The sequence below is a fragment of the Cebus imitator genome, unplaced genomic scaffold, assembly GCF_001604975.1.
Source record: "Cebus imitator isolate Cc_AM_T3 unplaced genomic scaffold, Cebus_imitator-1.0 Scaffold24, whole genome shotgun sequence".
NCBI lineage: Eukaryota > Metazoa > Chordata > Mammalia > Primates > Cebidae > Cebus > Cebus imitator.
This window is the reverse complement of record NW_016107339.1, coordinates 2,304,661-2,448,839: the sequence shown is the minus strand read 5'-3', so window position 1 is coordinate 2,448,839 and position 144,179 is coordinate 2,304,661.

Below are 144,179 nucleotides of genomic sequence, written 5' to 3'. Positions count from 1 at the left end.
TGTTTATTCAAGTTTACTTTAAAAATTAATCATTAGCAAGACATTGAACAAGAATTGCCATAGGCAATAAAGCTCCCTTTCTTCTTTCATATTAGTAATACGTTTAAAAATCTTTCTGATATTAAAAAAAAAGTATCCTAAGTTGTTATAACGACTATTTTTTTATTATTCTACAAGATATTTGAAACTTTTTTTAAAGTTTTTCCTGCTGTCTTGCACAGCTACCCACCCATTTCAAATAATTTGTATAACACAGTACCTGAAATTTAAATACTATACCTGAATTTTTTAATCAGCTAAAAAAAATCAATTAGTAGACTCGACTTTAAAATTATTTTGCCATCCACTATCTAGCCTTATTTTTTATTATAAAAGAAAAAAAAAAAAGAAAAGCAGTTTCCAATGTCTTTCGTTATTTCTTCTAGAAGAACTATAGACGAGGTCTTTTTTCCGTACCCCTCCCTAACCTCCACCCCTCAGGAAGAAACATTTAATTCTTAGGAAGAAACTTACAAACAGAACCCAGTCATATTTCTTGATAGTAATTTTCTTTGTTATTGTGAGTCCCTTGGCAGAAGATATATCTAAAATTGATTTGGAGACTACTTTCTTCCACTGTTATATGGCCAATAGTAGCAATCCAAGTCAACAGGGAATGAAATAAAAGCATATTTGAACACCAGACCTGTATTTCTGATGGCTTCTAAAATATTTCCATTGGTTTGTCTCACTGCCGCTTCACACATGTTGGCACAGTGCCCAAAGCATGGTAATAAAGAGCTATCTTTTATTGAGTCCTTAGTAGTGCTACACACTGTACCAGGAGTTTAGCATGCATAGCTCAGTTTTCACATCAGACTATATGGGTTTTAGTATTATCCCTATTGTACAGATCAGAAAATTAAGACTCAGAGAGTTACTTGCCCAAAGACCCTTCATAGGTAGAAAGTGGTAGGGCCTAGGGCTCAGACAACATCCAGTGTCAAAGTCTGGACTTTAACAACTCATCTGCATGGCTTCCACATAAGCACTAAATTACTGTTATAGTTGAAAAGATGAGTGGATGCATATATGCTGTCATCATTTTATCCCAAATAAGCTTATCTCAATTTCTCTGCTTTGTCTGTCTCCTTTGTAATCATATGACTACCGATAGCTTAAAAGTGTTTCCTGCCTGTCTTATATTCATTTGACACAACTTACACATCAGGTAATATTCTAGGAGCAGTACAATGTCTTCTTTCTAGGGTTTACATTCCAGAGTAGGAGATGGATAGCAAACAAGTAAATACATAAATCAACCAAGGACTTACAAATTGTGGAAGTGTTTTGAAGGCAATAAAATAGAATAATGGGATAGAGAGTGACTGGAGGGAGATCTATTTTCCTTTGTCCTCTTGATATTCCCCCTTTATCTATTCTCACTGCCAGACCCCAGTAGAGGGTCAGTTTTTGGAAACCTTATTATCACCATACCTTCGTAACTGTTCTTGCTCCTTCTAGTTTCTTTTTCTTTTCGGTCTATCATGCTGACCTCTTTAGAACAATATCCCTAAATGGTTACTTTCACATCTTGCATTTTGCTGTACAGTGCACTCAAACACCCCACTTTATACTCAAGTCCCTTCATCACCTTGTCTCATCCCACAAATACAAAACACTTTCTTCCCTTCCTTCATCCGCAAGTGTCTCTGGAGCATCTCCTACGTGTTAACCATGACGCACTCCTCAACATCAGACATCTGGTCCTTCTGGTCAAGTTTCTCAAGTGCCCTACATACACATGCTCATTCCCACATACCTGATGCCAGAATGGCCTTTTCTTCTCTGTCTACCTATTAAACTCTTTTTGTCATCTACAGTCCAGCTGAAGTCTCAGTTTTGCAATTAAGTTTCCTCTATGCCATTCTACACTAATGACCTTTTCTTTAAAAAAAAATCACATTAATTTTCCTAGCTTTCTATTTCATAGCTTTCCATTCAAGTACACTACTTTGCAGTGCTCCCTAATCATTGTGTAAATGTGTGTGCTGTACACGTGTAGGTGACTGAAGGCTATACCTTTGTTCAGGACAATAAAACAACTCTTATATTGTTCTCTTATTCCTGAGTGTCAATGATCACAATAGCAGCTAAAATGTATTTAGCACTTACCATGTGCAAAGTACTGTGCTAAATGTTTTACACAGTGTAATTTATTTCCCCTACCCAACAGTAGGGTCAGTGTCACCCTTCTTATCCCCATTTGGCAGATAAGGAAGCTAAGGCTTGGCTAGATGAAATGACTTGGATAGGATCACATTGTTAGCAAACAGCAAGCCTCGGATATCTGGTTCCAATGTCTGCAATCTACTCCCTAAGCCATGCTGCCTGAACATGATCCTCAGCATTACTTTATACTTTCAATTCCCAGCTACTTCCCAAAAAGATTCAGGACCCTTTACAGGAAAACACATTATGCTGGGGTGGTGAGGTGGGAAAGAGAAAAGTTATATAACTCCAGAGCAGGATTCTGCCTTCTGGGGTTTGCTACTGTAAGGACTCAGTGGGGAAAGCCATGACCATCACAATTGACAAAGAGGTAAGCCTTCCACTGAGGACCTGGTAGGTAAGAAAGGAGAATATCTTAAAGTCATTGGACAAGACAGCAGTGAGAGTCACTTCAAGGTAAAGCTGACAATAGTGTGGTGGTGTACACCTGTAGTCCCAGCTACTTGGGAGGCTGAGACAGGAGAATCGCTTGAACCTGGGAGGCTGAGGTTGCAGTGAGCTGAGATCATGCCACTGCTCTCCAGCCTGGTGACAGAGCATGACTCTGTCTCAAAAACAAAAAACAAAAAAAAGAACTTCAAATGTAAGGAGCTCCAATGAACTCACTCAGGGCTCTCAGCGAAGGTCAGAGGAATTTTTTTATAACTATGCCATAAAATAACAGGAAATAGAAGAAGGAGATGTGTTGGACATTTATCAGAAACAGAAAGTGAGCTGTTTAGCAGTTTAGACACTGCTTTAAGTTTTTTCTTTCTTTTCTATTTTTAAAATAGTTCTTTTATAATGTGGTGCTTAATACTGAATTGGCTCTGTTCTCTGGGAGTCCCACTTTAAAACATCTGGTATTTTGCATCTCAGTGCCCATTATTCATTTTCAATGGTTTTTCTTTGGCCAATTTCTTGTGATCCCACTCTAGCTGTGTGGACACTGTGGAATAAGCCTACCTTTTCTAGGACTAGACATTTTCAGGTTTGTCTATGACAAGGTTGATGGATAGGAGCGAGCCCAGTGACTTCCCCAAGGGCCCTGAGGTCCCAGCCAGCAGCTATTTCTCTACTAGAATTTCTGTGGGAGATGGAAGTTTTCAGAGAACTAAACAGAGGAAGAAAAGGTGCTTCATTAACTTGAACCTACGTCTAAAATTAGATGGACTGAACCAAAAGACGGAAAATTCAGTTCAAAGTGGGGAGAGTAGGTTATGGGTAATAACAATAATCCAAAGGTGTCTTCACTGCAGAGATAATGCATTTTTAGAGTTTTAAAATCTTATCAGAATATGCCACATAATAATGAAAAAGGTCACACAGAAGCATCTATCATGGAACATTGCTATCTTTTGATTTTGTTTGTAATTATTGCTTGGGACATGGGTTTTAAATGGTAATTGTCTATGCCGACTACATTTTTAAAAGTAAAATATTTGTAAAGTCTGTTAAATCTTTTTTAAAAGAAGCACCATATAATAGGAGTGTGAAATACAAATAAAAACCTAAAAATCATATACAGTAAAGATAACAATCAATATACCAAAAATATAAATGACTATCAAGTTTAATGTAAATATCTCAGCAACTAAAGCAAAAAGGAATTTTACCCAGTTGTACAGTTCTGAATTTATGACATCATCCTCCATGGAAAAAAAAAATGACTTCCTCTTTTTCTTGAAAATTTCCTCACTGCCCTGTATTTTCCCAAGCACATAACATAATGCAAGCACTGTTAGAGACTTAAGGGGTTTTCCCCCTTACTTCTTCATATGCAAACGAAAATGTCATCTCAAGCATACTGTCCAGTACCTTGTAGTTTATTGAGTTCAGCAAGTTGAAACTTTTTGGTTTTGATTAAAACACACACCTGAAAAATTCATGAATGTAATATATTTCCTTCAAGTCATTCTGAAATACCTCACTCCACCATTACCAACATGTGCAGTTATGCAATTATGTCCTGAGGAGATGAGGCTGTGCGGGGTGTAGGTGATAGCCTTGAAGAATAAGAGTTCAAAGATAGCATCTTGCCCAAGAGCCCTGTCCTAACATAGACCCTGAATCTCAAACTACACCCACTTAGCAACCTGAGAATCAGCCTTCTCCACGTATATGCACTTCAATAGCACCCCTTACCAAGGAGACAAAACCACAGTTTCTTTCATGCACTATCAAGCTTCCATGAACTATGTGCTTTTGGTCTTTCCTTAGCTGCTTTTAATAGGGTTAAAGCCCTGAGGCTGCTGATATATGATTATACGAACTTTTTTTAAGATACACATTTTCTCAAGTCTAAATAAATAGCATATATTCAGTCTGTAATTGGCTTTTATCAGGAGTCATTCTCCTTGCTTAAAAATAGCATGGGCTTTGTGGTTCTCACTCAAAGTCCTTAAAGAAGAAAAATATATGTATTAAAGGTACAGTAAGCTTTAGAGTCTTACATCGTTTTTTGCCAAGAATCCCATTTTAAATGTTTTATTTTCCCCCAAAATTTGTGTAAAGGAACATAGTGGATATTATTCTTTAAATCTAAGTTTAAACAGCTTAATGAATGGAGCCAATTGAAGTAAATCATAATTGCTAACCAGGATTAAGTTTACAACAGCCTTGTGAAAGTCTGCAGAAAAGCACAACACAAAAAATAGCCCTAGATAAGAGAAATGCATTTGTATGGAGCCACTGTCCCAAGACTCCTTTCTCTAAAATGCCAGCATTATGAATCCGTGTGTGTAAAACAGTAACCTTTGTGGGCCTATGTTCTAACTTGATCCATATTATTTATGTTCCACACTTTATCATATAACTGGCAAACATTTTCAAATAGTAAGACTCAACATGCCATCAACAGTGATCTACAATCAGGCTGAATTACTTTCTCCTGCATTAGTAAATTAGGGCAATCCCACCCAGTAGTACTCATTTGTCCACCTTTTGTACTACACAATTTTTCTTCAGACTAATGGATTTTATGCAGGTGATCAAAAGTGGGGCTTCTTCTCAATTCAATTAGCTAAATTATTTCTTGCCATTTCAAATTATAGCCTAAGTCTTCACAAGGCAGCAATTTTTTAAAGTTGTAAAGCAGGATTATTTATACTTAGACATCGGATCTATAGTAAGAATAGCCCAAACCCTGATAAGATACAGAGAAGGAAAGGACAATAAGCAGGTGAACTGGAACTATTGCCAGACTTCCTGGCCAACTTTGTAAGCCCTCTGCCCACAACAATCTACTTGCACTCACTCTTGGAATTTTACTAAGGCCCTAAGATAGGGCAAACACTTTGGTGCAAGTTTCTCAACAAACCTTTGTCCAACCACTAATCTGACCAGATGCTCAAGAAAGGGGGTTCTGTGTACTAATAAATTTGAGAAATGCTGCATTTTATAAAGCTCATTGGCATATTAAAATTTCCCAGAAGTCCTACATAAACTTTTAATTTAGTTAGCTAAACCCCCTGCTTCCCAAAATTAAGAGGACACAGAATCTCATTTTCAACATAACATCCCACAGAACCAATGTTCTGCCAGGATTCACTTTGGGAAACCCAATTTTAGAGCTCCAATTTAGCTTTCTGCTTATGTTGTCCTTACTGTTTCAAGCTGGATGATATGTTGTAAATAATCCACTGTGCCTTTATGGAGAGTGCCATAATCTCTAGAGCTTGGTGAATGGTTTGAGTTTTATGTGAGTTGGAATTTCTTGTGGGAATTAAGCTACCTGCTAATTTTGTGCTTGAATTCACTGTGACATTCCACCTTGGTGCAGAGTGAAAGGTTTTTGGAGCGTGCCAAGTTGACCTGTTACTGTAACTTCTACAAACACTTCATTTTTGCCCAACATTAAACCTCACTTGACTAGTATTAGGGTAGGCAAAGTGAATTATTTAATACTCCACTTGACTAGTATTAAGGTGACTAAAGCAAATTGTTTAATACTCACTCTCACTTTATTGAATACACTTCCAGCCCTTCCACAGCAAACAAACAAAAAAACCATACTTGATTAATTACACTAAACTTCTGATTTCCCTCTCTATAGTGAAATAACAACCTCAGAACTCAGCATTCCATCGAATAAAGCAATGTCATAGACCCTTAGCCCTTAGCTCTCCAAATTCGGAAATCTGCAGAGTGCCTCCATCATCAGTGTGTTTGGTGGGACCTAGCATAACAAAGTCTTAGCTCCAAAATGCTAAGTTTTGCCAGAGCATATGGGGTTATAAAAGCAAATGTGTACTATGCATAATATTATGTCACATTATCGGGCACATTTTTTAAAACGGCAACACCCACAGGTCTGAACAACTTCAGTTTTATGCAAATTCTGCAAGCACTAAGACGTGTTTACTTGTCACTTTTTTATTGTATCAGCATAGTCCCCAGGGAGGAATCACATCTCACTTTGTTTTGCCATTATTAGTGTCTACCTTTGTAAATACTCTTCTTACTTGCTAAAGATTTTCTGGCTCTACACAAGAGTTCTCCATTCACAATCCTCTTTTGTGACTGGCAGAGAGGAGCTTCTGTGATTACAATGATGCAACTCAATCCTCCTTGGGATTTCAATATGCTGTACCATTGACGCCCAACCCCACACGCTTTTTATAATCATAGCCATCATCTTTTTATTATGTCTTGGACTTGAGGAGGCCTGAAAGCAGATGTAACTCATGATGACCTGACTTCAATGGGAGAATGAACCAGGTGGCTAATTGTCTCTAAAACAAATACACTGATAATTAGCAGGAGAGCACAATGCAACAGAAGCCTAACCACCAACCTTTATTTAAGTTAAGCAAATGGGTGAGCAAATGATGCAGCTGCACCACACTTTGACAAGTTAATAAGGGAGCCATACTTCATCTCCTCAGCCATACTAGCCAAAGCATGCCCTCAGGACTTGGTATCAATGATGCTAAAACTGTGAACTTGGGAAATTGTCAATGCTTACAGTGAAAACCCCTTGCCTGACTGCTTGGTGGAGCCAGGATTTAAGGTGTTAGATTTTCTCACCTATGGGACAGTGGGGGTCAAATCAAAGACAATAGAAAGTTGATAAGATCACTCATACACACTGGAGGTGCTAATAATTGCAGCTCTCTAAGAGTGCTAATTCAGTGACAAAATCATTGCGTATTTCATTTTTCTAGGGTTTAGCATTACCTGGCTTGGACTGGCTAATGACTAGATGAGGGTTCAGCAAGCTTTTTCTGTAAAGGACCAAACAGTAGATATTTTAAGCTTCACAGACTTTATGGTCTCTGTCACAACTACTTACCTCTACCATTTTAGTGCAAAATAGCAATAGACAAGACATAAATAAATGACTGGCTGTATTCCAATAAAACTTTATTTATGGACACTGAAATTAAGTTTCATGTAATTTTCACTTCAGAGATATTCACCTTTTGATTCCTTTTTAACCATTTACAAATGTAAGAATAATTCTTAGATTGTGAGCCATATAAAAACGAGCTGTATTTGAACTATAAGCTGTAGTTTGCTAACCACTGGCCTAGATTAATGAATTGATGTTGAGTTAAGGATTCAGAGATAACATGGGGTCATTCTTTCTGGTTTCCTGTTTGTTTCTTAGTTGCAGAAGAGAATTCAGTTCATGAGAAGGAACTGAAGCCATGGGAAAGGGCTATTCAAATTACTCAATTCAAAAAATACATATTGATAACCTGTTGTACAAGTCACAGGTCCTAACAAGGGCCTAGACTCTCTGAAGTAGGTTATAATTCAGAGTTCTAGTAGCAAATTGATCAACCTTAGTGATCAGGCAAAGGGACTCTGCCCTGGATGATTTGTCAATAGGTATTAAAATACATATATTATTTGGCCCAAATTCTTCATTTCTGGGAATTTATCCTAAGAAAATAACTAAAATTATGTGCAAAAATTAAACAATATCAAGGATGTTTATTACCCTATTATTTATAAGAGGAAAAAACTGGAAATAAAAAATAGAAACATTAAACAATGACATTGTTATTGTTGACATTAAATAATAGGAACTTAAACAATTTATGGTAATTCTCTATAAAATGGATCATTATGTACCCATTAAATGTATGATGCGTAAGACTATGTATTATGGGCAGAGTGCAGTGGTTCAAACCTGTAATCCCAGAACCTAGAGAGGCTGAGGCAGGCGGATTACTTGAGCTAAGGGGTTCCAGACCAACCTAGGCAAGATGGTGAAACCTCACCTCTTCAGAAAAATTACAAAATTAGCCAGGTGTGGTGGCATGTGCCTAAAGTCCCAGCCACTTGGCTGGCTGAGGCAGGAGAATTGCTTGAGCCCAGGAGGTTGAGGTGGCAGTGAGCCACATTCACACCACTGCACTCCAGCCTGGGTGACAAAGTGAGACCCTGTCTCAACAAACAAACAAAAACGACTATGTATTATGGAAGGATGATCATCTAGGGGAGCAATCAGGTAATAAAACAGTAAAGACCGAATGATCTCATTTTCTTATTTAAAATTGGAGAAAATATCTAGGAGGATAACTAAGGTGTTAGTTTTCATCACTGAGAGGTGATTTATGATTAGTCCTTAATTTCCTCTTCTTTTGTATTATATTTTCTTGTTATTTTCAATTCATTCATTCATTCAACCCATATTTATTAAGCACTTCATGTGTTCTAAAACATGTTTTTCTATGGTGGAAACCTTATATTGTGTCATTTTTTAAAAACTAAATATTTAAAAGAAGAGATCCCCAAAAGTTAATGTAAGAATGTACAAGCAATTGGGGTGAGTTGCATGGAAGCCCACCTCATACAGAAGATGCTGAGGAAGATGAGGACCAGTGTGACTAAGGCAGAGGCAGCTGGGAACTGGGTCTAAGATATCTAAAGCTACATGGTGAACAATTGTTAGCCATATTGCATGTACCTATGCCACTCTTTCTACCAACTTAGAAAACCGTTTCCCAACCCTATAAAGGGGCCAGTGGGTAAGACACTAAAACATGGCGAAGATGTAGCCTAATAATATAGTCCTATAATGTCCCCTTCTTCTGACAGAGAAAGTGAATAAAAGAAAGAAAGATTTGGGCAATCTATCTATTCAATCTGGGGTTTGAAAAAAAAACCTGAGTGACTTAACACAGTATCTTCATCATGGTAGAGTCTAGACTGCACTAGATTGGGATAATTTTGTTAAGCGGAAGTATTTTAAAGCACATACAGCAAAGTATCAGAATAGTGGTGATGGAGAGGCAGAAATGCAAACATTTCCATGTTTTTCCTACAGACCCCTTTGACTTGCTGGTCTCACTGAAGTATGTAGGTTTTTTTTGTTTGTTTGTTTTTTTAGATGGAGACTCACTCTGTCACCAGGCTGGAGTGCAGTAGCACAATCTCAGCTCATGGCAACATCCGCCTCCCAGGTTCCAATGATTCTCCTGCCTCAGCCTCCGAGTAGCTGGGATTACAGGCACGTGCCACCATGCCTGGCTAATTTTTTGTTATTAGTAGAAACAGGTTTTCACCATGTTGGCCAGGCTGGTCTCTAACTCCTGACCTCAGATCATCCGCCCACCTCAGCCTCCCAAAGTGCTGGGATGACAGGCGTGAGCCACCGTACTTGGCTGGTATGTCTTTTCAGGTGCTAAGACTAAATAATTGTTCTTCTGACATTCAAGATGTCAGTCATTTTCTACTGCATCTGAGGTTATGCCTTTTGTGTGGTTCAGAAAACCATGGAGATAAAAAGATTTTACAGGGTTATTGGAAGATGAGGACATATAATTCCTAGACCATCATGTATCACATATTATTTCAGCTATGAGATTTTTATAGTGAAAACTCAGGTGTAGAATAATTGAATAACAATTGAACCTGAACACTAGAGTATATTGTTTTTAGTAAGTTCTCATATGAATTCAGACAATTAGATATGGCTTCAACCACACTGATGCCTTATTGTAAACAGAGTGTCTATTTCATTTTCTGCATCTCTCTCTTCCCATTGACATTGAATAATTCTCTTCCAGCATCCTGAAATAATAGTTCTGGTGTGTAGCTGGCTGACAACTCAACATGCAATCAAAACCATGCTGGCCAGATATGTGTAACTGCTTCTAGGCCATTGCTGATCCATCTGTCACTTTCCATACATTGGGTTGGAAAAAGTATTCAGTGAGCAGACAAAGTCTACCAAGCATGCATGCATGCACACATCACACACACAGAGACACACATACTTATTTACCCTGTATGGGATTATGTGGGTGTATGTATTGATCTAGAATATAAGCCAATATTTTTCAACAACAGTTTTGTCTCCGTTTACATAACAGTTTGTTGTTGTTGTTGTTGCTTAATTTCAAAATAATCGATCCTTTCTCCTCCTTCCAAGGAGAAAACCGCAAATGTTCCTTTCACTACTGCCATTATTCAAAAGACCCTTATCTGTACTCCAGAGAGAACCTGGTTGGGGCACAAATATTTGCATCAGCTATTTTGGTTCTATAAACACTCAAAGGAGCAGCAATAGTAGGAACAAAAGAGAAAACTAGAAACAGTTGTTCTAGTCTTTAATATAACACTTAATTTTTCCATTAATGTATGAAAATTCTCCAGATGCTAGTTATAAGCTTGCATTGCTATTTTTATTTTTATTTTCATCAATAATAATCTCAGCTTTTATTGGGCATTTCTTTTCCAGAGAGCTCTAAGAAGTTTATGCAAATCGTTTTTTTATCTTCACACCATCTTTGAGACATAGCCAAGAAGTAGATCATTTTCTACTTGAAAAGATAAAAAGAAATTTGTAGAGATGTCAGCACAGGCAAAGATAGCTGGCCTGGCTCCAACCAATCCTCTCTCCAGCCATTGCCACTCTGGCAAACCGTGATCTTTTTGATTTTTTTTTTTTTTTTCTGGAACAGAGTCTCACTGTGTTACCCAGGCTGGAGTGCAGTGGCACGATCTCAACTCACTGCAACTTTCGCTTCCTGGATTCAAGCAATTCTCCCTACCTCAGCCTCCCGAATAACTGGGATTACAGGCTCCTGCCACCATGCCTGGCTAATTTTTGTATTTTTTAGTAGAGACAGGGCTTCATCATGTTGGCCAGGCTGGTATCGAATTCCTACCTCAGGTGATCTGCCCACCTTGACTTCCCAAAGTGCTGGGATTACAGGTGTGAGCCACCACATCCATCTTTTTTAAAAGAAAGTTAGGTCGTGTGTTTCTGATGCTTGCCCTGAGGTCTGCAACACCTTGCCTCATCTGTCTGCTCTGAAAGCATATCTCCTGCCTCCTTCTTCGCTCACTATACTTCTCTGTTATTAACTACCTAGGGTTTCATACCCCAGAATCATTTCCAGTGACAAAAATTTATGCGAGAGTCATTTATGAGGAAAGTTTCCAGAAAAAAAAAAAATAGGAGAATAAGGAACTGGAACCAGGAAGGGAAGGAAACCAATGAGATGAAAAATCAAGCAAAGTCCCAGTGAGGACATTTTCAGCTGAATTCCACAGAGGATCTCTGGGAAGGTGACCCTCATCAGGGGCAAGGGAGATGGAGAATTATTCCTCCACACTCATCAGTCATTGGTAGAGGGCTTCCCTGAGGGACACACATTCCAAAAGCTTCTAACTCTCTGGACTTGCAGGCAAAGTGAATTCTGGCACCCTGAAGGCAGCTCTCCAACAAGGCAATGCAGGTGCTGCCACTGGGAGGGAAACACATCAGATGCTAATAAATCAGAAGGGATAGGGGCAGAGCCATGACAGCGACTGCTACACTGGGCTTCTGTCCTAGAACACTCCATGGAGGCATTTTGAGGCCTCATCAAAGTCAGCTCCCCTCTGAAACTCTCTCCCCATGGTCCTTTTCAGGGTGCCTTCTTTTTCTTAAGATGGCCTCTGATTTATTTTTACCCCCTTCACTCTCCTTAAAAATGGAAGTGAGACTATTTATTTAAAGGAAGCTCTCCCTCAATTCATCCCTCCAATGCCCTGTTACATCCTTCCTAGCATTTAACACTATCAGTCACTGTTTGCTTGCATCTTGCCTATTGCCCCATTTGCTGCACTACACTAGCTAACGGAAGCATTTCCCCAGTCATTATGTTACAGAACCAAGCCGGACCTGCGTCTCACAACAGCTTCACTGGATCTCTGTTTTTTGTATTTTTATTGTTATTGCAGTTGTGGTTTTCAAGTCAGTTTAATAAAAGAAGAATCCCAGAATTAATTACCCCAGTGGAATGTATGCTCTGTGAAAGCAGGGAGAGTGTGTGTCTTGCTGTCCACTGTATACTGAGCACCTGGCTCAGCTTCTGATACCCAGGAGGCACTCACTCAACCGGTATTTCTTTAAGAAGTAAATAAGTATATCATACTTTTTTCACAAAACAAGTTCATGTACTCTGCTATGGATAGCAATTAATTTTAAGATACCTAAAAACAAACTTGGAAGAATAGAAAAAATTTTATGGTATTAAAAGCCTAAACTCTGTGGTAATATATTTACAAGCTAAGGCCAAAGTAATTCAAGCATTAAAAAAAAAAAAAAAAAAAAAAAAAAAAAAAAAAAAAAAAAAAAAAAAAAGTAAGTTAAATACGAAACTTTCTCCTCTACATTTAGTGGAAAAGTCAACAAATGGTAGAAATGAGAAAACTAAAAAAGGATTTTGGGGGGGATGCTTCTATTTTAATAAACCAGATTGTTTCTAAATTGGGTATGGGAACTTCTTTCACACATAATGTTTATTTTTAAATTACTCTCCCCCCTAAAAATAAGGTATTTACCATGTGAGCTGAGCTTACTTGAGCTTCCTTTGGTAGATGGATACAGAAATGGCCCCAATTCTTTCTCTCCTATATTCAATGGGCGTTTGCTGTTCCCCGTTACTGAGAGCCATTGTCTATTTTCTCACCTCTTAAATCTGGATAGCTTTTGCCAATAGAATGAGGTCAAAGTGGTAATGTTTCAGTTCAGATTCTAGGCCTCAAGGGAACTTCTATGCTTCTGTTCTCTACTGGAACTCTGCCATCATCATGTGAATACATCCAGACTGAACTGGAAGGCGAAGAGGCCACAAGGAGCCAAGATGATTTCTCCCAGCCATGACCATCCTAGACCAACCAACTCCAGCCAACCCACCACTGACCACAGGACATGAACAACCTCAATGAGACTGAGATTGGTCAAGTCCAGCCTGTATCAGAGAATCTACCCCGCAAACACACAGACTTATAAGGAGTAATAAATCATTGCTGTTTTAGCCACCACAGACATTTGCTGCACTACAGTAGCTAACTGAACCATTTCTCCCAGTCATTATGCTACAGAACCAAGCTGGACCTGAGTCTCACAACAACTTCAGTGGATCTCTGTTTTTTTGTATTTTTATTGTTATTGCAGTTGTGGTTTTCAAGTCAATTTAATAAAAGAAGAATCCCAGAATTATTTAGTATAAGTGATTAACGTAAAAAGCAACCTCAACAGGCAAGCTTTTCAGAACAATAGCTCTTTCAAACCTCCAGTAGTCTACCGAGGCTTAAAAGCAAAGCATTTACTTTGGCAAAAAAGACAAAAAATACACATGCCAAAATAAAATAAAATAAAGAAAACTGTCTAGTTCTACTCCCTATTATACCAATCAACAATATTCATTAAGATTCACATACTTTCTTCTTAACTTTATAAATAATTAGCTATGATTTAATAGTAAGAATAGGATTAAATGAATCACTGTTCACTTTTTTTTAAGCTACAGTGGTACGTGGGATTTTTCTCTTGCTGTTGCTTTTACCAGATCATCTGCCATTTCATTGTCCTGTGCAAAAATAAAAATCTAGGCACCTGCCAAACCAAAAGAAAAAGAGAGAAATAGGAAGGAGGGGGGAGGAGGAAAGCTTTGTTCAATGTAACTGCTCATTGGCCTATATGAAAAAGAATAGCAAATAAACAACCTGCCACAAATTGAGGTGTATACGGAGGTATAGACCTTTAAAGCATATTTCAGTTGCCACAGTTACCATTTTGCAAAATAAAATAAAGCAGGAGAATTGTCAAATGAAATTTTGCTCCATTTCTCGTGGGGGTTCAATGCATTTTTTTTTATTATTATTGACAGTCTTTTCCTCCAAATTTGGGTATGACAGTTTCAGTTCTAATTGTGTATTGTTCTGAGGAATGGCTCATTTTCTGATGTGTTTTTATTATATCAAAAGCTGAAAATTTTAAATCAAATCATCCTTTCTTTTTCATTCTTTTTGTCCTCTCCTTCCAAACATGTGTGCCTATACATGTATTTTTTATTGATTTATAATTGAATAAAGAATAGTTTCACTGCTGCAAAGAATTTTGGAAATGACAAGTTTACCTCCTTATGATATTTAGAATTTATCATTTTACTTGCCAAATTTTGGAGTTGTGGTTCACTGTGAGTTGTTAAGGCATCCTGTAAAGTTTAATTTATCCAATGTAAACCTTGAAGAATCCTTTACCTACACGGATAAAATAACAACAGATCTTTGATCCTTTGTGCTAGCCTTCCATGGTGGACTTTTTTTTTTCTGCAGTACTTCCTATAACCTACTTTCCCTTTCTCCTTTACTAATTTCACTCTGAATTTCTGTGACATGTGGTTTGGGTGGGATTGATCCCACTCCCAGTTGTATCCAGCCATGTATTTGCTAAAGCCAATCAGTGAATCTCGTCTGCTGTGTAAATATAAAACAAAACTGATAGATGCACTATTTGAGCCCAGTGTAAGTTCTCATCTGAATCATTCCCTCTGGACTGATCAATTGAAAACACCAATAAATGCTATTTTCTTCTTTCAGCCAGTTTGAGTTTTACACCACAAAGTATTAGCAAAAAATAAAAATTTGAAACAGAACTATTGAAAGATAACATGGCAAACTCTGGAAATTAATGTGTTTCTCATTAAGAGTATCCAAGCAGGGTGGAATAGCAGAGAAGAAATCCAAGCATCATAGAAATGGTGTTCTTCTAAGATTACTGTCAACCCACCCTTTTGGTCCTGAACAGTGAATCAAAATGCATGAAACTTAGATTAATATAAAGCCCACTGCCTGTCTCACCCAGATGGATAGTAAAGTCACAGACAAGGCAAGTACAGAGAAGCCAAAGACCCAGATTCCCTTGAAATAATTAATGCACCAAATAATTGCTCAGAGCCCCTCTTTGTTTCGCTACAGAAGTCTTAGTCTGTGGGAGCCAACCACAAAAATAGAAACTACTCTAGACACTCAACTGAGAAGCTGAGAAGTCAAACAAGGTTAGGATGGCAACCCAGAAATTAGCGGCTGCATGAAGCTGGAGAATCCCCTAGGCAGGAGGGCCAAAGGGAGGAGGTATTACTGAAGCCCAGGAGTGAGCGGAGAGACCAGAACTGCAGGGGACCTGACCAGTGGGAGGTGGTGCCACAGATGATGCTCAGGCTAGTGATGCTGCAGGAGGTATACAAAGGAGGAGAAATATCCTGGCTTTTCCCTTCCTCCCATACTCTAGTCTCTTGCAAGGGCCTCCAGTAGCTAACACAGCCAAAAGCCACTGACCAGGGAGCCTAGGAAACACAGACTGTAGTTATCGGCTCTTCTGTCATACAAGGCAGAGTAGGGCAAAGCAAGGGGGAAATCTGAACCAAGGACCAGCACAGGATCTAATCTCACTGGGTGACAGAAACACACTGACCTCAGTTAGCACACACAGGGAAAGGACAAAATCATGGGATGCTTTTTTGTCTACATGCACAGTCAAATTGAAGCCAAAATTCAAGGCATTTGTTAAACCTAGTGTCATGTGTTTAATCAGCTCCTACTTACGATTCATAATTGGAATATTCCATGCTTCCTGATCCCCTGCTCAGAGCCTTCTTCTCTAACAGTTTTTTCATCTCGCTAAACAGCAACCCCACTCTAACAATTGCACAGGCCAAAAATCTTGACTTATTTCTATTTTTCTCTGCCCCTAGACCACATCTTCCAGCAAAGCCTAAGAGCTCTACCTTCAAAATAGATCGAGAGGCTGAATGTACCTCCATATGTGGGGCTGCCATGCTGGCCCCAGCCACTATCATCTCTACCTGAATCACTGCAGTCGCCTTGTAGCAGGTCTCCTTGCCTCTGCTCTCATCCCTCCTCACCCTACTGCACAGAGGAGCTGGGGCAGTCTTTGTAAAATATGTTTGTTTCTGTCACAGCTCTGCTCAAACCTCCACTCCCATCTCCTTCCGTATGTAGAAAATCCAAGGAAACCTTTCAAGAGCAAGACCTCTTCAAGTCCAGCAAATTCATCTTGGGTAATTGCCCCCACTGTCATTAAATTCATGAAATTAGGCTACGTTTGTGGTTTAAAAAAAAAAAAAGTTCTATTGATTTTTACTTGCAATGGTGTAGACTGCTATTTCATGTCCAGAGCACTATTCCTGACACAGAGTAAATATTTGTTGAAAGGCGTAAATGTTGAATGGGTAGATGGATGGATGGATGGATTGATGGACATACCAAGAATATGAGATTAACATAGAGTATAACATAACCACCATAAAGTGGTCTGAGCTGAGCAATAGAATATTATTTTTTAGATTATTTAAATAGGACTTTAAAAGGAATCCATCCGAACCATGCTCTGAGTTATTTATAAAGTGAACTATGTTATATAACATATTTTTGTAAATCTGCAACTTTGTGAGCTTGGATAAAAATGGTTGTAAAGAATAAGAATTAACCCACACAATATAGAGATTTCCAAAGCAGAATTATTGCCCAGAGCCAAACTCTACAACTTAACCAAGCTACCTTGAACAAAGTTCATCATGGAACGTATGAGGCAGCCAATCTCATCTTTACACGAATAAGTAAACTGAGGCCCAAATGGTTTATTTGGTCTACTTTTTAAAGAAATATTATTGCATATCCACTATAGGTTAGGCACCAGATAGGATAGGAATGATTCCAACATGAACAAAGCAGACATAAATGCTAGGCTCATAGGATGCTGGAAGAAGTTAACTTTGATCAAACTATAAGTTTGATCATGCCTACTACAAGTAGAGACAGGACTGCTGTGAGAAATGTAACAAAGGGAATGAACCAAGTCTAAGAGGTTAAGCTGGGACTTGGAGAAAATAATAGTGCAAATTCTTTTAGTGGTTCTCAAATGTTAGGAGGCCTCGGAATCACTTGGAAGGTTTGTTAAAATATAGATTGCTCAGTTTGGCTTCAGTGTTTCTGATTTAGTGGGTCTGGGCTGGGACCTGAGAATTTGCATCCCTAATAAGTTCCCAGATTGATACTGATGCTGCAGTTTTGGGGACTGCATGTTGAGACCTACTGAGCTAGGTAAAGTTGGAGACCAGGGGCTGGAGAAATGGTCTTCTAGGCATAGGAACAGCATGTGGGAAGCCCCTTGTATAAAACTTTGGAATCCAAATAATGCCTTATATTATTCAGGGTCCCAGCAAGAAACAACGATACACCTAAGCAGTATAATTTTTAAGTTTAATGAAGTGACTATTCACAAAGCTTTAGGCAGAGATAAGAGAAACGAACCAGGGAAGACATGGCGAAACATCAAAGGCTAGCAACAAAGGAGCCTTTACCCACCCTAAAACTCAGAGTCATGGGAAGAGATCAGCAAGGAAATCCAGAGACAGCTGGAGCCACAGGACAAAGCCGCCTCACAGGAGCAGTGGCCCTTGGTAGAGAAAGGTAGATATTTCCAACCTACAACACGGCAGGGAGAGGGCCAAGGGTGATTCATCCTCTTCCCCCCGACCTCCCATTTTCCAACCTCGTTTCAGTGCCAATGAAAAGCCAGAGGTCAGGGAAATTCAGTTGATGCTTTCCAGAAAGTCAGGCTCCTGAGGCCCAGAGTAGAAGGGAGGAACGGAACACTAGCCTTTGCCATGGGCTAGAAGAGGCAGGCAGACAGGCAGGCAGGACCTTGTGGAAGCCTTTGTAACCAGTTTCCTATTGCAGCGTAACAAATCACCACAAACTTAGCTGCTTAAAATAACATGTATTTATCATCTCCCAATTCTATGGGCCCAGAGTCCAGGCATGCTCAGCTGGGTTCCCTGCTTCAGGGTCTCACCAGAATGCAATTCAGGTGTTGGCCAGGCTGCATTCTCATTCAGAGGCTTCACTTGAGAAAGTCGTGCTTCCAAGCTCACTCAGGTTGTTGGCAGAATTTGGTTTGCGTGATTGTAGGATTGAGGCCCTCAACTTCCAGAGGCTTCCTGCATTTCCTCAGCCCGTGGGCCTTTCCCTAAACAGTTCCCAACATGGCTGTTTGTTTCTTTAAGGCCGGCAGCAGACTAAGAGGTGGAGTTTAACTAAGGTAGCATAAACACTGGAGTGACAGCCCACCATCTGCCATATTCTATTAGTTAGAAACAAGTCGCAGGTCCCACACACACACAGGGGAGGGGATTAGGCAAGGACGCAAATAACAGAAGGCAGGATCATTGGCGGTTACCTTAGAGCTTGTCCAAAATATCGCCTAACATTGAAAATCATATTAAGAATTTGGGATTTTATCTTAAAGCCAATAATGTGAAGCCATTCAAAGAGCATGCTAGATCAAGGAGCAGCAGAATTAGGTCTACACCTGTGGGCTCACGTTAGTTCTCAAATAGTCGATCAGCGGAAAAACTCAAAGGGTCTGCTTAAGGTCACAGAGTTAGTTAGTAGCTGAGCCAGGCTCCAGCTCTTTGAGAATTACCATGCTCCAGCATTATTACAAGGTCCCTTTCTGTTTCATAATGCCATACTTCTCTGCATCTACAAGATGATTAACTGTCAAATTTAATAGTGTAGCATCCACGTGAAGGATAGAGAAGTAACAGACTATTTTGGTTAGCAAATATTTGGACTTGGTCTTATATAAAATCTAAAACAAATTCAGAGTTTAATTTTTTCCCCTTTTACAACGTTTATGTGTATGGACTCTTTCTTTGGAAATAAAAGTTCTTTCTCCTGGACATGATCTGGAGGGCTTACTGGATCCCTCATGCAAGTGGAGGAACTCAGTTCACTCACCTCTCCCCTCAGCTGCTGGTCTACCTGGGCTGCCAGATCTTGAAAGCAGGATTTAAGCCATCTCACAGGCTACAGCTAGAAATACAATTAGGTACAAGCTTCCTGGAAGAAAAAAAAAAAAAAAAAAAAAAACAGCAAAATATGCATCCAGAGCCTGGCAGTGGTGCACTGGCTCATGAGAATCAATTGTTTAATTCTCAGGAATTTTTCAAGCCAGGCATTAAACCATTGGTAGCTTGAAATCAGCAATGGTTGGAACATTTACACTCTAGAAACTTACAAATGCTACAAATCAGGTTTGGGTTTTTTTCTGTAAGCTTTTTGTTAAACATTTACCGGCACACCACTGCTTTAAAGTGTTCAAACTCTCAACCCTAACAACTCAACTCTAAGAAATATTCAGAGAAGCACACAAATATTTACATATAAAAAATTCTTTGTAGAAAATAAAGTTGGAAATAACCCAAATATCTAAGAAGCAGCAGATTAAATGAAATGCTATATAGCCACTAAAATTACATTTTTAAATCTATTTGATAACATGGAAAATTATTCAGCATATAAGGGGAAATGAGAATATAAAACTCCGTATATAGTACAAGAGAAAATTTTTGTGGGGAAATTGTATGTATACAGAAAGAGAATTTAAAATGTTTTAAAAACTCATAGTATCGGTGATATCTTTGGTGGGATAAAAGGTAACTTATTTTCTTTTATATCTGTATATTTTCCAAATATTCTTTGATAAACAAGTATTGCATTTGTAATCAGGCAAAAAAAAAAATCCAAAAAAAAAGTAAGGTTGGAAGAAACGGGAAAATATGGGCCTAAAATCAGCCAACATTTTATGCTTACCATAGCATTTGCTGTGCCATATTGACACCTACCCATCAGAAATAGACTACATACTTTCTGCCTCCCAGGTATAATAGAATGGTGACTCTGGATTATGTTGAATCTGTGCATTTTTAGTTCTCTGAGCTCTTAAGAATGTAGCCAGTTTTCAGAATGTAGCATAGAATTGCACTTCTGACCGAAAGCCCATAAAAACAGTGAATTAAGCACCTAATTTATCACTTACAAGTTTATTCTTCTCTTCACATCCATTTCCAGGCCTCCCTCTTAGGAAGGAGCCTCGCGTTTTCTTGCAGAGACTGCAACGACGCTCTGGCCCCACGACGCTCAAGCCCCTCTCCACGACAGGGCATGACTTATCTGATCAGAGAGTTAGGAGAGGCTCGTTTGGAGCCAACTGGTCCAGAGATCAACGTTCCACTCTGCTCTCTGCCTTGGAGGGTTGCTCCCCACTCCCACATCATGGGAGAATGCCTGCAGTTGACCAGCTGTGCCAGTGACTGGAGGTAAATGATGATTTTAATGGTGAGTAGGCAAACCCACTTGGCCACAGATCTAACCCATTCTCCAATCAAGTTTATCAGTAATCTAGGCCATACGATTTCCCCCTTCTCTAGCATCTATCTATTACTTCATCCCAACTTTAGGAGAATATAGAGATATTGATTACCAGTCTCCTCCAAACTCCAACACAATCCATCGGTCAAGCAGAAACTGCTGAAGACAAGGGTCACATCTTACATTCCCATTTTTGTATTCATAGCACTTACCATGGCCATTTATGCACATAAAAGTGCCCCATAGAAGAGTCGGGGTGGAGAGGAGAAGAAAGCTAGTCAAATAAAAAGATTCAGAGTGCTATCTCTTTACCTGTTACCTCTTCTTATGTCCTACTGAATTCAGTAAGAGTGGCCCTTCTTTCAGGCAGATTTTCCCCATTATTCCCATCCTTGGTTTAATGGTTGGTGCAGCATTTGTGGTTTAAATAATTTACAGTGATGGATGGGAGCTAACACCAGGTGAAATGGGGTCTCACCTGAGGAAAATCCTTAGTAATGAGAGACACGGGAGAGGTATGGTCATCAGCTCTTAATTATATTCTGTCTTCTCTTGGCTGTCTCCTAGTTTCTCCTTCTTCCCTCCTTTAACACATATTTTAAATAAAGTGAAAATTTAAACCGGGAAACATCTCTTTGTACTCAGTATAACTTTCTGTTGCCTTGGCTAGAGCCCCCTGACTAAATCACTCCTGAAAGTCTTAACACCATTTCTTCCTTCTCATCAATTGGTACCAATTAGACACCTTCCAGGTAGAGAAATAATTTACTTAACTGCATAAGAAAATGGCCACTTCAAGCCCTTTAAGAATTTTGGTTCTCAATTACCCAGCCTTACTTCTCCTGTGAAGTGATAATTAGAGTCTAGATGATAACTGGATTACCAAGGACATCTCTCCTGACAGTCGTTTAACATCTAATCAAGTGTTAAGGTCGTAAATTATGCATTTCTCAACAGCATTCAGACCCATTTGAAAACAATTTGAAACAGTTCAAGAGTTCCTAGATGGTCTTCAGTTTTACAGGGCTGTGAAGGGTCCTGCTTAAAGGAATTACCCGCTTAGAAGAATTACCCAGTTAAAGGAATTACCCACTTAAAAAACTCAAACGTGTAAGGCTCTCTCAGTTCTTTAATCTGCTGCAGATCATTATTTTTTAAACTGACAATTGAGTGTCCTCCCCTCCCACCACATAAGAGAAATTGGAGTGTTTCCCACAGTGTCAATACGCCTCCCCAGGGAGCTCAGATAAAAAGATTCTAGAGAGAATTTGAAAGGGAGAAAAATAACTTAAAAAAAAAAAAGCCTTACAACTTTGTTTTTCTTACAACTTATTCAAAAGCAGGTCCAAAAATTAAAAATTCATTACTGCAATACTGAAAACTACAGACTGTGCTTCTCATTTCTGGGTGCACAGAGAAAAAACTATCCTAAGTGATTGGGGTTAAGGAGACGTGGGGAAAGGGAGAAAGGGGACTGCCATGTCTTGCTTTGCGCACCTTTAAACAAAACCAAGCTTCCTGAAAGCAGTGGGCTCTTCCAATGACATAGGCCCTATTAGAACAATTCTCTCCACTCTCACCACTGTCAACCCATGTCTTCAATTCCACCAGAAACCTGAGTAGAAGTCTATATCCCAAAAAGCAGCCATCATCATAGTCTTATATTTTGCAACAAAAAATTTTCCCCATCAGTTGGTCTATCGGTCCCTCTGTCTTCCCTTCCATTCCTCACGGGCAGAAATGTGGGTGTCTCTAAAAGCACTGAGCATCACATTCATTTATGACAGCATGTCTCTAACTCCCCTTTAATAACAACAGCCACGCTTCTTTTGGAGCCTGAGAATCTGTTCGCATGCTCAGTCTCTTCCTCTCGGAAGGAGAAATGGTATAATTGGAAGCAAAGATTGCACCATGTAATTGTACCAAGATAAGGATCCATCTTTAGTCTAGCCCAAATCAATTAGAATATTTTTACTGCTTAATTTGATCTGAAGAGCCTCAGGAAAAAAAAAAATCTGTCTTCTTGGAGGAACAGGCAAAGTCTGACACATACGGTTTCTTCCCTCTTCGTCCCTTACTTGCATCTCAATAACATTCCATATATTAAAAAGATGAGAACCAGAAATCCAAAGTGAGGGCAGTCCTTTTCCATCCCTTCTGCTACATTTTAAGACTTCACTCACTGGAACAAGCTGAATTATTTGTGTGGAAAATAGATTGAGTCTCTTCAAAACAAATATATTTTATTTCAGTATAATTCTTAGAAAAAAGAGAACAGAATTGGTGTAAGATACATAAAAGATCATCTTACCTGGGCCAATGTAGAAAGCCTCTTGCCTGATCTCCTCGTTTAGGTTTCTAAATCAAGATATCCCATCATCATCACTCTCTTGATTAACAGCCTGTGATGGTCATGCATGTCTAAAGGAAGAAAATCCAAGCATCATTCACAATTGGGCTCTTACCCACCTTTTCACCCTTACACTCTGTCATTTTTCCTCAAATAAACATGATGCTTCCATCATCACTTACATTCTGCAAACAGGCATGCATATTCTTGTCTTTTTCTTTGCTCCCACTGTTCCCCTTGTGTCTAATCTCTTTTCTTCATTCCTTACAAAATCCTCTTCATCCCGCAAGAACTAACTCAAATGTCACCTCCTCTACAGACCTCCTCTCTGAAGCTGATACAACATCTAGCACCCAGGTTCACCTGTCACTTTTCAACTTCTCTATTCTACTTTTATCATAGTTTATTTGTGTGTTTCTTGAGGGATTATAAATTTCCTGAGAGCCATGATTGTGTCTTCTAATTTATGTATATCAGTATCTCCTAGCACCTTACCGGGCATAAATGTGTACTATCTAGAAAGACATTCTAGAAATAAATCAGGTTTTCTTTTGTATTAAATGAGATTTTAAAATTTGTCTTTTAAAAATTTATGGATGCATTTTTATTTTGTTCAGACCCAAATTTCTGAACATTCATTCACATGAAAAGCTGCTATGCTAAAATTCAGAGAAATGCAAGAGCTGGTATTATAATCAATTTTCTTCTTCCTTTAATCTTTCATATGAAGTTGTGCGTGTTTAGACGTGTCTTCACTTGCAGTCATGTTTGACAGGGGGTCTTTTGCTCTTTGTATATCCCCAGTGTGCGCCACATAAATAAAAGTCCTCCTCTCACTAGAATATTGACAGAAATAAATCACTTTGTAAAGCAGGCTCAGAAGATACTCTCCTGAATTTTGAAAGAATTTCTTTTACTGAGATGCTGAAAAAGTATATGATAAATTGTGATCATTAAAGTAGAGTAGTTAACATATAAAATCATTTGACTCAAAGAAAAGCAAGGTCCCAGGTGATGTACAAATTAGGTATATACAGAGCCTGGGCAACAAATACATCACTTAGGTGGTGTATTAGTCCATCTCTCACTGCTGTAAAGAACTACCAGAGACTGGGTAATTTATGAAGAAAAGAGGTTTAATTGACTCACATTCTGCAGGCTGTACAGGAAGCATGGCTGGGAGGCCTCAGGAAACTTACAATCATGGCAGAAGGCGAAGGGGAAGCAAGTTTCTTCTTCACATGGCTGCACAGGAGGAAGACAGAGTGAAGGGGGAAGTGCTATACACTTTTAAACAACCAGATCTCATGAGAACTCACTCACTATCATGAGACCAGCAAAGGGGAAATCCGCCCCCATGTTCCAATCACTTCCCATCAGGTCGCTCCCCCAACATTGGGGATTACAATTCAACATGAGATTTGGGTCAAAACACAGTGCCAAACTATATCAGATAGGTAATGTTTCTACGGAGTCCTCACTCTTGGGCATTCAAGTCAGGGAGGACCATCAAGGCAAAACCTCATTCTCAAATGGTTGAGAATCCCACCTCCAATCTCCCAGCCTACAGGTGAGATATAAGTGCAGCATTTATACTTCCCCAGTTCCTGCTCACTTGGGGGCAGGCTTTGTACGTAGGCTTTTCACTTGCTCTAAATCTCGCCTTGGGACTGCTCTCCAGCCACAGCCTTCGGTGATCCCCCATGAATGGCCAGTCATCTAAGTTTATGGACAGGCAAACCAAGCTAACATAACCTCCCCCTCACCAACTTCTCCTCCACGGTCTCATCTTACAGGCTCACAGAATTCTGAAGCATCTCCAAAGTCTCTTCTTTCTCTCTACATCCTAAAAGAGTTGTATTGGGTAATAATATAAAAATATCATGAAATATAATTAACAAAGTGAGGGAAGGCTCATGAATGCTGAGAGATAGGAACATGAGGCACAAGTGGTCTCAGTCTCACAGGAGGAGAGAAAAAGGTGATTGGGCATGGTGGCTCACCCCTGTAATCCCAGCACTTTGGGAGGCCGAGGCAGGTGGATCACCTGAGGTCAGGAGTTCAAGACCAGCCCGTCCAACATGGTGAAACCCCGCCTCTACTAAAAACACAAATATTAGCCAGGTGTGGTGGTGTGTGCCTATAATCCCAGCTACTCTGGTGGCTGAGGCTGGAGAATCACTTAAACCCAGGAGACAGAGGTTGGATGACAGAGCGAGACTGTCTCAAAAGAAAAAAAAAAGAGAACCCAGTACTTAGGGAAAAGCAGAATGTCTCAATAACCTTTGCCTGTTATCACAAGGGGATCATTGCTCTATAGCACAATTATATTTCCCTAGACTGAAACCGCAATGGCCACCTTGATACCCTACATTACGGTCTTGAAGGTTCACTCTTCTTTATATGCCTAAAAGGATCCCCCCGCCCACCCCTACCAGGGACCTCATAGGGTGGCAGCTTGTAGAAGGAAAGATGATTGCATAAAGGAAGAAGGGAGAATGGGATGCTTCATGGTGTCTGCCCATGGATGATGTGCTATGTGAGGTGGTAGATAGACACCATTAAATAAGATTAAATACCAGAGTGAGGAAGTTATTCCCATAAGGCTTAATTATCTTTAGAGCCTTATGATGAGTCAAAGCTAAGTGCCAGTTTAGTGCTACCAGGTCTTTAACACCTTTCAACGCTTGCTAGTTTCCCTTTATAACAGAGAGCCAGCAGACTTCAGACTCAGAACCTCGATCAGGCTACTGTATGCAGTGAGTTTTTTAATACTATTGTTTTGACATATTTAATTTTACAGTTATTTTCTGTTTGTGGCAAGTGATACTTTTTATTCATTATGTTCACATGACTTTCTCTTCAGAATAAATTATTTAACATGAACAATGAATCAGTTTAAGGTGAAATAAGGTAAATAATTGTTCAGCTTTATACAATTATCATAAAAATCAGAAAGAATGGCTAAAGCTTGGGAAACATCAGTAATATAATCCTTAAAATATGGGATGATAAATTAGAGGACCTGGAGTAAAAAATCTCATTTCTGCTCCTTTGCCAGTCCTGTGATCCAGAGCAAATGATGTAATCTCGCTCAGCCTCAGTTTCTCAACTATGAAATGGGAATGAAGATAATACTCCATACAAGATTGTGGTCAGCCCAAGTGAGACACATATAGAGGATGAGGCTGAGTAAATCGGTGGGCTGGTACTCATTACAATAAGAGGGCATGACCAGTGCAGGCCAATTAACTTACTTGTCCACTACAGTATTATACGCTAAACCAGTGGTCCCAAACCTTTTTCCACCAGGGGCCGGTTTCATGGAAGACAATTTTTCATGGACTAGGGGCAGGGGAATGGTTTCAGGATGATTCAAGCACTTAACATTTATTATGCACTTTTTATTGCTATTATTATTATCTTGTAATATATATTGAAATAATTACACAACTCACCATAATGTTGAATGGGTGGGAGTCCTGAGCTTGTTTTTCTGCAACTAGATGGTCTCATCTGGGGGTAATGGGAGAGGGTGACAGATCGTCAGGCATTAGATTCTCATAAGGAGTGCACAACCGAGATCCCTCCCATGCACAGTTCACAGTAGGATTCACACTCCTATGAGAATCTAATGTCACTGCTGATCTGACAGGAGGTGGAGCTCAGGCAATACTGTCAGCAATGGGAAGAGGCTGTAAATACAGATGAAGCTTGACTTGCTGGCCTGCTGCTCACCTCCTGCTGTGCAGCCTGGTTCTTAACAGGCCACAGACCAGTCGTGGTCCACGGCATAGGGGTCAGGGACCTATGCTGTATACCATATGTAGCATTTGGTTGTATTTGCCTCCCCCAAGAGACTATAAGCTCCTTGATGGCAGTAGCCATGTCTTATTGATCTGTATCTTGGAACATTGCTTCTCTGTAGTACAGATTTTATTAATAGTTTTAAATTGAATTAACCAGTTGAATGGATGATCTATTTGTCCTGACAATCCAACAAAGATCCTTGAGGTCGTTGTCTGCTGTATCGCAACTATTAATGTGGTAGTTTCTCAGTAAAAACTCACTGATTGATAATATCTGCATCTCTTATCTGGACTACTGTGATTGTCTTCTGGTTTAATATATCTCCCTCCACTGGGGCCCTCCCACAGTTCATTCTCTGCATGGCAATCAAAGTGATCTTCCTAAAACACAAGACTGACAATGTCAGTCTCCCACCAAAAATCCAAGTGGGGATAGAGTAAAACTCTACAGCACAATATACAAGGCCCTTAATTATCCATCTCCAACTTATAGCTTTAGTTTTGTCCCTGAGCATACCATCTCCTACAACTAGACTGAAGCATTTCAGATGCCCAGCAGCTGCAGTCTCTCAACTCACGGTCATTGTACCTACTGTTCCTTTCTCTGAAATGTTCTTTTCTTTCCTGTTTCTCTACCTGGCTAGGTTCCACTCATCCCTCTAGACATCCCCTCCTACAGAAGGCCTTTCTGCCATCTTCTGAACCAGCCTGGACATCCCTCACAGGAGAACATGGGCCATGTGAGAAAAAGATAGATTTCCCTTATGACTTTCAATTCAGGCATATTGAATCCACCATTTGTAGTCTCTGCCTGTAATATCTCAGGCATCTGGTAGGTCTCTGATCACTGACAGCCACAAGGGCCACTGAGAGCCACGAGCAAGACCTCTTGCTATTGTTAAATTTCTGCTGTTCTAAGGGTGACTGTGTGTCTTCTTGAAGTGATTCTCTCAAAGGAAAATTTACACCACTTGTATAATGCCTGATCTTTCAAGATTACCTCCAGATTTGATTTAAAAAAAAAAAAAAAAAAAAACTCTATAGCTGTTTTTATGTGAAAACAGCTTTCATGGGAGAAAATAAAAGTTGAAAACATAATTGTATGCCTAGATTACGTTCCTATAGCCTGTAAAGCTTCTGACACTATGTGAGTGGGCAGTGAATTTGTGGGAAGAAGGAAGAGAGAGAAAGAGAAAATGGATAGTAGGGCAGTCGAGAGAAGGAAAGAAAACAGGAAAGAAAGCAGGAAAAAGCTAGAAGAGATAAAATTTTGTCATAGTTGCCATTTATCTTCAGTAGCCACACTGGATTTCACCCTTGCCAGCCTCTCCTTCTACCAAGCTCATTTGTGATGTTCTCATCTGACCACACTTGTGGCCACAGCTTGGCAGCCCCATCCATCCCATACTCCATGCAGTGTCTAGACACACATGAGCCTGGGCTATCTTCCCTCCTTCCCACTGGCTTCTTTTATATCTTGGCTGGGTGGATGCAGGATACACCATGGGCCAGCTGTCTCCTCCAACTCCATGTGTGAGATAAGGCTAAACATCTTTGAAATTTGAGATAATTGAAGGGTTTCCTTAGAAAACCCCAACCAGACAGGCCATAGCCAATAGCATTTGAACATGTTCAAAGTAGTTGGCAATATTTTAAATTTAAGAGATTCTCCACAACAATTTGAAGTTTCAGTTTCTTCCCAAAATTGAAAGAACTAGCAACATGGGGCCAGCTCTGGTTGGATTTCAGTAGAGCTGCTTATTTCAATGATGGCACATGGCTCTCTCTCTAGTTTGCCACAGACCCCACCCCTCCTTATCATGCCCCAATATTGAAGCCAAGCACAAGTTGCGATTTGTCAGCGTGCTCTCATTTTATTTGAACTATATTGGCCTTACACCTGACTATGTTTATTCATTGATGTTCTCTGTGAGACCCCAGAAACCCTTGAGTGTGCACTGTGCAGACCAGACATTCTCCACACATGCAAAGCAGATGGCCGCCCAGACAGGGCTCATCTCTTTAGCTTTGAACAAGGGCCTGTGCGCTATCATTTCTTGCTGATAATTCATGCCCAAAGGGAAATAGGGAAGAAGAGTTCTTTTTTACTAACCCAGAGTCTCCAAACATGACTTCTGACTTCCCGTTTGTCCTTTTTCCCCAGCTACTGGCATTAGCACCTTGTTATCATTATTGTTACCTGATCTCATTACCTCTCAGGCTCTTTACCTCCCAATGCAGGATTTGCCCTCAAGGTAAATCTGTTGCCCGCCCAAGAGATAATAATACTTATCAGGACCTTTTGTAGTGTTTCTGGACCTTTTGGGATTGAACCACATTTTGCACACATAAAGCCCTCTATTATCACCACTATTGTTGTCATTATTATTATTTGGGATTAGGCAGCCTTCTCAGAAGTCTTGCCAACCACAGGCAGGTGCCACCCCAGAGTCTCACCCGGCCGGGCACAGTGACTGAGGCCGGACGCACCTGGCTGTAGTATGCTGGTTCAGCCTGCAGAGTCTTGGGCTCTTGCCAGAGAAGAAACCTGCCCTGAAACATTCACTCCTCCCTTTATGCAGGAAATAGAGAGCGGGCTGGGGGTGAGCAGGAGGCCTTGTCCACACCGTGCTGTTGGATTATCATTGCTGCAGCAGTCCTCAAACCAGGCAGATCCTTACAGAGCCAGATTCTCTGTCTATCTCAGAAGAGAGGGATGTACAGTAGAGTTTGGAGTCAGAAGCTGGGTTCCCACCCCACTGTCACTCTATAACTGTGTGAGCCTCCAGCAACTGATTGACTCTTCTAATCTCTGGTTCCTCATTGGTAAAATGCGGATACATCCCAACTTCATGATAATACCATAAGATTTATATGTAAATAAATTTGAAATTATATATACAAGTATTTAGGTAAATATCAATTTATAGTGTCTGATATATAGTAAACCCTCTATTAAGTGATGAAGAAAGGGCCCCATCCCTATTCAGGCTTACAGCACCACCCAGAAGTTAACTGTTTCAGCAGCAGACCTGGAGGAAATAGACAAGATGCCCTCAGCAAGCAGAAGTGAATACAAACCTCTCTCACCAAGAGAGTAATTCCCAGTCAACAGCATGCTGCCTGCCACGTGAATTCCTATTTTTTTATTCTCCATCTCTCACTGACTCCCAACCAAATGCCTTCCATCCAAGGCAACATGAGTCCTTTTCTCTTTTTGATACACAGCCTCTCCCTCTGTGATACCCATTGATCAAGTTTGCCCCAGCAAAGGGGTGGGGATATGGAGCATCAACGCTGCTTTCTAATCCCTTTACTTTGCCCTTTTCTCTTCTAAATTGAAAAAAAAAAAAAAAAGGCAAGCAAACAAAAACGAAACAAAATGCAAAGCAGCTTAAAACTTTCAACATTTCAAAACACTTAAAGGAAAATATATTGACCCAGAGATGCCAGGGAAGAGCTGGGCATGAGAAGGGCAGGGATGGAAACAAGTCTCAGGAAAACAGGAGCCAAGGAAGAAGATTCTGCCAGGACCCTCTCTCCATTTCTTGTTTCTAGTTCTTTCTGCACCTCTGCTTCATTCCTTCTCACTACGAAATGTCAGTAATCACAGCTACAGCACTGCACAGCTTTGCAGTTATTAGAAAGTCAATCATTAGACTGGCTTATACCCTTTCTGATACCAAACTTTAAAATCTGAGAGAAGCGATTTGAGTGGCCAGCTTTGGTCAGGAGCCCATTCTTGGATCAATCAGCTATGGCTGTGGCTACTGATGGTGTAGCTTGGTCAGAAACAAACCCCTAGACCAACCAATTGGTTGGGACGATGAGCTCATGTCAGAAGATGGAAGCTGCTGTTATAAGCTGTGGTTGAAGGAAAGAAAGGCAAGAGAAGAGAGGCCACCTATTATAGGATACATAATGGAACTAGATTATCTTTTTGTGAAACTTTCTAAGTTGCCGAACCAGGAGCTTCTCAAGAATGGAAACTAAGCTTTGTATTCTGGCCGTGATAAGGACTGAAGAAATGTTCATAGAACTGAATTGAAATGTATCTGACCAATTGTAAAGCTGTGTGTCCATCTTAGATCCTATGTGTCCAGGGAACAACCAAAAGATCAGCTGCAGAAATGAAGATCTTACTTTGCCTGAGGAGAAATTTTCCAACAAACAGAATTGCCCGGAAATGTAAACGGAAGCATCAGAAAGCTAAGTACCCTCTTTTAATGAAGGCCTTCAAGACTAAGTAAATGACTGTTTGTCAGGGATGTTGAGGAGGATGCTTATACATTCACCTAAATGCCCTTCTAAAAACTTGATTATGATTCTGCAAACTTAGTCAAAGATAAAAAATTCACCATGCCTAGACCAAGCTTCCCAGGACACCAAAGAAAGGAGAAATAGCCACAGCAATACAGCCAATGCTTCTGCGGGCCACATCTGAACATATGCTTTGATGTGATCCAGCCCTTCTTCTTCCTAGTGATGCTGGTCATGGATGATGAATTAAAGGACTTCCTTGACTCCATCAGTGTACCTGCCTGTTTACAGACTAAAATGTGCCCAATTTAAAATGTCCTCACTCCTGTTTTGTTCCAAGACATAAGACTTCATTTAACTGCATCTATTGTACAATGAATAAATTGAAACTATATGCTATTTGGGCACTATTTCTAATCTGTTTTTCACCAAGAGCTGCCTGATAAGTTGGCTTCTTTGATTTTTATTAGCATTTTCACTCTTATCTCATACAAAGCTCTGCACACTTGAGAGATTTCCTTAAAGGGAGTTTTCCTGAATCACCAGTCACTGTAATGTGATGAAGGAAAATGTGATAATAGGACTAGCATCACCCCCATGATGCGAGCCCACCTGGGAAATCCTGGGCAGGTACAGGAAGGGAGGTTTCCTGGGATATCTTTTACCAGAAACTGGGGCATTGGTTCTCAGAGAAGAGCTGTGGTGGCATGCTAGAGCTAGGTCATATTAGCTTATGAAAGCCAATTATTCAATTTTTAGGAATTTTGTGAGCCCATTGTTAAACCCTTGGTAGCTTGAAATCAGACTTGGAGTATTTATATTTCGGCAAGTGCTATGAATCAGGCTCTCCAGCATATCCCCTCCCCTTTCCCCTAGTTTAACAGTACCCCTTCCCTTAGTTTAATAGTATAGCTGTAACTAATCAACACTAGTCACTGCCTCTTTGCCAAATGACAGGACTGACCCTGTCAACAATTCTTAGCCAAAGCAGTCAGTGCTTCTCACAGTTCCACCACAGAACAAAGAATCTTGTTTTTCTGGCAATACCAATAGAGTCATGCCTCATTTTGTTGCACTTTATGGATATTGCAGTTTTTACAAGTTGAAAATTTTTGACAACTCTGTATTGAACAAATCTGTCAGCACCATTTTTTCCAAAGCATGTGCTCATTTTGTGTTTCTGTGTCACATTTTGGTAATTCTCACAATGTTTCAAACATTTTAATTATTATTATATCTATTATTATTACTGTACTCAGTGGCCTTTGATGTTATTACTGTAATTGTTTTGGGATGCCATGAACTGTGTCCATATAAGATGGTGAACTTAATTGAGAAGTGTTGTGCATGTTCTGATTGCTCCACCAACAGGCTGTTCCCCCATCTCTCTCCATCTCTTCAGGCCTCCTTATTCCCTGAGACACAACATTGAAACTAACCCAGTTAATAACCCTACAATGGCCTATAAGTGTTCCAGTGAAAGGAAGAATCATATATCTCTCACTTTAAATTAAAAGCTACAGATTATTAATCTTAGTAAGAAAGATGCAATGAAAGCCAAGATAGATCAAAAGCTAGGCTTCTTGTGCCAAAGAGTTAGCCAAGCTGCAAAGGCAAAGCAAAAGTTCTTGAAGGAAAATAAAAGTGCTACTCCAGTGAGTAAACAACTGATAAGAAGGTGAAGCAGCCTTATTACTGATCTGGAAAAAGTTTTAGTGGTCTGTATAGAAGATCAAACTAGCCACAACATTCCTTTAAGCTAAAGCCTAATCCAGAGCAAAGTCCTAAATAATAGGATAGAATCTGTTAAATTTATGAAGGCAGAGAGTGGTCAGGAAGCTGCAGAAGAAAAGTTAGAAGCTAAACAGAGATTGGCTCATGAAGTTTAAGGAAAGGCCATCTCCACAATAATAAAGTACAAGATGAAACCGCAAGTGCTGATGGAGAAGCTGCAGCAAGTCATCCAGAAGACCTACCTAAGATCATTGATGACGGTGGCTACACTAACAACAGATTTTCAATGTAGATGAAACAGACTACTGCTGAAAGAAGAAGACATCTTGGACTTCCATAGCTAGAAAGGAGAAGTTAAGGCCTGGCTTCAAAGCTTTAAAGGACAGACTGACTCTCTGGTTAGGGGCTAATGCAGCCAGTATCTTTAAGTTGAAGCCAATGCTAACTTATCATTCCAAAAATCTTATGGCCCTTAAGAATTATGCTAAATCTACTCTGCCTATGCTCTGTAAATGGAACAACAAAGCCTAGATGATAGCACATCTATTTATAGCATGGTTTACTGAATATTTTCAGCTGCTATTGAGACCTATTTCTCAGAAAAAGATTCCTTTCAAAATAGTACTGCTCATTAACAATGCACCTGGTCAACCAAGAACTCTAATGGAGATGTACAAGGAAATTCATGTCATTTTCATGCCAGATAACACAATATGTATGCCGCAGCCCATAGATCAAGGAGAAACTTGACTTTCATGGCTTATCATTTAAGAAATACATTTTATAAGGCTGTACCTACCATAGATAGTGATTACTCTAATAGATCTGGGTAAAGTACATTGAAAAACTACTGGAAATAATTCACCATTCTAGATGCCATTAATCATATTCATGATTCATGGAAAGATGTCAAAATATCAACGTTATAGGAGTCCGTAAGAAGTTGATTCCAACCTTCATAGATAACTTTGAGGACTTGAGACTTCAGTGGAGGAAATACAGATGTGATAGAAATAGCAAGAGAAGTAGAATCAGCAGTGGAACCTGAAGATGTAACTGAATTGCTGCAATCTCATAAAACTTTCACAGATAAAGAACTGTGTCTATGGATGAGCAAAGAAAATAGTTTCTTGAGATGAGATCTACTCCTGGTGAAAATGCTGTGAACATTGTTGAAATAACAACAAATAATTTAGAATATTATATAAACTTAATTGATAAAACAGAAGTAGGTTTCAAGAGGATTGACTCCAATTCTGAAAGAAGTTGTACTGTGGGTAAAATGCAAACAAACAGCATCACATACTATAGAGAAATATTTCCTGAAAGGAAAGTCAATGAATGCAGAATATTTTATTGTTGCCTTATTTTAAGAAACTGTGTCAGCCACCCCAACTTTCAGCAACCACCACCCTTAGCAGTCAGCAGTCATCAACATCTAGGCAAGACCCTCCACTAGCAAAAAGATTACAATTTGCTACACAAATAAGAGAGTTTCAAAAGTACTATAAGATCTTCTTTGGCACAAATTTATGTAGCTTTTCCCTCCCCAATAAAAATATAATTCTGAGCATACTTTACAAATTCTATTCCTAAAACAATCTGTTGCTTGGGGAAAGCCAGGTTAAATGAACATGCCAGTAGTCTTGGCTTAAAGATTTTGAAGACTTAACCCTCTAAACCTGTGCTGACACTTCAGAGATGGGCAGTCAGGAGTTCCTGGTAGTTCCTCATAGCTGTACCATTAGAAACGTGAAATGTCAGTGGAAGTCTAAGTCAGCTCTTGACTGTAAAGACTTCTGTCCCTTTCTCGGCCACTGCAAAGCCTTATAAGCTGAGAGATCTTAGGGACAGTAGAATCTTGAAGCCCATCTAATAAATAAGCTGCAGACCCAGGAGAAGCATGTTGAAATAACATTAAAGAATTTTTCTATTCTTTAACTACAGCAGGGTGATAGGAAGCCTCTTGAGGACTGAAGAAATGGGGCACTGTGGTATCCCAGGATGTTACTTCAGGATTCCTTTCTAGTCACAGCATTATCAGATTTCCAAAACATGCAGAAGCCAAGGGAGAAAGTTCCCGGGTGGCTTTGAAAACATGTCGAACAAATCTGAGGCAGCAGTTTAGTGCCTTGAGTGGTCATACATCTCAAACCCAGCCTGTACAAGCCTGGAACTTGTACATGAACTGGCAAAAAAAGATAAAGCAGGGTATAAGCAGATCCCCTGTTTATATAACATCACCTATATAAAGAATGCATCACAATACCTATGATGTTCAAGGTAACCCGTAGTTAGAATTGAAATTGGGGTTGGAGTTGTGGTTGTGATTGGGATTGGAGTCGTAGTTGGCTTTGGTGTTTGTATAGATGAAATATTTGGAATCTTTCTGGTGTCTCTGAAATCACAATCATGTGTCAGATCCCAAGCCACTGATTTCTAAGAGAAATCTGGCACTAACTCCCCAGAGGGATCATGAATTTCTTTAGGAGTAAAGCCTGTATCTTAAAGTTCTTTTATCTCCACAACTAACTCTGTGCTCTACACAAAGAAAATGCTTGGTAAATACTTAACTGCTCTAATTTGTTAACAATGCAACCAATCTTCAAAGTCCTTTTAGGTGATTTTGTGAATCAGAGAGAAAGCAGAAGAGTTTCCTCCAAGCAAGAAGCTCAAGGACTCTGACTCCTTAACCGCCTGAGCCATTTGTTTGACCTTAGTCTCTACAATAAACACCATTTGAGAAAGTCTGCATACCAGGGATTTCAAGGGAAGTTCAAAATAACTAACAATGTTGCTATCTTGAAAATTCTCATTGTTCTTACCCTTAGGCATCAAACTCTCACTGATCTTCCATATAAAGAGAATGCCAGATAGACAAATTTCTCCAAAACCAGTGTAGACATTGTATAGAGTTTTTCCTACTTACGGAATTAAAATAATAAAGACAGCTCTGAAGAAATTAGCCACAGCCCAGTCCCAATTTGCCCTGTGTGTGTCTAAGTGTGACCACTTTGATGACACATTGGCTTAACTTCTTCAGGATGGAAATACTCAAGAGATGTTTATTTTGTCTTTTTAATGCTGACAATCACCTCAGAGCAAGGACAAACCTTAGCACATAAAAAAAATAAAATTTAATTTTTTAAAAAAAAGCCTCTTCATAGTGCCAAGGAGCATGGGAAAATGAGAGAGGGTATCATGAAATTCTGGAAAATGAGATGTTTGATGGGTATTTCCTGGTTTAAGATGTTGTTTATTCAATCCAGTTGAGCCATAGGGGGGTGGCCGCAAGGTGTGCCCTAAGACTTGGTGATAATTGCAGGGTGGCTAGAGGCCAGAACCTCAACCTCAGGTAAGAGCCAAAATTATATAGCCAAGCACCTATTAATCAGGATTAACCTCCAAGGATGCCAACTCTGGAAGTTTCTTCACAAATAAGCATCTTCATGTACACTTTTAAAAGAAAACAAAACACTCATTTTCTCAGAAGGAGTCATCTGGCCTGGTAGCTCCGGAAAAGATATTTTAGCCCCATCATGAAAGTAAACTAGTCAACGCCCTCAAAGAAGTTAGGGTAGGTCTAATGAGACTACATAGCCCTCCCCATGGGCCTGTTCCTAAAGCCCACTTTTCTTTTCTATGAGTTTCATGTTTCTGGGAAATCTGTGCTTGTGGAAAAATCAGAAGCGATCTCTGAAGGCAAATAGAGAATTGAGGTCATTTGACACATGTTTAGACCAAGGAGACACTTTTATTTCAATTACCTGCTTATTTCCAGAAAAAAAAAGGAAAAAGAAATTAGGCTCTACTAGATTTAGGACTAAATTTGTTTACATACCTCAAAATGTATTTTTGCCCAAATTCATTTTCTCCTTTCCCTATTTGCTGAGGAGCTGAAGATGGTCTGAGGCCAGGGAATAAGGCAGAACCCTCCCCGAGACAAAGCTTAAAAGAGTACAGGAACGCTGGGGTCCCAAATATCATGAACAAGTCTGGAGGAACACAAACACCTAGAGGATGGGTCCATGCCTCTAGCAAACACTTGGATATTTTCTTTGGTTTACAGCCTATATGTTTGGTCCATTACGGTGTACTAGATGAATGGGAGTCCAAGCAGCAGAGGTTTTTCAGAGCTCTGAAAGTCCTGAATATTTTAAGGATTTTACTTTCAGTTTTCCTGTGTCTTGGCAGCTAGGCCATTAATAAGAAAATGGATGCTTAGACAAGTTGGACATTTGGAGGTAAAAATTCTCCCAAAAGGAAAATGATAGACCTTTGATGGGCAGTTATCTGTGGGTCAATACTTTGGGGAAACTCTGTGAGTTTCAGGCTGCCCATACATAATAAGGAAACCACTTATAGTTTGTTATCATATAAAGGAATTACTGTGAATTGATTTGCAAATGTGGAAATTCGATAGTTTGGAAGAATCTACTCTTGTTTCAAAGTATTTAGATGATTGCAGTTTTTGAAAAAAACTCATAGATGATCATAAAGACAAAAATCTTACTTACAGAATATAATAATAGCATATAATATAAAATATCTCCTCTAATCACAGGGGGGATGTATGTAAATACAAAAATAAATAATAATCTGCTTGATCAAAGTTACTCTACTGAGATATTTTCTGGTCTAACTTACATAAAACACATTTTATGGACACCTGACTTTTATTTTAATCTTTCATCCAAAGCAAAGATGAATTTTTACTGAGCTCCATGTCTTAAAATTATAACTCTTCGTTTTGATCAGACTTTGTAGTATACATAAATTAGCAAACATACACAGCATCTTGCTGTTAAAAACAAGTTGTTTTAATGAAAACATAACCTGAAAATCAAGCAGTATTTTTTGGAGGGAAAAGACATTGGTTGAAACAGCAGTGTCTTATTGACATTAAAAACAGTTGACATAACTCTGCAAGGTGCTGAAATTTAACTTTTGTACGTTTTTATTATACCTAGAGTATCAAAGATAACAGAATTTATTCATAGAATGGCAGTCATTGAATTCAGTTTTCTGGTACAATTTTCTTCCCATATAAACTCATAAAAAATGTGATGGGTGAGCCATTAGGAATGCTTAAAGCAGCTCCTGATGTATGCCCGCACAGAAAGAACAGATAGATTGCAAAATGTTTATGCCTTTTACATTTTTTACAGTATTAATAAGAAAACACTGTGATTACCAATCAGAAAAGACTCCAGAGTGCTGCTTGTAAAGTGCACCATTATAAAGATTTACATCTGTATCTGGGGAGTAATATGGAGCATTGATATTTTAAGGAGCTCAGTTCAAAAATCTCTTTATTCAATGAAAGCCTGAGAGAGTGAAATATCTTTTTTCCTGCGACAGAAGTATGTGTATCGAGGTTAGTTTATGATCCATATGGTAGAAAGAAATAGACTTGGTCCCCCAAATATTCACCAAATACTTGGCAGTGCATTACAAGGTAGCTATGCAACTTTTTGGCAAGACTATCTATCACAATTGGAGGTGAAATGCTGTGGGATTATCTGTTCAATGCCAAATCCTGCTTCAGTTGTCTCCTGATGTAGGCCCTGCTCTGTGTCAAGAGTGTGTAGTATTTTAGCCCCTCCCAGAGGCCTCCAGCCCCACCAATGCCAACCTATCTTTCACTCTCTGAGACTAAATGTTTTGAGCCATTTATTAGAGACAGCTAATAAATCTTTAGGAGGAAAGGCCCTATATAATTCCAGGGTGCTTCTACCAGCATCTAATAGTTGGTATTTTGAAAGTAAATGCCTAGAAAAAACACATTTTCTAGTTTATAGCTATAATCTATATTCATTTTCTAAGTTTCCTGAGCAATACTTGTGCAGAATTTTTCAATCAGTTTCATTACCTCTGAACCCAATATGAAAGCATAACATGGTAGTGTTAACCCACCTTCAACCAGAACCTGTCCAAAATAATCTACTCCAGTCATAATACATTCTGATGCAAGTTAAATGGTTAGAGTTTTATCTGTCTAACTTATCACTAAGTCCAAAAGTAGGGAGGACAGGGCAGATGCAAAAAATCAAGGAAGGCCCTAGGACTCAGGCTTCATCCATCTTATGGCTCCACCATTCTTAACATGCAGCTTTCTTTTTACTGATGGTAAGATGACTGCTGTATCTCCAAGCATGACATATGATCAAGCAGGAAGAAAAGAAACAAGGAGAGAGCAAAGAGCAAGATGCCTTCTTTGCTTCAGGCATTGTCTTTTACATGGGATGGGAAGCTCCCATGACCACCCATAGCTGTCTGAGAAGTCAGATTTTGCTTGTGTTTGTTAACTTGACATAATAACACACCAAATAAAATCAGGATTCTGCTAGAAAGAAGAGTAGATATTAAGTAAGGAATGAGTAGCCTCAGACACAAACTTCATTTTTCAAAACATGAGGAGAATGTTTCTGATGTCTAAAGCTGTGCTCTCAATTACAGTAGTCACTAGCCACATGTAGCTCTTTCAGCTAATTAAAAGTATTTCAAATTAAAAATTTAGTGCCTCAGTCACATAGCCACATTCATGTGCTCAACAGCCACAAGTGGCTGGTGGCTACCACATTGAATAGTGCTGGCCCAGAGCCTTCTTTCCCAGGAGGTGAATGCCTGTGTCTTCTAATTCCCACGTTTCAGTTCAAGGCCATTTTTCTTTGTCTTTGTCTTCAATGGGAAAAAAATAGCGAATCATCATTCTTTACGTAAAAGTACCTAAAGATCATTGCATCCCTGTTATATGTACCCTTTGTCTTAGCTCAAGTTCTTCCAAAAGCTGAGGCCAAGAAAAAACTTGAGGACAGGTAGTTTATATGAGTGGTGCCCATCATCACCATCATAAAAAAAAAAAAAACCTAACTAAATAAACAAAGAAACAGAAAACAGGAGTGAAGGAATGAAGAGAGTGAGACTGGGAAAAGGAAAACTCCTTAAAGTGGGTTCTTGAGGTCACTGCTGCAGGCAGTAAGGGCTCAATTCCTCTAGGACCTCTGAGAAACATGCAAAATGCCTCCCAGAATCATCTGTTCAAAGTACAGATGGCTGGGGCACATGTGCACTAGCTCCCATACCTCAATGGTTGAAGGCTGCTCCAGGATGTTAACTCCCCTCCCTTTCCTCTGTCTGTATGTACTGGCTGAACGCGCTCCCACAGCCTTAAAGAAATCTGTCAGGAACAGAAGTGAGTGGAAGCCTGCATAGAACTTAAGGAGGTACCTGTCAGGGTGCACAGCACTATTCATCAATGCTATGGCTGATATCAGGGATGGATCTAGGAGATGGGACATGGCAAACCAAGATCTCTTGCTATGCCCCTCCATTCTCTGTCAGTGACTAATTTTTAAGCTTATTTCGCTTTATAAAGGATCTTGGTCCTACTCAATCCCAGTCAGCTGAGGAGCTCATGAGTTCACCAATAGACATGCAGCCATTGTTAGCTATGATTACTCTTTGTACTATTCTTTCTCCATTATAAACAGGATTAAGAGCTTAAATCATTAGGCAGGTTTGGGTATTTTTGTTTTTTGTTTTGTTTTGTTTTTTAAAAAGTAGCTACTGAATTATTGCCCCTTACAAAATATATTTTATATCAATATGTTTGGGGAATTAGATGAGATTTTTCTACAGAAACAAATGCCTCTCTCAGATCCAAACATTTTCCCTAATGCTGCTTAGGGCAGACAGCTCGCACTGGGTTGTGATTTGACGAATTCCAAATATGGATCCTCTCCTGAAATGTATTCACCCGTTCATCTACCTCAGCCCAGAAGGCCACCATTAGGGGGCTACGCTCTGGTGTTGAGGCTTTGCATCCCCAGAGTGCCCTGTTAATGGCAACTACTTTTGGAGAAGGTATACACTAAACCCATGTCTGTTGCCATTGCATGGAACAGGTTCAACATACAGCTTTATGATACAACAGGTGGGTACCAAAGAGCTAAGTTTATGATGAGAAACTTGATCATGAAACACAGCAAAAAGTAGTAGACATTCCAGAGCCACCCTTGAAAGAAGACTCCCTGCCTACACACCCACATCTCCCCACTGCTACCTGGGGACACGAGCACTGATAAGAGGACACCAAAGGAAAAATGTCATTATTTTGCTTTGAACAAAGAATGGACTTAGGTAAAGTTAGTTAATTCATTCACTAAATATTAATTGAGCACCTACTAAGTGCCAAGCCCAGTGCTAAACTCCAGATACCCAGTGATCACCAAAACAAACACAGTCCAGACCTCAAGGGGCCTACAGTCCTAATGGAAAAGACATTCAGAACTCAAGCAAATAGGTACAAAGTCTAGTAAGTGCCATAAGAGAAAAAAACAGGGATCCATATGACCTACTATCTGAGAAATGACACCTACACAGAGGCCTAGAAAATGGGGTTCAGGGAAGAAAAAACATTCCAAGGAAAAAAAAGTTTATCTAAAAAGCATGCAGATGTAGGAGGAGATCAGGTATCAGTGGTATGGTGGGCAGGATGGGTATGAAAAGAAAGACGCTGGCTAGGACACAACGGGCCTCACTAGACAGCCATCCCTCTTATTTCACAGTTGTAGAACAAAATGCCACATTCCCAGTTTTTCAGTTGTACTTAGATAATTCTCATGTACCCTCTCTTCTTAACAATTATAACACTAATTAAAGTTGTATGGCCCATATCTGGTGTGACCCATGAAGGACTTTTACACTATCATTTATTTAATTACTAAGTATCAAAATAATGTTATTTAAGGGCAATGCTAGAAACTTTGGGTTGATGTCTCAGTTAATTCTCAACACAACACTTTATAGCAAGAATCATTACGCCTCATTTTACACACAAGGAAAACAACGATTAAGTAGGTTACGGGCTGACCCCAAGGTTGCACAGCGAGTAACCCAGGTATATCTGACTCTGAAATCCATGCTGTAGACCAGGAGTTGGCAAACTACGACCATGGGCCAAATGCTGCCCACTGCCTTGTTCTGTAAATAAAGTTTTTAAGAACACAACCCTGCCCGTTCATTTATGTGTTTTCTATGGCTGCTTTTCCATTACCATGGCAGAATTGAGTACTGGAGTCAAAGCAGAGGCCTTATGCCCCACAAAGCCTAAATATTCACTATCATGACCTTTATAAAACAAATTTGCTGACCCCTGCTCCAGACAGGACAGACGCTTTTATGCAGAGATTCTTGGAATCCCCTAGAGATAAATCCCAAGTATCTGTTCACCTGTGCATTTTTTTCTGAGAAAAAGGTTTATAGCTTTCATCAGAAAAAAATTATGGCTTAAAAATATAATATGAGCTCAACTGAACCAGAAATGTTTTAGAAGTGTGGTCTTCAAAGTGTATGTGGTTCCCATATCAGCAGCAGAGGCATCACTGGAACTTGTTAGAAATGCAAATTTTTACTAAATAAGAAATCCTAGGGCTGGGGCCCAGCAACCTGTTTTTTAACAAGCCCCACAGGTGATTCTGAAATTCACTCAAATTGAGAGCCTTTAGACCAAGGGTGTCCCTTTTGGCTTCCCTGGGCCACACTGGAAGAAGTTGTCTTGGGCCACACATAAAATACACTAACATTAGCTGATGAGAAAAAAAAAAAAAGTCACAAAAAATCCTCACAATGTTTTAAGAAATTTTATGAATTTGTGTTGGGTCACATTCAAAGCCATCCTGGGCCACGTGTGGTCCCTTGGTCGCAGGTTGGACAAGGTTGCTCTAGACTAACCTTAAAAAGTCAAAGCTCAGAAAACCAAAGTCAAAATGTTGAATGCCAACACATCAGAGGTCTTTGGCTTAACCATAATTTATTTCATTTTAAGAAGAGAAAGAAGACACAGAAAAAAACGGCTTATTTAAAGAGATACTTGAAGTTGCCATCTTCTGTGTTGCCTAAAAATGGTGGTTTTTAAGCCTAAACATCTAAGTTCATCCGAGATTTGAAATTAAAGGGCATTTCACATTTGGCTTTCTTGTCTTTCAACATTGGGCTCTCATTTAAGCTGTTCAGACTGATTGTTAATGGCCAACTAGGGTAAACCCCTCTGCAGACACCATGCTGTGGAAAACATACTAGCGACCACCATCTGGCCCATTCCTTTTTAGTGACACAAGTGACAAAATGGTCAAACATAAAAATTCACTGCCTCAGAACTAGAATTTTCCTCCAACAAACTAGCTATCATGCGTCTGCCTATCCCTGACACTGACTACAAACAGGTTTTTGGTCCAGACCTGGATGGCTCCCCTCACAGCCCCTCAAACCATTCCTCGCGCTCTCCTCTAAACCGTTGTTCATTTCAGAGCCATTTCTTTATGGCTCCTAAATAATTATTGTTACTTTAGAGACAAAAGTGAGATTGCTGTTGTGGCAGTGATGGTTGTTTTTAAGATTATAGTTTTAAATGAAAAAGTGATTATCTGGGAGATGCTCCACAGTTCCCATTTCTATTGCTTCCCCTTAATTCTTAGGACTGCCTGTTAAGAGTGGCTTTTTCCTCTATGCACTCAGGCCATTTGGGGGAAGCCTTGCCCTTGGTTTGAATGAACTCATCCAGAGAGACGTGTACCTACAGATGAACACAAAGTTAAGCAGCTGCCCAGTTCAACCATAACCTCCGAGCACTGTCTTCCAGCTCAGAGCCCCATGCAGGGTTTTTCATTGTCTATACCACTCCTGCAGTGATTCCAGAAGTTTCACATAAACCTATCCTACACCTGCATAATTTAATAATTATTATATAAATATTTAATTACCCTCCACCTGCATAATTTAAATCAATTTTTTGTGCTTGTTTTCTCAACTTGGAGCTTAGGGTGTATAAAGCAGGTGTGCTGATATTGAATGTGGCATTTTCTGGAAGATCCCCTCTGTCGCATTAACAAGACCTCACTGCCTGGAAGCAGAAAGGAAGCATTGTGTTTGTCTAATTAGTGCCAGTAACCCTGGTCTGGTAAGGACCTTTTCGGTGGTTAAGGGGGATTTGGTTTGCACTTGCCCGCAACCAGCTGAAGAAAGTAGACTACTCTAAATAATTGCTTTCATTCTTCAATAGTTTCCTATATTTTACGGTTACTCACTCTTGCAGTGCTGTTTCTTCTTTCCTTCAGAAATCCACTAAAATCAGTATTCCTGAAGAAACTCCACTGCAGTCAAATTCTCCCCTAAATGGAGGAAGATTAATAGTAGGAAATAATAAAACCAAATAGTGCCAGCACCATTCCAAGCGCTTTATGGTGATTAACTCATGTGATCTTCAGAACAACCCTGTGAGAATTTGAGTATCATCCCCATTTTACAGATTAGGAAACTCAGCTTCAAGAGGTTAGGTAACTGGCCCAAAGTTATACAACTAGTAAACAGTGGAGGTGGGATTTGAACCTGAGCAATCTGTGTCCAGATGTCATGTTCTCAACCCACTAGGCTCTGCTACCTACAAAAAGAACTCCCTGCCTTCTTTTACAAATCTGTTCCTTTTCTGTAAGCAATAGCTTCCTCCTGAACAGGAGAATGAGCTCTCCACTGGGGTTCCATGAACCACCTGCAACAGGAACTGAGGGGATCGTTAAACACACTATTTCTTGATCCACTCTCCAGGACCAAAAGTCTGCTACTGAATCAGAATGTTTATGGTGGAGCCCAAGGAATCTGTATGATTACAAGCTTCAGGGCAATCTGGTGCCCACAAAATCCATACTGTTCAACTTAGAACCACTGAGCAAAATTCAAAACTTTCTGAGCTTTGACGCTTACCACCTGGCCCTCCATATCAGTTCTATGTGTCTTCAATGTCTACAAAGTCTTCTTCTGTTTGAAACATTTCTTCTGGACAGGCTTAAACCTACAGGCTGGAAGCCCCAATAGTAGTATAACTTGAAGTGTACCCAAAAATGCTCCACCCCCACCTGATGAAACCACGGCACTTAAGAATGTTGTAACTCAAATTCTCAGAGGATTTACCCATCTGAGGAGTGTTCCTGGGAGGAGCATTGGACCATTATTAGCTAATATCAGCACATGATTTCAAGGACAGGCTTTAGAGGTCAGAGAGAAGAGAGAATACCAGGAGAAGTCAGGCAGGAGCCAGAGAGAGAGAGAGGTGAAGGAAGACAAAAGTGCACATGGCCCACTCCGTCTATGATTAGCCAGAAACTAAGGTAAAATCCAGTGGGATGAAGGTAATTGGGAAAGATGTACATAGAACCTGTGACATGAGCCTAAAGGAAATAAAAAATATGTATAAGCCATATTGTCCTTAGACCTGGGAAAAGGGGCTGGGGCTGAGGTGCTACTGGCATTGAGCCTCATGCTTTATCAGAGCATGCTAAAGTTTGAGTCTCAAACTTCAGCATGTATCAGAATTCAGGAAGTTTCTCATCTACAGCAGGAGCTACATTTCTGCGAGTCACCAACTTCAGGAAAGAATTTCTATGTTTATAACAAGGTGGGAAGCAAAAAAGGTGTCCCTTTTTTCTATTAGAAAAATTATAATGATATGACAACATGGATGAACTTGGAGGACACGATGTGAAGTGAAATCCGCCAGGTGCGGAAAGACAAATACAGCATGGTCTCACTCATATGGAGAATCTAAAAAAGCCAATCTCAGTAAGAGGAGAGAGTAGAATGCTGGCTACCAGGAGCCTGGGTGGTTAGTGCGGAAAGGGGGATGGGGAGCGGTTGGTTTAAGGGTATATAATTAATTAGATAGGAGGGATTTTTTAAATGTCGGGAACAGGCAAATAGATAGAGACAGAAAGTGGATAAGCAATTGCCTGGGGGTAGGGGTGAGAGGATAGGTTGGGAGCTTGGGAGACAGAAACGGAGAATGACTCCATGACAGAAAAGTCATAGAGCTTCTTTTCTGGGTGATGAAAATATTCTAAAATTGATTGTGATGACGTTTGTACAACTCTGTAACACACTAACAGCCATTGGATTGTAAACTTTAAATGGATGAATTATGTCATATGTGAATTATATATCAACAAAACTGTTTTTGAAAAAAAAAAGCAGAATGAAATATGGCTTATTCTTATCTGTAGTCTCACCTCTAACATTTGAAGGGCTTGGAAAAAGAAAAAAAGCACAAATGGAAGCCCACATACCAAATGTCCAAATATTTAAAAGTTATAAATCAAGTGAACAAGCCATCACATCAAATATATGTTATGTTCTTGCCTTGACAAATATAGCTACATAATCACCTAGAAAGCCACCCTTGCATTTAGAATCCTGCAGGTCCTCAGGACTCTATGGAGGAACCCTGAGGTGAGAGAAGCACAGCTTCTGGACTCTGACCCATGACTTGCCCTCATTTCTTCCTACCCCTGCATTTGTCTTGTCCGCAGGGCCCAGCATGCATAGATACAGGAATATAAGTCAGCAGATCCAAGGTCTGTCCACACCCCCAAGCAAATAGCCATCCCACAGCCATACCTCGAAACTAAGGGTATACACATCAGTGAAACAGTAGTTCTCATTTCTTTTTGAGAGAAAAAAAAAAAAACCCAAGAAGGAAGCCCACCAAGTCCTGGAGATCCATATGGTCCACTCAGGGGTATATGAGCAGAAAAATCCAAGACCTCAGATTATCCCAAAGAGTAGTCTAAAAGGTGAGCCATGAGCTGTGAGTGGGTACCACCCTCTTGGCCCTGCAGACCCTTTCCCACATAAAAGAGGAGCACAGCCCAAGGAGGCCCAGAATGGGGTTCTCCAAGCAGTGCTACTCAACATATGGTCCTCAGACCAGCAGCATCAGCATCACATGAGTGACTGATAGAAACGTGGACTCTCAGGCCCCACAACAGGCCCCACCCCTACGAAAACTCAGGGGGCAGAGTCCAAGAATTGAGTTTTAACAAGCCTTCCTGAATTCTGATACATGCTAAAGTTTGAGACTCAAATTTTAGCATGCTCTGATAAAGCATGAGGCTCAATGCCAGTAGCACCTCAGCCCCAGCCCCTTTTCCCAGGTCTAAGGACAATATGGCTTATACATATTTTTTATTTCCTTTAGGCTCATGTCACAGGTTCTATGTACATCTTTCCCAGTTACCTTCATCCCACTGAATATTACCTTAGGTCACTTTCAACACTTACCTCCACCTCCAGCTTCCCTACCCCATAGCACCATGTGACTCTCTACTGCCAGATATTCTTAATTTCTGCAGTTATTTTGCTTTTTCTTTTAAATTTCTAGGAACTGCCTTCTTCACCTTTGGGTGCCTATCCCAAGGCCTTGCAGAGACCACAGACTCCATAACACATCTTGACTCAAATCATAAAAATAAGAGAGAAAAGGATCTACAAAGAGAAAAGGAAATGGAGATTGAGCTTCCCTTTTACCCCAGAATCCTCTGGTTTTTTCCTCCTCTCTATCCCTGCTTATGCAAAAATGACTGGCTTCCATTTGAGCTGTGCCACTTTCAAGCCATGTGACCTTCACCAAGTTATCAGACCTTCCTGAACCTGTTCCCCCACTTCACAAGAAGTAAGATGTGGTAAGTCTGAACTAAGGTGGTATTTATGAAAGCATCGGTTACATAATAATTACTCAAAGAAGGCTAGCTTTCCTTCTTAAGGCCAAGAATTGCAATTGTGTGGTAAGGGCACAGAGCAGGTGCAAACATAGTTTGGCAGTTTAAGGCCACACAAATCCACTTAGGAAAAGGAGTGGTTTATTGAGGGCACAAAGGCTGTAGACATTATGTGTCAGTGGGGCCCAGGTTCAGGAGCAGACTCAGATCTGTAAGGCCTTAAAACTTAAACAATTTGGAGGTGTGAGGTAGGGCTCATTAAGAAAAAAATTCTTTTGCAAATTTTGCAAAAATATATAACCTTGCAAACCCATTACTGGGGCCCTCCTGGGATTTGGAAGGGGCCTGCGCCAATGAGAACCTGAAGCTTAAGCTTCATCAGCTTCGTGACAACTCCAACTCTGGCCAGGTCTCAAGAAAAAGTTGGGAGCTCTGAAGCAGGTAATACAGATTGGAGGCTGGAGTGGACACCAATAAAAAGAATTCAACATGGCCCGTGTCCTTTTTTTCATCTTCCCTTTGGTCTTGCCTAAATGGAGCTTCCCCGTCTCCTTTTCTGGAAAAGTCTGAGTGTGGATGAATTCTTTTTCCTTCACCTGTCTCCAGTCAGATCACATCATTAAACTCACTCATCACTTCCTTAAATCCCCAGCGCCAGCACCCTTTCTTATCTGCTTCCTCACTGATTTGACTCTTCGGATTCTGCTCAAACTTGTCCTCATGCCTGTGGCTGGAAAAGTGGCCAGAAACCAAGAGCTTCATGTTTTGCTCCGCTGCTAGCCAAGGACTCATTGAGTCCCTAGGTCAAACCACTGGGGCCTCTGGGTCTTGATTTCTCACTCTCTAAAATGGGATGCCTCAATAGGCATTTCCCTTGTATGCCCGTCCTCAGGAGTCCTGTGAACTGACAGGAGATGAGAGATGAATGAGGTCATGCTTTTGATAAACGTGGCACTCTTGAGTGGAAATGCACTGTTGAATTACAAGAAAAATGTATTCTGAGGTCTAAGGGTTCATTTCTTTTTTAAAAATAAAAGATTCTGGGGGCAAAGTAAGCAGAAACTTGTATGTGCAGCACTCAGCATTCATGGCGTGAGAAATGTTTATCAAAGAAAAACACACTGAAGTGTGGTTAGAACAAGGAAAGGAATAAAAGAAAAGCGAGATCATTATCAGGTTTACTGACACTTAAAGGGGGAAAAAAAGGAAGGAGAGAGAGAGAGAAGGCAATCCTAATGAGAGAGAGGAGAGAGAGAGAAAGGAGAGAGAAAAGGTGATCCCAATGAGAGAGAGAGAGAGAGAGAGAGAGGGCAATCCTAATGAGAGAGAGAGAAGGCAATTCTAATGACAGAAAGAGAGAGAGAGGAGAGAAAGAAGGCAATCCTAATGCAAGAAAGGGGGGGAGAGAGAGGGCAATTCTAATGAGAGAGAGGAGAGAGAGAGAGAGGGTGATCCTAATGAGAGAGAGAAGAGAGAGAGAGGGCAATCCTAATGAGAGAGAGAGAGACAGAGAGAGAGAGAGAGACAGAGAGAGAGAGCAATCCCAATGAGAGAGAAGGTAATTCTAATGAGAGAAGAAGAGAGAGAGAGAAGGCAATTCTAATGACAGAAAGAGAGAGAGAGAAGAGAGAGAGAAAGAAGGAAATCCTAATGTGAGAGAGAGAGAGAGAGAGAGGGGAGAGAGAGAGAGAAGGCAATCCTAATGAGAAAGAGATAGAGAGAAAGGAGAGAGAGAGAAAAAAAAACAATCCTAATGGGGGGGGGTAATCCTAATGAGAGAGGGGCACCTTAATGAGAGAGAGAGAGAAGGCAATCCTAGAGAGGAGAGGAGAGAAAAAGAGAGGAGAGGAGAGAAAGAGAGTGTGCAATCCTAATGAGAGAGAAAGAGAGAAAGAGGAGGAAGAAGGCAATTCTAATCAGAGAAAACAAATGGAGGAAAACAGGGGCAAAAGTTTAAATTCAAGCAACATTGTTAGAAATGTGCCACCCTACCCCAGGCTTGCCCCTTCTTTCTATTAATTCAAACTGGAATTATAATATTCTCTGAAATTCACAGCTTAATGAAACTGAGCCCCAGGGAAGCAGGTCCACTTATGAGAGACACCAGAGCCAGTTTCCAGCAGAGATGAGATTACAGCCCAGTCTCTGGACCCCTGTGGAGAGATCTTTCCAGTACTCTGTCCTACTATACATAATAAATTAGCCTGAAAAAAAAGTCTGCTGATATGCTAGTTTATTAATTTCAAGTATATATGGTGCTGATATTATTAGAATTATCAAGTATGAGACCCTTAAATTCTACTTTCAATAAAATTTATTTGTAATTAACAGCATTCCTCACACAATTCATCAACCTACAGAGTTTTGTGCGGTAGGTAAAACATCTTCTCCTTCTAGGTGTTTATAGTCTAAGTTGAAGAAAAAGAACCTAAACACATCAAATTTGACAAATAATACAGACAAGGTTAAGATTTGGTGGTGAAGGCTCCAAGGAGATGCTGGAAGAGTTTGGGAGGAGAGACATCCTGGAGGCTGGAGAAAGCAGGGCTTAAGCTGAGCTTGAAGAATTCAGAGAGGAGCAATGAGCATGCATGGCCAGCATAAGGAACTATGTGGGTAAAGACCTAGAGATAGGAACTGTGGGCTATAGGGGCAGTGAGTTCACCAATCTGGCAGATTACAGACTGTATACAAAATCAGGCAAGGATGGAAAGAGTCTGTGGCCAGAAAGGGGACGGCAAAGTTAAATTTGGGCAAAGGGGGAAGAGATTTATCCTAAAGGCAAAAGAAGTCATTGGGATTCTCAATGGCATGATCAAAGTGTCAGAATTAATCTGGCTGCGGTGAGCCAAAATGATTCTAGGCTAAAAGATTTGAGGGAGGGAGATTAGTTAGAAAGCTTTTCAGGTGTGAGTGGATCTGAAGTAGGTTAGACATGGCCCCTCACTGCTGTTTGTATCATCACTTTAAGTCGAACTTTTCTTGATAGATAACGAGAAAAGGAAACTTCAGCCACATCCCCAAGACCCAAACAGAGGCATCCTCATCTATCAGGAGTCACAGTCACTAAAAAGTAAGATAATGTCCAGTTTGGAAGGAGTGCCCCCTCCAAAATTCCCTTGAGCAGTATTTGTGTTTAAGAAAGAAGCTAAAATTGTCCCAACAGTAATGAAAAATGGGGGTTGTGGGGGGTGAGTGAAGTCAGAATTAGCACCATTTGCAGTCTGACACCAGTCTCCAGTCCCTAAACTCCCTCAACGCTAACTGCTGCCTCCAGGCAGAGCCAAGAGGAAATCCACAGCCAGCCACAAGTGGCTGTTTGTTTGCGCCTGGCTGGCAGTTCACTGGGACCAGCCGTAGTCCTTGCACAACCACAACTGTCAGTTGAAAAGAGGAGGAAGGACATCTGGGGGGCTTCAACCTTAAAATAAGATCTGTGAACCCTTGCAAAAAACCACCTCCTGTGCAAGCTGTCTCTTAATACATTTTTATTATTCTTGGCTTTGGAATTCGGCACCTCTGCAGTTAGTGAAACAAATACATGAGTGGAATACGTTGAAATGGAAAGCGGTATCTCTATTATATTTTGTGTTTGTGTGTGTGTGAATGCACACAAGAGTAGGGTGCCTAAGTCTCCGGAAGCCTAAAAGAAGATCACAATTAGTACTTGTAGTAGGAGCAAATATTGCTGAAATTTAGTTTACTCTTTGAATAAGCCAACACATTTTTGTTTCTTTTCCTAAAACGTTGGTCTTTTCACCCACCAACTTTTGTTTATGGAAATGCCTGTCTCTGTAAGTCTTCTCTTTTTCTCCATTTATTGAAATTAAATTTTTCATCTTTAAAATTCCTTCTCTCTGTCAGCCTCGTCCTCCAAACCTTCCTCAGAGCATGGCAGCCCACATGGCAAACTTCTATATATATTGCTAAATAAATCTCCATAGTAAGCTCCTACTGTTTGCCCAACACTTTGCCAGGCATCAGGAAAAACAGGTTTCTGCCCTCAAGGAGTTCATAATCCATTAGAAGAAATAAATGCACAAACAGCTAGCCCTAGTCAAATGGGCCCCGTGATTTAATGGGACACACATATTGAACATTAGCTTTAGTGTGTGCCTACAGCCTTTACTAAGGAGGTAGTTTCAAGCAGCTCTGTTCACACCACATGACCTCATAGTCCTCCAGTTGTAGCTGGTTGACCAGTGAAGGGCAACAAAACCAAGGAGAGCCAATTGGCAGGCTGGTTAACAGCCTATGAAGTGGCTGGGCCTAAAGCAGTCTCCCCACATGGGGCTGAGCCAGATACCTGTTCTGGCAGCAATCACAAGAGTAGAAGATGAAAGATCATGAGGTAAGACAAAGACAGGACAATCATGAAGAGCCAGCAACAACCTCAATCACAGTAAATATTTGTTGAGTGCCTACAATGTGCCAGACTTGTTATAATTATTCCATTTTATAATAGAAGAGAATAAGACAGATGAAGCAATTTCACATTTTGGGGGTCTTAATTCAAATATATCCCCCTCACAGACCACTCTATCTAAACCAGCTTTCCTCTCCCACTACCAGACGCTCCTAATTCACTGAATTTAGAACCTCATTACTCAAAGTGTGGTCCCTAGACCAGCAGCATCACCATCAACCGGGAGTTTACTAGAAATGTAGAATCTCAGGCTCCACCCCGGACCAACAGACTCATCCATAATCTGCATCCCACATGATTTGTTTCCACATTAAAGTTTGAGAATCACTTTTTTAAAGCAATTTTATATTACTTGCATTGCTTTATGCTACTTATGACAGTTACTTACCTCAACAAGACTAGGGGTTCATAGGGGCAGGGTTTTGTCAAAACTTGACCACATCACCTCTTTATTCCCATGTGCTAGACATTTCAAAACTATTGGCTTAATGAATGAATGATATTGTCCAAATTCTCATTGCTAATAAGTAGCTAATAAATAGTGGAGTCAAAATCACTAAAATCTAATTAGGTGGCTTCCTATTTGAAGTACTCATTTCCCCAGCTCTGGGAGTGCTAGAGACTGACAGTCTCAACTGAGCCCTTCCCTGGGGTGCCCTCAGCACCCCACCCATGGTTACAGTCCCTTCTCAGGGGCAGCCTGCCTCCAAGGACTGGTGGATGGGCGACATACAAACACTCGGCCCCTCTTCTCTCACTTTGAGACAACTTTGAAGGACCCTCACAGCTCCAGAGCTCCCCACGGGATCAGCTAAGGTCTTTGTGCTACCGTGTTGCAGGCTGACCTCTCCTTCCATCCAGTCCTGTTTTCTTCACTTTCACACAAGAATCAGTCCCAAGAGCACCACCCTTAAAATTTTCTGTATCCACATTTCCATCTCAGAGTATGTTTTCAGGGAACCCAACCTGAGATCAAAGAGCACATACAAACAGGTGGAGTCACATTGACCATGGGCTCCTCAGGATACATGGAGGAGCTCCTGCCAAAAAGCTGCCTGGAATTATTTCCAGATTTCATGAGGGCCACTTCTTCCTCCTCTGGAACTCCATGACACCCATCACTATGTATGTGAGCTTCTATTCCTACAATAAAAGCGACTAAGCCAGAGAGGTGTGAGGAGGAGACTGTGGAAGCGCAGAGGAATTGCAACTGATTTTAACGCGAGGGATAAGAGAGACTTCTAATTGTGTAAGTATTGTCTCAAAAAGAAGATTTTAAAGTCAGGCTGCAATGCAACTTAAAAAACACTAGGCAAGTAGTATACATGTGACAAATGCTTAACAGACCATAAGGCACCAAAAACAAAAGCCTAAATATCAAAAGTAAAGTATAAATAAAGAAAAAAATGAATGTTTTTCTCCTACTGAAGGCATGAATTAGCATTTGCATTTAGCCATAAGTATACAACACACTTTATGTAATCTGATGTGGTAATCTTAGCATTGGAAGTGGGCGAATCGGCCTCAAATAGTATCCGAGAGGGTTTTTGGTGACTGAAGTATTTAAAGCACCTACAAATTGGTCCCATTCAATAGTCCTGAAGGCAGGGTTCCAGAGAGAAGGAAAACAGTAGAGAACAAGACTGATATCTAAATAGTGGTCCAATTTCAGCCATCTGTCAATGGTTGTGTCTACTGTGTCTTTGAGACACACAGGACTCCCAGTTACTCTCCTACCTAAAACAACTAAAACTTGGAAAAAAAATACATGAAAAATAAGGATTGAGACATTGAACATCAGGCAACAAAGGGCAATGACCCCTGGAAGATAGAAAACAAATGAATTGTACCCTATAGTTGTCTCAGTTTACTGCCTGAAGAAAGCTTCTGGCCCATGGTACGGGGGAGGGGGAAATCCAGGCAGCATCCAGTGATCTCCCTGAGTTAAGCAGACAGAACAGGGAGTCTACAGAAGACAGGGAAGCTAGAATTCACGGGGCAGACTATCCGAGAGGAGAGTTCTAATAGAGAGTTCTGAAGATCTGCAGAGGGTCCCCTGGCATGTTCAGTTGAGTACTAAGCAGTGCATGTGTGTCCAGAGACTAGACGAAATAGTTCCCAGAGCTTCAGTAATAGGGAAGAATTAACCCTACATGAAGTGCAGCTCTGGTTCACCTAAAACAGCTTAAAAGCCAGATCTGGAAGGATAAAACTAGCTCTGACTAATTCAATCACATCTCAGAACAAAGCTCAGCAATGTAGAAATAACAAATATTCATCATCCAACAAAGTAATATGCACAAGGATAGGCATCAAATTAAAAATTACCAGGCACGCAAAGTAGCAAGAAAATGCAACCCATCCAGGCCAATTGACACTGGCCCACACATAACACAGATGATAGAATTAGTAGACAGAAACATGAAAACAAATAGTATAACTATCGCATATCTTCAGGAAGCTAGAGAAAAGATTGAACATGTTAAGCAGAAACACAGAAGACATTTCTACATAATAAGACTTCTAAAAATGACGCACAATGGACAAAGGCATGAGATCTGCACTAAGAATCCTCAGAAATCCTTGTCGTGATCTTCCCAGAAAAATGAAAGCTCAGCTGGTATTCTTCTCTTCCATCCCTCCATCCCTCAGGGGAAACTTACAGAGCTGCTATTTTGGCACTGTTCAGCAAAGGAGATGCTTCCGGCTTCCTACAGAGGTTGGAGCTCTAGATAGTATGAAGAAAGATAAGCTGCCACAAAGGGGCAGCAGTTCTCTTCTTGTAAGGCAACTGGTGCCAGGCAGAGCAAGGGATGGGAGGCCAGGGGACATGAGCTCTGGTCCTCTCAGCCCCTCAACCCCCAGCAGCTGTGTGACTTTGGACAATGTATTAACCTCTCTGAACCCCAGTTTCTTAATCTGTAAAATAAGGATAATGATGATCATACTTACTTCGTAAGATTGTTGTGATAATTCTATTCATCAGATAAGGAGATGCATTTGAAAGTTATTTGTCAAATCCAAATATTGGTACTTATCTTTGCATACTAAAAAAGCCAGGAGACCTGTACCAGCATTTCTGGGCATGCTACATGTTCTTCTCTCTCAATCCCCAGCCCACCCCAAAAACCTGTTAATCATGTTTATCCTTTTTATCAACATGCCTCTGACATTTTCGGGGGCTTCTCAGTTAATAGCAAATAAAGTAACAGCAAGTAAGGCATTATTTGAAAACTAAGAATGGGAGAGAAAATTTTAAAGCCAGCTTTTCTGGTTCTCCATGTGTATAACAACCACTTAAAACTGAATAGTGTGGGCCGGGCGTGGTGGCTCAAGCCTGTAATCCCAGCACTTTGGGAGGCTGAGGCAGGTGGATCACAAGGTCAAGAGATCAAGACCATCCTGGTCAACATGGTGAAACCCCGTCTCTACTAAAACTACAAAAAATCAGCTGGGCATGGTGGCGCGTGCCTGTAGTCCCAGCTACTCAGGAGGCTGAGGCAGGAGAATTGCCTGAACCCAGGAGGCGGAGGTTGTGGTGCGCCGAGATTGTGCCATTGCACTCCAGCCTGGGTAACATGAGTGAAACTCTGTCTCAAAAACAAAAACAAACAAACAAACAAAAAAAAAAACTGAATAGTGTGAAACAACCACCATTCCATGATGCTCACTGACTCAGTGGGTTGGCACTGGGACTGCAGTGGGAAAGGCTTGTTACTGCTCCATTGTGTCTGGAGTTGCACCTGGGAAGAATCGAACTGCTATGGGCTGGAATCATCTAAAGGCTTCCTCTTTCATGTATCTGCACCTGCACTAGGATGACTTGAAAGCTGGACTTCATGTGAGGCCTCTCTGTGTCTGTGAACTTGAGCTTCTCACAGCATGGCAACTGGATTCCAAGAAGGATGATTCAGAAAGTAACCTAAGAGGGAGGACTATAAGCGAAATAGGTGAAAGATACTGCTTTGATTTTCTACCCTTGACAGTTCATCATTAATTGAAGCAGTTGCAAGCCCATCCAGATTCAAGGGGAAGGGACAAGGCTTCCCCTTCCAATGGAAGAGGAAGCCACGTATTTGGGGCCATGTTTTAAAAGTGCCACACTTGCTACCTAAATTCTGCACAGCAAAAGTAATATTAAGGCTTATTCAAGTCTGCAGAATAAATGTTTGTCAATGATGCCGTCTTTCCCTAAATTATTCTAGCCCAAGAAAACCTCACCTTCAATAGTCCAGTCGTCTGGTTTATCAGGGACATCAATTACATCCATCATTTTCTATCATCACGGAGGACTACAAATAGCATTGTATTGGCAACCGTGAAAATTAGGCCTGGCTTGTCAGAGCATAACGGTCAAACCCTCCCACAAAATTATTAATAGGACAGAATCAATTACAGAGTTGCCCTCTGACCTTAATTCAGATGATACTCAGACACCACAAAAGAGAATTTTTTTTTTCCTGAAGTAAAATGAAAATCTCAGAAAAATTTAACTGATAATGTGTTTGTATTAGAATCTCTAGTCTGAAAGAGGCTGCTCCAAAGAAAGCTGTTAATAAAAGCGTGCATAGAATAAGGGACATAAGTAAAAACAGGCTTGTTTCTGAAGGGATTAGGTTTGATGCTTTTCAAGTTTTATAGCCAGGATGACAAGCTCAGTCTGAATTAGAAGGACTCAGGCTTAATATTTATTATGGGATATGGGGAGTGGTGTTAGGATGCAAATATGTCCTAAAAGCACAAGAGCTTGGGAAAAACTCTGCCTTCAGAAACATGCAAAGTTGCTTCTAAACGTTAAGCTCAAGTCAATGGCTGGAGCTGTTATAAGCTAGAAGAACAGTGTTGAGAAGCCCTGCTCACTTGGTTCAGTTTGAACAAAAATAGAGCCTTTAATTTAGAGAGAAAAGGAGAATCACCAAAAGTGACAGTCCTTGTGAAAGGAAAACAGTAAATTCCAGGCTCCTGAATGATGTGAGAAGTAGCCACACAGCTGCCTCTTTAGCAAAGAATTCATGCACCTTCCAATTGTTTATTTATACATAAAGTGTGCATTAAGAACAGCAAGGCAACTCCATGCAGTGGTTGGAAATGAGAGCCCTGAAACAAATCCTGGATTTGAATTCTAACTGCTATTTACTAACTGTATGACCTTGGGTAAAATTACTTTGTCTTGTCTCCTCAGATTTAGTAGCCTCATCTATAAACATATATAAAAACTTAACATAGTGTATAATTCATTAAAAACACACTCTAAATTCTCATTTTTATCACTGTGTTTATTTTCTTATAGTTTCTATTAGTTTCATTTCATAATCCATGCATACTATAGAAAATAACAAAGTCACCCATAATCCTGCCATCTAGAAATCATTTTTGTTGATATTTTAGTATATTTCATTTAGTCTTTCTACAATGCATTTTCTCTATCTGAGATCTCACGAGGGATAGACCTTTGCATGCTATATTTTTCCCTTCTGATCATAGGATCAGTATTTTCCACGTAACTAAAAATCCTTGATGACTATTCCTTTGGATGGTTGCATAGTCTTCCACTGCACACTTCTGTAACTCTCTTAACTATAACCCAAAGATCTCTCTGGGGAAAAAATAAGTTTGTGTTCTTTTCTTTGGGAGAAAAGAAGCTAGGAGGTACCTGCATTGTAGGGGTTGCTTGTGCTGTCTACATACTTAAGAAATGATAGGAGCAAGGGATTTCAGGCATAAAGGCATTAAAATATAGCCCCAGATCTGTCCACACAAGGAACGTGGTCTTAACTACTAGTCCAGTTTTCCAGATTTCCAGGTATGGATTTCTACATAGTTTCCTCAGGAAATCAAAAACCTATGACTTTCACAAGGAAATTACTTCAATTTTCTGATTTTTATTTAAGTATCTCCTGTTACTTCTACTTCTGAAAAGTCTTTTTTTAGAAAATATAAGAAAGCATGGTTGCTGTGGTTAAAAATGGCCTTCCTGCCCTACACAAATAAAGCTATTTTCTTCTCTTTCTTGAGTGTTCTGAGAAATCAGCAGGTAATTAAAGGAAGATATTTATTGATAAATATATGAATGTTCTGCAATTACCAGACATATATGAACGAAGCTGGAAGTTAACACAGATATATTTCTGCTCACACAATGCAGTCATTGGTTAGACTGGCTTTTGTTGAACCATTTTAAGCCTTGATTTGTCCATGTTTGTTTTAGGCATCCTTGCCTAAACATCTAATGCTCCATAGAAGTGCTTCCTACGTCTGTTATTAAAGCTTCTTGTGCTCTGGTTTGGGGTATGTCTCCTTCCACAGGCCACCAAGACCAAACAGAAAATGCCTTGAAATGCAAACAGTCCCTGAATTATTATACCTATTACTTTTTATTAGTAGTAAAAACAAAAAAGAAGGAAGGAACAGTTCTATTTATGCAGAGCAGTTAGAACATAAATAATAATAAAATGCTAAAACTATAAAACTACTTACATGATATTAATTTAATTCTTATAAAAAGTAGGTTTAGGTATTGCCACCATGTTAGCAAATGCGGTACATTTTGCTTTCATCCAATATTTATAACCAAAAAACATTTTGGTTTAGGAAATAAAGTAGTGATAAAAAATTACAGTCTTTGAATATTGGGCTTTGACTAGTCCCCTGCTGCCCTTTATTGTATGTTTCAGTAAAATACAGTACATCTTGCTGTTTTATTTCATTGTTTGTGGCCCGTGCAAAATCCTATTGTCCAGCTGCCCAGTGTAAATGAACAACAAATCAGAAGAACCAGAGAGACACTTTAACTGATTAAACTGGGTCTGGAATTTCCCTTTTACTGCTAAATTATCACCTTATTGCAATTATTTTTTCACATTTTGATTATTTTTACATATTGTGATTGTTTCTGCAAAATTCTAGGGGAGATGCTAAGTAGAGGGTCAAGGCTATAGTACTCCAACTTAAAATCTCAAGCCCAATAAAGAGTCCAGGTTTCATATTCTAAAGTTGTGTCTTTTTCTCTCTAAAATTACTTAAATCAACTGATCAATGGGGCTTGAGTAACTAGGCCTTTTTTAAAAAAAATTTGCTCAGGACTCATTGCTTTACTTTTTTTGCAAAAGTTCTTTGACTTTAGAAATTCTGTCATAAGCAAAGTAACATTTCATTTTGTCACAAAACAAAATAGAATAACGTTGCAATTCAGCCGGGAGCTGTGGCTCACACCTGTAATCCTAGCATTTTGGGAGGCTGAAGTGGGAAGATCACCTGAGGTCAAGAATTCAAGACCAGCCTGGCCAACATGGTGAAGCCCCATCTCTACTAAAAATACAAAAATTAGCCAGGTGTGGTGGCACACTCCTGTAGTCCCAGCTACTTGGGAGGCTGAGATAGGAGAGTCACTTGAACCCCAGAGGCAGAGGCTGCAGTGAGCCAAGATCACACCACTGGACTCCAGCCTGGGTGACAGAGCAAGACTCTGTCTCAAAAGTAAAAAGAAAATATCCTTGCTACGATTAAGAATCTTCTTTAGAGGTACCTGATAAAGCAGAATATGCCTTTTGAAAATAAAGAAAATAGAATGTTTCAATTAAAATTATAGATATTTCTTTATCAAGGCCAGGTAGGTTTATAGACAAAACAGAAAACCAGAGCCACCATATATGGATGCACAAGTTGTACACTGCACAACTCCAGGGGAAGCCATTTATGTAGATAACCATGTGAATGGTGCCTTGATTAAATCTAATTTTGTGCCTTCTATTCAGGAACAGGTCTCCAAGTAAGTTAAAACAAAATTTAGGACCTATATATTTTTTTAATGTTGCTGAGTCAACATAAATCAACAGATATGTATTAAGTCCACTATGATGAATTTTACTGGCTACACATGAAAAAAGTAGAATTTCTGCATTAGTAAAATTGCAAAGAAAACCGGTTCAATCGCATGTAGAATTTTTACTCTATATAAGAGAACAATTTGCAAGTACTTCAGGAACATTCACTACAAACAGACAATTATTGTGCTGTCACATGTGGTCATTTTCCAGATGTAACAGTGAATCTGGCCAGAGCTCCCTCTGCCTGGTAACACTGGAGTAGCTGTTCCTGTACTTCAAAGTAATAAAGTGACATTTCTTTTCAAATGTTGTACTACTCACCTCTGTCACCAACTTAGACTCACCTTTTTTTTTTAACCTCACATCAGAATTAATAAGGTTTAAGTGCATCTGGAGGAGGGACCCACATATTTACAGCTTCATTTCAATGTATAATACAGAAGAAGATAAATTCAGACAGCAAACCAGTTCCAATGGCAAGTTTTTACATACAAGTGCCATCTCTACTGAGTTTATCAGAGTCTCTTCTTATTAAAAAAAATCTTGTCGCCTGCTATCTGTAGGCATATATTAAAGGTATCTAAATGATGAAAGCACAGGTGATCTACATATGTTCATATATGCTGGAGAAGGACTTTTGACACTACTCTTTAGTTACTTTTGTTTCCTTCGACCTAATAACTTTGCCTTGACTGTGCCTGATGACAATTGCTCAATCATACATTAGGAACAACTCAGGATGTATTTTGTAAGGGCAAAGCAACTGTGTGAACCATGAGTGGGCAGGTCAGAATCTTTCCTCATATATCCTTATCCAGGCCTGCCAGTGAGCACACACTCGTACCTAAAGAGCCAGGAAAATTCAATCCCCAACTTGTATACACACAAACAGGCATTCAGATATTTGATCTGAGCTTATGTTGAAAGAATTCCCCTGCAGAAAAAGCAACCCCCACCCCACCATTGGCATATTTGTGACATTGGAAATGCTGGAATTCTCAGAGTGCTAAGGTGCAGGCAAATGATTAACATGTCTCCATAAATCACTGCAGATTTAGGATTTAAATAAATACGAAAATGGCAGGGACTCTTGGGTCTTCTATTTATAAATGCAATTCTTTTCTTTTCTTCTTTTGCTTCTCCCCAACCCCTCCCCTTTGGATCAAAGAGAGAATTCCAAGCAGACTGAAAAACAATGGTAAATGTTTGCATTGCTGAAATTCACGCTGGTGCCATAAGTGGATTTAAGGTGGACTGGGCTCTATAAACAAAATAAAAAGATGGCATCCAAATGAAAATATGTAAAAAAGATACTGGGGGAAAATGCTTCAGAGAAGCAGTCTGGTTAGTTGTAAAATGACTTTAAATTAGGCTTTAAAAAGGATTGCTAAATCTTGACACATATATGAGCAGCTTATTATCATGCAATTGTGCAGTAGTTGCTTGATCTTGTTACTGATTCGTCACATATGAATAAATGATTAATTACCAGAAAGGCTAAAACAGAGTACAGTGAGAGTACTGAAGCTCACCCTGAAAGAGGGGCTTAAACACGTTTATTGCCCTTTAAGTGCATTTCATTAAGGCCAATTAAGGACTTTCATGTCTTATTAGAAAAATGAAGTAGATTTATGAGGTTTTCGTAGGTTGTAAATGCTGGGGCTAGCAGATACAAAACTGAGTATAAATGTGGTAGTTAAGAACTAAGAAAATATATACAAATGCTCCCAGAAAGCAAATATTTAATGGCAGTAAAAAGCCGGTTCAACATGAAGGTGATCTTTAAATAAAAGAAAGGGCATAATTTTTATTTCCTCTCGTCTACTCACTATAAACTTAGGGATTTGTGCATGGGAAAGGTTTCCCTCTGCAGTTCAGGAACCTACTTCGGGGTGGGAAAAAAACAAAGCTAACCCTAAAATGACCTGACAGCCACCGAGTCTTTTGTCAAAACCAAAGTATACACCAATAAAAATGCTCTTTTAATTCTAGGGTGAGAAACACATTTTTGAAAGAGAGAAAGCTCGAAAGTAAATCCAGAGCTGACATGGTTGTTAATAAACAAACAGCAAGCAAAATTCTCTGGCGAGGGCCTAACTTCCCACTTTTCTGGTCCTGTCAGATGGTGTCAGAACATTAGCCCTACCAAATGGCTTCTATACATCCTGTATTTCCTTGATTCATTTTCAAGGGAAATTACCATGACAGGTTAGCAAGCATGTTCTGTTGCCCTTTGGGAATGATTATCACCCCCACACCATTCTAGCCATAGGGTTTATCTATTTACTCAATATTCAGGCAGCTTCTTTACCGTTTCTCTCTGTCACTCACACACACACACAAATACATACACACACCACACCACACACACACACACATACACACACTACACCACACACACACACACACACTACACCACACACACACACACACTACACCACACACACACACACACTACACCACACACACACACACACACACATACACCATATATACACACTACACACCACGCACACCCACACACTCACCATACACACGCAATACACACACACACCCATACACACATACATATACACACCCCCTAAACACACACATACACACTATGCACACACACCCCTACACACACACACACACACACACACAGGCTTAGATATTTCCTCAGGGGACTCGTGCAGCTTTTTCAAATGCAGGAAAATGCATTTATGAATGTTGGGTAAAATGCACATTTTTACCTTGCACACCATTATGGAAAGCCTCAGCTGTTTATCATGTACCCTCTTGCATAAATAATTTAAAACCACATGAAACTTCTTCAAGAAAATATCAGCCAAAGATGTACAGTCACAACTTTTTAAGCTCAAATCTTTCCTCCTTTAAAAAATGAATATTGGCAAGTCAGTAGATTATGTCTTCTTGATTTAAAAAAAAAAATACAAGAGAAGTGCTATACCACACATGAAAGATGTCCAAAACTCGCCAACAGTTTTGCAGCACACACAGAATACTTCAAAATGAATGCCTCGGTTTTGCTTGTTTAAAACCTATTTACTGCCTCAGAAAAGACTGAACATGGAACTTTAGCACTTCTTCAAGAGCACTGACAAATTTTTCTGCTGAGAACCTTTAAAATGGTATTATTAGAAGATCTAACAGCAGGAAACCAGATTAACGGAGATGTTTCTGAAGAAAAGTTGAAGAGGTGGAGGATGATATTTATAAAGGTGGAAGTTGTGAAACTGAAGGTAAAGTCCTATAGGCACAAATCTGCCAAAAATAACAACAAACACACAGAACAGCAAACAAAATATTAATTTCAATGTCTTTAGTGTAACATTATTTCTTTCTGTGAATTTGATTTTCCAAACAAATGACGGCCTGGACAGAGACCTAAAGCAACTAGCCATGTATCTGTTCAGACTCTGCAAAGAATTTTATTGAACTGAAATGTGATGAGCATCTGTCCTTGGTGATTTATTCCAAACAGCGGAGATGTTATAAAATGAACACATTGCATCTCCTGCTATAAAAGAGAAACAAAATGATCTTTTAGTTAATATCCAATCAAACTTCAAGACACCTTATGGAGCACAAGGATTTCATGGGATCATTTCATTCCATCACACCTTTCTCCAGAGCACTAAAATGAAATTAACTTAAGAATTTCTAAAATGCAGAGCTTAAGTGTGTGTATCCAGTTTTCGGTTTTTCCAGATCAACAGATGCCACTTGATTTTTATTTTTATTTTGACAACCCAAAATGTAAGCCCAAGCTAGGGTGCTAATTACCAATAATTTCTTATTAAAAAACCAAGAGAGCTTTTTCAGAAAGTTCAATACCAATTTGAGCCTCAGGGTCATTGAGTTACAAATAGGAGTGGAACCTTTTCAAGTTCAGGATTGGATGCATTTTGTCAGGCACAATACACTATTTCTGGGAGAATCGTTGCTAAAAAAGAAAAAGAGAAAAGAGGTTGGGTTTAAAAGCCTCCAAAAACTTCTATTATGAGAGTTTGATTCCATAAAAGAATTCTCAGATGGCTTCTGTACAGATGAATCCCAAATAGATTAATACCCATGAGATAACCACAGGGACATTAAAATTATAGCTCACATCCCTATATTTCCACAATAATGTAGTTTGAAATTGTCAAATAAACAAGACAAGTTTTATCTAATGTAGCCAATTTATTTTTAAGGAGTTCATTAAAACTAGGAAATTAAACTTTCAAGTAGTAAAAGGGTAATTTCTGTTTATACCTAACACAGAAAAAGGTCTCAAATTATTAGAGTTTAGAAAAAAATGAAGTTTTAATATTAGGAAAAGAGAATAGTTTCTATTGAATCACAGAGCTAAATCTGCCAAACACAAAGAGCAGGAATGAGATAAAGACGGACTTAGCACATTCAAGCAGAGCTGGACAATTTCAAACTCAACATGTACTTATTTCCCCCTGAATTTTCTGGGTTGGTTGTCCATAAATCTTCATTGTAATGAACACGCTGTCAAGTCTTGCCCTTTCCTTCAGGCGGTTCAAATTCTAATGAAATTCTATCTATCTATAGATATTACTGGGCATGCTTGACATACCTTGAACATACTGTCAGGCAGAGCTTTGTGGTGCCACCGTGGGTAGACAGTTTTGAAATAGAGGGGTGACTTTAAGGAAGCAGGCATAAATCTGATCAGTCCTTGTAGAACTCAGACTACATTTGAAATACCTACAGCTCCATTTTAAGAAAACTAGCAGTTTTCAGAGGTGGAAAGCTCTGAGCTGAAAGCAAAGGTCACAGACTAGCAGCCTGAAAGTCAGATTTCAATCACACATATGTTTTGGTAGGGTTGCACAGTGCTTTTAAAACTGGTAAACCATTATTGAAAAATCAGTTTTTTTGTTTTGTTTTTACCAACTTTCTGGCATCTTTTGAAAAACTGGAAAAACTGAAACAGTGGGCCCAAGCTCCCTATGGCAATGGCCAGCTCCTTCTCTAGCATCCAAGCCCTCCCTTCAGTCTCTAGTATCTTATTATGGCCTGCTTCTCACAGGCCTGACCCTTGAGTTTGGACCCTAGGCTTACGGTCTCTGAGCCCTTTCTTCAAATCCCTTAAAACCCTCATGAATCTTAGTTCAATAACCTGCTAACCAGAAATAAATAAGAAATGAGAGATGTCTGGTTTAGAAACTATGTGAGCTGCCTAAAAGTTGATTACAAAATAAAATTCTGAAGATTGACTTATCACATTTTTAACCCCTTATGCTAGAGATCAGAGAACTATGACCCATGGATGTGCCAAATCCTGCTGCTGTCCAGTTTTATAAATAAAGTTTTATTGGAACACAGCCATGTTGAACTGTTTGTATATTGTATGTAGATGCTTCACATTATAATCCTTAGAAACCATATGACCTGTAAAGTCTAAATATTTACTATCTGTCCTTTTGCAGAAAAAAATGTACCAGCCCTTGCTTTAACCTCTAGACTTAAAGATGGGATCGCATTTCTAAAGCCAATGAAAGAAGGTATAGCTCTGCTTAATGACTACTGCTCCTTCCCAGGGTGCTTTGCATCTGCTAAGGCCACCTGCATGAGTCAACTGTTTATTTTCTGTGTTGACATGGCCACATTTCCAAATTCAGAGCGTATTCATTTAATGGAGTTATTTCCCTAATACCTATATACCATAGGTTTGAAATTCCCTTTCTTGGCCACCTCAGAAGATACCTATTTTGATGGTAACTTATGAACTGGCTATATAGATATCTCAGCTTAACTTTCTAAAATAATACCTTCATGGGGAATAAATCTGAAGTTTATCCTGCCCACGGTTTCACTTAGCAGTTTTAATCATTGTGTGCCCTGTCCGGCACCAAGTTATATGTAGTCCAAAGGGTATCCACAGCACAGTTTTTTCTGCCTCATTAGAAGCAATATAGTCAATAAATCTGAGGGTCAAGCAATGAGATAAAAATGACGCAGCTCTAAAGATTGATGAGTGGTATTTTTCCTGCCCTAGCCTATGGAAAACCTTAACACTAGCCAACATCTATTGAGGTCTGATTCTGTGTCATACTTTGAGCCAAGAATTTGTCATGGAACACTGACAGTACCCCCATGAGATAGGTACTGTTATCCTCCCATTTTATAGAGGAACAAACTGAGAGTTTACTGAAGGTTAGGAAGTTAACAAAGAACAGAACTGAGACTAGAATTCAGGCATGTCTGACTTGACTTTCATTGAGATTTCATGAAGCTGGAGAGATTGTCATTGGTACAAAATCCTTTGCCAGCTGCAGAAATTGAGCAATGAATAAGCATTTATCTTGACTGAATGACAGATTTGTGATTTCAGTCTGAAATTGCTCAAATTTCTGATAGGTCATTTAAGACACTGTGCTGTGTAAAGCAAAGCACCTTCTATTTTGCTGTAATTCATCTGTTCTCTTTGAACTGTATCTATAACTCTGATGCACAATAGCCAGACATGAGGGGCAAATACCTACTAAAGATTCTAGAGTATAAACAAATGTCAGAAACCTCTCAGATGTAAAGATATTCCAGAGATATTTCTGAATTGCCTTTGTTTATACTTAGCTTACCTTCTAGTTGGTGAAGTTCTCAAGTTGATTTTCACTTCCTAGGTAAGCATGAGGCTTCCTGTTACTAGCAGAACTATCCCTGCACCCCATCAGGGGGCAATCAAGTTTATTGGCTGCCTCCTCCTACCCTCTCCACCTCTACTAGCAGAATATGGCCCAATATTCTCCCCCACTAAGGGAAGTTTGGACCCTAGGCTTACAGTCTCTCAGACTATTTGTTGACAAATACTATAAATATGTCACTACCTCTTGTGACCTGGAGAACTCCCCCCTATCTTGTGTAAGTCAGAAGTCTTGGATAAGGATGTGGGGCAGAAAGAGAAATTAAAAAAGAAAGAAGAACCTTCTGGAATTTCTCATGTTGCTGGGGTTGTTTTATATTTGTTTGTTTGTTTGCTTGACTTAATTCAGAAGCTTTCCTCTCAATAAGAAAAACAAGAATTTGTGTTTGAAATGCAAGCTCTTGTGTTTCATTTTACATGTTCCTACCTTCAAAAAAAATGTTCCTATTGCACAAGCTTTCTTGCTAACAATGACTGGTAATTTGAGAGAAACCCTCCTTTTTAGCGACAAGCAGGCACATCATCTGAGCAGGCACCCGGGTAGGAACGTGTCATAAAGGCACATTCCTCATAATCAAGGATAATGCAAAAGGGAAACAGTGATGAACATCTATGAGAGCCAACAGAAGCCTAATCCTGAGCCCAGCTCTGCAGACGGGGACACAGGCTGCTACAATGCCAGGGCAGATGCCAGGGAAGGGACTAGCCACAAACGGAACAGAAGTCCAGTCCAGAGCTTGGCATCTGGGTTCTTCAGCTGCCAGCCTTGCCTCACGAGTAGCCACAATGTTTGGCTCCTATGCAGAAAACAACAGAGGATGAGGCTAAAGAGGTCCATGCTCTGTCCTGCCAGCAACAGGATGAGGCAGTGCCAAGAGAAGACTGCAGTGCCACACGGGTGCCAATGTGCCTTGGAACGGCTTTTATATTTTCCAAAGGGACAACAGAATTCCTGCAAAAAGAAAAGACCGGATCCAACACTCAGAACCATTTTTCCCATTTTCCTCTAAAAAAAAAAAAAAAAAAAAAAAAAAAAAAAAAAAAACACCCTGCTCATTTTCCCTCAAAAAAAAAAAAAAAAAAAAAAAAAAAAAAAAAAAAACACCCTGCTATTCCTGTCCACAGTCCATTTTTTCACAAGGTTAACATGGCTAGGTCTCTTTCTGCTTCTCTACGTCCATATCCTGACATTAAAACCAAGCTGGCAATTTGTTTCACATATATTACTAAACTTCTGATTATAACTTCCCTATTATTATTTGCTTTCATTTAGTTTCCAGAAAAAAAGTCATCAATAGAATGCATGGAATGGGGAGGGGGATGCAGAACATAATGAAATAGCCTGAGATATCATTGAGTTGAATAAGCCATTCCAACCCCAGAGATTTGCAGTAGACTTTCAAAGACCCAGTCTTCTCTTTATAAGGCAGTATTGTGGTTGTTCAAATGGGAAGGCTGTGACAAACTGAGGAAGTGGAACGCCAGCATAAGTGAAATCTACCACCTAGATATCATGATTTCTTGAAACATCAGAGATCAGAAATAAAAGAGGAGAATCCCTTTGTCCATTCACATTAGATGAATGAAGAGGGAGGAAGAAGGAAATAAAGAAGCCATGGAGGACACAGAGACCCTTCACTGTGGTGGGGGCTCCTCTTGCCCTACCCAAATTAATGATCAGACTTGTCAACCAGAAAAACTCAAGCACAGTTTATTTTTAGTAAAACAATACAAACCTCTTGTCCTCATGGAGATCTCGATTTTGTTACTTCATTCCATGTGTAGCAGAAGATGGGTAAATTTGAGAATGTTTTATGTAAGGCTTTCAAGATAAAAAGCAAGGCCATTTTACTTACTAATGTTACCAGGCTCTCATTTTCCTATTAAAAATCAAAATTAGTAAATACTAGGGTCAAACATTAACATCTTCTTAATTATTCTCACATGACCTCCTATGTTCTAAAGTTTCTTTAGCAGAATACCTGAATGATTGATTGATAAATAAAACAGGCATAGGCCTTCAGCATTCTAAATGTAATTCTTACATAATTTAGGGGAAAAAAGGCTTCTCAAGATAAGATAACTGTAACTATCTCACTGTTCCCTACCATGGAGCAAATACCACACCACACCCATGACTCTCATTCTAGTACTTTTCTTCTAATCACAATGCTTTTGCTTGAATTATCCCTTCTTTTTAGGTTCACTTTCTTCACCAACATTCTTTTCAAAGGTTAGCTTAAGTTATGAAACTTTACAAGGACCTTTCTTTTTCTCCAGTTCGTTCATCATTCATGGTCTCTACCATAGATCTTCACATCAATTATACAGCCTTGTAATTTAGCAGTTGTAATGTAAGGATGGTGGTCACCTTGAAGGAAGGAAGGGGTAATGACTTCTAGTTTCCTTTATCGTGGGCTAGACCCATGATAATAGTGTGACATTTTGGAAAAAATTACTTGCTTTTCAAATTAAAATTTACCTCCATACAGATCTTAATCTTTATGTGGATGATTTTAAAAATAAAGCTTTGACAAGACAAGCTTTATATATCTCTGTCAAAAATTAATATTTTTATGGTGAGTTAATATCATTTATGGGACACCAACTATGAAAACAGAAGGCTAGGGTTCAACGAAGAGGAACCCTATGGTCAAAGGAGCTGAAGTCTAGAGCAATGAGCACAATAACAAACACTGGTGACTTGCTCCCACGTGTTTACTATGAAGAAAGGACACAAGCACCTCATTGGGTGGGGTGCCATCACAGTTTCTGAAATCTCTCCCAAATATTATTTCATAGTTTACTAATAGGATTTTTAGTCTTTTAATAGCATACAAAATTCATTTAAACAGCATGTTTGAGGAAAAATGCTTTGAAATGTTTTTCAGGGGAGTTCCCAGAGCCACCTGAAAGTGTTACTTTAGTATAGAAGAAAGAAAAAAAGGAAATCAAGAAAATCAACATCAAATGCTAATTTAATGCCTGTCTTGTTTGGGGAGTATGCCTCTTAAATGTTTAAGGAGTTTTTATTTTATTTTAATAAGAATATTATTTCAAAAATCAACACCAGTCTGCAAACTGAAAGGCTACCACATAAAACAAAGAAAATAAAAGAGAAACAGAAATTTGTTTAAGGACTTTCAACAATACCAACAGAAAGAAGATTTATTCAGAGAGGATATATCAATGACATTTTGTGTCAGATGTCAACATGTCAAAAATATTTGTTTTGTTGCAATAATGAAATAACATCCCTTCTTTTATTTTGTTTCTTCATAAATGCATATACCACATAAAACAAGCACTTTTAAACTGTGCCATTCTGCTTACAAACAATATTTACTCTTCTGATGTAGTTTGGATACCTGATCTCAGATGTTAAAGGCCAGTCTTTAACTGCCCATAGAGAAGCATAGCCAGTTGCTAGGTGGAAAGAGACCTTTAGCTGAATATTGCTCACTCCTCTTTTCTTACCTCAACTGTCTCCTCACACCCGTCCTAACCACAACCCTAACCCACCACTTAGTGGTAGAGACATCTGTTTCACAGCAGTTAAAGATAAGATGGCTCTTTTTAAAATGTACTGTGTACTAACATGCTAAGGCATTGCCACTCATAGTTCTTATGCATCCTTTTGTTCTTTTGCAAGACATTTGTTGGAGGTTGAGTAGACACAGCCAAAATGGCAACTTAAAGGACCAGTGTGGGGAAACCCATTAAATGTGGCCAAGGCAGGATGCCTATTTCAACTCATAAGATACCTCTTTTCCTCACTGATCACTTCAGTGTTTTGCACAGGCCTTTTTTGTGAGTGAAAATGAAATTCATGTATGTACTTTCACCAAGAAACAAAATGGGGCTTTAATGAAGAAAAAGTTTTCTTGCTTTTCAAATTGGCCCAGTGTGGATTTTAGCTCTCTGTGTATCACAGGAAATAAAGCTGTAGGCAAGACAAAGATGTTCACACCTCTGCCAAAAATTAATATATTTTAAATGGTAAATTATCATCAAAAGTTTTATACATATTAGTGATAGTCTGACCTCCAACTGTTCACAGTCATGTCCAATCCATACACACAGAAGGAGAAAATCTGTCTACCATGAATGTTCGATTTGTTCAATTCCCTGCCATGTCTTTTCAGCTGCTAAGGCTGCTCTGTGAACAGATAATGACTTTAATGGGAAAGGAAAACCAACGGGAATAAACTACTTTAATTTTTGGAGGTGATAATTTGTAACTTAGATATGCATTGCCATTATGTTTACTAGGGCATATATATATATATATATATATATATATTTGTGTGTGTGTGTATGTGTGTGTGAGTGTGTGTGTATACAATTTTAAAGCAACAACTCACTTCCAGAAGTTGATGGCATTCCAAAATAAAGTCTTCTGTTATTTTGAAAGCAGTATCTGCCATATTAGAGAGGGACTCTTCCAACTCCACTGAACAAACATTTACTGAATACCTACTATGTGCTAGGTTTGTGTGTGTTGAGGGTTTGTGTGTGTGTGTGTGTTTGTGTGTGTGTGTGTTGAGATGGTGACAAGACGTTGCAAAAACAACATAATGAGTTTGGTGAAATTCAGCTGAGAACCTAAAAAAATGACACCCAATCCAATTTCATATACAAAATACAGGACAATTAGAAACTATCCTGAAATCTAACAAGTGCAAGCCAAGGCTAAGTTATCAATGAGAAGCTGACCATTCATCACCTTTTATATGTGTTTTCTCTAGGATCCTTTCTGTTGCAACAGAAAGAGCAAAAAGACTTCAGATAGGAAAGATGGAGAAGTCACATTCAGTCCCATGATAATTGTAACCCCAGTGAAGACAAAAGGACAATTAATCAAGGAAACCTCCCTACCCCCAAGAAGAGTCAAAACAACAGGGTAAGGCCTTTATAGAAGCCAGGTTAAAATATTCACATTTAAGTCCTATAAAATCTTTAACTCACACACGACTTGGTCTTGGAAATTGTGAAGGGTTTCTCTTCCAAACAGAATTTTTGTTATCACAAAATGTATACATTAGAAAAACAACTCAATAGCCCTTGTTTTAGACTTACATTTATAGAAATTTCAAAAATTATGCATTTGCAGGAGTGTATGAAAAATGTCACTCACCATGTGCATGTGGCTCCAGGATGCCTGCCTTTTGGTTCTCCTAGGTCACTGTTGGTGGCTCTTTCTCCATCTTTTTGCCTGTTCCTCCCCCTCTCCCTGTTGGAGTCTCCCAGTGCTTAGTCCTTGGTCTTCTTCTCTTCTCTACACATATTCATTCCCTAAATTTTAAACACCACCTTTATGCTAACTATTCCCAAATTTGTACCTCCTCCCCAGAGCCCTGTTCTGAACTCCAACTGCCTACTCAATATTATCACTTGTATCTTTAAATGTGACAGGTTCAAAACTCTGTCTTATCCCCCAAACCTACCTCACCTCATGGTCTTTCTATAAACTGGTAAGAACTCCAGCCCTCTAGTTGTTGGTAACATAACTGATGCCTCCCTTTCTTTCTGAAGCCATGTCTGTACTGTTAGCAAATCTTATTGGCTCAATCTTCAAAATCTGTCTGGAATCCAGTCACTTCTCATCACCTCTACTACTGCTAGACTTAACTGAAACAATCAATAACCTGGGTTATTGTAACTGCCTCTTCATAGGTCTCTCTACTTCTATCCTTGCCCCATATCTATCCTCAACACAGCAGCCAGAGAAATCCTTTTAGAAAGTAAGTCAGATTGTGTCACTCTTTAGCTCAGAATTCTCCAGTGGCTCCCACTTCACTCAGAGGACAAACCAAAATCCTTATAATAGCCTACAAGGCTTTCTAATCTGGTCTCTGGCTGCCTCCCTAAATTCATCTCCTCTCGCTCTCTCACTTTACTACCACCACTTGGACTCCTTAGGACCTTAGCACATGCTGTTCCCTCTGTCTTAAATGTTCTTTTCCCAGACATCCACCCAGCTTTCGTAACACTTTCTCAATAAAGCCTAATCTATTCTATTCAAAATTGCAAACCGTCCCTCCCCACTGTTTCACTTTACTTTTCTTTTTTCCATTGCCATATGACCTTTCACCATATTCTATAATTTATTTATATGGTATGCTTATTATTTAATGTCTGTTCATCCCTTTAGAATATAAGAAGTGAGAGGCAGGGATCTTTATTTGTTCATTCATTTATGTATCCTCAGCACCTAGAACAGTGTCTGGCTCGTAGCAGGTATTCAATACATATTGTTTTGATGAATTTCATGGGATAAATGTATATTGAATTCTTAAAGTTTCTAGGCATTGGTCACATATTAATATATAATCTCCCCATTCTTTGGAGCTAATATCTTAGTAAGAAGGGGGAGAGGATGAACAAGTAAACTAATAAATAAGATAATATCAGCTGGCAGTAACTACCGTGGAAAACAAGCCAAGTGCTGTGAAAATTGTGGATGGGCAACTTCAGATGGAATAGTCAAAGAGGTCTTCTCTGAAAAAGTGGCATTTGTGTTGAAATATGAATGATAGACGGAACGAAGCCACAAAGATTTTGGAAAAGAACATTTTAGGCATAGAAGAAAGATCAATAAAAGATCTAAGGCAAGGATATGATCGGCCTATGAAGGAAAAGAAGGAGAGACAATGTGGATGATGAAAGTCAGTGTGGAGGGTAGGTGAAAGGGGAGTTTGAAGAGGCAGGCACGGCCAGATCACATAGGCCTTGTGTGCCATGCTAAAGAGTTTAATTTTATTCTACGTATAACATGATCTGATTAATACTGTAAAAATATTATTCCAGTTACTTTGTGGAGAATGGATTGAGGAAGGAAAAGAGTCAAAAGAGACACTGATTAAGAATCTATTGCAAGATGGGAGTCTTCCACTTCTGGCAAGATGGTGGCTTAAATATTGTAGGGGAAAAAGATGGTTCATTGCAAAATACCTTCTGCTGAATATAGTACAATTAACTTGTTTTTAAATATATTACTGAGCTCACAGAAAATAAAGGGAAATCACTGGGACAAAAATAAAGTAAGATTTAACAGGGAATTGAAATCTGAGGGCTAAGAAAACTTACTAATCAAGATAGTCCTGGGGATGAACATAGACATGTGGAAAATAATGGTCTCTCTCCACCGAAATGAAAGACTAGGCCACAAGCCTGCACAATGTAAACAGGCTGAATTCAAACCCCTACATAATAATGGGACCATCAAGGAGGCCACCATCTCAATAACAGGAAGGTCTAGAAAAAAAGATCTACTTGCCTGCCCCAAAGGAAGTCATCAGAAAAAGCTGTCTGATCCAATCTTGGCTCTGGATATAAGAATAATTACAGTATAAATAATATAATAGTCTCCCTAAAATTTGTATCAAACTATCTTCAAATGAACCTAGGATTAAAATTTATATTATCTGTACAATTAAGGAAATCTCGAACTGAGAACGCAAAGTCAACATAATTACCTCTACATTTAGAAATATTGAAGTAAAATTGCAAAATGACAATATAGAGAGAACATCTTAAAAGCATCCAGAGAGAAAAGACAAAACATTGGTATAGGTCATTGCATTGATCAGAATCATAAGAAAGATACTGATTAAATTTAGACTTTGTAAACTTGGTTAATATTTAAAGGCTGATCATCAACCAAAAAGAAATGAAATATAAATTCTAAACTAATAGAGGGGAAAATGAGATTAAGAAAAAAATTTAGAGCAACAAGAAGAAAAATCAAATCTATGGGAAAAACAGGATACATTTAAAAACAGAGTGAAAACAAATAACAAACATGAAAACAAAATGCTATTTTATCAATAAAACTACAATAAATCAAACTGAAAATTTAAAAAAAAATAGCTCTATGTTGTTTACAAGATATACACCTACATACACAGAAATGGAAAAGTGGACAATAAAATCATGCAGAAATATGGCAGACAAGTGCTGATCAAAAGAAAGAATAGCCATATTAATATATCACACAGTCCTTAGGACAAGAAAGCATTATTAGGGATAAATAATTGACATACAGAAAAAGACAGAGAGACAGACAGAGACAAGAGTATGTCTGAGATATATATACATCTTAGACCAGAAAGGGAAAACAATTAAAAAAATTATTGTACCAAATAAAATAGCTTTGAAATACATAAGATTACAGGAAGAAATTAACAAATTCGCCATTCTAATAGGAGATTTTAAAAATTTACCTTACTAATTAAAAGGTCAAAATTAGTAGAAATATAGATTTATATAGCAAAATTAACAGTCTTGATTTAATGAACATTTAAAGAACCTTGCTCCAAACAATTAAAGAATGTTATTGTCTTAAACATATATAAAGCATTTGCAAAAATTCATCAAGTATCAGGGCACAAAGTATTAATAAATTTCAAAAAAATATGTATCATATATTCCATACCCCCTCACCAAAATGCAATATCATTTATATATTAAAAGAATAACTTTTAAAATATTATGTATTAACATTTAAAATGTACTTCTAAATGCTCAGAGATTAGAGAAAAATAAAATACAAATTTAAAACACAAGTCAAAATAAATGGAACACAGAGCCATTTTACAGTCTATCAAACAAAAGCAGAAAAACTGAAATTTAAAAAGTGTCTAAAATAAAAATTAGAAATACAAAAACTATGAATTAATGTTAATGAAGTGGAAGAAAGAAAAAATTTTAATAATATAAAATAATCATTAAAAATTAGATATAATAGCAAACAACAAAATGAGAAGTTGATTTTTTAAAATCCTAATAAAATAGTCAAATTTATGGTGAGATTGGCCAAGAAAAAAGAAGCACAAATAAAAAATATAATATATGAAAATGGGGTTATAAATTCAGACACAAAAAAATTTTAAAAATCAGAATATCCTGAACAATATTAGGCCAATAATCAAAAACTTAAATGAAGTGAACAAATTCCATTAAAAGTACACAATTTAATAAAACTGACTCAAGAAGAAACAGAAAATTTCAATAATCTAGTTAACCTTTTTAAACACCGTAATTAAAAATTCTTCCACCAAACCCACCAAGTTCAGACTGTTATATAGATGAATTGTCCTAAATTTTCAGGGAGCAAAACTTTTCAGTTCATATAGTGAATAAAAAAGGGGATTGCTGGCAAGAAAATGCAGTACATATACACCATGGACTACTAAGCATCTATAAGAAAGAATGAGTTCATTTCCTTTGCAGGGACATGGATGAAGCTGGAAACCATCAATCTCAGCAAACTAACACAGGAAGAGAACACCAATCACCACATGTTCTCACTCACAAGTGGGAGTTGAACAATGAGAACACATGGCCACAGGGAAGAGAACATCACACACCGGGACCTGTCAGAAGGTGGAGGGACAGGGGAGGGATAGAATTAGGAGAAATACCTAATGTAGATGACGAGGGAATGGATGCAGCAAACCACCATGGCACGTGTATAACTATGTAACAAACCTGCAGGTTCTGCACATGTACCTCAGAACTTAAAGTATAATAATAATAATAAAGGAACATTTCCCAACTTATTTGATGGAGGTAGTATAATTTTGATATTGAAATTATACAAGTTCCTAATAGAAAAGGAAAAGGAAAATGCAGGCCAATATCACTCACAAATATGGATACAAAATATTTAAAATATTAACAAACTGAATTCAGATCTATAATTTTTTGAAAGTAATGCATCTTAATAAAGTTAGGTTTATTCCAGGAATGCAAGTCTGATTAGTTATAGAAAGTTACATAATTGGTTGGGTGCGTTGGCTTACGACTGGAATCCCAGCACTTTGGGAAGCTGAGGCAGGAGGATCATGAGGTCAGGAGATCGAGACCACCCTAGCCAATATGGTGAAATCCTATCTCTACTAAAAATAGAAAAAAATTAGCTAGTCATGGCGGTGCACGCCTATAATCTCAGCTACTCGGGAGCTACTCAGGAGGCTGAGGCAGGAGAACCGCATGAACCCAGGGGGCGGAGATTGCAGTGAGCCGAGGTCGCGCCACCACACTCCAGCCTGGGCAACAGTGTAAGACTCCATCTCAAAAACAAAAAAAAAAGTCACATAATTAATTTACCTCAATAAAAAATAAAAGATAAAAATATATGATAATTTTAATGGATACAAAAATTTCAACAAAATTTAAAACCTATTCATGATAAAAAATTAATAGCAAGTCAGAAAATCGAGGTAATTTCATTAAGCAGAAAAACAGTGTCTATGAAAAATCTACAGTAGACATAATATGCAAAATATTAGAATTTCTGTCATTTTTTTTTTGAGACAAGGTCTCACTCTGTCACCCTGGTTGAAGTACAGTGGCTCAGTTATTGCTCACTTCAGCCTGAGATGCCTGGGCTCAAGCAATCCTCCTATCTTAGCTTCCTAAGCTTGTTCCTTAGCTTGAACTACTGGTGTGTGCTACTATGCTTTGCTATTTTCTGATTTTTTATTATTAATTTATAGATGGGGTCTCACTAGGTTACCCAGGCTAGTCTTGAATTCATAGCCTCAAGCCATACTCCTGCCTTGGCATTTCAAAGCAATGGTATCTGGGATTACAGGCATGAGCCACAATGCCCAACCTAAAATCACTGTCTTTAAAAATAGAAAAAGAAAATCCTCTTTGATGGTCTAGTCAGCAAAGTATGAAAACATTAATATTTTACTTTAATAAATGATACAAGTTTAGAAATCAAGAAAAACTATAGTAATTAGCATATCATGGATTTTTTACAGAGAAAACTCAAATCTACAAACTATTTTTAAAGCAAAGTTTAATCAAGATAAAATCTTAATATATAAAAATTAATTGCATTTCTATAAACCAGCAACAAACATAAAATGTAATTTTTAAAAGATTATTAATATACTAAGATATTTACAGATAAAATAGTATAGTATCTTAGATTTGCTTCAAAATAATATGGGATAAAAAAAGGGTTAGAGGTACAGATGAAACAAGATAGGCCATGTAATGATAATTGTTAAAGCTGGTTGATGAATAAACCAAGTTCATTACACTATTCTCTTTATATTGGTATACTTGAAATTTTCCACAATAAAAATTTTTCAAAGATAATGCACATACTACAAGAAAACATGGGTTAAATTCTTTGTAACCTGAAGTGGGAAAAACTTTTCAATTTACCCACATAAAACAACAATAACAAAAACATGCATAGCAAAAATAAGGACAAAAAACAGAAAGTACCATAAGTACAGTGAAAATATATATTTCAAACTTTACAAAAAGAATTTGTAAAAAAAATCACAGACAAAGGGAAAATACCTTAACATACAAAGAGCTCCTCCTAGAAGTTGAGAAGACTAACAGTTCACAAGAAAAATAAGTACAAAATGTAAACAGGCAGGTCACTGAAATAAAAAGATGTTCAACCTTGCTTATAATAGGAGAAATGCAAATTAAAACTATGAAAATCCATTTCTCACCCATCAGACTGGGGCAAAAACAGATTATGACGGCATGAGCTGTTAGTAATGCCATGGGAAAATGGGCAGTTTCCTATAATAGTGGTAGAAACACACACAAAAAACATGCCCCCATGGAGCCGGGCGCAGTGGTTCACGCTTGTAATCTCAGCACTTTGGGAGGCCAGGGTGGGCAGATCACAAGGTCAAGAGATCAAGACCAGACTGGCCAACATGGCAAAACCCCATCCCTACCAAAAATACAAAAATTAGCTGGATGTGGTGGCTCGTGCCTGTAGTCCCAGCTACTCGGGAGACTGAGGCAGGAGAATCACTTGAACCCAGGAGGCAGAGGTTGCAGTGAGCCACAATCACGCTACTGCACTCCAGCCTGGCAACAGAGTGAGACTCCATCTAAAAAAAAAGCATTCCCCCATGGGATCAATTTAGCAGTATTTAGTGAAATAACATATGCATATTTAATCCAGCAGTGACACTTCTAGAACTCTAGTCCCAAGATGCAATAACAAAATGTAAATAACATAGGCACAAAGTTATTCATTGTGGTATTATTTCCAATAGCAAAAGACTGGAAGCCACCCAAATTCCAGTATTGGAAACTGATTGGATAAACTATGGCAAATCTACATGACACAGTATAATACAGTTGTAAAAAGGAATACACTGTAAAAAGGGAATAAGCTATCATGTATGTGTTGATATGGGATTATATCCATATATATTACTAAACAATATGAGGACTATGCAAAAAATTATTTATAGATTATTATATGCTATTTTCAGACTTTATTGTTATTTTATTTTTACCCTAAACATACCATTGTGCAAAAGAGAGAAAGGTAAATAAAATTTTTATATTGCTAACTTTTATATTTTTGAAAAGAAACAATTGAAGGGCAAATTTAAAGCTAATCTTTAAAAATGGTTACCTAAGATGGAGATAGGAAGGACATGGAGGGAATAGGGACAGAAGCTAGAATTCTGTGAATATATCTGGTTATATACTTTTGATTTTGGACCCATATAAATTAAAAAACAAAATTAAACCAGAAAGAAACAATTAGAGCCTCAAAATTGAAGACAAACTGAAAGAAATGAATCCAAGTCAATATCAAGTTGGTGACATAACTACTCACAGAAAACTTTTACTTCAGTTGACTCTAAAGTCAAAGTACTCTATTTTGAGTGCTCCTCCCTAGTAGGATATATTCTAAAAACGAAAAGAATCACAAAGAAATATTAAGTTGCATTCAGTAGTCTTATTACGAATTGTAATGCTGGTTTTGTTATTTTGAAACGACTAATATTACATTATAGAATAAAGCAAATAATTGTGCCCTTATGAACGAATGTTTTTTTGTGTGTGTAAGAAAAAGGTATATAATCAAAATTAAATTAAAACTCCATAAACTGAAATTTAGGTCAGAAAAACCTCAATGTTTTTTCTCTTCCAAAAATACATCTATTTCCTAGTTCTGTCCACAGTAAAGACTTAGAAACAATGGCAACCAGAAAGCTGTGAGCAAACACCCCCAACACCCAAAATTAAGGCTTCTAAATATCAGTTCCCACAGAAGAAATCACGGAATTTTAGAGAAATTACTGCTGTAAACTTTGGGGCAGGAAAAGTATAATACAAGATAACTTGGGACATCCTCTGTGTCAGAAAGAAAGGTGCAAAAAAGACTAATGAAGTTATTTCAAAACGACACAGTAGCCAACTTGAAAGGGCCCCACTGGACTAAGATGGTACAATTTGAGCATCAAAAATAATAATGACCACAATAGTTGAAAAATATCAAATATATAAAAAGTCATAATTCATAATGATATTAATAGAAATTCATGTCACCACTGAAAGTTCTAACACACCTTCTAATTACTCTGAACATTAATTAATAACTAATCACTTATTCTTCCATTTCAAATAAATTGTATTTTCAGAGTAACCAAATAACTAATAAAAGGAGAACTTCTTATAAAAAGAATACAGAAAGAATGATAGAATTAGATAATCACTATGTTTACACTGCTTAATGAAATAATAGAACAAGACAATAATCATCAATGATTGCTGTGCAAATAATTCGCCATCAGTCCCTCAGCTCTGCTATCCGCCCTTTCCCGGACTGCTCTGTGCCCCAGAAATCTGATCTCAACAATCAGCTGCCTCACGTAGGTCCCTATCCAGTTGGGTTCAGCCAGAGGGAAGTACTGGCAGAGGATGGAGGGTGGGAGGGAAGATGTGTGTTATTCCTTTCAGTCCAGTGCAAGCTCAGTGCTGTGCTGCTTTTCCCTTCAACCACAGCTCCCTTCAGGTGGCCCATCTCCCACCACTCCAGCTGTTACTTGGTAACAAACTTCTCTCCCTTTATCTCTTCAAGCTTATGACAGTAGCAGCCCCTGATGTAGACATACATATAAAGAGCCTGTATCCAATCCAACTGAGCTTCTAGATCTAACTCCCAGTTTACAGCAAATGTGCATCATAGAGGCAGAACTTAGATGTTCCAACAAGGAAGCAAACAGCCAAATCCAAACTGTAGGACACACTATACAGGACAAATAGCCTGGATGCTTCAATAAAACAGTTAAAACATGAGAGAATATATAAAAATAAAAAACTTGAGGACAACCAACCAAAGGCAACACGCAGACTTTGTTTCGATTGTCATTCAAACAAACTAGCCACATTAAAGACAATCAAGGAAATTTCAACATTGACTTGTTATTAGATGATATAAAGGAACTACTAATTTTGTTAGGTATGACAATTACGTGGTTGTTAGGATTTTTTTAAATCCTTATTATCTAGACATGATACTGAAGTATTTGTATGTACAATAACATAATGTCTCGGATTTGCTTTAAAATATTCCAGGAAAAAAAAGATAGAGATGGTAAATGAGACAAGATTGGCATAATTATTATTACTGCATATTAAAAACATAAATTAAGATACCACATTCAATGGCAAGGAAAATGCATAAAATCATACAAATAAATTTCACAATAGATGTAAAAGACCTTGATGGAGAAAATTATAAAATTTTAAAGGCATAATAAGGCCTAAATAAATAACATGTAAGTGATGGGTAGTATCGATATAATCAATATAATAAGGCCCAAATGTATCTAAAAAGTCAATGCAATTCTAATCAAAATCCAAACAGGGATTTTCAAAGAACTTAATTTGCCAATTTAAAAACATATATGGAAGATCAAAGGACCAAAAATAGTAAACTGCCTGAGAAACAAGGTAAAGGAAATAGCCCTATGAGGATAGACACATTAAATTCACAGTAATTAATATAGTTTAGGTGTAGGGATAGAATTAGAGATCAACTGAAGAGTCAGAGAGCCCAACTCAGACTCAAGCATATATGGAAACTTGATTTATGAGAGAGTTGGCATTGCATATCAAAGAAGAATAATAAACTGTGGCTATCCACGAAGAAAAAAAAATAAAATGAGATTCTTACTTTTGCTGTATACACACACACACACACACACACACACACACACACACACACAAATCATTTCTGAAATGAACAAAACTTAAAAGTAAAATCAAAACTTTAAAGTATTTAGAAAAAATATATATGCTATCTAAGGGACCTTAAAGTTGGGAAAGATTTCTTTAAACATATATTAAAATCACAATCATTAAGTAAAAGATTAATAAATTTGGTTCCATTAAAATGAAGAACTTCTGTTCATCAAATGATACCATAAGGAGAATAAAATATAATTCACAAATTGGAAAGAAAGATTTGTCTCACATATAAAACAGAAAAAGATCAGTATCCAAAATATATAAAGAATTCCTATTAATCACTAAAAATAGAAAGTTAAAAGTGAGCAAAAGTATTAATCAGAATAGTCTAGGCTATGTTGGAACAACAAATAAACCTAAAAATCTCAATGGATTAAACCTTACAAAAATGTCTTTCTTGCTCACTCATTGTCTACTGCAGGTTAGGTGACTCTTCAGGGCAGCTGTCCTTTACTGGATTCAGCAATTCAATCTATTTCAATCTTATAGCTCCATCATCTCAACATAAGCCTCCATGGTCACTACGTCAGGAGAAAAGAGGATTTAGATGTCACATAACAACTCTTAAATGCTCTAGTTCCTCTCATAGCTCATAGATCAGAACCATTCACATGATCCCACCTACCAGTAGGGAGCCTGGGAAGTTTGAGGAATCACATGGATAATGATGAGCAGAAATTCCACCAGGATAGACATAAACATAAATTTCATGGAAGGGGAAACACAAATGGCCAAAGAAATATGTGGGAAAGTGTTCAAAAGTAATAAGGGAAGCAAAAAAAATACAATACCATTAGGTATTCCCCCAAATCGGCTAATATTGAAGAGTCTGATACCACATATTGCTGACAGGAGTATCATGCAACAAATTGTCAGGTACTGCTGACAGAAGTGCAAATCAGGGACTGGGTATGGTGGCTCATACCAGTGCTTTGGGAGGACAAGGGAAGGGCATTAAAACTCTGTCTTTACAAAAAAATAAAATAAAAATTAGCCAGGCACAGTAGTTTGTGCCTGTAGTTCTAGCTACTTGGGAAGCTGAGGTGGGAGGATGGCTTGAACCCAGAAGTTCAAGGCTGCAGTAAGCTATGATTGCACCACTGCACTCCACCCTGGGTGACAGAGCAAGAAGGCCCTGTCAAGAAAAAAAAGGGAAGAAAGTAAGAAAAAAGGAAGGAAGGGAGGGAGGGAGGGAGGAAGGAAGGAAGGAAGGACGGAAGGAAGGAAGGAAGGAAGGAAGGAAGGAAGGAANGGAAGGAAGGAAGGAAGGAAGGAAGGAAGGAAGGAAGGAAGGAAGGAAGGAAGGAAGGAAGGAAGGCAGGCAGGCAGGCAGGCAGGCAGGCAGGCAAAAAGTAAAGAGACATGTCTAAATTCATCTTTTAAGTTAGAAATTTTGCATTGCTCCTTTGACTCTGTATTAGTCCGTTTTCATGCTGCTATAAAGGTCATACCCGAGGCTGTGTGATTTTTAAAGGAAACAGGTTTAATTGACTCACAATTCTGCAGGGCTGGGAAGGCCTTAGGAAACTTACAATCACAGCAGAAGGGGAAGCAAGTACGTCCTTTTACACATGGCAGCAGGAAGGAGAAGTGCAGAGCAAAGGTGAGGAAAGTCCCTTAAAAAACCATCCGATCTAATGAGAACTCACTATTATGAGAACAGGGCAAGAGGCAACCACCTCCATGATTCAATTACTCTCTATTGGGTCCCTCCCATGACATGGGGATTATGAGAACTACAATTCAAGATCACATTTGAGTGGGGAAACAGCCAAACCATATAATTTTACCCCTGGCCCCTCCCAAATCTCATGTCCTCACATTTCAAAACACAATCATGCCTTCCCAACAGTCCCCAAAATCTTAACTCATTCCAGCATTAACACAAAATTCCAAGTTCAAAGTATTATCTGTCACAAGGTAAGTTATTTCCATCTATGAGCCTGTAAAATCAAAAGTAAGATACTTATTTCCTAGATACAGTGTGGGTGTGATCATTGAGTAAATACACCCATTCCAAATGTGAGAAATTAGCCAAACCCAAGGGGCTACAGGCCCTATGCAAGTCTGAAATCCAATAAGGCAGTAATGAAATCTTAAAGCTCTGGAATTATTTCCTTTGACTCCATGTCTCACATCTAGGTCACACTGATGCAAGAGCTAGGCTCCCATGACCTTGGGCAGCTCCACCCCTGTGGCTTTGCAGGCTACAGGTCCCCTCCTAGGTGCTTTCACAGCTGGTGTTACATGTCTGTGGCTTTTCCAGATGCACAGTGCAAGCAGTCAGTAGATCTACCATTCTGGGGTCTGGAGGATGGGGCCCTCTTCTCATAGCTCTACTAGGCAGTGACCAAGTGGGGACTCTGTATGGGGGCTCTCACCCCACATTTCTGTTTTGCACTGCCCTAGAAGTTCCCCATGAGGGCTTTGCCCCGGCAGCACATCTCTGCCTGCACATCCAGGTGTTTCCATAAATTCTCTGAGATCTAGGCGATGGCCCCAAACTTCAATTCCTATCTTCTGTGCACCCTCAGGACCAACACCATGTGGAAGCTGCCAAGGCTTGGGTCTGCACCCTCTGAAGCCATGGGCTGAGCTCTACATTGGCCCCTTTAAGCCACACCTGGAGCATCTGAGACACAAAGCACAAAGTCCCTAGGCTGCACACAGCAAGAGGACCCTGGCCATGGCCCATAAAACCATTTTTTTCTCCTAGGCCTCTGGGCCTATGATGGAAGGGGCTGCTGTGAAGGTCTCTGACATGCCCTGGTGACATTTCCCCATTGTCTTGGTGATTAACATTTGGGTACTCATTACTTATGCAAATTTCTACAGCTGCTTGAATTTCTGTTTCTTTGGTCTGAACTTCCCCAAAAACGGGTTATTCTTTTCTACCACATTGTCAGGCTGCAAATTTTCCAAACTTTTATGCTCTGTCCCCTCTTGAACCCTTTGCTGCTGAGAAATTTCTGCCACCAGATACCCTAATCATCTCTCTCAAGTTCAAAGTTCCACAGATCTCTAGGGCGGGTGCAAAATGTCACTAGTCTCTTTGCTAAAGCATAGCAAAGGTCACCTTTGCTCCAGTTCCCAACAAGTTTCTCTTCTCTATCTGAGACCATGTCACCCTGGACTTTATTGTCCATATCACTATCAGCATTTGGGGCAAACCCAAAGTCTCTCAGCAGTTTGGAACTTCCAAACTTTCACACAGATTTCTGTCTTCTGAGCCCTCCAAGTCTCTAAGAACTTCCAAACTTTCCCACATTTTCCTGTCTTTTTTTGAGCCCTCCAAACTGTTCCAACCTTTGCCTGTTACCCAGTTCCAAAATCGCTTCTACATTTGTGGGTATATTCACAGCAGTACCACACTCCTGGCACTAATTTACTATATTAGTCCATTCTCATGCTGCTGTAAGGACATACCTGAGACTGGGCAATTTATAAAGGAAAGAGGTTTAATTGATTCCCAGTTCTGCAGGGCTGGGGTGGCCTCAGCAAACTTACAATTATAGCAGAAGGGAAAGCAAACTCATCCTTCTTCACATGGCAGCAGGAAGAAGTGCAGAGTGAAGGAAGGAAAATCCCCTTATAAAGCCATCAGATCTCATGAGAACTCACTCACTATGATGAGAACAGCATGAAGGTATCCTCCTCCATGATTCAATTACCACCCATCAGGTCCTTCCCATGACATGTGGGGATTATGGGAACTACAATTCAAGGTGAGATTTGGGTGGGGACACAGCTAAGCCATATTAGACTACTTGGACTTCATCCTTATTTAATTCTTTTTATGTTTAAAAGCATTTTGTTGATCTCTATTTCTCTACAACAAAAATACATTTTTTTCCATTTATTTATTTTATTGCATTTTAGGTTAAAAATACATTTTTAATAAGTTAAAATGCATTTTTTTCTTTGTGTTCAGCCTCAGGAGACCAAAGAAACAGAAACAATCCAAAGTGCTATCAACGGGCAATTGTACAAATAAATTGTGTTTATGCACATAATAGAAGACCATGCAACATTGAAAAATCAGTGAAATATTGCTACATACATAGCTTTGAGAAGAGGGCCCCATCCTCCAGACCCCAGAATGGTAGATCCACTGACAGCTTGCACTATGCTTCTGGAAAAGCCACAGACACTCAACACCATTGACATGGATGGATCTCAGACATAATTTTAAAGAAAGAATTAAACTGCATAAAAAGTATGTAAGACAGATACACACATTTTGTAAAAAAAAAAAAATACAGAGGTAAGCAATACATCACTGATAAATATCTACGTAATAGAACTGTTAACAAATGACAAAGGAATGATAAACCAAAATCAGAACAGGTGACTACTGTTCTCTTGGGGAAAGTGAAAAATGGGTTTAGAACAGATGAAAGGGGGCTGCAACAAAATTTGCAATGCTCTACTGCTGACTTTTGGATCTTTATTTTACTACTCTTTTGTGTTATTTCTATGCCTAGAATATGTTTTAATGTTTTTAAAGATGACATTAGTGGGTATAAAGGTCCAGACCAGCTCAACCTAGAGAGCTCTCATCATAACACAGGCGATGTGCTTGGAGATGTCATGTAGTCTTTATATCTGGCTACACTGACCTTGCTGCCTGAGCACTCAACATTGGGAGGGACAAAGAAAGGAGACATGGTCCATACATTCAGGTCAATCTTTGCTAGAGATTCTCACATCCGAGGCTTAGAGTTTGTTATCTGGTAGAACTAAAACTTTTTTCTATAAACTTTTTCATTTCCACATTTGATTGACATTATATTGGCTCAGTTAAAAGAAAAATCTCAGGCAAATTAAATTTAACAGAGTTTAATTGAGCAAAGAACAATTTGTGAATCCAGCAGCCTCCTCAGCCAGAGTAGGCTCAGAGAGACTCCAGCACAGCCACATGATGGAAGAAGATTTATGAACAGAAACAGGAAAGTGATGCACAGAAAGTGGAAGTGAGGTATAGAAACAGTCATTTTGGTTACAGCTTGGCATTTGCATTATTTGAACATAGTTTGAACAGTTGGCCCCCTTTGATTGGCCAGTGGTAATTGACACAAGTGTAGGTTACAGTCTGTTTACACTTCCATCTAGGTTATAATTCACTACGTACAGAGAAATGTTTAGGCCAAACTTAAAATACGTAAGGAGGCAGTTTTAGGTCAAACTTGATCCAACAGCTCTTTTAAGCTCTTGTTTGTCCACATGAGAACTCTTCTGACTAGAGTATCATTTCCCATTACACAAACTGATTCATTCATTCATTTATTTATTCATTTGATGTTATTGACCTCCCATGCCACATCAGATCCTGTGAAGAACATAGAGCAGGCTGTTCTCTTGAAGTCTACAGCTTATAGGAATTTTAGTATAAGAAATAAAGATTATTCAAAGAAGGAGCAGAGACAGGCAGGAAAAGAGTGGGGAGAAAATGAAGACAAACTTCCTGAGAACAGACGGAAACAAATGAACATGAATAATAAGGATTTTACTTCTTTATGCCCGAAGCCCACCTTGTTTTACGCACTTTTCTCTACCTCGTCTTTCAGCTTTATTGGGTCCTCATCATTTAAGACATTCTGATTTTCAGAGGCAGTAGGGAAGGAAGAGAGAACCTAGTACCTGCCACTTGACTCTGGTAACGTTTTTATATGAGGACCTCTCTCCATTTGTTTTATTTTCCCCCAAGGGTCTATTCTCTTTCAGATCTAACTTTTAATCTTTTTTGGGCCATGGAATCCTAATGAAGCTTAGGAACCTCTTTTCAGAATAATATTTTTAAATGCATAAAATAAAATATATATGATTACCAAGAAACTAATTAAATTAAAATGCAGTTCTATCCATGGTCTCCCTATCATGACATATACTAAGATAATAAAACAAAAAGGGGGAAAGCAAGACCTGTTCTTCAGAATGTTTCCACAAAATATAATTGGCTAGAGTATAATGATTTCACTGAAGACTAATGTATTTGCCTTGCCAGACAGAGGAATGAACTAACTCAGGAAAACTTGATTTACAAGTGAAGTGGCTGATTGTCTATTTCCTAATAAAGCACTGTAATCAAAAATACTCAGTGTTGTACTTCGATAGCGTTTCATTTATCAGATGCTTCCAGAATATCCAATCCATTTCTTAATTTCTGTTTACTCTTTCATCATCTCCCCCCATGCACCCTTGCCTTATTCCAATCTTTGATCTAAGTCTTAGATGTTGACAAAGGCTTTAGCTTATCCTGCCTCACTGCACAAGGTTCCACCACCTCCCTATTAATGAAGCAAATTAGAAAGAGATCTAATGTAAGTATTGTCTATGTGAACAGTAACTGTGGCACGGGGAGCCTAGTAGAAATTATTTGACAGAGGTCTATAAGCACCCATGTGATTAAATGTGGTGGTCCCTGTATCATCTCTTCATTTGGGAAACTCCCCAAACACCCCTTTAATAAAAGAGAAGGGTTTAAGTATCTCCAGGCCCGGGAGGCAGAAACACATTGTTGTCTATTTTCTCTTCTCAGTAATTGTCCTTTTTTTCCCAAAGAACTTAATCAGCTATATTTACCATTACAGTATAGTTTCAGACAAAATTATGATATTCCTTGTGTCATGATACCCTTTCTGATAATTGATATCAATTCACATAAATATTAAAATGTATTACCCTTACTCTTCCAAATTAAGACTCAATAATACTCTCTGTGTCCCTCTAATCTCTCACATAGATACACGTGCGCGCGCGCGTGCACACACACACATTGTACATTTACCCAGCACTTTCTCCCCCTTTGCATCTCAGAGTACAGAGAGGAATAAAAAATTAAAAATATTAGATATTGCCTTTTGACTCGACTGCTAACACAATAAAGCAGAATTGTAAACTGAATCATGGGAGTCTGCTGTTCTTATTGCTCTCTTTGCTGGTATTACTTCATGGATATTAGAACCCTTAGGGATACTGGAATATGAATAAAGATTTTTTTTAAATCAGCTGGGTTTTTTTCTTGGTTCTGTTTCTAAAAATAATGCAGTTTGCAAAAACAGAAGGTTTGGTTTATAACACAAACAAAATTGTTACATTCTGAATGGGTTGTAAGTACCTGATTCTTTGCCTTTTTACTCATCCCTGCAAAAAAAAAAAAAAATCTGCAAATCCATTTGCTAACCAGCTGTACCTCTGTGCGAAATAGATAACAACCTGTGCAAGCCAGGGTTTGCTGTGAATCGGTGCTGATAGGCCTGAATCTCATAGCTTTTTTAAAATGCTAATGACAAGAAACATTTCCGAAGCCAAAACGCTCTTGTAGATCTGTCTTCCTCTATTATGACTGATATTTGCTTGTAAGTACATAGAACACTTGTTCCCTGTCCCTTATCTGCGGTGCTGCAGCATGCTGACCTACATACCATTCAGCACAATATGATGCACAAACATCTTCTATATAATTTTTCATTTTCGACTTAAAAACAGTAGAGGCAAAATGGGATTGCTGCAAATCTAACAAAGAGATGGCATTATTTCCAAATAAAAATGTGCATTTTTCCAAAGAATTTATTTGTCTAGCAGCATGAAGTTCATACATAGCAATGCTGGGAAAAGGGTGTTGAATTGCGATTAGGAAGGAAGGACTTAGGGAGAGAAACAAAAATCTTTTCTATTATCCAAGAATAATTAAACTAACTTATTTCTCACTACAATTAAAAGTTCAGCTTTTCTGAGCCTTATTTTTGCAGTGTCATGAAAAGAGGCAGATGTAATAATGCCAAAATACATGCAATAATAACAAAGTACTAAGGGTAGAAAGTGACACGAGTAGCTGCAGGGAGGGAAGAAATAATCTATTTTCACACCTGCTATTGTCAGAGCACTCCAAACCACGCCATTTATCTTTTTTAAATTTCTCCCTGCTATGGCTGCCACTTTGTAGGTCCTTTCCACCATTGATATGATACTTGGGTTTTCAGAAAAACTGTGAATAGCTGCAGTTGAAACCATTAGCTTGTGGTTATCTGATGAGCTAGCCTTCTTATTGCTCTGGGAGACCATTGTAATTGCAAATACAGCTGAACCACGTAAAAAGGAGGACTGCATTTCTAGGATGGGGCCACAAAGGAGACCAGCAGAGGCGCCAACAAGGTCAAAGGGCAAATAGGGTGACTGGCCAAATTGAAAACCCCTCATTAACTTGGAACACAGCTGCAAGTCTCCACTTACACCGCCTTCCCTTTACCAACTGAAGAGGTGGCTGAGGAATGCACCTAGGTTTAATTTTTAATGATCAGCTGTCTTTGTTTTCCAAGTTTGATATGTCTAAAACAATTGGAAAATCCCCAACTAAGATACAAATGGCTTGGGTTGTGGCCCAAATGACCTCTTTTCCTGCACTTTAGGTAACTTATTTTGTTCCCTAATTATTCAGAGGGAGGCTGAGAGAGCTTCAACCCTTTGCCATCATTGTTGGGTGTTAACAACTTGTAAGCATGAATCACATTTCTGAATCATTATTTTGTGGTTCTCTAAAAGTAGAGCAACCCTTTATGACGAGTTAGCAATGATTTAAGTTTGACCAGCTAGAAGCCTCTCTTTTAAAAACCCAGATTAAAGATAAAATAAATTTCCACACTTTTTGCAATGTTACAGTTATTTTGCTTAATTGTTTGCACCAGCCAAATTTATCCATCAGCTGCCAGATCCCTGCTTATTTGTGAGTAGTGTTAACCCAGCATTTTACAATTTCTATGTGATATGACAAACAAAGGATTCTGCCTAGAGCCTGGAGGCCCAAAGTTCATTTTAGCTCTACCGTGAACTAGCTGTGTGACTTTGAGCAGGTCACTTGACCTCTCTGAACCTGTTTATCTGGGGTTTGAAGTAGTTAGATGATAAGAATGTTGCTAGCTGTAAAATTCTATAATTGGCTCCCCATATCCTTTTCATTTGGGACCACTTATCTCACCATTGTTGGCTCATGTTAACTGCTAAATACCACAGAACAATTTTCTAAGTGCTCATTTCAGATGATACCAAAAGCTCTTGGAAAAACCTTATCTTTTGGCATTACCATAGACATGCTTAAGTGACAACCAGTTTCTACTTTAATATACATTGCTAATAGCAACATTATACTCCCACATGAGTTCCATAGGTCTAACTTATTAATGTTCTATGCTAATGCAATTTCCAGAAAGTATGTTGTTATTAAATTTTCTGGAATTTCAACACAGCAAAACAACATATAACTGCTTGATAAATTACTCTGAATAGATTTAGTAATTCGTGTAAGGGTGGCTCTCATTTATGTAAGAAGCCTAAATCCATTTAAAGTTAATTTCTAATTTTCTTATATTTATGTCATTCAGAAACACACTGCTGGTCCAGGAGCAATCTTTCCAAAACCCAAGTGGACTATTAATTTTGTTTGGGTTAAAGCATAAAAATTTAACAGGGTACAGAATCCACAATTTGCCAGTTACTCTTCACACTCCTTCTAAATACCGTCTATGCATTTTTTTCCTTCTAAGACTGAGATTTTGTGTAGCATCTCTGCTTTTTATCTTAAATACAATAGGTGGTTTTATTAAGCCACAATTTCTACTAAATATCAAATTCACATTAAAATTTTCATGGACTAAGCAATCTGCATTTTATATTGCTTTTAATGATTTGGATGAAAACATAGTCAAAAATTCTGGGTTCCTTTATTTGAGCTTCTATTTATGAAATATAAACAAATTAAGATTCTATTTCCTCATTGTCATCATTATTTAAAAATAAGCACCACGTTGTTGAATTCTGTCTGAGAGGATGCTAGGCACGCTAGGTAGGTCCATTTATAGTTATTACAGCTATAAATGCTCCATGAAAGAGGAGAAGATGACAGTAAGATGAATTCATCCTCACAGAACATAGAGATTATGAAATAAAAGCATCAGGCAGAATTTCTATAAGGAATATAGGAAAGTGGTGAATTTTAAATGCTATGCTCTGGTAACACCTTTAGGCTTCAGCGAACAGTTAATTATACACACCAACCCACACATCCCCCAATGTATACCCAGCATAGCAATACAGGTAAGTGACTTGAAAATTACTCACAAACACACATTTATATCTCTGCTAAGGAATAATTTCTTAAAGAATTTTGAAAGTCCATAAATAAATTAGGAAATGAGATGACTTATTTTTACTTTGTTTAGCTCAAATGTATTTATTTATTTACTTAATATTTATTGAGCTCTTACTGTATGCCAAACAGCATGTTTTCACTAAGTTCAATATAATTCATGAGGGAACAAAACATGCTCACGGAAGAAATCACAGTGCTTCCTAAGGTGCTTTCATCACAAAATTTGCAAAACAAGAAAAATGGATAAGATATTTTTAATAAAATATTTTAAATCTGAGTTTTTAAATCAAAGAAAAATTAAAGAGATACTACTTTGACAATTTTTTATGCTACCACTGAAAATATTTCAGAATTTCATCCCAGGCATTTTTTTTTTTTTTTTGTAGTAAACAAAATTTAGCTTTCCATTGCATTTAACTGTGAAGATGCAACTAATCTGGCAACTCTAGATTATCTGAAGGTAGATGATCTAAATCATTGTCACACTTAATTCCCAACCGGCCATGAGTTAATGGAAAGGTAGCTAAAAAGAGCATGCTCCAAGAAAGGAATGTCAAAATAAGTGCTATAGGCATGGCCATTAAAGTTGCATTTTCAAATCATTTCAATTTGGTGTCCTTGAGTTAGTCTGGAGCTATCACACTACGTGATCTGAGAAACACTCCCCCTCCCACAGGTATACTCAGGGAGCTTAATTTAGGTTAGTCTCATCTATAGCTAGAATGACTATTTGCTCAGGACACCACAGTTTACTCCTGTTATCCTAGCATAATTATTGACAGCATCCGTTTACAGTTTTAAAAAGACCCTGGTTAAGGGTAATTACACAAGCCCCCTATCCATAACAATCTATGATACATACCGCAAGCCCTGCTTCAGAGCAAATTCTAGTCCTGACTCAGCAACAGAAAAGCATCAGTCAGCAAAGTTGCAAATTCCTGCTGGAATTACAATCTTTCACCTCTCATGCAATGGACATCATTTTTTGAAGAAAAAGGTTAAAGAATCTACCCTGTCTGATTCATTGATACAGCTTGTAGACAGTCTGTCAAACCATAGCTTTCCTCCACTTGTACCCATTGAATTTGTTAAAAAATCCCCAGGGTCCACTAAGCTCTATTGAATTCTGCACAAAGCCTGACTCTGCTGCAAATTTCTTGTTTGTTTTTGTTGTGGTTGTTTTTCTGAGATGGAGTCTCTGTCACCCAGGCTGGAGTGCAGTGGCACAATCTCAGCTCACTACAACCTCCACCAACCTGGTTCAAGTGATTCTCCCACCTTGGCCTCCCAGTAGCTGGGACTATAGGCGCGCACCACCATGCCTGGCTAATTTTTTTGTATTTTTAGTAGAGACGAGGTTTTGCCATGTTGGCCAGGCTGGTCTCAAACTCCTGACCTCAGGTGATCCACCCACTTTGGCATCTCAAAGTGCTGGGATTACAGGCATGAGCCACCATACCTGGCCTGCAAACTTCTTAAGAATAGAAAATGTATCCTATTCACCTTGTTATCTCCCAATGCTTTTAGCACTCAGCCTTGTTTGTAAGAACCACTCAATAAATGTTGATGAAATGCCTGGAACATTTAGTTAAAACACCTGGATGGTTGGCCTTTCTACTCAGCCATTTATCATCATGGAGATCCAAAGAAATCCAGAAAATAGACAAATGCCAGCCCGCTCTGTTTTAGCGGGAGAAGTGCACAGGTGCTCATGGAAAGAAGTAGCAGCCACACTTAAACCATTGCCCCCTAATCCAGTCATTTCTCAATCTATCTTCATGTTCTTTCCTAAGGCAATTAATTGGCCACTTCTACAACCCGAATATTCTAGAGATAGGAGCCAGTTCTTCCCCAAAAAACCCATCAACAAAGCAGTTGTTTCCACCTGGATCTCTTAGGCACACAAAGTCAGGTTTCAAGACAGAATTTTGCTAAACAAACATTAATGATTGATTCTCCATCCTGCCTTAACTTGTACGGCATCTCAGGAAGTCTTGGCTCCCAGGAAAGGCCATCATGGTGAGTGAGAATAGTGAGGGGTGTAATAGAAGATAATGGAAGAGTTTAAAATAATCTTTTGCTCATTTTGACTTTTTTTTTAAGTTGAGATTTGTTCACAAGTTATTAGCAAGAATTGCAGTATTTAAATAAACCTCATAAATTGTGCTGAAACATTCTGCCTCAGTTTTTACATTCTCCAGTTTTAATTTGTGATTTTTTTTTCAAATCACAACTTCAGCACATTTGTAATTTTTTTCCAGCTCACCCAAGCAGACTAAATAAATGCTGTGACTATGCCTAATGGAATGATTTTTATGAGCCTACCACATGAGATGGAATCAAAACTGCCATATAATTTGGTGTTGTCTGGTGAGGAAAAGGTTTTCTACAACATCCATTCATCTTTAAAAAAAAAAATGGATTTCAAGTTAGAAAGAAGGGCTATAAAGAATTGGGCCCTGGAATCCAGGCTCCACAGTAATAAACATGTTCTTTGGAAGGTTTGTGTCTGGGAGCCTTCTCTTTTCATCGGCCAACATAAAAGTTGTTTCAGCAAGAAGTAGGGAACAAAGGAAGACTTTCATTTACAAAAGAAAGTTTAATGGCACAGTGTCTGTGAGGAACTTTTATTTATGCTGCACCTGGCATTATTTTTTTAACTCTCTGTGGAACAGAGTTGCCTGTGCCAACAAGGACAAGAAAATAGTATGTTTCTATAACTAGCACATAAACTTTTGTCATGTACATAAGAACCCACAGCTCCCATCAGTTGTGTCAATTTTTATTGGAGGACTCTAGCAGAGAGAAGGCACACGTGAATTATGTATGGGAGTAGGGCTGTCTCCCAGCTTCTCCAGGTAGAGGATGGTTACTAGAAGCTCAGGTCTGAGCCCTCTGCAAGTGTGTGCCAGCTCACCACTCAGTTGACAAACAGTGCTTGCCTATCTCAGGGCAAATATTTTTTGAACTAGCCCTGTAAACAGCAGAGAGATAAAGCTGAGTTGAAGAAATATTTTAATTCATTGCATAACACCTTCTGGTCATGGTAAGATTTTGGAGTTTTTAATTACAAAATCTCTAACTTCATTATCTTTCCTTTTTTTTGTCAAAGAAAATATAATCCAGGTATGTAGTTGTGTCTTGCTCTCCTAAAGAGTGCAAGTCCAGTTATCAAGATGACCTCATTCAGAATAGAGGGAAACACACAGGACTGGGAGTCCAGAAACCTGGGCTCCAGGACCAACTCAGCCACGACCTGGCTGCTGTGTTTCTTTGGACATGTCACTTCATCTTCTTCTTCTTCATCACAACGTCCTCCTCAATACAAGAATCTTGGCTGAGATCATCTCAAATTTCCATTCCAACTCTTAAAAAATGAGTCCAGGATTCTCTAAGAAAAGCCTAGCTTTACTATCAAGCACATTTTAGTTGGATGTGAAAAGTATAATTCTGATTCATGTAAATGCTGATTATTAAGGAAAAGAAAGTTTTGAGCTACAAAACCTGCATCCTCTAACCATCAGTGATAGTAAATCTGCAGGCTCAATATTCTGCCATGCTCAGAAAAATCCAGATAGAAAGCTAACTGGGTATCAAGACAAAGTCTAACAAAGACATCCAGTGGCAGGTTATATGCCGAATTTGCTCTCAAAGAAAAGAAGAAAGAGAAGATGCTTTTAATCCATACTACAGCCTCCTACAGTTCAAAAATGAGAGTTGGGATTAACCTCTAGCTAATTTTAAATTAAGAAAAACATAATCTTTTGAAACATATGAAATCTTAAGTCAGCATCATTTCTGGTTAAATATGCTGTTACCACAAAGAATCCAGAATATAACTGCAACATTTGAGGTCCCGAATATTAAAAGTACAGCTTTTCCTTGTGATTTTCAAACTTTTAAAACCCAGCTTAATCTCTCATGCTGACAAGTGTGTAATTTTATAAATGGAAATTGTACTTTTACCCCTCTTCCCTAAAATCCTAATCTCTCTCTCCTTCTGCCCACTCTCCATTTCACCATGGAACAACTGCCGATTGCCTGGCTTTCCAATTGCCGCAGCCCCAACCAGGTCAGCCAAGAGCAAAACTGAATACACCACCGAACACTGAATTGCAGGAGTGTCCATAAAAGCGTGTTGCATAGGGGAGTGAAGGAACAGCTTCCAATTCAAAAAAAAAATTAAAAAAACTTTTCTTAAAGAGGCAGCTTGCAGGAGAGCTGCCGCGCACACCCACTTTTGGGTCATGCGTTCATTCATTCCCTCAGCTGCCAGCAGTCATTCACTCCAAATGGAGCTCAAGCATTTCCTGGGTAGGTAGGCCACAGTCTGAACATGTCAAAGCCTTTCTTTGTCACTGGAGCTGTTAGCTACATTCCGAGTTTCCATGCACCACACACTTAGTTGAAGCCACATGGAGTGGGACAAAAAAAGAAGTCACAGATGTATGGCTAGCTTTTATGTCCTATAGGGATACCCTTGAAACATGTTTAAAAATGTCAGTCAAGACATCTGGTCAGCTGTCCTAATCCATATTGGGGTTTTTAGGCTACGGTTATGCCCCAATATGCTCTGAACATTGCCAATATGCTTTCTCTGCAGAAGCAGCAGTATGTCCCCTTTGGTTTCTCAGTTCATCCCCAGCACCGGTGTTTATAGTGTCACGTACTGAGCAAAATGAAAAACCACATACTGTATCTCGTGTGTCTGGCTAATGAAATGGGTCAGACAAACCTTGTGTAATCAGAGACTCGGGCCGATTGGCTTAGGTCGGGTCCATCTTGCAGACTGCAAAAGAATCAGCTGTCGCCAGTCCATGCGGCAGATGGACAGTTTGCATCGATTTCCAGGCAGGCGCCAAACCCTTTAGAAGCTTTGGCAGCCCAAGCACCATCAGGCAGCAGCCTTTGATGTCCTGCAGATGGCTGTGGCAGCCATCTTGCCTTTGCATTCTGAGAGGCCCAAGTCTTACTTTCAGGCAGCGTTCACTCTGGTCTAGCCCAGTGGTCAGCCAGAGAGATGCAGCCCTGATCTAAGAGGCACCTGCCACTAGCCAGAACCTTCTGCCAGCTTCTACTTCTACGTGGATAGCAGCTAAAATGTTCTTTCTTTAAAAAAAAAAAAAAAAAAAAAAACACACACACACACACACACACACACACACGCCCCTGGTCTGATTCCTCCTGCCTCAGATTTCTGGAGGTAACTATGCCTCTTTATCTCTTCCCAAATCACTACTAATCCAACCCCTAGATGGTAATTTTTGTTTCTTCCCTTGTTAAGTAAAAGCTTGTCAAAACCTTTCACCACATCGACTTCCGTGTAGATGACAGGGGCACCTAGATGTTCCTTTAAACCCAAACAAAATCACAAAGAGAGAGGAACCTAAAGTACCAGCTGTTTCCTTCTTCCCCAAATTTCCTGAGGTCAACAGTGCCTGTTTTCTCCTTCCCCGGACACAAGTTTAGCCCCCAGACAGTCTTAGGCTTCCTCTTCCCCTGGCATTGCCACCCAAGGTAGCAGCAACCAGCTAATTTCAGAATAATCAGAATTGCAAATTGGAGGGTTTTAAATTTGGTGTCCATTTAAAGATCCCCTCAGAGGTCTGCTTCATCTGGATCTGACTTGTCCTAAGCCCTAAAGCAGAACACAACATTGTCTTCATGGTGGTCACACTAATCTTGCACCATGAATAGCCCAGAGTAATCTGTTGAAAAGCTGAGCCTGGAGGTCTTCCAAACAGAGCCCTAGCACATTTGGTAGGAGCAGTTAGGAATTCTGACTGGCACTATTAGTCAGAAGCCATGTCACTGCACCCTAGAAGAAAGAGTGGGTGTCTCCCGTGCCCATAAGCTCAACATAGAAATTTCTACTTCCCTCCACCTCCTTGGTAGAGCAGGGCAGGAAGAGAGAAGTTTAGAGCAAGTGGCTGAAAAAAAAACAAATTCAGCAAAAATAAATTCAATAATGTGTGATTTCCAGCCACTCAAAAGTAATAGAAATATTTGGTAAAAATATATAGATATAAATTGACAATTAATGCAAACTGGTTAAAGCCAGTAAATGGAAAAAATAAAAAGTTAATTAGAGCTTTTTGAAGCTTTGTTACATATACATCATTTGCAGGTGCTACAAAAGTGAAAAATAACCATTATAATTACTAGTATTCAAAGATTCATATTTTTCCCATGTAATTTATTTAGGATTATCAGTTTCCTTGTAGTTATACAAAAGGCCTGTCAAGGTGTTTCCCACGTGTTTGGCTCGTGTGTGTTCCAAAAACAAGCCAAAATGCTGTTGTATTTCACCCAGTACAGGGAAGCTACTCTGAGAAAAAAAAATAGGCCAAGTTTTACCTGGATCTCTGTCTTGGTTAAATTATCTTACGTATGTTTTAATTTTTTTTCTTGTTCTTTCTGTCTTTATCTCTCTCTCTTTCTTTGTTAAAATACATCTGTGTTTGTTGACTGCCCCAGATTATATCTAAGTGAGGAGTGGGTGTACCAGCACCTGGTATAGTATATGTAGCTTAACAATACGTATCATTACATTATTTACGGCTCATTTTATGTTATTCAATAGTAAACTGCAAATTAACCCTTCAAAAACCAGTCAGAGAAAATGCTCCGTTAGGCTATCCAATGAAAGCTTTTGTTCCCCAGCAGAATTGTTAAGAGTACATCTATAACGGTATTCATAAACACGGAAGTGTGTTCATTATAGCAGGGATGCCCACCAGAGCCAGCTAATTCCTCTCTCAGGAAATCTGTTTCATAATGATATTCCTTACTACACCACACTTGTACTTATGCTGATAGCACAGGTTATAAAAGGGACTTAGGACGGGAGTCAATTAATGTACTGGCTCTTTAACCTCCTTTATTAGAGTACATTAGACACCAAAGGGACTCAATGTTATGCTGCTGGCAGTAGAAACACCCAAGCGATAACATTTCATGCCGTCTCAGCCCTGTCTTCAGCTCACAGGCATACATATCATGATGTGACCTCATTAGCCACTGATTCAGCTGCAGGCGAACACAGAGGGTATGACTGGTGAAAGTGGGTGTCAAGAAAGTATCTTTCTCACACCTGGGAAAAGAAATAGCCATCACCAAAGCTGACCTCAGGGTCCATAGTATTTTTCACTTGACTGTCTGAGAAGCTGGATCCTCTAGATCAAGTTCTACTAACTTTTGTCCACATTTGGGGGAACTGAAGCTCAGAAAGGCAAAACAACTAGCCTAAAGTCACTCAGCTTGTTAGGAGCAGAACTGAAACTGGAGAATTCAGAGTTCCTGATTCCTAGAAGGGAGCTCCCACTGCATCTCCTGATGCTTTTTCAATACAAAAGGCAATCATTAATAAACAATTATTAAAGATGCAACTCAGGGAAGGGAAAGGAATAGAAGTATAAATATAAAGTTTTAAAAGATAGGATTTTAAACTGGGTTGTGGGAGAGAAAATACAAGTTTCCAGTGAGTTCTTTTCAAATAAGAAATTTGATTTCTCTTTTTCTCCTCTAATTTGCATTAACAGAAAAAATAAATGTATGTGTTGGACCAAATTGAATGCATTTTTAATAATGTGGAATTTTCAAAAAGAAGGAGTCAGTATAATTTGAGGTGAGAAAGAATCCTACGTTACCACGCTACCCAAATACTACGGCTAACCTTTAAAGAACCCAACAATGTCTTGTTGCTAAATTAATCAGTCTCAAGATTATCAGCAATTTAGCTACATTTTGTTGGTAATTAGCTTGATAAATTAAGATCTGCAATAGAAAACATGACATCTTATTGTTCCCGAGGTTTTATGGTATTTTTCTAAAAACAGCAGCTTTCTTTTAAAACGTTCATTTCTATTACAAGGAGACAAACAACAAAACCCAAAGTTTACCGAGTCTGGCTCCAGACAACAAATGTCTGCCCCAGCTCCACTGGGCAAAATATCAAAGATTAGCCATTCATACTGCAAACTTCGAATGTGTGATTTAAAATAATATTCAAATCTTAGGGCTGTGGGCAATGGCTTCTAGATAGTGAGAGACTATGAGTTCACTTCCTTAATGTTCTCTTTTCTTTTCTATAATCATGAAACAATGAGCTGGTGGAGACATATTTTGAAAAATGGTGGAACATGCAGAGATGTTTTCATGTTTATCTGAATGGCTCTCTGTGTACTAAGAGTGCAAAAATGGCAAATTAGAAGCTGGGCTCTTTTTCATCAAAACTGTCCACAAACAAGATGATTTCTTGGGGCTAATTTCCATTCAGGGGATAGTGAGAGTTATTTTAAATGACCAAAGCCATTTCAGAAGGGTAAGAGCATATCAACATGTCCACAGGATCAGAACTGCTCGTTCTCAAAGACTTGAAATGCTCCAGAAGCGCTAGTGATACAATTCTCTCCCTTTCACAATGAATGGAAATGAGAAAAGGTATCTTCCTCCGAAATATGCTAAAAATATAGCAATTACCCGATACAGATGTGATGTTATAAACTCCTATTCCAAAGCATTCTGTTTCAGCCATGATTTCCATTGCAGAAAACTGTACTAATAGAAACATCCCTATTAATCTGAATTTGAGATATTTCATACAATGTATATTACCTTTCTGCTGCCTGCAACCTTCTGCCAGGTTTTTTTTTTTTTCTTTTTAGGAGGTGCTTTGAGGGGACCATACCATGAGAACAATACACAGCTGCTGCTGTATAGAGATATCTAATTGTCAATATTGTGGAAATTCTACAGCTTATTACGTGCATTCAGTCTAATTCTGGGCAAATTGCCAGTCACTTCAGGGACAATCAAGTGAGCCACATTACACGTGGTACAGCATCACAGCTTTAAGATACCCGGCTGTTTTGCCTCTGGCCAGAGAATGTTTGTACCAGTGCTACCGAGTGAAGGGGGGTAACTACAAATAAAATAAAATTTGTATTTTTTCAAGTGGGCTGCATTTCAAGCCCAGATGTTAGTAATGAAAGATTCAATTTAAGGATTTAAATTACAAATAAATAAAGTATGAAACAGATGTGATTTTTAAGGAAGTTCAAATTATCCAGGAAGAAAAATATCTCTGTGCATGACAAAGTAATAGGGATTGTCTTGAAGAGTCTGTTGAAAACAATCTGCTAAGCGCAATTCACCCTTAGGACAGGATTGGTTTGGAATGGGAAGGACTGGTGGAGCTTGTCATTAAACAAAAATTGTGTTTAATAAAACTTTATAACCGTGATTAATCCTATGAGGCCCTAAAGGAGTTTGCAGTTTCTGATAAACACATTTTCCTTGTTTGCAATGGTAATGATATTTTGAAGTGAATGGAATAAGAACAAAAAAACTCTAAGGGTAGAAAAAGGAGGGTTTGGCAGGTACCACCTAGGCAGAAATTACAGGGACATGTAAGAAATAAGGGCTAGCCATTAGGAAACTGTTTTGATGTGTGTGTGACACATGTACCTAAAGATGGGTGTAAATATTACTGAGAAACAAAGCTATTGAGCAGGCAGTAATGGAGCACATCTTTATTTATACAGACAAGCTAATATGGCTTTTTTAAATTCTAAGCTGATCATTAGGTTTGCCTATCAAAAGGATGACAGTGATATCAGACACAATGTCTCATATTTGGAGACTATCCTATAAAACTGAAATCAGAAAGGACCATCCAAGAGCTTCTCTGTCAAGTACAGTAGCCACTAGTCACATATGGCAATTTATATTTAAATTTTTATTAATTAAAATTAAATAAAATGCAATATTCTACTCTCTCATGTTAGCTATATTTTAAGTACTTAATAGCCACATGTGGCTAGTGGCTACCATATTGGATAGCACAGATAAAGAAGAGTTCCATCATTGCAGAAAATTCTACTGGGCAGTGTTGCTTTGGAGCTACGGAGGAAGATTAGATTTGGACATTAATTTGGAATTCAGAGTTCAATGCTTAGTTCTCTTTTTTTCTAGCCGTGGGGTCTTGTGCCACTTGGTTGTCCTTCATCAGCCTGAATCTCAAGTACACCTGTGTGTGTAGACACGCACCTACATACCCAGATACTCAAACAAGACTGACGAAGATAACAATTACAATAAACTGCAGGAGCCCCCAGGAAAAACCCAAGCCACAAGCCCAGCTCCGCCGACTTGATCTCTCACTGCCTGTCAGTTATCTCCAATAAGTGAGGACAAACACCACCAGAATCTCATTATTGATGTATACACATCGTAAGAGTGCTGTAGCACCGACAACCAAACCTTTGCTAATCAAAAGCCTGCAAAACTAAATCATTTTGTGGGGAATGTGGAGGTGGAGATTACAAACCGCAAAACAATAGGGCTTTAATGAGAGAGCCAGTTTAGGGGAAAAAAGCGTTAATCTTTTGACATATAAGCTCTAACAGTTGCATAGTGTGTGGTGTGGGGGGTGGGGGGGATCTTATCTCCTGGGCATCTCCCCTAGTGCCAACTTAGCATCCTCAGAGTGCCAGCTCGCACACAAACCCACCCTGGAAGAGCAGCACAGCTTCTTTGTGCACGGGGCATCATCCCTGTGCCACATGAACTTTTTCTGACTCCTCGGAACTGCCAGCAGCCATTTCACTTGGATTCTGGCTGTGACAAAAGCAGCACTGCCTTTCTGGCATCAGATGGAAAATGTAATTTTACAAAAACTTGAAAGTCAAAACCTTTCGAAAGTCAAGATCCTTCAGTATGTGCCAGAATAATTTTTGAAAGACTTTTATAAGGTCTTCAGATTCTAAGAGCACTTTCAAAATGTTTATGTTTTTCTCTTATAGTAAAATAGATGGCTTTCTGTCATCTCTCACACAGACTTCACCTCATTCTCTGTTTGTTGAAGGATTTTTGTTTTGCAAGTCACACATATTTCTCTATCAAATATATTAAAGTAATGCAAGTACTTAAAGAAGCCTAGGATATTGGAGCTAAATGGGACTCCAGAGATGGATCCACAACAACCATGTCCACAGACAACCCAGACATTCATGAATGGGCTACGGCAAACGTGAATTTTCTATAGTATATAAAATTGTGTATGGAAATTTTTGTGAGAAGATCCATAGCTATTATGATATCATCAAAGACCAAAGAAAGGTAAGAACCATTGATCCAGCCCATTCTAAGTAAGAAAACAGGCTCAGAGAAATGAAGCGACCTTCTGAAAAGTCATACCAACTAGTTTGTGACTCACGTCAGACTAAAAAGTCTTGTCTAGATTCATAATCCACTGCAATTACCACTAAAATGATTGCCTTTAATTTTTTCTTGCCTATAGGTAATCCACATGCCAAACTGAATTTAAAATTTCTGGATTTATTGTAAGGCGAAAAAGCCAAAAAAATCACAAATGAGGAATTTGGATTTCAAGGAAATGGTCAATTGTAGGTGTGTTGTGTTCTGTGTTACTGCTACACAAATTTTTACTTAGTTACCTACATTGAGGTACATTTAGGGAATTCAATGTTGCTTAGAAAAGCTTAGCTTTTTGCCTTTCTCCAAATTTTAGAACTATTTTTAGAAAAATTACCCACCACTAATTATTTCCTAGAGATGTAATATGTTTTTTAAAAATAAATTCATTTACCGGGTTCATCTATATACATTAAATTTCGGATGCAGATAAGCACATGGATTATCAGGAAATGCATGTGTGTTAACATTACTTGCTTACTAGAAATTTTTAAGAGGTTAAGGGGAAAATTTATTTGTTTTTTAATTGAAATTTTTAAGACATTTCATGTGCATCTATTTCTTTTGCACCATGCTGGTTAAGGGTCCAGGTTCAAAACAGATGAAAGTGGACTTAATCTTGGCCCCACCCTTTACAATCCCACAAGCCCCGGGACCTTTAATTTCTCCAAATCTCACTTCTCTTGTCTGTACAGTGGAGATAAAATAAGAGTGACATCATAGAATGGTCTTAAAACAATAAGTTCAAGGGCTTTGCAAAGTGTATGACACAGAGAAAAGGCTCAGTAAGGGTTAACTCATGATTACAACAAATTTTAGATGCCAAAGGTCAGTCATTTAAAAATATACAAAAAGACCAGTAAATCCATCATAGTGGGTTGAATGGTGCCCCCCACCAAATAATATATGCACATGCGACTCCCAGAACTTGTGAATTTGACCTTATTTGTAAAAATGGTCTCTGTGAATGTAATTAAATTAAGGATCTTAAAATGAGATTATCTTGGATTATCTACATAGGCGCTAAATCTAATAAGTGTCCTTATAATATGACACACAGAGGAGACACACATGGTAGAAGAGGAGACGCAATGTGGAGATAGAGGCAAAGGTTGAAGTGACGCTGCCACAAGCCAAAGAACATCAGGAGCAGCCAAAGCTGGAAGAGGCAAAGAAGGAATCTCCCTGAGAGCCTTCAGAGGAAGTGTGGGCCTAACAACACCTTGATTTTGAACTTCTGGGCTTTGGTACCGTCAAAGAATAAATCCTTTTGTTTTAAGTCACCAAGTTTACGGTAATTTGGTATAGCAGTCACAGGAAATGAATAAATCCATTATGCCTTATGTGAAATTATAGGCATTATTGATACACACATCATCTACCACAATATAAAATTGGGATTGTTTTTAAGAGTATCTCACAAATAATGAAATATTTGATCTATATTTAACAAAGCTGGCAGAAAGTTAACCAAGGGACTTCACACCCCTTGTAGATTTCCTTGACTTTCAGATCTACCTTCCTCTGGGGCTGCAGCACAGTTGACACAGTACGCAGAGAGTATGTGGTCACTTCAGAAACTCACCCTCTTCTCCACTCCCCTGGTTACTGTTATCTTGTTTTTCCTCAGTGACAACAGACCTGCATGGAGTATGACAGTCACTTGGTTTCACAATGAAGAGAGGAACAGGTAGTCAGTTAGATCCAGGGATGAACCCATCAGCCAAATTAAAGAGACAAGCTAAGGAAAGGGAGGCCCAAGAAAGGCACATGCTGATTAAGTCCTGCAGATGGAATTGTTCTTCTGCCTATTTTGATGTTTCAGAATAGTAAGAGTGGTGCTCAGAAGAAGAAAAAAAAATGTAAGCAATTCTATTTCACTCTATTGTGAGTAGGTTAAATAATAATCTCTCCAAGAATGTTTACTGCCTATAAAATGGCATTGCCCAAACAGTACTCAGCAATGCCACACCAATATCCTCTTGAACTTTCCTTCAACCAAGATTTTTTTTAAAATGAACATTTCCTTTCAGACACCTATGCAGAAAGACTTCTCAGTAAAGACGACTTCTCAGTGAAAGGTTTTCAGTGAAAATGGTCAAACCCATTTTGTCACCTGCCCTAATAACCAATCTGATCAAATGCATGGCCAATCAGATCATGTTGGTGCTTGGCTCCTCAGATCCCTTTGATAGAGTCTGTGTGCCTGTTCCTCAGCTTCTGTCATCTTCACTCCCAGGTCACCACTTACAACTGTAACCATCTCCAGGGAAGTACTACCCTTCCAACACAAGGGCTGCTTCACTTCCCATGCTGAAGCTGGAAGCTCCTGGGAGTCTACAACAGCTCCTCCCACTACCCTCGCCTCACACCCACCCAACAGTCAGCAGCCAGTCCCTCGCCCCATATCACTGAACATCGTTCAGTTCAGGCCTATATTAGTCATGCTGAATGTCACATGACTACAAAGCAATGCTCCTGCCCCTGTACCTCTAATCACCCTAGGAGGCTTTTAGGTATTTTCATAGAAATAGGTGATTAATAGATAGGTAGACAGGCTGGATGCAGTGGCTCATTCTTGTAATTGCAGCACTTTGGGAGACTAAGGCAGGCGGCTCACTTGAGCTCATGAATTCAAGACAAGCCTGGGCCACATGGCAAAATTTTGTCTCTAGTTTTGTAGATACTACTTTTTGTATCTACAAAAGATACAAAAAATTAGCCTGGCACAGTGGTGTGCCTAGAGTCCCAGCTATTTGGGAGGCTGAGGTGGGAAGATTTCTTGAACCCCAGAGGCTGAGGCTACAGTGAGCCATGATCAGGCCACTACACTCCAGCCTGGAGAGCAAAACAGTCTCAAAAAATAGTAACAGGTAGATAGATTGGAGAAAGAGACAGACAGACAGACATTTATCTTCAGTGATAAAAAATACTTGTCCTCTGAGAGTAAATTACATCCTTAAAGCAGACAAAAGGCTAATGAACAAGGTGATGGACTAAGTAAGCCAAGTAACCTTGTCTTGGTCCAAAAAGGGCTTAAGTAAGAAAAATAATTACATAGATCATCTTATGTGGCTCATAAACTAGCTCTAAGAAACACTACAAAATATACAGAACATTCCAGACAATCACAGGACCCCCAGGACTTCGATGTTTTTCTTGTTAAGTGTCTGTTAAAAAGTCTGTATCCTTGATTCTCAACCTCACTTTGTGTGAGTCATGTCAACAAACAGACCAAACATATATGCCATTCTGAGAAGAATGCATTCGATGAAGAAATCTCCTTAAATTTTCTCCTGTAATTAAAAAAAACAAACAACAACAACATCAAAAAAACAGAGTTCTCAGTCTTTGTTGCTTTTTGGTCAAGAGTTTCAAATCAGGAAGGAAATTACCAGTAGGACCAAAATGGTAGGAAAGACAGATAAGAGTGGGATAAAGAGAAAAAAAAATACCCTCTGAGAGAACAGCAGGCAGAGAGAATAAAGTAGATATTGGAGAAAGAGATAACAGAAGAGAACAAGAACCAAGCACTAGACAAAGTCAGGAGTTCTGGGTTCAAATTCTGAAATTCTGTCCTACTAATTTATTCAAATCATTTGGCCAACCTGAGCCTAGATTTCTCAGCTGCACAGTGAGCATAATAACTCACTCTCAGGGCCCTGAGGATTAGTTGAAATAAGGAATGTACAAATGTTTAGTGAACTGTAAACACAGGAAATGTTAAACATTTTTATTATGACCAAATATTAGTATTGTTTGAGTATGTGTGCCCATTTCTACCCCCAGGCCAACTCTACCACCTACATGACAAGGAGAATTCCTCTTCTGTTGTTCTTCCCATGCCCTGCTCCAGCATCTGTTTAGCACCTTCTGTGGAGAGTTCATCTTCCCCCAACTAGTTCCCTGAGCTTTTTAGATGAAAAATTTGGGGACTAGAGAAAAAGATAAGCAAGAAGATGAAAAAGAAGGAAAGAAAAATGGCTAACGGTAATTTAAACAACAAAGTACTGAAGAAGCAAGACAGAGATAAGAGGAGAAGTAGAAATGTATGTTGGAGGCAGAGGATTCTTTGAGTGATTTGATGGGAAAGGCACTGGAATGATTGTAAAACAAGAGGGTTGATTGAAAAGAGCTGCTATGGACTGTTGTATTTTGGTCTTACTGCAGATTTCCAAAATTCAAATAGAGAAGAGAATTCCTTTTTAATTAGCTTTGGCTTTGAAAATATGACTCTTGAACAAGATGTGGCTTCCAGACTGAGCCAGATATAAACCCAGATTTATAAGGGTTATAAACTGTAGCTAGTTGGACTGAGCAGTTTGAACTTATCAAGGTATAAAACATGAAATTATTTTATTTTTCCAGTAACTACTACCAACTGTGATCACTAAACCTCCCAATTTTTCCTACAGATTGGTGGGCATCCTTAATGATACTTCAGCCTGATTCCATAACTTTATAATCACTCTCAGTTTAAAAAAAAAAAAGTCCCTTTTGGGTTACTAATAGATAATCTTTACTGCTTAAGAACTTGTATTCAATTCAGTCTTCCCACTGCCCCCATATGTCGCAGTAGTCTACAGACAATATTATCTTGTCTGTCTTTCCTATATCTCCTTCTTCCTTACACTTATTCTTCTTGTGTCTCCATGGAAAGGAGGAAGAGAAGGTTATTTCCTTTTGTGGCTGCTGTGGCAAATTGGCTGTCTTCCTTTTTGGCCAAAGGTACTATTCCCTTACATGAACACCCCCAACTTGGGCTGTTCCTGGATTAGGTGTCTGATCTGTCTCATGGTCCACAAAGTCCATGTGAGGCAGACAGAGGTCTCCTTTGACCCCATTAAGGGACTGGGGGAAATCCATCCTTATCATTCTCCCTGCCTTAGTGGTTCCTGAAAAAAATGCAATGTGTATCTTCCACTGACACCCAGCAGGTGCTCTCTAGTGCATGAGTCTCTTTGCCCCACATTGCAGAGGTACCCTAAAAGAAGTCTCTAATATCATCTATACTCTGTATATCCAGTTCTAAAATCTATAGTTATTATGATCTATTTTTAGTATCACTGAGAAATTAGGAACTCAAGAGGGCAACTCATTTCCTCCCTCAGCACCATCATACCATCTTCCCCCTCTACTCTACCCCTGTACTTTTCCCTCACTTAGATAGTACCAGGAAAGATCAGCAGCTCCAGTGGCTTGGCCAGTGCCCAAACCAGGAACAAGATGCTAGCTTCTTTCTCTCTCTCTCAGCTTCTGAAAACTAGACCAGGTGAATACATGCCCCCTTGGGAGGAGAGATCAGTGTCTTTGTACATCTGTGCTGCTTTAACAAAATACCTTAGACTGGGTAATTTTTAAACAATGGATAAGAGCTGCTCCCTGCTTCCAAGATGGTACCTTGTGGCTGCAACCTCCAGAGGAGACAAACACTGTGTCCTCACATGGCAGAAGGGACAGAAGGGCAAGAGGGGCCTAAACTAGTTCTCTCCAGCCCTTTTATAAGGCACTAATTTGTTCATGACAGTGGAACAGATTACATTTCCAGGCTCCTTTGCCAGGAGGCTTACAATTACAGGTTGAAAGAAGGAAGGAAGAAGACACTTAACTCTCAGGCTTCCAGCTCTACTCTGTATCACTCCAGCAGTAAAGGACAGCTATGGTTCCAAATCCCTGACTCTTTTGGCACTCATGGTATCAGTCTTATCACACTGCCTCAGCAGTTCTCATAGCAGCCATACTAGTGCTCCATTCCACCCCCGTAATTCTAGCGTCAGCTGGCCTTGCTCTTTTGCTGTCTGAGTGCCAATCAAGCCTTCCCACCTGCACTGTTGGCTGTGCCCTCCTAAAGCTCAGAGCACCGACCAACCATGGCTCCCCCAGAGATCTGAATACCAGGCCCTCAAATCTCCCTTTCACAACTTAACCACTTGCCCTGCAGAGGCTTCTCCTCCAAGCTTCCAACTTCTGGTAACACTTCCTCTTCCCTCTCCAGTAATGCCTGAGTTTCACCCCCAGAGATTCTTAATTAATTGGTCTTAGGTATCGCCTGGGCATCAGGACGTTTAAACACCCTATTATGCAGCCAAGGTGGCGAATCATTGCAACAGGCATTGTACAAATAATGAGAAAAGTTCACACAGATGCATCCACATTTTGTCACACTGGCTCTCTAAGACCATCAGCACATTTGCAAAAATGTTGACCACAGGTAAGGTCAAAGCGAGGATGGCTGTGTATTAATTAATCCTTGAAGTCAAAAGGTAGGTAAGGAAATTACACACGCCCAACACTAACTTAGGGACTATACAAGACACAAAGAAGTAAAAGACATGGTTTTTGATCAGAGTATTACCGTCATTTAGTTAGAGAAGTCAAAATTTCTTTGTAGTACTCACAAAGAAAGTAAAAAACTATGCAGAGACAATAATAAGATAGTTTATTACATAATACAACAAGGATAGTTCGGTTTAGTGTTAAAAACGACTAAACTCCGTTCCTCACACCTCATCACAACAGGTGAACACACTTGCTTCCACCTACAGGGGTCAAATTAGACTATGGGTGCTCTGCATCAGAATCACCAAGGTCCTTTTTAAGATTCTCACGCCCCATCCCATTGTCTCAGAGTCGGTGAGGCCTAGAAATCTGTATTTTAACATACTCTGCCAAGCGCAGTGGCTCACGCCTATAATCCCAGAACTTTGGGAGGCTGAGATGGGTAGATCGCTTGAGCTCAAGAGTTCAAGATCAGCCTGGGCAACATGGCAAGACCCCATCTCTAAAATAAAAAAATTTTTAAAAATTAAAGAAAAACTCTCCAGGTGATGCTGATAGATGTAGTTTCCAATCATACACAGGAAAAAAAAAACTAGTTTAATAATTTACTTTATGCCATTTTTCTTTAGCAATCACTGCCTTGTATCTGTATCTGGGGTCAGGCATTTGGCATCCCACCCCATTACTCCCTCACCTTGCCTGAGCTCCTGAGCTTCTCATAGCAAACTATTTTACTGGCTGCAGTACCAAACCACTTCTTCAAGACTTAACCAAGAATTCTGCACTGATCCCAACTCTAACCTCAGTGCTGCTGACCTTGGATTCTTCCAAGCCCACAATCTCCTAGAACATCCTCCATGCCTCTCACCTGCTTACCTTCCAGCCAGTCTTGCCTCAGGCTCACAGCAAGGCTTCTTCCTGCCATATGTGCTAACATCATCTGAGCTGCCCTTTCTGGGAAGTGGGGCTATGTCAATTTTGTAGGGGAGGCCATGGTGCTATTTTCATCCCCACTTTGTGACTGAGAAAACTGAGGCCCCGTGGCTGCCTTTGGAAGACTTAAAACCCTCCAGGAAGCCCTTGTGTGATCAACTAGCATTCATCTGGGTCCATATAGTTCTACAGCAAGAATAAAGAGCACCAAGCATGTGCCAGGCATTTTATACATACTATCTTTCTCCCCACCCCCATTTCCTGGCTCACTGACTTCTCTCCAGCCACACTGACCTCCCTGCTGTTCCTCCAAGATGGCAGGCACCTGCTGCCTCAGGGCTGTCACCCTTGCTAGCCTCTGTGCTTGCGACGATCTTTCTGCAGGTATCTGCAGAGCTGGGTCCCTTCCTTCCTTCTTCTTTCTTTCCTTCCTTCTTCCTGTCTTTAGTCAAATATCTTGTTCTCTGTGAAGACTTCCCTAACCAACCTACTTAATTAAAATTCAAACTCTCCACCACCAATCCCTACCTCTCCCCTACTGTCTGTTTCTCCACAGCGTCTATCACCATCTGACATACTTATTTACGCACTTTATGGTCTATCTCCTGCACAGTGGCATATACACTTCATAAACGCAGACTCTTATTCATTTTGTTCACTGCACAAAGTAGGCAGTCGATAAGCATTTGTTGAATGAATAAATTATATCATCTAGCCCTCAGTGTCCCTGCAAAATAAGTGTTATTAGTTCTACTTTAGAGATGAGGAAACTAAGACAAAGAGAATTTAAGTAACTAGTCCTAAATCTAGAGCTGCCAGGCTTAGCAAATAAAAATACAATATGCTCAAGTAAATGTGAACATCAGATAAACAACAAATAAACATTTTTAGTATAAACATGTTCGATGCAGTATTTTAGAAATAACTTACACTTGGAAAATTCATTGTTTATCTAAAATTCAAATTTAACCCACCAACCCTGTAATTTATCTGTAGCCCTACTTAAATCACACCATAAGCAAGAGACAGAGCTGAGAATCTCATCCACATTTCTGACCACAAAATCCTGCCACAGTCTCTCATTCTGAAAAAAAAAAAAATCACGCAAACATAGGCCCATCTATCCTCACAAAGACCACTGATGATGAAGAAATGAGCTCTAAGGCCTTGCCAAAAGTTTTGGTTGCAGTTTCTGATATAGCAGTATCTGTTCATCAGAGGCAAAAAAAAAAAAAGATCATTCTATCCTCATGGGCTGTCACTCTTACAGCTTTCATAAGCATTAAATTAATTTTAAAATCTAGAGCTTGTCAATGGAATTACAGTCCTCTAATTTAGTTTCCAGTTACTTATTCTGTATTAATAATCCCATTCTATGACTGGCCATTGGATACAGAGGGGTTGATCTCATAAAATGTTAAAGTAAACCTGTTTCCTTCCCGGGAGGACCCAGTGTGACAGAACATATTACAGAAGATTGAAAAGAAAATATTTGGGGAGCCAGGACATTCTCTGGAACAGCATAAGATATTTAAATAACTGATCTGGAGTGAGGTGATACTTCACAGAAAAGAATGGCAGGCATAAAGAAACTTTTCTGTGGATACTATCCTCCAACCAATCAACCAGAGAAAGTAACTAAATCTAACGATGTTTAGCTTCATCATCCCTCATTTAGATTTTCATTAGCAAACATTTTTCCTTACCATTACCAGAAAGCATCATTTTCTAAGTATGAGGCTTATCATAACCATGGGGTATTCGAATCTTAGAAAAAGCAGAATTTAGACCTCATGATCTTTTGAGTAACTTTAGGGTTTCAGAGTGTTTCTAGGTCTTTCCTAGGTAGATTTGCTCTAACCAGTGTGTTTAATAAATCACAAGCCTCTGTACAGACCCGGCTGAACTAGGATTGATGCACAGAGGACTTGGGAAGTCATTCTGCACATCAAGCAGAGGGCGGGGTGGTCCACAGGGCACCTCCTATAGAATTAGTCACATCTTGCTTTTTATGAGCCCAGAAATTAGTTCTACAGATGCTGGTTTACTGTCAAGATATTTGAGTTATTCCTCAAGGTAAATTATAAGTTCAAAACCTCTCATAAACTATATTTTATTAATTCTTAGAACATTCCCATGACATATAGATGCAGTAGCTCTCATTATCTTTCCATCATACTTTTCCTTGATTTCTAAAAGCATGCATGCACACAGACACACACACACCCCACATGGTTATATACAAAACCCATATTAACCCATCTAAGCTCTTATCCTCCAATAGGGTGATTATTCAGGGATGGGCATGTAACCAGGGATAGACCAATCAGAGCCTTTCCCTGGAGTAATTCAAATTGACACTACCAAGGGAGGCCTCTTGCCTCTTAGGTCTCAGAGCTAGAAGGATATGAATCCAAGGCTAAGGGTAATCATAATTTTTGGCATATAAAAACAGCTTTCTGCCATAGAAGAGAGTGAAACCAAGTAAAGACAAGCTAGACAGAGAAAGAAAGAGTGCATGGTAGAACCGCGTCCCCTGGGTAAGTTGCCCAGTTCCTCTTCAAGCTCTGGATTCAGATTCTGTTAGCTGATCCTGCATCCTTTCAATACAGCCTTTTTTTTTTTTTTTTAACTTAAACTAGTTTAAGCTAAATTCCTCTCCCTTGCAACCAGACGAATCCAGACTTACACATAGGGAGAAAATATTATTTCCATTTTATAAATTAAAAATAAAACCTAAGGCATCAAAGGTTATGTGGCTTGGCCTTAACTGTGAAAATAACGTTAGACTTTGAAAGTGCTGCTACCCATCTGAAAATAAAGGCTTACGACACACCTCTCCTAGAGCAGCGACTTCCAGAGACTGCAATTCACTGTAAGAAATACATTTTACACTATAACCCAGTATATACATATGTGTATGAAACAAAAATCTCACACAATACTTGCTCTTATTAAGTGTGATGCACTCTTTTATTCTCTATTATATTTCATTTTTTCAAATGCTGTTTGTGACCAACTAAATTGATTTTACCTCCCACTAAATTGATTTCACAACCCACTAGTGGGTCAAAAATTGTAACTGTTTAAAAATTTGTACCATAACTCTTTTCACAATATAATGCTAATTAAATAAACTTTCTCCACCCCCCGTAAGTTTCCTTTAAGTGAAATTCAAGAATATGTGGATTTATTTCTGTATTCATTTGGTTTGAGCATATGCAAATTCCAAGTCATCCTGCTAGAAATTATTAGAAAAAGAGAGATTTGGAGGATAGAAAGAGAAAGAGGAAAAGCAGTAGAGCCTTAGAGCAAGATTTTGCCATCAAGTCAGCAGAGAGATAAAAGAACTGAGGTTATACAATGCCAACCTTGACTGAAGTCACCTCCTACATCTGTCCATTTCCAAGTTCAACATATTCAAATCAGGGTTTTTGGTTTTCTCCTTCTTCCTCTCCCCTCATCTTCTGAACTCACTGTGGCACCACTACTGAGCAGAATGTTCGGGTCAAAAGGCAACTCCCCAAAAGTTCTGACTTCAAAACATATCCAAAATCCCACCAGCACTTCCACTGAGAGTGCCACTGAGATGGCCACTGGGCCATCCCTCTTTTTCACTTTGACTTCTGCATTAGCCTCCTATGCATGCCCCCACACACCTGCATTAGTACATTTTCATCCTACTATAAAGAACTGCCCGAGACTGGGTAATTTATAAAGGAAAGAGGTTTGATTGACTCACGGTTTTGCATTGCTGAGGAGGCCTCAGGAAACACAATCATAGTGGAAGCCAAAGCGGAAAGATAGACCTTCTTCATAGAGTGGCAGGAAAGACAGAGAAGAGCAAGCAAGAGCGTGGAAAACTGCCTTATAAAATCATCAGATCTTGTGAGAACTCTCACTGTCAGGAGACCAGCATGGGGGAAACCACCCCCATCATCCAGTCACCTCCCACCGGTTCCTCCCTCAACACGTGGGGATTATGGGGATTACAATTCAATAGAGATTTGGGTGGAGACACAGCTAAACCATATCACCACCTATGCTCCCACAATCTAGTCTCTACCGAGCTACCAGAGTAATCTTTCAAAAATCTAAATTAGATCATCTCACTCCCCACTTAAAACCCTCCAAAGTCTTCCCCTTCACATTTAAAACAAAACCCAACCATCTTCCCATGTCTCCCTCTTATGTCTCCAAGCTCAATTTCCTCAGTTCTCTGTATCATGCTTCAACCACCTTGCCCTTTCTTGAATCTACCAAAGTCATTCCTACCTCCAGACTTTTAAACTTCCTATTCTTTTTAGCTAAGACACCCTTTCCCCAGATCTCACTTCCCTCAAGTATCTGCTTAAATTTCCTGTCCTGGAGGAAGCCCTCCGGAATACCTCACCTAAAGTCGCCCCTGCCACCAAGAGTTCTCTATCCTCTCCCCATCTTTCAGGATCCTTCACTGCACTTACCACTACCTTCAATTACATGCTGTGTTTGTTTGTTCATGGTCTGTCTCCCTCACTAGAATGTAACTTCTGTGAAGGCAAGTGTTGGCAGTGACTCCCTGAAGAGACCATGAAATTAAGCTGCTGATCAAGCAAAGCTAAGGGCATTGCATACCACCAGTGTCTTAACAAAAACTTAGTGGGAACTCAGAAGGGAGAAGTGGGGGTAGGATATTTTTAAGGCTTGGTGATTCCTTTTAAGACAGGTATTTCTTTCCTTTTTTTTTTTTTTAGACAGGGTTTGACTCTGTTGCCTAGGCTAGAGTGCAGTGGCACAATCTCAGCTCACTGCAACCTCCACTACTCAGGCTCAAGCCATCCTTGACCTCAGCATCCTGAGTAGCTGGGACTACAGGCACATGTCACACTATCTCTGGCTAATTTTTGTATTTTTTGTATAGATGGGGTTTCACCATGTTGCCCAAGTTGATCTCGAACTCCTGAGCGCAAGAGATCCACCTAACTTGGCCTCCCCACATGCTGGGATTACAAGCTTGAGCCAAGACAGGTGTTCAATGCAGGGATTCTGATTGAAATTGGTAGTTTTTGGTACTGTAGTTTAGGATTAGTGAACACAGTGTACAAAGGTTTCAAGGTGGTCTTGAAGAGTAAATGGTCATCTGATAACCTAGTAAATGGTCATCTGATAACCTAGTTTTCCGTGTTCAGGGAAAGACTGTTATTACTCCCATGAGACCTAGTTTATTAGCTTATTCTTCAGGAAAAAAATGGATTTTTTAAAGTTCTGGAAACAATCCATTTATTTACAAGTTTATCTTTCTGGACAAAAATTTTCTGGACTAATGAAGTCTTGTTAATACAGTCTTAGTTCTTAATCCTATTAAGCTGTGTGGCTGTCTATGATTTCAGTTCTTACAGGGAACTTCTTTGTCTGAGTAAGTAACATAAAGTGCTTAGAATTGTGCCTGGTACATAATAGGCACTCAATAAATATTTTTTGTCATTATTCTGTAGCTGTTGTTGCTAACACTCCAGTGGAAAGTTCCTGTCAGACACACAATAAGTGTTTATTAATTAATTATTAACAGTTGGAAGGACAGAAGACACAACTAAATCAAATGTGTAAGATAGAGCATCTCAATGGTAGGGTCCTGCTCTCTCCTTATGGGTTCTGACATGGAGTTATTTGGGCAGCAATATCAAAAAGAATGTCAGAGAAATTATCTGCCACAGCGAGCCTAGTGGATTAAGTAAGGAATCTCCAATGCTTTCCCCTCATCAGGCATCCTTGTGCTGTGGGCCATGATGGAACCCCCACGATGGAATCAAAAGTTAAAAAGGCAAAACTGTTGAACTCACCAACAGGAGACAAGATGTGGATGACAGGGTCCTTCAATACACCTGCAACAAAGCAAACAAGTTTCCACAGTCTTATTAAAACTGCAGGGGAGAGTCTGCAAGCTTTCTATTAAGCAAGGATGGTGAATGGAAATTGATTTTGCACTAATAACTTAAGATGTGTAAAATGCTATACATAAGGTCAAAGTATAATTTTTTATAGTTGAAAACATGACTCATACAAACATAAAGTGAACACCTGTCAAAGATTTATTAACTCATTAATGAGGGAGGCAGTAAGAAAAATCTAGTTCAGAGAGCATTTTGAGGAATGGGGTATTTATAGCTGTTTAAAAAGAAATGTTAGAATTATACTGCTAGGTTGGACACAAAACTGATTAATGTTCCACAGGGCAATAAAAACCATAACCTTTGGGGTTATCTTTGCTACTGGACAGAAATTATTTGCATCTCTGCCATAAAAATCTCCAAGTTAACATGTAACTTCACAGAGCTTGAGCTCCTAATTAATAGTAAATAGCAAAATCAAGGAAAGGTACATTCCCCAAGATAATTAATTACCCTTAGATGGCCTCATTAGATAATGCCCATGTATGACATTGAAAGGACATGCCTTATTTCCAAGTTTTGGAGAATTTTTCTGAACAATACTCTCATTTTAATTCATGTAATTTACAGATGTTTTCATAGATTCTCTCACTCTTAATCCTCAACTCTACATTGCCCATAAAGTCATGTTTTTTTGGCCACAAACTCTATTATGAAGGAGAAGAAGTGGGGGTTTTTTGGTTTATGTTTTGTTATTTTCCAGGAATGTCACCCTCATGATTGAAAAGGATCATGGCATTCATGTTCCCTCCTTTCCCGGACTGCAGGCTTCTCAAGGATGAGACCAGATCGGTTAAAAAACTTCAACATTTCCTTCCTCCTCAGCTACAAATTTCTTTTTTTTTTTTTTTTCTCTTTTTTGAGATGGAGTCTCACTCTGTCACCCAGGCTAGAATGCAGTGGCTCAACCTCCACGATTCTCCTGCCTCAGCCTCCTGAATAGCTTGGACCACAGGCATCTGCCATCATGCCCAGCTAGTTTTTTTATTTTTTAGTAGATACAGAGTTTCACCATATTGGCCAGGCTGGTCTTGAACTCCTGACCTTGTGATTCACCCGTCTCAGTCTCCCAAAGTGCTAGGATTACAGGCATGAGCCACTGCGCCGCCAGGTACAAATTTCTACCATCTAGTGATGTCTGTTACATACTGGGAACACAATAATGATACCTAGATAAAGGAAAAACTAACCAAAGGAAAAAAATGTTATCCTTAATCAGGAAACAATTATGAAGTAATGTAACAGTTTAATACACAGGTCCAGCCTGAAACAGTTGCACAATGAAGCAACAGTTCAGCTGGCTGAGCCTGGCTGAGCCCCAGAGCTGCAGGATGACACGGTTCTTTTAGGACAAATCAGCCTATAAGAAATGGGCTTTAGAGTAAGGCAAAGATTGCTCCAATCACCATTTAGCCCAGGAGATACTTCTACTTCCAAACAACTAAGGTCTTTAAAATACCAACCACCACACTTAGGGAGGGATCTTAAAAAAGAGAGATGCACTGGAGCATTGATTCTCCTGGGGTTTTATTTTTGTTTTCCTGTCATAAAAGAATTTCCTCAATAACTATAAAGAACAGAAACTGTAATAGAATCTGTGTTTGTGTGTTATACTTTTCAAGGTTTATTTAAGAATCTGAGGTGGCTTAAAGTAAAAGATAACCCCCCAAAAAAGGTATTTTTAATAGAAATAAGTGGTGTCAAAAACTGAAGAAAACAATGGTTCTGTACTGAAACCTAGCACTGAGCCTCCTGGTAGCCAGAGCTGGAAAGAAAATTTTACAACTTACCCAAACCTAATTTTCTAATAAGGAAACATACCAGAAGACAGAAATGTTTCACTAGCATTGAATTATATGAAGAACTTATTTTACAAACTCTTATATAAGGACACTAGATAGGTCAAAGCCTTCAACACAGGTGTTACAAAACTTGAATTTATGCTCTTTATATTTCTATATTTTTAATATTATTGCTTACTGAAAGCTAAGGCCATACTATTATATCATATGACACAATATTCTGATATGAAGCATCTGGGTGGCCTAACCAGATATAAGGGGATAGCTTAGAGAATCTGCAGACAGGTTAGCAGATCTTTTGGTTTATCCACTTCAGACATCAATTATTTGATCTGCACTTTGACCAAGGTGGCCAATTCAAGACTGAAATGTGTTTATATCTCAGTAATCTATGCATTTTCTGTGTCCACCATGGTGACTGGCACATAATGGGTGCCCAATAACTACTTGACAAACAGCACTAGTAAGTGTTAAACAGTGCTTTGTAATGGAGAGTGGCCAAAAAGCCATGAAGTAGCAAAGGTGGCTTGAAGGACTCCTATTCTAATCTGAACAGGAGGGCATCATCTTTGCTCTGCCTGTGTTAGTGTATCTAATACTTCTCTTCTGGCTCAGACTCATACAATGATACCTTTATTCATAATTTTAGTAAAATATGGACGTTAACTGTTCAAAACCTGCATATAGTTTATTTCTTATTAGGGGCTTAGTTCCTGTCAACAAACCCTTTGTGGTTCTTTTGGTAAGTAGTGAAAGGACTTTTTCTTTGAGTATACCTGGGAGTTCAATGGATGTCCCTACACTATTCTGGCACCCTCACTGGTGGAATGGGTAACAAGGGCTTATAGCATTAGGATCCTTATGCAGGAAACTCTGATAATACCAAAATCCAGGTATGCCAGTCACCAAGTTCATAAAAAGATTGGCTGGACAATCAAAACAGCTAGCTATCCTAGGAGTTCCCTGTGCTTTCTCTAGTCCAATTCATCTTGTACATGCACACAGACTGAGTTTCTGAAATATCACTTTGGTCATTTTGCTCAAAAAGATTCCACATAGGGATATTAAAAACAAACAAAACAAGAGAGCTGGAAACAGGAGGGCAGTGAAGAGGACATCCTTCAGGGACCACCTACCATTACTGCCTATGGCCAGACTAAACAGCCAGGAAATCTCTGGACCACAGATGGGTCAGAGCACAGGCCAAACCCTTTGGGACAGGAGATTGTGGTTCTGAAAAACACACTCTGCTGTGAATCCTCCTGCCCTATCTTTTTCTCAAACATTCTGGAGAGGCAAAAAAGTCAGAGTATTCCTGGGAGTGTACCAGTGCAAGAACACATTAATGGCAAAAATGCCATTTGTAGGGCAATTTATAGCATCAGATATAATTACCACTTCATTCTCACAACAACCACCTTGTAGACCTGAAGTCACTAATCTAAAGCATTGTGTCCCAAACTGTCCCTGATGATGGACCACTTTATTTTTCTGTTTCCACACTAGCCTAAAAAGTGTGCTAGACAGCCCCTTAGACAAGTTCCTGCTCTTTCTCTCTCAGCATTCTGAGACAAGCCACACATATGAGAAACATAAAACGCCTAGTTATTTTTCAGAGGGGTGTAAGAACATATGATAGTGCCCCCTTATTCATGGTTTCACTTACTGGGGTTTCAGCTACTCATGATCAACTGCGATGAGTCCAAAAATATTATATGCAAAATGCCAGAAATTGGCAATTCATATGTTTTAAATTACATGCTATTCTGAGTAGCATGATGAAATCTTACACCCTTCTACTCTGCCCCAACCTGGACATGAAGCATCCCTTTCTCCAGTGTGTCCACACTGTATATGCCATCCACCTTTGTAGCTGAGTCACTCAGTAGCTGGCTCAGTTATCAGACTGACAGATCACAAAAGAAGGCAAGTATGGTACAATAATATATTTGAGATAGACCTCAATCACATAGTATTTATTATAGGATATTCTTATAATTTTCTATTTTGTTACTAGTTGTTGTTAATCTCTTACTGTGCCTAATGTATAAATTAAACTTTATCATAAGTGTGTACAGGAAAAAACATAGTACACATAGGATTCAGTACTATTTGCAGTTTCAGGCATCCATTGGGAGTCTTGGAATGTATCCTCTATGGAAGCAGGGGGACTACTGTATTAATAAATCACATGGGATTTGTGACCTAAATCCAGCTTGTCTATCATGTGTTTCATTGATTATATACATATATATGTTCATATATGTGTACATATACATATAAAATACATATTCCATAATATATATATCTTTATCTAAAATATATATTTTAAGGATATATCTATTTACATTTAATATATTCCATAAGTATATGTTATATATATATATATACATAAATTTATAAAATATGTGTGTGTGTGTGTGTGTGTGTGTGTGTGTGTGTGTGTGTGTATGTGTGTATATATGTATATGTCTGATTAAGGAAAGGTCAGTTCTTGGGACACAGGTGATTTGGTTTCTAGGGATATATTAACAGTTCATTCTGATATTCTGATTGCCACACTACTGATCATCACAGAGATTGTGAACTTATTTAAAAGCATCACCCACTTAGGTCCAAAGCAATTTCCAAACAAAAGCACCCTCCATTCCAAACAGAACTTCAGTGCCTCCTGCTTTGAGTCTGAGATACTACGGCTGTTTTCAATTTTATGCTGTGAGCAGAAAAGGTCTTATGTTCCCATCCATGCCAAAGCTCATCCAAGCCATTCAGCATGTTTTCCTTCAGCAGGTGGAAGAGCCAGGGGGTGCCTCCTAACACAATGTTTACTTCTAACTCACATTTGAACAATTCTCTTTAACCAAAGCTGTTTTCTCATTATCCTGGGCTAGTTTATATTTCTGATATCTGAACAATGGAATGTGACTAGAAAAGATATATGTGTCACCTCCTGACTGGCACCATAAACCTGTCTATGTCTGGTCATTCATATTCCTTCTCCTCCTCCAGCAACCTCAGAAGCCATGTGTTGAAGATGAAGAAACCACAAACTAGAGAACCCAAAACCCCTGAATCTGTGCTTAGAGGAGCCTCTCCTGTGTCATGAACACTCCTTCTAGACATTGAGTAAGGCTGAAATCTGACGTGGGGTTAGGCCATTGAGATTTGGGGGTTCATCTGTAATAGTGGTTAATGTTACCTTTGTCTGGTATAGCAGCTGATGTTACCTGCAGTCATATGCCTTCATAATCAAGGGTAGTAGTTATTTTCCCTATCATTGTGCAAGGTTGGCCAGTTATTTGGAACTTCTTTATCAATCAGTTCTTGTCATGATCCACTCAACGGGTCTGCTCTATATCTGTTCGCTCATTCAAAAAAATATAAATTAAGCAGCTACTATGTGTTTTCATTGGGCACAAGTATGATATCTAACAGTCCCGTAAACTGAGACAAGAGGGACGATTCTTCAAATTTGGTTCTAAGATGACTGGGTTATATCTAGAATTATTAAACAGAATATACCTGTTGACTTTCTAATGCCTGTCCCATTCCTCCTCACTACCCCACCTACCTCCACCTTTACATCCCTATGTGCCAAAGTCAAGATGAGGCTTCAGGCTGCATGATTTGGAAGACAGAAAAAAAAGTTCCCTGGAAGGCTTTCTTACACACTCTCAGTTCAGATCTATGATTTTAGCGGAACTTTGATCAGGAAAGAAGCCATTTCCATTGTGCTCGTGACAACAGAGACACGAGGAAGGGAAGTGGTTTGTCTTTGTAAAATTAAGAGATTCAGATTCTTTTTTAATGTGATACACCATGTAACTCCCTCTTCTGGGTCCTCAAGAGGCATTCACTAAACTTCAGGATTACTTTTTAAGGCTCTTTGAAGTCTGATTTGTTTATCATTCATGCATCACAGCACTGAGACAGGCCTTGAGGGAAGAGCAAAGGGGCCCAGATTCTTAAAATACGTCATAATATATATAGAATTGACATGTACACCTTACTCAAGATTCAACCCACAAAGAGGCCTGTTCCACCTCTGTCATGTTTCATCACGCATTTGCCCCCTAGCTGGATATTTTGCAGCCTTTGAAGAAAGTTTAACTGTTTAAACCTTCCTTCAGAGCTGAAGCAGCTCCCTGGCACACTATCACATTTGTTTACTTGAAATGGAAAGCTGGGATTTGCAAGCCTATTTTGATTTGATTTTTTTATAAGTAAAAAAATTAAGCTTAGATGAACATAACCCAGTATATTTTATTCTTTCCTGCTCCTCACATACAACCTGTGGTCCCATTTCTCCAAGGAAAGATTCCTATATTGTCCCCATTGTCCCACGCATACTGCTCCCTTCTTCACTGTTTATAAAAACACTGCTGGGAAATTAAAACAAGAAATGCTATTTTCCTAAGAAACTAAAGTATATCTGAGCTTAGGCAAATGACGTTGCTTTAAATGATATTGGAAACTCAGAACCTAGAAGAATGTTTTGCAGGCACTGTGTGAATAGTTAATTATGATGATGGGAAAGACAGAGAAACCCACCTACTCATCAGAAAAAAAGCGAAGAGGGAAAGCCTTCTGTTTACAGACTGCAGACACAGCTCAGGGACTAATGCTTGCTCTGAATATGGATTTCAGGAAACTTCAAATCACCCTTCATCTGCAGGATTTAAGCCCCCAAGGCCAGGACATCTATTTTTCACATTTGATTTGGGCTGGGACCTGGGGCTAAAATCAGATATCATTACCCCTTCTCCTCACTACACTCCCCTGCGCCTCTGTAACTCTGTTATTTCTCCTATTAATATCTCATCAACATCGGGCAGGTGCTTCCTGTAGGGAGGTTCTTCATTAACAAGTTGTCAGTGGGACAAAGAGTCAGATTCCCACTGCTGAAAGAAATTGGCATGAGACCCGGCAGGAGGAGGCAGAAGAACAGTCTGCAAAATGATTCCACTTTCTATCGGGTCTGTCTTCCTAACAGACTTAAATTTGGACTCACCTATCTGACTTCCGAAAACTTTCCTGTAACTTCCTCCTTAAGCAAACATTTGTTCTCAAATTAAATCTATTTTTATGCTCAATGTAATATCTGAATCAGCAGTTTTTAAATACTCAATATATCTTTAAATGCCAACAGACAACAAGTATAGCAGGTGTTTAATTGTGGTTTAAAGATCCACATTGTTCACATTTTACAATCACAATTAAAATTAAGCAATAACACCAAAGGAGTTCCGGTATACAGCAATAATACTTACCCATATAGTGAAATTGATAAGGATCCAGATATAATGATGCCCATTGTAGTAACCCTGTGGTGACTGATTGCTATTCTGCTGTTAGCAAACAACCAAGAAATACTTTATTTTTTCAGAATTATCAATTTGTTTCTAGGGTATGTGAACAATGGAAACCTTAAGGGAGAATGCAATAGTTAGTGAGGTATTAAAACAGTTACATAACTAATAAAAACACTAAATCAACTTAGATATGCAGCAGTGTGTCATTTCCATTTTAATAAAAAAGTACATTATTCTCTTCCCAAAATTACAAAATTTTATTTTTTTTTACTCCGTGCCAACATATTTGGAAACTAAAAAAGTCATAAATCTATGGTTTCTGGAATTGTCACTTATGTGATTCTCTAGTCCTTAAAAAAGATAGAATAAAAACAGGCATTTTCATAAAACAATCGATTTGAAAAATTATTTGCATTTGCTGCTTGCCATTTTTTTTCTTTGGGAGGGTGGAAGAGGGAGCACAGGGACTTATAAATAAAACACATTTGATTTTCATAGCATCCCTGTATGCTGAGCATTAAGATCACTGGATGTGCCTGCTCAGAAACGAGGTGTGCTGGGACACTTTACTGACACATCCTTTGCTTGCAGGCTGCACAGTAACAAAAGCACAAGAGCTCAGGCGGAGGGTCAGACTCCTGTTCAATAAAATCCACGCTTGAGCCAGATGGAAGACAGTCGGGAAACCAAGCCAGGGCTACAGCAAGCTCTCTCTATTTGTAGGCTTGAGCTGTCTTAGAACTTGTGGTTCCAAATCTGAGCAGAGCTGGCAATATCTGTCTTTAATCAAGAAATTTAGTACACACGTTTTTCTTGTCTGAAAACATAGAGACAGGCTTATCAACAGAGGCCATAGGATGGTTTCCAAGCACCCTTGACAATTCTCATGAGTTTATCACCTGGGTTGCTGCTCTTCCTATGGGGAAGAGCCAAAGGTAGGTCTTGAAAGAGCTAGCTGTCAGACTTTAGAGTTACCAGATCGTTTAAGAAGGCCTGAAGAAAGGCAAGAGGAAGGGGGTCAGAGCTAGAAAAAAATTTGTGAATTCAAATTTGTGAATTCATCCATGGCACTGAGTCACATTTTTCCACCAAAGTACCCCTGGAACAGTGGTCTCTGCCCTGCCTACATGTTAGTATCTCATAGGAGCTTTAAAAAATGTACATATATATGTATAGATAGATAGATGTTCCAGTCAAAGCCAGTTGAAAACAAAGCCTTGATCTGAGACAGGGTCAGGTCCCTTCTGGGTGATTCTGACATGTGAATGTACAGCACCAAGGAACTTGGAGATAGGATCTTGTTATCTTAAAATTTGTGCACATTTTGTAATTTGATTCAATAAAGCATTTTGTTTTATTAATGATATGGGTTTCCTTTTCTTCCAAATAGTCAAGACAAATCAATGAATCAGGAAGATGTGCTGTAATTATCCTGTGATTGATTCTACTCCTGAGAGTGTTATGAATGCCAGAGAAGCAAGGATCTAACTCAGCATAAATGAAGAAACTGAGGCTCAGAGAGGTAAAGTCCCTTGGGACTTCTGACTATTCCCTACCATCTGCTCCTTTGTAGCATACGCAAAGGGCAACTTAGTGATGAAAGACTCTGGATTCCTTTCAAGAGAACATAAGGAAATATGAAATGGCTGGAAAGTCTGATAAGAGAACACCATAACAATGGCAGTTACAATTTACTAAGCCCCTGCTAAATATCAGAAATTTGCATATTCATGCATTCATTCTGCAAATTTTATTTGTTATTAGTACAGGAAAAGCACTGATCTAGCCACCTGGGATGCAAGAGATATCAACCTGAGACATGATTCCTGATTTCTTGGAACTTCAGGCAACGGGGCAAATGGGATTAATTAAAAATCATAGTAATAGGGAAATAATCAAGCCCTGTGATAAATGCTCTAAAGAGAATATGGTTCCATGAAGGCAACAAAGAAAGCTGATCAGGAAAGGAAGGGATACCTGAGCTGAGAGCATGAAGGATGAATAGGAGTTCACCAAATGGCAGAGATGACACAGTGAAGAAAGAACATCCCTCACAGAGAGAACAGTATGTGCAAATGTCCTACTGTGACAGAAGGCAAAGCACTTTGGAAGCCTTGAGAAAGGCTTGGAGGGGCTGAAATGCAGAGAGCAGGAGGAGCAGGAGCACACTGAAGAGGCAGGCAAAGGCCAGACGTTTATTAGGTCTCATCTTTACTATCATCTTACACAGTAAGATGGCATTGGTATTTGGTTCTTATTTTATAGATTAAAAACCAAAGCCTGGAGTTTAAATAACATAACCCAAAGTCACATCACTAGTTAGTGGCTGAGTGGAAATCAAGCAAATCTTCTTCCCTGGATTATCCCTCATTATGCCTTGTCACTGATCATAAATGCTCAGTGTGGACAAAAAAGCATCAGAAGTTGCCTAGTTCCATCTCCACGTGGGTCATGTGTCCCTCTGCCTCACACCAACAGACATCATGCTCAGGGGCTTGGACTGCAGAGTCTACCAGTGCTGAATGGAGGCGGCCAAGGGAAGCTTATTCAGACAACAACTAATTTAGCCTCTGAGTGGCCAAATGTAAAGGAGCAGCAAAGCAGGGAGGAAGAGAGGAACTGTAGAATGAATAAAGCAGCCTGTGTAACCCTAGAATCTACATAGAATTTTCAATGTCTTTTAAACAAAGTTTTATTTTATCATGAGGTTTTTAGCTGCACCTAACAGAAAATCCAACTTAAAATGCTTTAAGCAATGAGGATATTATATTATTCCACACAGCACAAGTTCTAAGGAAGAATGGCTCCTAAGGTGTTTCATTCAGAGGTTCAAAGAAACCATAAGAACTCTTTTTCCTCTCTGCTGTCCTTAACTTGTTAGCTTTGTCCTCAGTGAGCTTCCACCATGGTCACAAGGTGGTTGCCACAATTAAGGGCTCTACCTGCAGACAAGGTAACAACCAGCCAGAAGAGAAGGGGCTATTTCTTCTTTCTGTCTCTTTTTCTCAGAGAGGAAGCATTTTCCCAAATGTCTCTGCACCAACAGACTTCTCAGATCCTGGTAGCCAGAACTGGGTCACATGCCCACCCAACCACAATAACAATCTAGGGCAATGAGAAGACCACACAAGGCTTAGACCAATCAGGGTTCACTCACAAGCTTCAGATAGGCAGTTATCTGAAAAAAACTGGAATTCTGTCAGCAAGGAGGTAGGGGGATTTTATTTGAGTAACCAGTAGTGTTGGTTCTCTTCTGCTTGGCTTGCTCAGAAAAGGTCCCGCCTTCTGGGCAGCAAGAATTGAGTGGCATCAGGCTCATCAATGGTGTTCCTGATTAGTTCCATGCAGTATAAATAAAGCAATAAACAATGGGTAGGAATAGGAAGAAGACAGTTTGACTGTGCATCCTGAATCTCTTCATGCTGGGAGGAAGAGAGCAGAGTGCAATCCTCGGAGGGCTTCAGAGGCAACTGTGAAAAAGTTATCAGACTTGCATTTGCATCCCTTGCACTCCAGTGCCTGAGTTAACCTGCCCACACGTGAGGGTCAGCAACAGCCTTAAACTCAAGGACAGACTTTAGATTATTCTAAAGTCTATTATCAATCAGTGGGATGAAAATTATGATGCAATCACTCGGCACATCTTTCCCTCTGTTGCCATCTCAAGGGACCAGGGTGAGCTATAAACATTAATTAGGAAAAACCCATGATACTCTTGAGGTGACAGCAGGATTAGAATCACATCTGCCCATCTCAATTAGCTCAGAGGACAAACACACAGGCCACCTAGCGTCTTTCCTGGGGCTTGGTAACAAATGACATTGAGACTCAACACTTAACGGGTGATTCACAAACCACTTTCTGACATAAAAAGCCATCTGAGTCACCAACAAGACCACCAGCAAACCTGTGGCCAGTGTTTTGGTAATGTTGCATCTCCTGTTTCTGCAGACATCTTCCTGCTCAAACTCCCTTCATAATTCCTACAGGGTGATTCTGAAGTTTCTAGTAAACATGTATTAAAAAGCTACCCATGCATAATATAGTATGAAATGAAGGTTAAAAGCAAGGGTTTAGAAATCAGATATGGGCTAGAATATCAGCTCTGCTACTTATTAGCTGTATGATCTACTTCATCTCTTCAATTCTCAATTTTCTCATCTATAATATGAAAAGTCTTTTAGTGAGGTTGTGAGGGTTGAATGAGTGATTGACATAGAGAGAATCTGACATCCAGTAAGCACTAAGTAACCATTAGGCTTTATGATAGGAGAGGAGTCATGGCATAGATAATTCACCAAGGAACATGACAAATAGCACAGGACATGTGGGAAGAAATAAACTTTCAGAAAACCAAGATCCTAGAATCATCAGACTATAGAGTCACAGAGGGGTTAAAAGAGGCCTCAAAGACCACATAGAACGGCTTTCTCATACTGCACTCTAGGCAGAGTGGAATCTTCTAGTTTCCCAGAAATTTAGAGAGGTTAATGTTCCTTGAAAACATGTAGAGGCCCATTCCACAGTTACAACATTGTAAACAAACCCTTGAATCCCACAATGTGACCTTTCTCACCACCACCACTCTTTAAGATTCCATTCATGCATCCAACACACATTTATTGGGTGCATGGTCCAGTTGCTACAGGAGAAACTTCAAGGACGTGATATGGTTTAGATATTTGCCCCCTCCAAATCTCATGCTGAAATTTGACCCCCAATGTTAGGGGTGGGGGCTAGTAGGAGGCGTTTGGGTCATAAAAGGTGGATCCCACGTGAATGGTTTGGTGCCATTCTCAAGGCAATGAATGAGTGCGTACTTGCTCTATTCTTTCCTGCAAAGCTGGTCATTTAAAAGAGTCTGACACTCCTCCCTGCCCTTTCTCTTCTTTCCTCTCTCCCCATGTGATCTGTCCATGCTGGCTCCCCTTCTTTTCTACCATGAGTTAAAGCTTCCTGAAGCCCTCACCAGGAGCAGATGCTGACACCATGCTTCTCATACAGCCTCCGTAACTGTGAGCCAAATATATTTCTTCTCTTTATAAATTACCTGGTCTCAGGTATTCCTTCACAGCAAAGCAAATGGACAAATACAGGCCACAAGCTCAGCATTTTACATATATAATTGCTTGTCCTGACAATGACCCTAAAGGTGAATACTACTTGCCACATTTAAAAGTGAGAGTACCATCCAAAAGGTAGGTACAGTTCAAAAATACAGCTGGCGCATTTTAGAGATCATATTTTAACCCCAGGCTACCTATGTATTGTGACAAAAATGCTGCCAACAAACTACCTGAAATATCAGTGGATTAAACCTACATTTATTCATTCTCAGAGATCTGCAGGTCAGCCCAGGGCTATTGGTCTAAGCTGGGCTTGACTTAGGGTGACTCTGCTTCAGCTACCTCTCTTCTTTCTGGGAGCATCAGGCTATCTCAGGCATGTTATCCTCAAGACCAAGGCAGAGGCCCAGAAAAGCAACTCCAATCACGCAAGCACCTTGGACATTTTTGGTCACATCATTTATGCTAACATTCAATTGGCCAAAGAAAGCTACACAGACAGACTTCGGGGGCAGGGGAATATATTCCACCTCTCTTAGTGGGAGGAACTGCAGAGTCATATGGCAAAGGAATGAAGAATTGGGGCTATTCAGATAATCCACTACAGTCTGATTTCAAGGCCTCACATTTTTCTCCATCCCAACAACCTCCCAAATAAATATTTGCTGGTAGGTGTTTAACAGTGTGAGGTGGGCAAATCAAAATTCTGACAGAAGAGTGGCATCCAGTGGCTAGGGGTTAATTTGCAATGAGCCACAACTGCAGGCACCCAGACACAGCCGTTGCTGGCTAACCACATCCCAGTGGAAGTTCAGCAGACCACAAGAAATGGCAGAAACCAGCCTGGGGTCTGGAAAACAAAAGAATATAGCCAACAACAGGGACAGATGATCACCCACCTCCTGGAAGAACACAGGAGCCTCCTGAGTTTTCTTCACTCTTGGTGTTCCCAACCCATCCATTCACCAAGGTTGTTATCAGCTCTGTGCCAGTCACTCTGAGATAAGAGAAGTTCAAGGCCACCATTGTTTGGTTGGGGAGACATGTCTAAGACATGTGATGCCATTAGAGAATGACAAGATCACTGAGAAGGGAATTGTGTGATGCTACTGCAAATTGCTGTGGTGCTTCATTGCGGTGGTTCCCAAACTGGACCAGTACATCAGTATTCCCTGGGAATGTGTTAAAAATGCTAGTTTTTAGGCCCCACATCAGACATTCTGAATCCGAAACTCTGAGGGTGGAACCCAGCTATCTGTGTTTTTACAAGCCCTTCAGGTGATTCTGAGAACCTCTCTTTCCAAATACAGTGAGAACAGAGAGGGCATGACGTTCCCCAAGGCAAGTACAACTTCAGCTGGACTTTGAAGGAGTTGGGTAGTGGGAGAGACTTTGTACACCGTCCACTCTGAAGGCAGAGAAGAAGCCAGGAGAGTGATTCACTGAAGGACCAGTGAGTTGCACACCTGGATGGAGGAAAGGGTGATCCTGAGTGGTGGGCAGGGAAAGAAACAAGATCACCCAGATCAGGAGCAGTGAGGTTGGGGGGAGTCTTGAAAATTGGACACAAAAACGCTTGGTCTTATTGTAGTGTAAGATTGAAAAATTTTACCCTGAAGAGTGAAAAGGGCAGAGAATAGGAGAAACAGAGAGAATAATTCCCCCAAGCATATCCTCCAAGGGTGAGACCTTCTTTTGAAAGGTAAGAGGGCATAGTATGAAGCAAGAGCCAGATGTCCAAAGAGCAGTTGAAACACCAATGGTCAGGTGGTGAGACCCCGAAAAGGAGTCAAAGGGTCCCCTGCCCCCTCCTTGGCCCTTAGTCTCACCCTGTCATCTGCCCCATGACACCCCCTATCATGGTACAAATGCCGGGGAAGGAACTCAAAGAAAAACGTGAGGCAGCAATATGAAGACTGAGTTGAAAGTGTGATCGACATTTCAGTTTTAGAGGAAGGCTCTAAACTCTCCTTTGAAAAACTGCCTGAAATGGCCAAAGAGAAGGGATAAATTTTTTATTTAAATTAAATTTTAAAATCTTCACCAAACCTAAAACAAGGTTTATGGGTGTCAATAGGTTAAATTCCTGTCCCCTGCCCAAATTCAGAACCAATTGAAAAATAGATACAAAATCCGTTACATAGAGAAAATATGCCCACTTTATTACTAATGTAATACATATATAACATATATTTTATATATAGTATTCAATCTTTAGCTACTGACAATGCATCCCACAATTAGGTACACTGGCCCACCTATGTCACAAACAGGCAAGACTGAAGAATGGCTGGCCTACACAATATGGAACAGAGGAGCAGGGTAGAATGGGTAGTCTGCAGACAGGCCTCCAGAGAGAGAGACAGAGAAGGCTGAGACTCCTCGGTCAAGATCAGCAACTGCACTTGTCACCCCTGCTCCCTGGAGAGGAATGAATGAGTGGGAAGAGAGAAGCCAGGAGAGTCTCTAATAAAAGCTGCTCCATCTAGAAACTGAAACTGGGAATAAGCATTCCCTTGCATAGTGCCAATTAAGTAGGAATTTCTGCCATACACAGTCCCAGAGAAGACCATACATTCAAATTTTTGACTATCATTTTGTCATTAATAAACTAGAGTTTTCTACTGATTTAGATTTCCACCAATTAATATTGAATAAGAAATCAAGATGCAAATATTTTAAAGGACTGAAAATTATGAGTGTGTATAGTCATACATGTATATTGCTATATGTATTTGTGTAATGATACTCCAGAAAAGAATAAGGAAGGATACATGGTAGGTTGTTATTGGGGTAACATTTAGGAGAAGAGAATGGAAGAAGAGGAGGAGGAGAAGGAGGAGGAGGGAAGGAAAGAAAGAAGGGAGGGAGGGAGGAAGGAATGAAGTGTGTTTGCTATGAGTTCATTTTTCCAATTGTTTATATGTATAAGGAAAATGTTAAAAATAAAAATTTTTAATATTTGCATTTGTATTTTTCAAACATTGGCAACCAGAGAAATGGTATGGTGGAAACGGCTGTCTATGATCCCCACATCCCTTCATGCACCTAAGTCTGATCATTTTTCAGTCTTGCATTTTCTACACATCCCCTGAGCCTCATTCCTAGGGAAGTTTAAGATTTATTTACTTGGGTGACTCAAGTAACTCTGTATGGAGTCAACTTCGCTGCTAGAGCCTGCCCTAACTTTGTGCACCTGCCGTAGATCAGGGTTCAGCCTTGTATTAAACATTGCATCCCTTCCTCCTCACCAGATTTTAATAATATGGACCCTATCTTGTTTCTCCTGGGCCACAATCCCTGCCTGGAACCAGCCTCTTAGACACAAGGCCCTTTCTTGGTTTGAACAGGCACCATTTCCACTCCAGGAACCAGAAAGTTAGACCAAAGTTCCAGTTGACATCAACATGTTACATGAGCCCCCAGACTCTTCAATATCACAACCCAATCAGCACCAAGAAATCCATCTTACCTCCTGCAGGGCCTCCCTGATGCCATCCTCCTGCTGAAGACTGAGCTCTAATCAATAGTGGTGATAACTATCTTATTCACCACCATTTCCCAGTCCTTAACACAGAACTTGGCACATGATGGACCCAAATACTAATAAACAAATGAATTAATGTATGAATAAGCTATGTAACATCAACTCCGAATAGCAGATCCGAACCCTTGAACATATTCCCCACACCTATCACTAAGCCTGCTCTCCTAGATTCTAATACTACCTCAGTAAACACATCTAATTTTCACATCTCAGATGCTTCTGATTTGAGCTGATGCTCTTTCTTCAGACTTTCCATCTTGAAAGGTAATATAATTATCAGATAAACTGAGTTGGGGACTTGGGATGTTGGGGAAAAAATGATGGATTTTCTTTGGATCATGTCAAAAAACAATCATCCAGGTGAAGATGTCCTCCTATCTGATAGTGAACAGAGGTAAGATAGAAATATAGATTTGAGAGGTCTCAAAGATGGCAGAAGTCACGAGGAATCGTTGCAGTCTCTGACTAGAGACAAAGAAACAAATACTCATTTATGTCAAATTTCTGCATATAGCCCAAAGTCCCAACTAATCTACTGGCCATGACTTTGACAAGGTATCTATGCTCTTCCCTACATATTACCAGTCTATGGATATCTGTTGGCTGTTCAACTCACTGGTCACTCTTCTTGTAACTAATACAATTTTAAATCCAATGACCTAGGCTTCTTGCCAACCCAAACCAAAAGACTGCATTTGAGTATGTTTTTGTTTTTGTAACATCTACCAACATTCAACCTAATCTCTAGAAATCACATTATTTTCACTATATGTAAAAGAAAAAATGCATTGACATAGTTGTTAGTACCTGAAATCACACAGAAAACAGCTTACTAAATTCAATTGTACTTTCTTTGACTCTCTCATGTCTCTTTTGATCCAGCATCTTGAATAACAGTGTTATATCTATTTCACTTCTCTCTTCCTATATGATAACTCCCTTGCAGGCAGGAAACACTCCTACATTGTCATATTATTAGAGTCCCTGCTTTACTTGCAGGATGGATGACTGGATGATTTTTTTAAAAAGGTTAGATAGTCACTGGCTTTTATCTCTCAAGCTCTGGAAGAACTACAGATAATTAATTTTATTAGAGGCAGCAAAGTGTTTTATTTTGTTTTGTTTTGCCTTGTTATGTTTTGTTTTTTGAGACAGAGTCTCGCACATCACCCAGGCTGTAGTGCAGTGGCATGATCTCAGCTCACTGCAATCTCCGCCTCCTGGGTTCATGCAATTCTCCTACCTCAGTCTCCCAAGTAGCTGGGACTACAGGCATGTGCCACTGTGCCCAGCTAACTTTTTTGTATTTTAGTAGAGATGGGGTTTCACCATGTTGGCCAGGATGGTCTTGATCTCCTGACCTCATGATCCGCCTGCCTCAGCCTCCCAAAGTGCTGGGATCACAGGCGTGAGCCACTGCGCCTGGCCCCAAAGTGTTATTTTAAGAAAAACTGATATTTGGAGCAAAAGTTTTGGGAATTATACTAGTCTCTTACTAGTTATGTGACCTTGGCCATGTCACCTAACCTCACTGAGCCAAAGTTAACTCATCTGTTTAAAGGGGATAATTATATCTGTACTTTCTACCTTGCAGGACCATTGTGAGAATAAAATGAGGTAACATGTGGGAAATCATTTTCAAACCTGAGCTATAGCTGGTCTTTCTCCTTGTCGCCCTCCCCTCCTCTCCTCTTCCCTTCCTTTCCCTTGTCTTTTGTAAAGATGAGATTTTGCTATGTTGCCCAGGCTGGTCTTGAAGTCCTGAGCTCCAGAGTCCTGCCTGCCTTGGCCTACCAAGGTGCTGGGATTAGAGGCATGAGCCACCATGCCTGGCACATTCATGATTTTTTTTTTTTTTTAATTTAGAGACAGGGTATTGCTACGTTACCCAGCTGGTCTTGAACTCCTGGGCTCAAGCAATCCTCCTGCCTCAGCCTCCCAAGTATCTGGGACTACAGATACACACCACTGCATTCAGCTCCCATTCATGATTTTTAAAATAATCTCTTATCAAGCCAGGAAGGGCAGTTCAAAGGGAAGGGAAGTTCCTTGAAATTATAAAGGACATCTGCAAGAAAATCTAGAGCTAATATCATACTTAACAATGAAAGACTGGTTTCCTCCTAAGGTCAGAAACAAGACAAGGATGTCAATTTTCACCACTCCTACTCAACATTGTCTTGGAAGTCCTAGCCAGTGCAATAAGGTAAGAAAAAGAAATTTAAGACATACAGTTTGGAAAGAAAGAGATAAAAGTATCCCATTCACCAACAATGTAATTGTCCATGTATAAAATTTTCAGAAACTTTTTTTAAAAATAAAAAATAAAAAATGTTTATAATTAATAAGTGAACTCAGCAGGATCGCACTATACAAGCCCAACACAAGAAAATCATATTTCTTTTTCTGTAAGCCTCAGTTTTCTCATCTGTAAATTAGGGAAAATAATAAAATTTGCCCTAAAACTTAATTTTAAGGGCTAAACAGTTAATGTATGCAAACCATTTAGCATAGTACCTTGCATATTGTAAGTGCTTGATAAAAGCTGTCACTTCACTATTATTAAATATAGGAAGGCAGATAAGAATCCATGCAAAGTTGATGTGAAAAAGAACTACGAATTTTGTGAGCTAAAATTTCAACGTGAAGTCAATAGATCTAGCTAGCAAAAATAACTAAGGCAATCTTAGGACTGCATTCTGAGATCTCCAGAATAAGGACATATTAAGCACACATATGAGGCCCCCAAGTTGAGTTCTGTATTCAGTTTTGGATGCCATACCTTAACAGGTACACTGAGAAAACCAGTGGCCTCCTTCAGGAATATGAGCAGGAGGATAAAGGTTTAGGAAACTATGCATGACCACAGCAAATAAGGCTGAATGGAGATGGCTTATCTCCACTGGCTTCACAGTTGGCTTGACAGTTACATGACAGTAGTTTCATAAATATGCAAAGATCTGTCATATGGTATGAAGGTAGACATTTTCCAGAAGACAATTCTGTGATCAGAAGGTAGCAAGTAAACACTTATTTAAATCAAATATTATAAATAACAATGAAAGATCCTCCCAAATTGGGCTGGTTACCTTGTGGTGTGAACAGAAAGATGATCCCCATATTTATAAATAAGGAAAATTAAGGCTAAAATTAAGGAACTTGACCAAGAGCTCAAGGCTAGCAAAATAGAACCATGATTTAAATCTTGGTCTTTTGCCTCTGTATCCAAGGATTGTTATGGTCTTCAGCAAGTCAAAGAGAGGAGCTAGGACTGGAGTCCACAATTTTTGGCTCAGCTATTTAGTCAGGTGGCCTGGGCCTCATGAGTGAGAAAGGTGGAAGCCAAAATGCAACTGCTTTGAAGCAACTTTCTAACCATGCTGGAGTTAGTCCACAGAGCTGAGTTTAAATGCAGAAAGGTGCAGAATTTAACCATCCAGTTAGTTAGAGCTATCCACCAAATGAATGTGGGGTAGGGTGATGGGGTGTGAGCAGATGCTATTGATGTTTTTTGCCGAGTGTTTGAAAACCCACTATGAATATTGATGCCAAGAGCTTGTTGCTGGCTTTTAAAAACAAACAGAAGATGGAACAGCCATTTTTTTTCTCCATACAAGATACTGTTAGCCAAATACAGAATTTCAGTTTAGTTAAGAAACACAGGTCCATCATACATTTACTCCTATTGTTAAAATGTGGTTGTTGATGCTTTGGAGAGCAAACTCTCCTGAAAGTGTTATACTAACCTCGGCATACAGAGGCCCAGGCGGCCAGACCATATGTGTGACGATGCCTTGTCCTGACAGCTGAATCAGCCAATGAATGAATTTTTAAATAATTATTCAATCTCTTCCAACAGAAGCTCATTAGCTGCTACTATTGTCACCCTCTATCTTGCCAATGAATTGAGTTTTCAGTTCAGTAAAAGCTTAGAATTTTCCTACTCATGCAGGCAGATTAAAGCTCTCAACTAACTCAGGTGTAACTTATTTAATTCACCATCCAACTAATTACTGCAGATGCAGATAAACCAGGCTAACGGGAAAAAATCCACCTCCTAAAACAAAACAAAGAGCAAGTGAGCATGTTTCTGAATACTCAGCGAAGGCTGTGTCAGATGGCAGACATTTTTTAAAAACAAACAAAAATATGCTCCAATGACTTTGAAAATCAATGAATTCTAAGGAGGAAAAATATAGCATGGTCTTTGTGCACATTTAGGATCTACTTGGTTCAACTTTGAATGTCATTTAACAACAGAAGTAGAATCAACTGTCTTAGTCAAGTGAAATTTGAATTCTCACACAATTTCATTTTAAACCAAGTATTTTTTTAATACCAGTGAATAAACTATGTAGACTAGAATCAAGGAACATTTTTTAACGTGCACTCTCTGCCGTTCAGAGAAGTTAGCTTTGAAATACAAACTTAATTGCATGTCTTTCACTCTAAATAACATTAATTAGATGTATTTTATTATAGTAAAAATGTACATTCTGAAGGGAAATAACTTAAAAAATCAGACTTTGTTTTGACAGGTCATTTTCTCAAAACATGCATTCAGGAAATAAGTTATCTGAGCATATGCTCTGAAAACAATAGAGAACCAATCTTAAGTGTCCTGTTAAAATAATTCATTTCTTCATTTACAAAAGTTATGAGCTGAATAAAAGTTTTCTAACTTAGCTGAGAATGGTATTCTTGCCTATGCAAGAAAATCTCCATACAATATTATTCTATTTCATTAGTAACTACTACACAGTAACATTACATTCATGATACTCCTAGTAATCCATCGCTGTGAAACCATTTTGGAAATATTTCATAGCTTTATTGTGCAATAGCTACAACCCATTTTAAGAAGTGCAGCCAAGGATCACATGCATAGGCAAGAGAGAAAAGTACTCACTCCACCATTCACTCTGTGTAACCTCAGGGAATCCCTAACTTTCTAAGAATCCTTTTCTTCATCTGAAAAGTAGAATATCACTGCCCTTTTGTAACCTGTAGCACAACTGAACAGAAATAAGCCTTGATTACCCAAAATTCCATTAAGGGTGTTGGAAGACTAGCCATCAAAATCTTGACTCATCAGATTACAGATGCTCATTCATTCTGGATTTCTATGTACTGTATAACAAAGCAAAAGGAGATGCTTGAAATAAGCATTTTGTGATAGCCTCAAAATGCTGAACCAGATATCAGTCCTTCAACTCTCTCTCTCTCTCTCTGATTCTATCTGTCTTTTCTTGTGCAGGTAAGGTCAGTAGGCTCCCCAGTTAAGAGCCAGTGAAAGAGGTGTTTGTTTGTTTGTTTGTTTAATTCTGTTTGGTTTAAATTTGCTTCCAGCTTAGAGGAAGAAACCACCAACAATCTATTGTCCTGGAACATGGATGCAATGACCTTTCCTGATTTAAAATTTAAAATTTTTAATTTTTAATTTCCTCAGCAACCACAGCTGATATTTTCCAAAATGTATTCTCAAGAGTTAAATCCCAAAGGCAGAACTGAGGGGGGTGGGGGAGAGAGAGAGAGAAAGAGAGAGAGAGAGAGAGAAACAGGCAAGGGGCTCAATGATTAAATGTTTGGAAAACTTTACATTTTTAAAACTTTTTAATGCCCCTTATGGAAATTCTTGGATCCTCTTAGTTTAAAGGAACAAATATTTGCAGAAAATAAATCTGTTTAAATTTGTTTAACCTAGTATTTCCCAAACATATTTGACTCTGTCCTCATGGTAGCGATTTAGAAATTCCACTTTAGAGGAAAGCAAAGCGAGATGGCAGACTAGAAACCTCAATCAATCATTCCTCCCATAAGAACACTAAGTTAAAACTGTCTACACAGAAAAAAGCACCTTCACAAGAATCAAAAATCGGGTGAGCACTGGCAGTACCTGGTTTTAACTTCATATCGCTGAAAAAGCCACTAAAGAGATAGAAAACACAGGCCTGATCGCCAGTGCCATCCCTTCCCAACCCTGGCAGCAGCGGAGTAGAGGGGAGAGTTTCTCTGGGTGCTCGGGGAGAGAGAACATGGAAATTGTGAGGCACTGAACTCAGTGCTGTCCTGTTAGAGCAGAAAGGAAAACTGGACCAAACCCAGCTGACACTCACCCACAGACAAAGCATTTAAATCAACTCTAGCCAAAAGTAAGTGCCATCCCAGCGGTCTGAACTTGAGTGCCTGCAAACTTCGCCACAGAAGGCTGCAACACTCTGTGTCTCCAAGTAAATGTGAAAGGCAGTCTAGGCCATAAAGACTGCAACTCTTAGGTGAGTCCTAGTGCTAAACTAGGCCCAGAGGAAGTGGACTGAGGGGATACATGATACATGGAAATACCAGCTGGGGCAGTCAAGAGATGCTGGTATCACCCCTCCCCTAATCCCAGGGTGTACAACCCAAGGCTCCAAAAGAGACCTCTTCCTTCCACTTGAGGAGAGGAGAGGGGAGATTATGGAGAACTTTATCTTGCATCTGAGATACCAGCTCAGCCACAGCAGGACAGGGCACCAGTCAGAGTCTAAGGCCCCCATTCCAGGCCCCAGCTCCCAGATGACCTTTCTAAACAACTGGGCCAGGAGAGAACCCATTGCCTTGCAGGAAAGGACCCAGTCCTGGCAGCATTCATCACCTGCTAACTGAAGACCCGTTGGGCCCTGAACAGCCAGCAGCAATACCCAAGACTACATTGAGGGCCTTGGGTGAGCCTCTGAGACTTGCTGGCTTCAGCTCTATACCAACTGTGTTGGCTGAGGGATAAAACTTCTACTGCTTGAGAAAAGCAGAGGGAAAAGTAAATGGGGCTTTGTCTTGTTCCTTAGGTAACAGCAGCCGCAGTGGAGGAGAGCACCAAGTGGGCTCTTAGGGTCCTCAATTCCAGGACATGGCTCTTGGATGGCATTTCTTAACCTCCCCTGGGCCAGAGGGGAGTCTACTGCCCTAAAGGGTGAGTACTGGGCCAGGCAGCATTCATGACAAGCTGACTCAAGAGACCCTGGGCCTTAAGGGAACATCAGCAGTAGTCTGGCATTACTCCTCAGGGCCTGGGGTGGCAATAACTACAAGGTGAGGCTCCTCTGCCTATGAAAAGGGGAGGGATGAATGGGAAGGAATGCTTCTTGTGGTTTTAGTGCCAGCTCAGCTGCAATACAATAGAATACCAGGTGAACCTCTATGGATTTTAGCTCTTGTCCCTGACTCCCAGAAGACACTTCCGGACTCACCCAGGGACTTGGGGTCCTTGCCACCATGAAAGGAAGGACACAGTCCTTGTTGATTTTGCACCTGCTGATTGTAGAGCCTCAGAGTCTTAAGTGCACATAGGCAGTAGTCACGGAGTGGCTACAGTAGGCCTTGGGTGAGACCCAGTGCTGCACTGGCTTCAGGTCTGACCCAGTGTAGTCATAGTAGTGGTGGCCCCAGGGGCATTTGTGTCACTTCAGCTCCACCTTTAGCTGGCTCGGAACAGAAAGAGAGACTCTGTATGTTTGGGAGAAAGCGAGGGAAGAGAATAAGTCTCTGCTTGGTAATCCAAAGAATTCTCCCAGATCTGGTCCAAGACCAAGGCAGTACCTCTACAAATCTGCAAAAACCACAGTGTTACTGGGCTTGGGGTGCCCCCTAAAGTGCAGCTTAGACCACAACACACAAGTCATTTCAAATATCTGGAAAGCCTTCACAAGAAAGACATCTATAAATAAGCCCAGACAGTAAAGACTACAATAAATGCCAAACTCTTCAATGCCCAAACACTAAAGAACATCTTCCAGCATCAAAACCGTTTAGGAAAACATGACCTCATGAAATGCACTAAATACATAACCAGGGAACAATCCTGGGGAAACAGGGATATGTGAAATTTCAGACAGATAATTCAGAACCTGTAATAAGGAAACTCAGTGAAATTCAAGGTAAAACAGAGAAAGAATTCAGAATAATATCAGATAAATTTAACAAAGAGATGGAAATAATTTAAAAGAATCAAGTAGAAATTCTGGAGCTGAAAAGCACAATTGGCATAGTAAAGAATGCATCAGAATCCTTTAATAGCAGAATTGATCAAGCAGAAGAAAGAATTAGTGAGCTTGTATACAGGCTACTTTAAAATACACATTCAGAGAAGACCAAAAAAAAAAGAATAAAAAACAATGAAGCATACCTACAGGGTCTAGAAAATAGCCTCAAGAGGGCAAATCTACAAGTGATTGGCCTGAAAGAGGAGGTAGATAACAAGATAGGGATAGAATGTTTATTCAAAGGGATAATAATGGAATATTTCTCAAACCCAGAGAAAGATATCAATATCCAAGTACAAGAAGGTTATAGAACACCAAGCAGATTTAACCCAAAGAAGGCTACCTCAAGACACTTAATAATCCAGTTCCCAAAGGTCAAGAATAAAGAAAGGATCCTAAAAGCAAAAAGACAAGACGACAAGCAAGAAAGGAAGTCTACATCAAAATATGAAGACTCTTAACCACTATGTGCTACGCCATTCCAAAGGATAGGAACCTACCCAAAAAGATTTAAGCAAATAAGGACATGTAGTAGTTCATGTATCTTAAAATTTCAAAAGTAGATTAAGCTTTGTAATATAAATATTATTACCAGGCCTCTTCATTTTCCTCTGTGTTAGCTTCATTCTCAGTCAAGATCCTTTTCTACAGCAGTCTCTGACCACTCAAACTAACATTCTAGCAGTTCAGTAGTCATGGAAGAAAGAGCCCAACTTCCCAAAGTTCTAGCAAAAGTCCCAGACCTGACTTGAATTGAACCAATTTGGATCACCCACCCATTCTTGAATCAGTTTCTGTACTCGGAAAAGATGGAATAAGGAATGGAGGATTCGCCTGGCAAGAAATGGTTCACCAAAGGAATTTTAGAGTAATGTTACCAGACAAAAGTGGGATAGTTACTGGGTAAACAAAACAACCTGGGTATCAACAATATCCATCAAAGAAGTCCTACCTGTGTGTATCTCCTTGGTATATACAGATACAGACCATTAGACCATTATCTAGTAAGCCTCTCTGCCTCATAACATTCTCCTGCATCTGGGACTGCCAGGGCAGACTACCGCAATAGGTAAAGCACAGGTTTTCCTAGGATTACAGGCCATATGAAAGATAGCCATGCCTCTTATTCCAGGCTAGGAGGCCACAATTGGATGTGTTTATGAGGACACTCATGATGCTTAGATGTGATTTTTAAGTAGTTTGAGCCATGTTTCAGGCATGTTCTATAGAGGTGAGTGATTTCATTGTCAAAAAAAGTAACCTGCTGACATACACACAGACACACATTAACAACGTGTGTCTGCATGTGTGTGTATGTGTTCTTTTGCACTCTTACAATGAATTCCAAACTTCTATCATCCCATGAAACAAAGAGAAAATGGCAAATGTTATTTTCCGGATAATCTGCTGTTCTGCTGAATGCTTTAGAAATACTGAAGTTTAATCTTAATGTAAAATATTCTCTTATCATAAGGTTCCAGTAGTAGTGGGGAAGGGTAATGAGGTAATGCTGTGTAGTAAAAGAACATGGACTTTGGAACTAAATATATCTTCATTTAATCATTCAACAAATATTTCTTGAGCAATTAAGAGGTGCCAGATATTATTCTGTGTGCTACAGATACATCAGCAAACAAAATATTAAAATACCTGCCCTCATGTAGTTTACATTCTCGCATTCAAATTTCAGATCATCAACTTGATCATCAACTAACCATATAAATTTGAATTTTTATCATCTGCAAACAGGATATGATAATCCCGTGCTTTTAGGTGTACAGTAAGAACTACATGGGATGATGCAGAGCACGTCTCTAGCATGTCATCAGGAGAGGGGTCCCCAACCAGATGTTTAGATCTAATTTTGTGTACTTTCTTTTTACTGCAAAAACATTACTTTAGTTCTTTTGTGGATACTCAACCATTTGTACAAGCTAGAATAACAGCTACAAGACTGGCTGCCATTTATAGCATGTTTGCTATGTCCTAGATCAGTGGTCCCCAACATTTTTGGCACCACAAACAAGTTCTATGGAAGACAATTTTTCACAGACTAACAGTCTGTGGGCCTCGGTACTGGTACTGGTCCGAGGTAACTGTACTGGTCTGTGAGTCTCCTATTAGTTTTGTGTGGTATCATCTTTTCTCTCTCTCTCTCTCTCACTCTCGCTCTCTCTCTCTCTCTCTCTCTCTCACACACACACACACACTCTTTTTTTCTTTTAGAGTAAACATATTTTTTAAACCTTGAGTTATCTGATTATTTACTCTTGATGTGAACAGCAAGGCAGAACGAAAATAACATGCTATTTACCGTATGGAAAAATCAGGAGAGCAAAGGGTGGTGGAGTCGAGCAGAGGTCAGAGGACTGTCCTAAAGAGTGAATGTTCCAGAAATGTTGATGGCTGATGAATATTGCTTCTGCCTCTCATTCGTTTGTCTGACAGCCTTGGACCAGTACCAGTCCTTGGCCTGTTAGGAACCTGGATGCACAGCACTAGGTGAGCAGCAGGCAAGCCAGCATTACTGCCTGAGCTTTGCCTCCTGTCAGATCAGCAGTGGCATTAGATCCTCATAGGAGAGCGAACCTATTGTGAGCTGCACATGAGAGGGATCTAGGTTGCATGCTCTGCTCCTTGTGAGAATCTAACTAATGCCTTATTATCTGAAGTGCAACAGTTTGATCCTCAAACTATCACCCCAAGCCCACCCTGTCTGTGGAACAATTGTCTTCCACAGAACTTGTCCCTGCTGCCAAAAATGTTGGGGACCACTGATCTAGGACATGGCAAACATGCAATAAATGGCAGCCATTCTTGTAGCTATTAGTCTAGTTTGTACAAATGGTTGCATATCCACAGAAGAATTAATGTTTTCGCTATAAAAAGAGAGTACACAAAATTAGATCTAAAAATCATAAATGAATTTTCCCAGTAGACAAAAAACATTGATAGTCATAATGTTCCCTTACATTATTGAGATAGCAAAAACAGTATGTAGAAACAAACGAATGAGAGGCAGAAGCAAGACTCATCAGCCATCAACATTTCTGGAACATTCACTCTTTAGGACAGTCCTCTGACCTCTGCTCAACCCCACCACCCTTTGCTCTCCCATGATTTTTCCATATAGTAAATAGCATGTTATTTCGGTTCTGCCTTGCTGTTCACATCAAGAGTATATAATCAGAGAACTCGTGGTTTAAAAAAAGAATGTTTAAAAGAAAGAATGTGTGAGAGAGAGAGGAAAAAAAATTGATGCTGTAAGAAAACTGTTTCTCATGGCCACATAACCCCAGCAATAGAACACTAATAGTCGTTAAATACTATCCTAATCCTACAAGTGAACAGATTATTGAAAATTTCAAACTAGCAGCTTTGATTTGAAGATTCACCTCATTGACTATCTAATTCATTCCTAATGACATAATCATTGGTGAACAGTAAACGCAATTCAGAGGGTCAGAACTCTCCTATTAGTCATTAGCTTTTATATCCAGACTGCTATTTTACTACTGAGCCTTGTATTTTACTATTTAAAGGAAGAAAGTATTGCCATTTTTAAGGTGATGATTATTAAAGTGCCGCCACAAACTGTACATGGTTATTACAGCACAAATAGCTATTTGAGACACACACAAAATACATTTAAATCTGTTTCACATACAAGGAAATTTCACAAATAAAACTCAGCCAGAGATAAATTAATTACCTTATTATGTTCCACAAGGAAAACAAGTGTTAGATACCACGCTGCATTGTTTGTGGTAAGCAATCAATATTTTACTGTCGAACCATATTTAACTTTACATGTATATTTAAAGCCCTTTCTACTAGGAATTCTAATACAATACTCTAAGCATAACTCATAGCCATATTCAGGTGAATTAAAGATTCCCTGAAACACACAACACAAAGGAAGTCGTATTTCATCTGCATCTGTTTCTCTTATTTATTACCTAATCCTTCAGCCCCCAATTCTCCCTACAGTTCTTTATTAATTTAAACAAAGTATGTACAATTGGACTTTTCTTAGTAAGGCATAAATCTATAAACTTACCCTATCACAAACCATTAATGAAGACCAAAAAATTGTATGTAGTGAATACTTATAACAAAACCAGTTTCTAAAAGGTTATGAGACTAAAGAATTGTTCTTCCTTGTACTAGGCTTCTTTGAAAGGTTTGCTTACAGATTCGAGCAGCTCATATATTGATCTGTTTCCTGTATTCTGAAGATGGATGGGACAGAACTGTAGTGTTTGGCTTTGCCATAGTTAAGCTGAAAGCCTTTTAAATGTGCCTGAGAAATTGGCAAGTGGCAAGTTCAAGAGCTCTTTAAACTTGGGAAATGTCGTCATACCTACTGTTTTTTTGGTTTTTTTTTAATTTAAAATTTGTGATCAATTCCTCTATATTTCAAAATCCAGTCGTGGTGTTAATGCTAAAGAAAGCATAGTGGTGAAATAGAAAACATGCATAATGATGATGCTGGGTCCATATATATATTAATATGATGGGTCCTAGGAAAGGGGAAGAAAGGAAGCCTGCCTTTGGTGTCA